This window comes from Ochotona curzoniae, unplaced genomic scaffold, assembly GCF_017591425.1.
Source record: "Ochotona curzoniae isolate NIBS_2020 unplaced genomic scaffold, NIBS_Ocur_1.0 contig_3037, whole genome shotgun sequence".
Taxonomy (NCBI): domain Eukaryota; kingdom Metazoa; phylum Chordata; class Mammalia; order Lagomorpha; family Ochotonidae; genus Ochotona; species Ochotona curzoniae.
Window position 1 is genome coordinate 4,273,516 of NW_024465699.1, and position 103,221 is coordinate 4,376,736.

General features: G+C 47.8%; 2 protein-coding genes across 7 annotated transcripts; one reads left to right on the forward strand and one right to left on the reverse strand.

Annotated features, from left to right (window-relative positions):
- Nucleotides 1-28,977: 28,977 nt before the first annotated feature.
- CUNH2orf76 (chromosome unknown C2orf76 homolog) lies at nt 28,978-85,838 on the reverse strand. Of its 5 annotated transcripts, XR_005883705.1 has the most exons (8): nt 85,792-85,813; nt 64,979-65,047; nt 60,475-60,619; nt 51,123-51,173; nt 45,579-45,616; nt 40,866-40,947; nt 29,208-29,338; nt 28,978-29,096 (listed from the first exon to the last, which is right to left on the reverse strand). XR_005883705.1 is itself a non-coding variant. In XM_040979121.1 (7 exons), exons 3-7 carry the CDS (start codon nt 60,605-60,607, stop codon nt 29,012-29,014), a joined length of 438 nt encoding a protein of 145 aa, XP_040835055.1. In that variant the 5' UTR covers nt 60,608-60,619; nt 64,979-65,047; nt 85,792-85,838; the 3' UTR covers nt 28,978-29,011. The 5 variants fall into 5 exon arrangements, 4 of the variants coding, with proteins under 4 accessions (XP_040835055.1, XP_040835056.1, XP_040835057.1 ...); XM_040979121.1 differs by lacking the exon at nt 40,866-40,947 and having other exon boundaries at nt 85,792-85,838; XM_040979122.1 differs by having other exon boundaries at nt 28,978-29,338; nt 85,792-85,838.
- Nucleotides 85,839-85,929: 91 nt separating this feature from the next.
- DBI (diazepam binding inhibitor, acyl-CoA binding protein) lies at nt 85,930-90,429 on the forward strand. Of its 2 annotated transcripts, none has more exons than XM_040979126.1 (4): nt 85,930-86,044; nt 86,902-87,019; nt 88,518-88,580; nt 90,129-90,429. In XM_040979126.1, exons 1-4 carry the CDS (start codon nt 86,036-86,038, stop codon nt 90,200-90,202), a joined length of 264 nt encoding a protein of 87 aa, XP_040835060.1. In that variant the 5' UTR covers nt 85,930-86,035; the 3' UTR covers nt 90,203-90,429. The 2 variants fall into 2 exon arrangements, with proteins under 2 accessions (XP_040835060.1, XP_040835059.1); XM_040979125.1 differs by having other exon boundaries at nt 85,960-86,074.
- Nucleotides 90,430-103,221: the final 12,792 nt, after the last annotated feature.

The window sequence follows — 103,221 nt, forward strand, 5'->3', positions numbered from 1 at the left end:
CATGTTAAGAGCTAACTCTTCAAACCAGAGCAGTAAGTCTCTGCAGGGGCCCCGGCAAGCTGGGAAGGCTTCAAGAAAGAAGCAGCATCTGCTCTGAAATGGTCTGAAGACTTGAGTGTTACAGCCACCAGACTGTTTCAACGTACAGAAGGAAAATGAAGAACTCACATGCCGAGAGCTGGCTGAAAGCCACAGATCATCTCCCCAGGAACGGGAACCAAAAGACGGCCATGCAAGTTGGAGTAAGAGTTTTCCAGAGCAGGAGCTATGGCCAGGAAATAACGTCATGATAAAGGCTTCTTGTGCTCAGTGCTGGGAGAGCTGGGTTGACAAAGAAGTAATGAAATAAATAAGTGAGATGTACCCGCTGGGAAGGTGGATCACACGAGACCTGAGCAACAAGCCCCGTAACTGGCAGCTGTTGGAGACAGGAAAGATACCACGCAGCCATCTGGTAAGAGGAGTCTTTGCAAAGGGAGGTGAGTTAACCCCTTGGAACAGAAGGTTTTCACCCTGGGTCATTTCTCTACTCTCCACACACAAAGGATGTTGGCACCACTAAAGCAGAAATGCACAAACCTGTCAGAGCAGCACCAGCATGTTCCAATAAAGGCTTTGATAATTTCTTTTTACAGGGCCAGCACATTAGGCTCAACTGGCTAATCTTCCACCTCTAAGTGCTGGCATCCCATATGAGTACCAGTTCATGTTCTGGCTGCTCCACTTCCCATCCAGCTCCTTGTTTATGGCCTGAAAAAGCAGCAGAAGATGGCCCAAAGTCTTGGGATCCTGAACTTATGTGAGAGATCCAGAAGAAGCTTCTGACTCTTGGCTTTGGATTAGCTTAGCTCTAGCCATTGTGGCCACTTGGGGAGTGAGCCAGCAGGTGGAAGATCTTTCTCTCTGTCTCCCCTTCTCTCTCTCTCTGTAAATCTACCTTTCCAATGAATACCTAAATCTTGAAAGAAAGAAAGAAAGAAAGAAAGAAAGAAAGAAAGAAAGAAAGAAAGAAAGAAAGAAAGGAAGGAAGGAAGGAAGGAAGGAAGAAAGGAAGGAAGGAAGAAAGAAAGAAAGAAAGAAAGAAAGAAAGAAAGAAAGAAAGAAAGAAAGAAAGAAAGAAAGAAAGAAAGAAAGAAAGAAAGGAAGGAAGGTCCTTTGTTACTCACTGACGTGAAATTTGGGCATAACACAATCTTTCAGGCCTATAAGTATGTAAAGTCCATTTAAAGCCTTAATTGAAACATAAAGTAGAAATAAAGACAAGGTAACATACCAAAATATACCTAGCCATGTACTCATCATTATCATCATCATCTTACAAGAGTAATATTACTAAGTAGAAATGCAATGACACTGAACACTGACACTGTTGGCCCTCTTGCTTTATAGCTGACATTTTGAAGACAAAGGCTAAAGGTGTGTGTGCATGTGCATGAGCATGCCAATTCTGTCTGAAACTGCTGAATGCTAAGAAGAAGCCAAGTTGGGTAAAGTTCAACCAAGACCAACTAGATTTGGAAGTATTGGCACTTCTGAAAAATTCAATGTCATGTTGGGAGCAGAATACAAGTAGGGCAGAGTAGAAGTCATACAACAAAGACAACGATTTTGGGTACTTTTTGGAGTCGTGTTGTCACAAGAGGACTGGGCACTGGGCATGGTGTTAGGATTGGAGGAGGGTTGCTAATTTCTCCCCTGGTTCTGATTGAGCACGCTTTAAATGTTTCTGGGAAGGAACAAGAAAGAAGGAGTTGTTCTAGAGAGAAAAAGATCAAAATCCCAAGAATACAGGAAAAGCTGAGGTGTAGGGGGCAGGTGCCTTCAGAGAGGGGCAGCAGCTTTGTTCTATGTCCCTTCTGTGAGTGCCAGGTCCCTCTGACCAGGTTGTCCATGCCACCTGCTGAGAGTGACAGGCACGGGAAGACATTTAGCTCTGAGGGATAAAAAGTTGAAAAATAATTGTCAGAAGTAATGAGAAACGAGTTGACCCAAGAAGCATGGCACAGCCTTTTTTTTTTTTTTTTAAGATTTATTTATTTTTATGGCAAAGGCAGATTTACAGAGAGAAGGAGAGACAGAGAGGAAGATCTTCTATCAACTGATTTATTCCCCAAGTGGCCGCAACAGCAGGAGCTGAGCGATCCAAAGTCAGGGGCTAGGAGCTTCTTCTGGGTCTCCCACATGGGTGCAGGGTCCCAAGGTTTGGGCCATGGGACATGAACTGGTGCCCATATGGGATCCCAGCACATGCAAGGCAAAGAGTTTAGCCACCAGGCTACCATGCCAGACTTATGGCAAAGCTTTTAAAAAATAATAATAATAACGATTTCTGTCTCAAGAGAAATGAACCTGTTTCCTGGGAAGCACACAGAGGACTTTGTGAAGTTTCCCAGTCGCGATTTCTGTGATGATTCCAGGCATTTTATCTGAGTTCATTTTGAGCTCCGATAGGTCCTTGGAAATGCCCCTGGCTGCATCTTGGTTTTCTCTGCTCAGAGACACAGACTCACAAATGGAACTTTTGATGCCCTGGGCAACCAGGGAGCCCTTCTGGGCCAATCCTCCCAGCTAGCAAAGAATCAGCCCCTTGTCCACCCAAAGCGGATTCCGGGTGCAGAGCCAGAAAACTCCCTTGCTGCTGTAACACCCAGCACATGCAGAGCCAAGGGAGAGCATGTCTCCCCAGCCAAAGAATTCCTGAGGTTTTCAATGTCCCCACAAAAGGGTCCTCCTGCTACAGAACAAGTCAGTGACAATGTCCTTTGTAGTCACTTTTTGAACTCTCAGGAGCTGAGGGAAATTATCAAGACAGAAAACAAATAGGAACACACACACACACACACACACACACACACACACACAAATAAACACGCAGCACAGAACTCTCCTGGGCAGAAGCAGACGCAAGGCCTTTGGAGAAAAGCTCTTCCATTCAGATGGGCCAAACAGGAGCCCAGCAGCTAGGATCAACAAGTCCTAGGTGGGGATATGCATTAACAGAACTTCAAGGACTTCCAAGAATAGACATACATGTTCAACACAGAATGTTACATATCAAAGGAAGTCAGCATTATGGCCTGAGGGGTGGCATACAGGCTAATCCTCCAACTGTAGTGCCAGCATCCCATATGGATGCTGATTCAAATCCCAGCTGCTTGACTAGCTCCTGGCTAGGCTAATGTCCCTGGGAAATCAATGGAAGATGGCTCAAGGCTTTGGGCCCCTGCACCTACCTGGGACACCTGGAAGAAACTCCTGACTCCTGGTTTCTGATTGTCTAAGCTACAGCCATTGTGACTATTCGGAAGGTGAACCAGAGACAGAAGGTCTCTCCCCATCCCCACCCCCACCTCCTCTGTATCTCCGACTTTGGAGGAAAACAGATATATGTTTTTTAAATAATTCAACATCTTTAATTATTTAAAGAATTAGAAAGCAGGAAGACAATCTGAAGATACTATGATGGAATTATGATTCCTTATGAAGGATTATACCACTGTAGTAAAATGGGGAAAATCTGCCAGGGGTGGGAGTTTGGGGGAAAATCCAAGTCTATACGAAATTGTACCACATAATTCAAAAATTTTTAGAAAGTGGATATATGCACTGGAAAAAGAGAAGTAAATGGACAGAAAACATAAGACAGGGGTTAGAAGAGCCAGAGATTAAAATGAAGAAGTCTGACATACAAAGAATTGGAGTTTTGGAAGGAAAAAATGCGGGGAGTCAAATTTTAAAGAGATAAGGGGTAAAGATTTTTCTAAAACCCATGAAACCATCGAATCAAAAAAAAAAAAACCCAGAAAGCATAATGTATACCACCTAGCAAATTCAAAAGTGAAGCCACAGTTAGATACACTAGAAAGCTCCACAAAGCAGCCAGCACATGTGTGTACACACACACACACTTACAACTTTGAAATTATAACAGACCTCGTAAGTAGATTTATTTATTTATTTATTTGAAAGCCAAAGTTGCAGGGAGACATGAAAAGACAGAGAAATCTTCCATCCATTGGTTCACTCCCCAGTTGACTATAAGATCAATGGCTGAGCCAGGCTGAAACCAGGAACCAGGAACTTCTTCTGGGTTTCCCACATGGGTGCAGGGATTCAAGTATTTGCACAATCTTCTGCTGCTTTCCCTGGTGCATGAGCAGGGAACTGGATCAGAAGTGGAGTAGCTGGGATTCAAACCAGCATTTATATGGGATGCTGCCATTGCAGGCAGCAGCTTAATGAATTACACCACAGCACTGCCCCCCAGACTTCTTAACAATAACAGTAGAATGGTGATCTACTATCTTGAAATTACAGAGAGATAATAATTACCATCTTGGAATAGTAAACTAATCTTCAAGCAGGCAAAAGGGTGCCTAGCATGGTGGCTAGCAGCCAAAGTCCTCGTCTTGAATGTGCAGGGATCCCATATCGGCACCAGTTTGCATCCCAGCAGCCCCACTTTCCATCCAGCTCCCTGCTTGTGGCCTGGGAAAGCAGTGGAGGATGGCCCAAAGCCTTGGGACCCTGCACCTGCATAGGAGACCTGCCAAGATCCTGGCTTCGGATTGGCTCAACTCTGGACATTGGGGTCACTTGGGGAGTGAAACCTCAGAGGGAAGATCTTTCTCTGTCTCTCTTCCTCTTTGTACATCTGACTTTGCAATTAAAAAAAGAAGAAGAAGAAGGCAGCAAAAGGAAGATTTCCAGGCAAACACAAGCTGAGCAACTTTACCAAGAGTTCTCTTCTAAAGGACTTATAAAAAGTTTCAGACAGAAGGAAAATGATCCCATAGCAGGGTCTTCTTATTAGAAGAAGGAAAACATGAGCAAAGGAATAGTGAGGTAAACCTGAACACGCCTTGTCTATATATGTGGGTTTCTTTAAGGACACACCAAAAGATGGGCAAACAGTGATATGCAAAGTGGTGGAGTAAAGGATTGAGTTAAAAGGATCTGGGTGGAGACTTATCTACATTTAGGGCCCAGGGCAAATTAGGGGCTAATTAAGGTTTTTGCTAACACTGCCTGGAGAAACATCGAGGGTAATTATTAAAAGCTAAAACCAGCAACAAGTCAATGGTTAAGCTAATTTATGCCACGCTCTCATCCCAGTTAGAGACCCAGGTGCTCCATTCCCAGCCCAGCTGCCTGCTTAATAGCCTGGGAAAGCAGCAGCAGATGGCCGAAGTGTTTGGGTCCCTGCTCCCATGAATGAGATCCCAAAGAAGCTCCCAGCCTAAGCCTAACATGCCCCGGCTGCTGCAGTCATTTGAAGGGAGAATCAGTGGATGGGAGATCTCACTGTCTTTGTCTCTCCCTTTCTCTCCGTATCTCTGCCCTTCAAGTAAACAAATCTTTCTGAAAACAAAAGTTTAACATCCAAATCCCTAGGAGGGGTAAAGGCACAAGAAAATAAACAAAAATTTCCAATTTTAGAAAGCAAGGAATGGGAAAAGACAATATAGAAAGAGCCAGATGTGGAGAAATCAAAACAAAAAAATAGATGTTAGGAGCAAATACACATGAGTCAGGGACATGAAGAAGAGTGCCATCTCCAGTCCCACCCTGTGCAGTGAGCATGGTGCCCTGGCTATCACAAGGGGACACTGAACACCTTGCCAGCTCCTTCTGGGGTTTGTATACCTGGCAGGTCTCCTGTCTCTCCAGGAGTGTTCCTGCAATTCCTGCTGCCAGTGTCTGGTAAGAGAATCCTGCCTGAGTCAGTAAAGCAGGCTTCTTACTCACAGACAACAAGGAGGAACAGAAGTCCAGGACTGGTGGTAAGATGAGGCCCTAAGACCCAGGAAGGCTGGCCAGGGTGGACAGAGTCTCATCCATGTAAGTCCCGTGCTGCACCCTAGAGGAGGGACCCTAAAACCCATTTGATCTCTGTTTTATACCCCCCCAAGGGGCTCCTGACTCGGCTCTGCCTGAGCATTGCAGGACAACCTGCTCTAAAAGGTATGAGGACCAAATCCAGATTCTTTCCATTAGTTTTTTTAAATTAATTTATTGCAAAGTCAGATATACAGAGAGGAAGATCTTCCATCCGATGATTCACTCCCCAAGTGACCTCAACAGCCGGAGCTGAGCCAATCTGAAGCCACGAACCAGAAACCTCCTCCAGGGTCTCCCACATGGGTGCAAGAACCCAAGGCTTGGGCCATCCTCAACTGCCCTCCCAGGCCACATTCTGGGAGCTGGAAGGGAAACGGGCTTGCCAGGATACGAACCAGTGCCCATATGCGATCCCGGCGTGTTCAAGGAGAGGACTTTAGCCACTAGGCTATCCCGCTGGGCCCTCCATTAGTTTTTCTTACCTAGATCTTGGCATTCTTGGTAAATTCTTTCAAGATTGAAAGACTAGAGAGGGGCTGGAAATCTGAGCCCCTTCAGAAAACTGCAATCATTCTAATAAGCACAAATGGATTGAAATCTTCAGTTAAAAAATAAAGACTGTCAGACTGGAGGGGTTTTTTCCCCCAATTCAATATATGCTATCTATAAGTGCCATATTTAAAGACTTAAAAGTAAAGCAATGGAAGAAGGTGCATTAGATGAAACATCAAGTTAAAGTTGAAGAGATCAGATTATTATCATATGAAGCAATATTTATGATCAAGTATATTATTAGGAATAGCTGATACACTACATACTAATAAAAGGAAGAATCACATATTCTAGAATTGTGGGAACAGGCTTTGACCTGGTATTGGGACAGTTACAGGATGCCTGCATTCCACACAGGAGAGGCTGGGTTCAAGTCTGAGCTCCACTCCTGATTTCGGCTTTCTGCTAATGTGCACCTTGGGAAGCATTCAGGAAACACACAAGCATTTGGGGCTCTGTCACACATATGGGGACCGAGACTGAGTTCCCAGCTCCTAGCTTCAGCCCAGTCTAGTCCTTCTGAGGCAGGCATTTGGGGAATGAACCAGTGGATAGAAGACCTGTTTCTCTCGCTCTTACTCTCTCTTCCCTTGTCTCTTTAACTCCATCTTAACAATAAAAATCTAAACAAATCTTTTCTCTCTAAAAAAAAAAAGTGTAAACTTCCAAGGCCCTTTCTGCCCTGCCAATTGACTAGTTTTTGATCCATTAAATCAGCCAATCAAACACTAGCAAGCTCTTGTTAGTGCCATTTTGTGCGAGAAAAGAGTCCTTCCTGCACTTGCCAAGTGCTCTCCTGGAGTGCCCCTCCTGACGTCTGTGGCAGGAGGCACCTTGCTTTTAATTAAACCCCTGCTTCCCTCTTGCATTGTCTGAATAAAAATTCCTCCATGTAGGCCAAGAAACTACATCCCCTTCCCGTGTAACAATAACAAATAGGAAAATTACATTCCTACAAAGAAAATCTAAATCAGTTTCCAAAAGTACCATGTGACTGACTTCTCTCAATGCAAAAATGGCAGAAATGAAGATGCACAGATTCATGAACCCACAAAAACTTTATGCTCACCCAGAAAAAGGCAGACACAAAAGCAAATCTGCATAGGAATCTGTCCATGCAAGTCCCTAGGCAGATAAACTTAACTGACATACAGTGAAAGGTTAGGGGACACTCCTCAGAGATGAAAGGAATGAGAACAGAGGCTGTCCCTCGTGATGGAGATAGTTTAGGGGTGGACATGAGGGATCATTCCAAGAGGAAAGAAATATTCCACATACCGAGATATGCCTGTACACGATCATCCGCAATCATCAAATTGCATCTTGAAAGTCTGTGCGTCTCCACTGTATGTTTATGTTAGCTCAAAAAAAAGAGAAAAACCTTCAAATTACATATCAACAGTGCTCTTGATGGCCTCAAATGAAAGTTTGTAGAAAAATGTGGCACCAATTACTCTAAATTGAAAGTGATTCACAGGGTATGTTGATGAAAACAATGAGTAGAAATTCCCCCTCCACAGCCCACCCTCAACAATGGCAACGAGCAAATGAGAAAACTAAAAAAAGTCAGAACCAACTTTTTCAGAACTCTGGAAATTAACCTAAAACCTTCAACATTCATTCCTGATAACAGGTGAATCGCAGAACGGAGAGCTCCTGGCATTTCCACTTGCTCTGGCCCCACCTCAAATTCTCTGACTTTGTGGTCCCCTTTAAGGTTTCATTCCCAGAGAGCGGCAGGACCTGAACCATGTGATGGCTGCCCAGAAGATCCACAGCCTGTGAGACTCTTTTTTTTTTTTTTTTGGCCTCTTTTCATAGAGACATTTGTTAAAAACAATTACAATCATTTAACTTTGCGGCTACTGCAGGTATTGGGTGACAACTGGGACAAGCAATGCATTAACCAAAAGCATTAAAGCAAAAACTAGGACATGGGATGATGTCTGCAGGGATTTTGCAAAGCTCCAGCATGGTCCTTGGAACTTAGAAATCCTCATGCATGTGTAAGGCTGTGGATAACCTGTGTGGGACAAACCTGATAAAGCCCCATGCCATCCTCTCTGGCTGCCCTGCAGGCAGAACACAAGCACCAAGGCTTGGGCTGAGCTGACAAGTGCCTGTGTGAGCTTTGCATATTTCCACAAATACACACACACAGACTCCTGCAAAAAGGGTGGGAGAATCTGCTGATTCTAGACATTGCAAGGAATCTCTGTCCAACAATTAACCAACAGCAAAGCAGAGATCTTAGTTCTGGTCATGCATAGCAGGGAATACAGTTTCCCTACACAGGAAAGAAAGCCAGTAGAACCAATGACTGGGGGAAGGAAGCCCAACACTGGACCCTCCCAGACACAGACTTTCACCTACTTTTCATCTGTTCAAAGAACTAAAAAACAATTATGTGTCAGCAACCAAATAGAGGTGCATGCTAGCAGGAAGCTGGACTCGGGGGCAGAGCCAGGACGCAGGCCCAGGTACCCAGAGATGTGATGTGGGAATCTCAAACTATACCAAGAACTCAGGGTTTCTTTTTCCTATGATACAGTTGAGAGCATTTCTTCCCAGGAGGAACAGGACTTCCTTGTTTCCCACCCAGCACCACCCTCCTCCCAGCATCTGTGTCTAGGGTGACTTTCAGGCAAGGGCCCCCTCCTTCCATTCAACCCCTCACTTGTATGTGGAAGCACTACTTATTCACTGAAACCTACTGGGAAGGCCATGGTTGCCCTTGCCCCAGTCCATAGGTTGGTATTTCCATGCCAGCAAAGGCTGCAGCTCTATTGATTGCTGTGTGAGGGGTTGCCCCAAGGCTAAAGGTAGTCAGGCTCTCTAACTTCACTTAGAAATGCAAATCACCCATCTAGGAAGACCTATTGGGTGATGGGAGAAAAATCTGTCCCTGAGAAGATACTATAATTAACAAGTAAGCCTCTTAGACTGTAGTTCTCTGGTTCCTGCCTGCTGCCCCCTTGCAGCTTGTTCAATTAATCCAACCATGCTCTTTCCACCTGCTCTCTCTAGTGGAATCCTTCACCAGCTCCAGAACCGGCCTCGATGAGTCATGTTCCCCTGCATGCTTACAGACACCCCCTAATTTCCTCCCAAAGAAACTGACTTTTTTTTTTTTCCAATAAAACACAGTGAAAAGCACCTTGGAGGAGACTCACGGCTTGAAAGAGCAAACAGTCTAGACCACAGGCCAACTGGGTGAGATCAGGGCTGAAAAATAGCGAGGAGAGGAGGACAGGGAAAGGGAAGGCAAAGCTAGACTGAAGTGAGGGGGAAGGGAGGGAGAGCTAAGACGGATGGGTGTTGAGGAGCGGGAGGCGTGAAGGGGTGGCTGGCACAAAAGCTGGCCGTGCTTTTCCTGGAGGAGATGGAGGGCATCTTGCTTGGGAAAGGGAGCGGGGCTCTGATTGCTGGACTCAAACCCAGCTTCCTTCTCCTGGGAGTGCTAAAAAGTCTTCATGTTTCAGTCCCATTAACCTTGCATTTTGTGTTGTGCTAAGCTACTTCCAAAAGGTCATGAAAGCAATGGAACTAGAAGATAATGTTTCCTATAGTGCCAAAGACTTCTTTGAAATCATGTATAGTTTCTCTTCGGGATATGCATTTCCATGAGCTTTTGACGATGTTCCATACACATACGTGTCATATAATTTTAACACAACCTTCTTTAAAGGGGGTTCACTGCAGGGTTGTTCATAAGTACCCCAAACTGGGAACAAACTGGACTTTGCATACAGACCGTTCTGTTCAGGAAATGGCTAATAATTCAGCAAAGAGAAGAGCTGACCTGCTGCCCCACACTATTTAAAAGGAAGAGTGAAATCAAGCATGAAGGCTACATGCTAGATGATACCATTTTATCAACCTCAGAAACCAAGTACAAATTAGGGATACATACACATGTGTTTGTTCAAATTATGTTTTGAGGAAACAGGGCTGTCACACACAAAATCCAGAACAGACGGTACACGGTATGATACCTTTTTATCAGTCTCAGAAACAAGCAGGAGTAAATAAATACTGCTTAGAAATACATGCATGAGTGATTTTATTAATTCGCATTTTAAAAGATTAATTAATTTATTTAAAAGCAGAATGAGGGCCCAGCGAAGTAGTCTAGCGCCTAAAGTCCTCACCTTGCACTTGCTGGGATCCCAAATGGGCACCGCTCCTAACCCTGGTAGCCCCGCTTCCCATCTAGCTCCCTGCTTGCAGCCTGGGAGGGCAGTCTAGGACAACCCAAAGTCTTGGGACCCTGCACTCTCAGGGAGACCCAGAGGGGGCTCCAGGCTCCTGGCTTCAAAATGGCTCAGCTCCAGCCATTGTGGCCACTTGGGGAGTGAGTCAATGGACAGAAGATCTTTCCTCTCTGTCTCACCTCCCCTCTGTATATCTGATTTTCCAATGAGAATGAATAAATCTTTAAGAAAATAAAAAGCAGAATGATACATAAACAGAGAGAGATGGGGATTTTACATCTGTTAGCTCAATCTCCACATAGCCACAATAGCCAGGGCTTGGCTAACCTGAGGCCACAAGCCACGAGCTTAATTCTGGTCCCTCATGTGTTTTCAGGGGACCAATCACTTGGATTGTCTTTCACTGCTTTCCCAGGCACATTGGCAGAGAGCTGGATTGGAAGTGGAACAGCCAGGAATCTAAACGATGCTGGTTTGAAATGTTCGTGCTTCAGGAGGTGGCTTTACCAGCTATGCTGTAGCACCAGCCCAGTTTCCCGGATACTATTCCAGGTCCTCGCCCTCAAGTGAGATGAGAATTCAAAGCAAAGATGTGAATAAATCAGGGGCACCAACGAGAGGAGAGAGAATATATTCACATGAGAATGTGGGCAACCCCACAAAAGAAGACACCCATCACCAGAGGCTAGAGTGGCACGGGCACAGACAAGAGAATGGCTAAAAACCCAAAAGGACCACTTTTACATACAACAGTTTCCTTGATGGGGGAGGGGGCAGTGCCCTGACTGAATATACAACTGGCCTGGCATTTGGGCAGTGCCAAGTCTGCAAGAGGTTTTCTTATATCCTCCTGGCATCTCTGCATGAATTTTTTTTAAGATTTTTTTTTTATTGCAAAGTCAGATATACAGAGAGGAAGATCCTCCGACCATTGATTCACTGCCCAAGTGGCCACAATGGCCAGAACCGAGACATTCTGAAGCCAGGAGCCAGGAGCTTCTTCTGGATCTCTCTCATGGATGCAGGGTCCCAAGACTTTGGGCCGTCCTCAACTGCTTTCCCAGGCCGCAAGCAGGGAGTTGGAAGGGAAGCAAGGCCACTGGGATTAGGACCAGCACTCATATGGGATCCTGGCATGTGCAAGGCAAGGACTTTAGCCTCTAGGCTAATGCACTAGGTCCTCTATGTGCAGTTTAACTTCCATTTTTACCATAGCGTAAAATCCCAGCCCTGAGTGAGATGCAGGTGCATAATGGGAAAGTGGGTGTAGGGGTTTGACATGTAAAGGGGTGCAGTTACTGCGCAAGGCTGTGAGACAGAAGCTGAGGGACAATCTCCCTACTGACTCATTCACTTCTCACCCCCTGGCTGCTTCGCCACCTCGTGTGCCCAGGACTGACCGTGCTTGTGGAGACGGTGATGGCGTGAGGAGCAGGCACAATGTGTCATCAGGGCCTCCAGCGTCGGGATAGACTCCACATCATCAGAGGCACACACGTATACTCACACCTACACCTGTACACATGCATACTCACTCACACATTCATACTTACACACCCTCACAATCCTCAACTACACACATATCTTCATACACACACTCCATTGCTCTCCCGGACACCTTATCGGGGTGCTGGATCAGAAGTGGAGCAGCCAGGACTCGAACCAGGACCCATATGGGATTTCAGTGTTCTAAGTGCTGGCTTAACTTGCTGCACCACAACGCCAGCCCCAGGTGGAAAACATTTCTTAGTAACTTTCCATCAGGCTTCTGTTCCCACTGGATTTTGAAGATTTTTAGGGCTTATATAATTCTGATTCAGACACAAATCGGCAAGTTTGCTCCACCCCAGCACCGGTGAGGTTTTCTCATGCTGTTGCTATAAGGCAATACCAATGTAAATACTATCTTTTTTTTTTCCTTTTTCCTTTTTGCAATCTAAGAGCTAAAATATTTCTCATGTTTAAAACTAAAATGTGTGTGAAGGCACAACTTTTTCAAAATAAATGTATCATAGATATTCGCCAAGAGAATTTTATGCTTGACAGTTTTCTAAAGGATTTACCCACAGCTTCATTTGAATGAACTGTGATTTGAATATCTGTGAGTAGCATAATGAAAGAAAACTCAGCTCTGCAATGTTGCCTGTAAGGGAGCCTGCGAAGCGGCACAGTGAATTAAACCGACAGCTGCAGCGCCAGCATCCCATGAGACCTCTGATTCAAGCCCAGGCTGCTCCACTTCTGATCCTGTTCCCTGCTGATGTGCCTGTGAGGAAGACCTGGGTGAAGCTTCAGGTTTCTTGATTCAGCCTGGCCAGTTTGTCCATTTGAAGAGTGACCCAGCAGATGAAAGCTCTCTCTGTCTCTCTCTGACTCTTTCTCTCTCTATCCTTGCCTTTCAAATCAATAAATATATCTTCAGAAAAAATAATTCCTTCAAAATGACATTGGCTGCAATGAACCTTAGGCAAATTCGCCTGTCTGGGCTTTAGTTTTCTTACAGATACGAAGGCAATGTGAATGCTATAAAAATGCTTCAAAAAGCTTACAAAGGGCCTGACGTGGTGGTCTAGTGGCTAAAGTCCTCTCCTTGAACGCACCAGGATCCCATATGGGCGCCGGTTCCAATCCCAGCAGCTTCACTTCCCATCCAGCTCCCTGCGTGTGGCCTGGGAAAGCAGTCAAGGACGACCCAAAGCCTTGGGACCCTGCACTCATGTGGGAGACCCAGAAGAAGCCCCTGGCTCCTGGCTTCAGATCAAGCTCAGCTCTGGCCATTGTGGTCGTTTGGAAAGTGAATCATTGGACGGAGGATCATCCTCTCTGTCTCTCCTCCTCTCAGTATATCTGACTTTGCAATAAATAAATTTTTTTTAAAAAGTACAAAAAAAAATAGCTAGCATTGGACATGAACTTGTGGGAGACTGGTAGAGAGATCAGACAGTTTTTCCTACACAAAGCCCATCCGCCTGAACACTGTGATTCTCACCACCGCCCAGGTCTCCTCCAGCAGGCAGCACAGATTCATTTACATGTTCTGATTACATTTTTTTAAATGGATGATTTAGCCAAATCCATATCTCTCACACACACACATATACACATATACACATACATGTGTATATATATAATTACCTTCGATGTATAGATATAATTATCTCTGGTATATATATATATATAATTGTCTTTTATATATATGTATAAATTATAAATTATCTTTGGTGCATAGAATCATTCGAAAAGGATGACACCCTAACTACCCACTGACATTTTGTTGAGCATGATGGAGAGCTGCAGTCTCGGTACACAGTGCCCTTCGCTGCTTCCTTATTTTTACTGCAACAAATCACCCAGTGAGGAAAGACCTTCCTCAGGGTCACACATCTCAGAAGGCTTCTTGGGGACAGATGCCAGCCCCACAGGAGACGTTGGAGACGGGTCCTGGAAATAGGATCTGTCCTGTCTCTCTCCTTGGGTCAGGCTCTCCCTGGCAGGGGCTGCGTTTTCTCCATCTTCCGCATTTCAGCCCCCCAGCCCCAGTCTACAAGTCAAATCCCAACAGGTAGTGCCTGCCCAGCACCATATCGGGTTGTGCGGTGAATGTAAAGAAGCAGAAACCGCAGCAGTGATCATTTCAATCAGACAGGTTGTCTGCGATTCAGTTACCTGGATATTACTGTTGGTGAATTTTGCAATATTAGTTCCAGAACTCCCAGTTTCAGAAAAGCATATGCTGCAGCAGAGAAAACACACTCCACTCACTCACACATGAACAAATTGATGTGTGCATTTATTATCTGCCTGTGTGTGCCAGGCAGGGGAGATACAATGGTGAGAACTGATTCCCCCAGCTCAGGCCAGGAGAACTCCATTAATAGAGAAGAAGCAAAGCCATGAGCTAGAGCTGCGGCATAGCTAGTTCAGCCACTGTCTGCAACACTGGTATCTCATATGGCTACCAGTTCAAGTCCAAGCTGTTCCACGTCTGATTCAGCTCCCTGCTACTGCACCTGGGAAGACAACAGAAGACGGCCCAAGTGTTTGGGCTCCCGCATCCATGTAGGAGGCTTAGATGAAGCTCCTGCCTCCTGGCTTGGTCCTGTCCCGGTCCTTCCCATTGCAGTCTTTTGGAGAACAAACCTGCAGATGGAAGATCTCTCTGTCTCTGTAACTCTGCCTTTCAAATAAATAAAGAAATCTTAAAAAAAAAAATGCCAGTGTGTGTTAAGGCTGGAACAGATCAGCCAGGGCCAGGACGAGCTGAGAACCCAAAGGAAGAGAGTGTAGCCTCCTGGCCTGTGAGCTGGTGAGAGGAAGGAGACAGAAAAGACCTTGGAGTGAGGTGGATTTTGGAGATATCTTCCAAGATGATTGCTAGTCTGGTGGACTGGGGTGGAGCATTCCAGAGTGGAGACAGGAGCCTGCCCGGGGGGGGGGGGGGCATAACAGAGGACTGTGGGAAGCAGGAGGAGGTGCCACTCACATGGCAAGATAAAACTCTGAAAATGACACTAGCAATAAAATTCAGGGGACCCCAGGGACCCCAGAGGACAGCCAGGAGAGCCAGTGCCAGACTGGGTGTTTTCTGAAAGTTCACTATGGCAGCCAGCATGACAGATGGACCAAATGCCTGAGAGTCTGCAGGAAGGACATGGGAGGAGAGAGCAACGCCACGGTCAAGATGAGAAATGAGGAGCTGCAAAGCAGGGCAGTGGCAGAGAGGGGAAAGGGGGGCTGCTCTGGGAGTCGCAGGGGGCCATGACTCAGAGCTGTGCCGAGCAGGTGTGAGCAAGGAGGGAAGGCAGTGGGGAACGTGAGGACGCCCCCTTCAGGCTCAACACTCCTCCTGCTGGTGGGTCAAGAGCAGGCCCCATCACTCACAGGCTAAATGATCTTGAGCAGGCCACCTCACCTGGCCCTGCCTCCCTTCCCGCACGTGGGATGAATCCAGTGTACGACCGCGTCTACCATGGTGGCGAGCATCCACGAGTAAACACGGTACCACGGATGGCCTTTACACCTCCAGGGGTCAGCCAGCGTCAAGGGGAAAACATGCCTCAGGACTGAGCATGGAAGACTTCCTTTTTGTCATCGTCCCCTAAGCATCACAGTCCAGCGATCACTTGCACGGCCTTTGCATGGCATTGGCCATCAGAAACCATCTAGAGATGATGCAGGGCAAGCAAACGGGAGGATGGGGTGGACTGTGCAGATAGGACACTATTTAACAGAGTGACTTCGGTGTCTGCGGGTTTGGTTTCCTTGGGAGCTCAAGCCCAATCCTTTGCACATATGGAGGGAGACGGACTGTTCATACTGTGCTTGGGGAGGGGCCTGGTGCATAGCGCTCAGGCCTTCACAAAGGTTGTCCGGTAGTTATTTCTCAGCTGTGCTCCCAGTGATTTAGTCTGTCTTGGAGGGCTGGCTTAAGCTTGTTCTACGAAAACTGCTCGGGATTCTGAAACATGACTTTTGTCCCATTGGGTACCAGTGGGTACCCAGGCAGGAACTGAGTGATGGGCACTCCTCCACCCTGAACATCAGCTTGCCAGTCTGTCTTTTACCTCTGGCCATTGCCCAGCCTCCACCCCTCCCCTTAACCCCACCAGTCCTGACCCCAGGGCCTTGTACTCACGGCACAGGCTATAGTTCCGAAGGCTGTCAGAAACAGGAGCTAGGAAGGCAGTAGCATGGAACAGCATGGAAGTTCTGGGAGGGCAAGAGGGATGTTGGCTCAAAGACATCCATGGTTCTCTTCGATTGCTGGAGCTTTTCACTGAGCAAGGATTATTTTCCTCAGAAAGATTGGTTTGTTTGGTTATTGTTATTATTGTTATTATTATTATTGTTGAAAGGCAGGTTGACAGGGATCTTTAGTCCACTGGTTCACTTCCCCAATGGCCACAATGGCCTGAGCTGATCCAGGCTGAAGCCAGAAGCCTAGAACTCCATCTCAATGTCCTACATGGGTGTAGGGGCCCAAGCCCTTGGCCTGTTCTCCACTGTGTTGGCAAGTGCATTAGCAGACGGCTGGATCAGAAGTGGGGCCCGGCGCGGTGGCGCAAGTGGTTAAAGATCTTCGCCTTGCACGCCCGGGATCCCATATGGGCGCCGGTTCTATCCTGGCAGCCCCGCTTCCCTTCCAGCTCCCTGCCTGTGGCCTGGGAAAGCAGTCGAGGACGGCCCAAAGCTTTGGGACCCTGCACCCGTGTGGGAGACCCAGAAGAGGCTCCTGGCTTCGGACTGGCATAGTATTGGCCCGTTGCGCTCACTTGGGGAGTGAATCATCGGACGGAAGATCTTCCTCTCTGTCTCTCCTCTCTGTATATCCGCCTTTCCAATTAAAAAATAATAAAAATAAATCTTAAAAAAAAAAAAAGAAGTGAAGCAGCCAGGGCACAACCAGAAGAGGATGCTGGCATGGCAGACAGCAGCTTAACCGGCTTTGCCAAAGTGCCAATTCCTGATGTCACACTTTTCGTTTCTTTCTGATTCTTTATTTTCTAGAATATTCTTTCTTATCTTGGGGGTATAATCTCTTCCCTCCTTAGGGTCATCAATTATTTTATGTCAGTGTCTTATTCTGCTCTTTGGAATGTCTGCTTCTTCGGCCGCTGGCTCCGCTTTCTGTTGCGGACAGCAGAGTCATTCTTCCAAGCTCCCTGTGTTTCCATGAGCGCGTCAGGTGCACAAAGGCTCCCTACCAGCACTCCGAGAGGACCCAGGAAGATCCGGTCATGTTCTGTTGCTTCTTGCACTTAGCAGTGTCCCTTTGGGTTCCCTCTTCCTCTTTGCTCAGATCACTTTGGGCAGTTGGCAGCTCTCCTCCGATGCCGGGTGAGCCTGGTGTGCGTGTGCACTTGGCAGGTGGCGTGGCGCAGGTGTGCTGCAGGGTGGCGTTCACCACAGGTGCTGCTCAGCAGCAGCAGCACACGCTCCCAGCTGCCCCAGCTTTTCCCGGCCTCCTGGTAGTAGGCAGAGAGAGAGCCCCGGGGACCATCTCTACTCAATGAAATGTTCTCTGTTCTCCTCACCAGCCATGGAAGTGACTTGCTGGATGACAGAGCCAGGGGATGGAGTAGAGTCCCTGAGCCTTCAGTGAACTGTGATTTGAGGACCAGCTTACAGTCCTCGCATCGCCTGCATACCTTGACCACCTGCCGGGGGAGCCTACATGCTAACAGCTGGGAGAAATTTTTTTAGGAGCTGTTCAGGTTGTCAGAGAAAAACCCTGGATCCTTATTCTCTGGGAGTGGGATCCACACGAGGGCCTGGGCCCTGCCTCCAGTGTGAGATCTGCCCCGTTCCCTCTGCTGTGCTGCAGTGCGGAGTCCAGAGAATAACCGGCTCTCAGTTTCCAACCCAGGAACAGCCTCTGAACACCCAGGAGCCTACCACTTGGGGCCTCATGCCTCTGCCTATTCTCTCTCCTCCCTGTTCTCTCCTCCTCCACCACTGGAGCAGCCACCCCATCCCTGGTGCCTGCCTAGGGCATCTGCAGGTTTCTGTCTGTCCGCCCTCACCAAAACATGCTTTAACACATCTGGAATGAAGACAAAATCCTAACAGTTTTTAGAGAGAAAATAAAAATTAGAATGAGCTTTGAGCCCACCTAGAGATTTTGTGAGCCAATGAACAAACCATTGGATAAGTTCTTCAAATCGTCAACAAAGATATTATTAAATCTGATATTGTTAAATCTGCTGAAATTGTGGCATAGAAGATAAAGCCACCACTTGCAACATGAGCGTCCCATATGGAGGCTGATTTGTGTTTCGGCTGCTCCACTTCCAATCCAGCTCCCTGCTAATGTGCCTGGGAAAGCAGGAGAAGATGGCCAAAGTGCTTGGGCTCCTGCACCTAGTGGGAGGAACTGGAAGAAGCTCCTGGCTCCTGGCTTCAGCCTGGCCCAGCCCTGGCCATAGTGGGCACCAGGGAGTAAACAAGCTAATGGAGGTTCTCTCTCTCTCTCTGTAATTTTGACTTTCAAGTAAACAAATGAATGAGTTTCTCTCTCTCTCTCTGTGTAATTTTGATTTTCAAGTAAACGAATGAGTTTAAAAACAAAATCCCATATCACCAACACTGTTGGAAAGAGAAACAGAAATTTGCAATCATGTACTTTCGAAGCACTCACTTAGGAAACATCTAGAAATCGCTCTCCTTTGCAACAAGTCAGCGAAATCAGAAAGTGAAAGCAAGAAGCTAGCAAACAGGGGAGCCATAAAATGGAGGCAAAAGAAGTTTCCCTGGGCCAGGACAATGTCTCAACCGAAGCAGAACTGAAACTTCCAGTAAGCAGAGGGGCCCTCTCCCAGAGGCTTCAACAACAGAGGAAAAAGGTCACACAAGGGAGCTAGCGTTAAGATACAGTGGGTTGAGCTGCCCTTTAGGAAGCCCACACTCTATCTCACAGAGCCTGGTTCACGTCCCGGCTCCTCCACTTCTGCTCCAGCCCCCTGCTCACAGTGCTGGGAGGCGCAGACAATGAATGGCCCCAGCACCTGGGCCCTTGCACCTGAGCCCCTGCCACCCACGTGGGACATCTGGATGGCATAACTGGCTCCTGGCGTTTGCCTCACCCAGGCCTGGATGTGGCAGACTTCGGCAGGAGTGAACCAGCAGATGGAAGTTTCTCTCTCTCTCCCTCCCTCCCTCTCTCTCCCTTAATCCCTCTCTCCCTCCTTCTTCTTCAGCCTCTGTTTCTTACTCTCAAACAAATAAGTAAATCTTTAAAAAAACAACAGCAAAAACCTAAAACTCCTATAACCAATCTCACAGAGAAAAGTATACTGAGGAATTTAAGGATCTTTTAAAATGCTCATACAGAGCCCAGTACAGTAGCCTAGCGGCTAAAGTCTTCACCTTGCACTCACCGGGATCCCATATGAGCACCGGTTCTAATCCCAGCAGCCCCACTTCCCATTCAACCCCCTGTTTGTAGCCTGGGAAAGCAGTTGAGGACGGCCCAAAGCCTTGGGACCCTGCACCCATGCGGGACATCCAGAGGAGGTTTCGGGCTCCTGGCTTCAGATTGGTGCAGCTTTAGCCAATGCAGTCACTTGGAGAGTGAATCAGCAGATAGAAGATCTCCCTCTCTGTCTCTCCTCCTCTCTGTATATCTGACTTCCCAATAAAAATAAATAAATCTTTTTAAAAAATGTTCATGTAAAATGGAATTGGGAGAACTTTTAGTACAGAAAATGTTGAAATACTTGTAGAGAAGGCTACAAAATTTTCAAGGCAAATGCACACTATGAGAAAAACTATGGATTCTCATTTGGCAAAATATATTTATATATATTTTTAATTCACCATCAAAAGGAAGTGAGTTCTTAATAATCTGAGAATAGTACTTCCATTCTGCTCTCCACTTTTATTTACTGAGCTTTTTGGTGGTAACTGAAACCAAAAGATGAAATGGCCCTTCCTTGTGGGGGGTGGGGACAGTGCGATGGCTCAGTGACTGAATCCTTGCCTTACACACACTGGGATCCCATATGGGTGCTGGTTCATGTCCCGGCTGCTCCACTTCCCATCCAACTCCCTGCTTGTGGCCTTGGGAAAGCAGCGAGGATGGCCCAAACCTTGCTACCCTGCACCCATGTGGGAGACCCAGAAGAAGCTCCTGGCTTCGGATCAGCTCAGTTCCGTCCATTGTGGCCATTTGGGAAGTGAGCCAGTGAACAGATGGTCTCTCTGTCTCTCCTTCTCTCTGTAAATCTGCCTTTTCAGTGGTGATAAATCAATCTGGAAAAGGAGATCAGTCTGGTAACAAACAGGTGTCCTTGGAGGCAGCAGGTGATGGATCAAGTGGTCGGACCTCTGCCCCCCACAGGGAGACCTGGATGGAGCCTGGCATGGTAGGCATTCAGGAAAGATGAGCCGGTCCATTAGAACTGAGTCTCTCTGCTTCTCAAATAAATGTAGTTTAGGAGCTGTGTGGCATGGACAACACGGGGACTGAATGGGGCTCTTAGGGTAAGGGTATCCCCAAAGCTATAATGAGAACCTACCACATAGGCCCGAGTTCAGACAGCCCACTGCTCCCCACTGTTCACCCCCCCCCGGAAACAGTTCTCTGGTAGGGGCCAGATGCCAGGTGACCCACAAAAGAAGCCCAGCTCTGCACTGCCCTACACTGGTTTGCATTCTGCTATATTTACTTCTACCCAGTGAAATTGCCTTCATTCTTAAAATGACCAAGAAACAAACACTAGGTTCCAGACGCTACCCCAAGAGTGACAGGCATTGCCTATCCCCACATGTGGACACGCAACCCTCAGAAGGGCAAGGGGCACGCCTGGGCATTGCCTATCCCCACATGTGGACACGCAACCCTCAGAAGGGCAAGGGGCACACCTGGGCATTGCCTATCCCCACATGTGGAAGGGTGAGGGGCACGCCTGGGCATTGCCTATCCCCACATGTGGACACACAGCCCTCAGAAGGGAGAGGGGCACGCCTGCCTGAGGAATCAGCTCCTCACTTCCAGGGCTCCCGGCACCGGCTGCAGTCTCCACTTTGCACCTGCCGAGCCCCATCCACAGAGCTGGACGGCTTTGCTGCTGGGAAGGAATGTGCTCAAGCATTTCACCCTGGGCTCAAACAAAGCAGACTGCACCAATACAGAGTGCTCAAAAGCATTTAACAAAGGATGCACTAACGCCTGCTGGAATCCACGTTGTTTTTAAAAAGCAGGCCTCCACCAGCAAGCAGGAGTGTTTTTTGAAGTGTCAATGCGTCATTGGTGTTCTTATTAAAACACACACAAACACACACACACACACACACACACACACCCTAGGGGCTGGCGTTGTGGCACATCACTGGTAAGGTTGGCATTCCAAACCAGAATGAGGGATCCAGTCTCAGCTGCTCTACTTCCCACCCAGCTCCCTGCTAATGCATGGGAGATGTGGAAGAAGCTCCTGACTTCAGCCTGGCCCAATCCTGGCTACTGAGGCCATGTGGAGAATGAAGAGCAGATGGAAGATGTGTGTATGTGTGTATGTGTGTGTGTCCCTTCCCATCGCTCTACTTTTCAAATAAATACATTTTATTCAAATAAGTAAAATGAATGAGATATGGCTAAACCAAAGTATTGGCTTTGAAATCATTAGCCACTGATTTTTCAAATAAGTAAAAATTGGGGCAGATGTAACCCCACGAGGGGCATTGCCTGCCTGAGGAATCACTCCACCAAGTTCTTTGGCTGTCAGAAAAAGACCCCACGTGTGACTTCGACAGGGACAAACCCCCACCCAGCTAGCACACTCCTCTTCCTCCCCACCACGCTCCAGCCTGTGCAGACTCTGCTGCCACCTGGTGGCTGAGAGCAGACAGGTGCGCGAGACCAGAGCCGGCTTCCCAGCTGGAGCGTGCAGAAGGTGGAGAGGAGTTACTGCGCTCAGGATGGACAGATGAATGGCTGGGGCGTGTACAGGTTTGTGCCTGGGCAGGCACTTAAAGAACTCCAGCCTTTGCCAAAACTTTTTCTTCCCGAAGATTTTATGAGAGGACTCCAAAAATGTGTAGAAAATAGAATTAAAAAGTTAGGTTTCTTTGGGTCTTGAAAAACCTTATGGAAAAGTTACTGATGGGTTTGTAAAACTTTTAGCACCCAAATAAACAGATGCATTAGTTCCCTTTTTACTGAACTTTTTGCAGTGCCTTCCTATTTATTCAGGCAACCTCTGATTCTATTCATTCTTGTATTCCATCCGTCCTCATTTGCACAGAACAAAAAGGGCTGGCTATCCTCCCGCGCATGGGAAATGTGGGTTGTTCTGCAGCCATACATGAGCCCCTTGGTCTTTGCTGGGACAAATTACAACCAAGGTCTGCCAGGCAACGTGCTCAGGATTCGCTGCTTCCCAGGACCAGCAACCCGGGGAAACAACACAAAAACGGAAGGAGTCCTGGAGAAACAAAATGAGGGAGCCCTTGCAAAGTGTCCTGGGAACTCTGCTGGACTGTGTGGCTGATTGGTCAGCGACAGGGAATCACTGGCAGAGGACCTGCGGGTCTGTGCAAAGAGGCCTGGGCCCGCTGCCCAGCCCTTGATGCCCAGCGCATATCCTAGAGATGACCTTTTCCCCAGTGTCCACACTTCCTGGAAGATGGGATTACCATTCTTTCTTTAGTGAAATAGCAAAGTGATGGACGCTCTCCCCCCAGACAGACCGTGGAGTACTTCTTACAGGTTCACAGAAAATGCAATTAAAAGGATCGTTTATTTGGGAGGAAAAAAAATTGAAATTCATGCACACTTTTGGATGTCCTTCTAATGGCTTGCTCTCCAAATGGTCACATGGCTGGGGTTGGACCAGGCTAAAGCCAGGAACCTAAAATTCCATCTGATTCTCCCATGTGGGTGGTAGAGGCCTGGGCACCTGGGCCATCTGCTGCTGCTTTCCCAGGCGCAGGAGCATGGAGCTGTATGAAAAACGGAGCGGCTGGGCCTTGAACTGGTGATCATATGGGATGCTGAGTGTGGCTGGTAGTGGTTTAACCAATTGTGCCACAAAAGCAGCCCTTGTCCTCCAGTTTTTTGTTTTCTGTTTTTTTTTCTTTTTAGATTTATTTATATTACTTGAAAGTCAGAGTTACAGAGAGAGAGAAAGAGGGAAGACAGAGAGAGGTCTTCCATCTTCCATCTACTCACTTACTATCCAGACAGCAACAATGGCTAGAACTGAGCTGGTCCAAAGTCAAACCAGGAGCTTCTGGGTCTCTCACCTGGGTCTCTCACCTGGGTGCAGAGCTTCCAGCTTTTGGGCCATCCTCTGATGCTTTCCCAGGCCATTAACAGGGAGCTGGATTAGAAGTGAAGCATCCAGGACTCAAACCGGTGCCCCTACAGGATGCCAGCATTGCAGATGGAGAATTAGCATACTATGCCACTGCACCAGCCCCTGTCACCTCCCCCTTTTTTTTACCTTATGCCATGCATTGAGCTAGGTCATCACCCAGAGGGCTCAGAGCAAGCCTAAGAGGTCAGCATTATCATCCCCATTTCACAGAGCAAGAAACTGAGAATCAGGGATGCCAAGCTGCTTGCCCAAACAGGCCAGTGAAAACGAGCAATTCTGCACACTTCCAACTCAGAGCTGTCTGACTTCAGAGCCAATGCTCCGTCCTCTTCATCACGCTTGCCTAGAGCAAACACAGGAAGGCAAATACTTGCAATTCATGCCAAAGTGCACCATTTGCCTTTTCAAATGTGTATGATTTTAAATGTCACCACAAGTTCACTTCTAGGTCACTTTTCAAGTGAGTGACTTTGCTTTAAGGCAAATGGGGGAGGGTGGGGCAATCCTGCTGCAGGTGGCAGCGCTGAGCACTCCACGGCTCAGCTTTCCAGGGACAGCTCAGAGACAAACCACCCTCTAGGACACACATCTCGCTTGATGCGAACCCACCTCGGTGGCTTTTTTTTTTCCCCCAGCCAGTGGGGCAGCCTTTGCTACAGGCTCAGGATTGCCTGCAGGCAAACACGGGACCTGCCAGGGAGAGAACTATCAACCGCAGGAGAACGGCAGGTGCACTGGCAACTGCGTTCAGATCCACGCGAAGCTGACTGCCTTTTACACAGCTTCTGTTCTGTTTCAGCCTTCTCTCCCGAGACACCTGGGGGTTCTGTTCTAAAGCAGCTTGATTCACAGTGCAACATTTCCATAGTGTCAGGACACACGAGAGTGGGGCCTTGTCTTTTTTTCCTTAATAATTTTTTTAAAGATGTATTGACTTTTTTGTTGGAAAGGCAGATTTACAGAGAGAAGGAGAGGCAGAGAGAGAGCTTCCATTCACTGGTTCACATCTCAAATGGCCACAATGGTCAGAGCTGAACCAATCCAAAACAAGAACCTAGAAGCCAGGAGCTTCTTCTGGGTCTCCCATGCGGGTGCAGGGTCCCGATACTTTGGGTCATCCTTCACTGCTTTCCCAGGTCACAAGCAGGGAGCTGGATGGAAAGTGGAGCAGCTGGAACACGGCCAGTGGCCACATGGGACCTTGGAGCTTGCAAGGAGAGGATTTAGGCATCCTCCCCACCCCCTTTTTAAGAATTTATTTCTTTGTAAGGCAGACAGAGACAGAGATTTTCCCTCCACTGGTTCATTCTCCTTCAAATGGCCACAGTAGCTGGAGCTGGGCCAGGCTGCAGCCAGGGGCCTGGGACTCCATCAGGGTCTCCCACAGGGGTAGCAGAGGCCATATTTTCTCAGGTGCATGAGCAGGGAACTGGATTGAAAGCAGAGTCTCCAGAACTCAACCAGCACTTTGATGTCAGTACTGCAAGTTGTAGCTTAACCCACCAAGCTATAATAACAGCCTACCCTAAAATAAATAAATAAATAAATAAATAAATAAATAAATAAATGGCAGCCTGACTTAATCATAAATTCAGATGTGACTTTTTAAGGAGGTATATATATTCATAGGAATATCCTTCTAAAAATGTTTTATTTTATTTGAAAGGCAGAGAGACAAGAGAAGAGTACTCCTTTCTGCTGATCCACTGGCCCAAGGCCCATAAATGTCTGCAACTCAGTCCAGCACTTGTTTGTGGGCAGCAGGGGCTCAAGCACTTGCGTCATCACCGGCTGCCTGCCTAAGCGGTACGTCGGCAGGAAGCTGAAATCAGAAGCAGAGCCAGGACTCAAAGCAAGCACCCCAATACACAGGGACATCCCAAGGAGTTTCCTGTTGCACCAAACACCTCCCTGCTTCAAGTTTTAGTCTCATTCCCTCAACTCCACTTGAAAAACACATGCACTTGAGACCACTGACCAATTTAGGCCAACATCATGTTTCTATCGGTTGACAGATGTGGCTACTATCGATTTCATCCACCCTATGTGGATCTCCTTAGCCATGAGACAAGTGTGAAGAAGTGAAAAGGTTTTGTTGTAACATTCACAGGCAATCTCAAGGTGGTTCATTCATACGAGGAATATTGTGCAGGCCTGTTGAGTTGGAGCCATGATTCCACCCTGGGGATATTGAGATAATAAGCGACAGGTCAGAGAAAGACTGTGCATATAATGCTAGTAAGTGGAAGCTAGAGGACCCAGCAAAGCTGCTGCAGGGCATGACATGAGCAACTTCAGGTAGAGTGAACAAGGGAGGGTCTCTTTGCTTGTGCACTCAAATGCTGAGCAAGGAGGGACAGCCCAGGAGAGTAAGTCTGAACGAGGCTGAGGCACTGTGAGCAGAGGCGAGGACAAGAGCGCAGGCCCCGCAGCAGGGCTATGTTTGGCACACACGAGGAAGTGCACTAAGGCCCAGGTGGTAAGGGCAGAGCGAGGGGAGGCCGGAGATGCAGCAGGGGTACTCACACTGGGGCTTGAAGCTTAGCCAGCAAAGTGGCTTTTGCTCTGAGCAAGGACTTTGAGTTGAGCATGAAAGGGTTTGACTCATGTTCCAGAAGACTCAAGATGCTAACCCAAGTGGCTGGGAGACCCAGGCACATTCCTGGCTCCTGGCTGGCGTGAACACTTAGGGAGTAGAGGATGCAAGCTCTGTTTCTTTTTCTCTTTCTGCTCCGTTTTTCAAGTAGGATAATGATTTTAAAATTAAACACAGTTATAACACACACTCCATACACCCATGACCTCTCAAAGATCCCCCCTTTCAAATGCCATCAACATGAAATTGGGGATTGAGTTTCCAAGAGACTTTGGGGGACCCATTCTAACCACTGCAAAGGGCAGCAAATGGTCCCTTGTGCCAAAGGCTGCTGACGGGTAAAACAATAAGAAGCAGATCGAGCACCTTGGCCAGTGTGAGTCCAGCAGAGTAATGGGGACCCCTGACACCCACTTGGGAGACCCAGTTGGAGTTTTAGGATCCTGGCTTCTGCCTGGCCCAGCCTGGTTACCACAGTGAATCAGTGGACGCAAGATCTCTCCCTGTGTCACTCTGCCTTTAAAATAAAAAGATCCTTAACAACAACAACAACAACAAAAAAAAAAGAGAGAGCGAGAGAGAGAGAGAGAGAAAGGAAGAAAAAAGAAAAAAGAACCCTAATGGAAATAGCCAAAATGTTCAGGGCAATTGCCTCCTTTCCTTTTTTTCCTGCTGCCTCTGATTTCTCTGCTTGTATTAATTTTATTTCTCAGAATTCACAGCACAAGGACGCTCTCCTTGTAAAGTTCAAACGCCGTGGTATGGATTTTTCCCACCCGCCCCACGGGGAGTGTGTCACTGTTCTGGGCTGTGCTTTCGTGTTGCGAATGTGTCCATGTAATGCACACATTCATGCACACAGAGTCTTACTTGGTCCCTTCTTCTTGCTGCCACAACAGCCCCCAGGCCGGGCGGCTGACCCACACTAGGAAACCTGCTTGTCACCGTCGGGAAGCCGAGATGCCCATAACCGAAGCCCCAGGCCCCGGCAGATTCCCTGAGGTCTCACAAGGGAAGGCACACGGGGTCTCTCTGGGATGCGTCTTTTCAGGCTACTGACCCCACTGCAGGGGAGTGCTCCTCTGTGGTTTTCAAACAGACGGCAATGCGTGTTAAGCCCCTGTATCATTTCATCCGGCCAACATGTTAGCAAACAAGAAAAAAACACTCAGTGTTTCAGGTTCAGCAGGAACCCCCAAAATAAAGGGACTTCCACAAAGTACACAGGAGATGGAATTAAATCCAGATTCATTTTGATGTAGAAACCTTTAAAATCCATGTGTACAGTCTTCAAACAACCAAAAACTCATGGAAAATGCAAGTATGAAAAAAATTATGTGTGGATTTTTTGGCCCCCAGGCAAACATATCTTCTAAGTAAATTTTTTCTATAAACTGCATCTTATTACCTTCTGCATTAACTAGGTCATCTGGTCAGTACTTGGCTGGACAAGGGAAACAATGAGCAAAACCAGTAGAATTCCTGAAGGAGACTATTTTTTTTTTTAAGATTTATTTTATTTTTATTGGAAAGGCGGATATACAGAGAGGAGAGACAGAGAGGAAGATCCTCCATCCGATGATTCACTCCCCAAGTGAGCACAACGGCCGATGCTATGCGGATCCGAAGCCAGGAGCCTCTTCCAGGTCTCCCACGTGGGTGCAGGGTCCCAAAGCCTTGGGCCGTCCTCGACTGCTTTCCCAGGCCACAGGCAGGGAGCTGGATGGGAAGCGGGGCTGCCGGGATTAGAACCGGCGCCCATATGGGATCCCGGGCGTGCAAGGCGAGGACCTTAACCACTGCGCCACCACACCAGGCCCCTGAAGGAAACTATTAAATGTTGTTGCCAATCAAGGCATCCTTCTGCTCATGGCGGCTGATTTTCTTAGGGCGGAAGGGACTATATCTGGAGCCACTGAATGCCTCTAGGAGCACTGGCTGCACATCCTTGTGTGTGGCGCTGGTGGTGAGCAGCTCACAGGAATCCAGAGCTTCAGCCGCACTGTGCTGAGGGACCCTCGCTTCCAGGGGTACTCCTGTTGTCCACGAAGTCTTCTCTCCTGGATAAGAACATTCTATTTCACTTCAAATCAATAGGTCTGGTTGGATGAGTTTGCTCCTGAAGTCGGGAACATAGTAGAGGGAGGAGGAGGTGGGAGAGGGAGAGAGGGAGGCAGGGAAAGGGGAGGGGAGGGAGGTAGAGAAAGAGTGAGGAGGGCCCAGCACCATAGCTTAATGGCTAAAGTCCACGCCTTGCATGCCCCAGGATCCCATAGGGGCTCTTGTTCATGTCCTGGCTGCTCCACTTCTCATCCAGTTCCCTGTTTGTGGCCTGGGAAAGCAATAGAGGATGGCCCAAAGCCTTGAGAACCTGCACCCACGTGAGAGACCAGGAAGAAGCTCCTGATCCCTGCTTCAGGTTCAGCTGAGCTCTGACCATTGCAGCCACTTGGGGAGTGAACCAGGGAATGGAAGATCTTTCTCTCTGCCTCTCCTTCTCTCTGTAAATCTGCCTTTCCAATAAAAAGAAAAAAAAAAAAGCAAGTGGGGAAGAGGGAAAGAGGGAGAGATAGACAAGAAAGAAGGGAGGGATGGAGGGAGAGAGAGAGAGAGAGAAGGAGAGAAAGGGAGGGAGAGGGGAAGTACTGTCAATACTATTTGTATAGGCTGAGAAACGAAAAATAAGAAAGTGACCCTTTTCCACTAGAAAACCTCCCCACCATCAACTTCCCATGCCTAGCAGTGTGTACTGCACAATCCCTGTGCCAGGAGATGGCCGACAGTCACGCCAGATGTAAGGGCAGCCACAGCTACACACAACACACACACACACACACACACACATGACAGCTTGACCTCAGCCTTGGGACCACTGTCAGGGGCTCAACAGACAAATCACCAAAGCAGTTCCTAACACCAGCAAACAAGGTGCATTGTAAAAATCAATATTCCACGCTGGCCTCTGAATCCCGCTTTATTTCACTTTCAGGAAATCAGTCCGCTTTCTTATAATACACTGTATTACAAGAGGAAATGTGGAAGGGGGAGTAGAGGCAAACGGAGAGCAAAGGACGAGATCTGCAGAGAGAGAGAGAGAGAGAGAGAGGCAGGGAAATCACCAGCCTTCAGCTCCCATGGTAGGGCCTGGCATGAATTTTGTTTCCAGATTTGTCAATTTCCAAAACTCACTGGTGGAATAAAGAGCTTAATCCAGGTTTGCGGAAAGGAGTCCTCGAGAGGTCTTCACCAGGCTGAAACGGGATTAGCTTTGTGGTTCTTATAATCTTCTTCACAGAAGAATGCAACTTCAGTCTCACTGGCTGGAAAAAAAGAAAAACAACTGAAATGAGAAAAAAAAAAGTGTTCATGTAAGACTAAATGGTAAGCAAGCAGGACGACCTGCCCTGCCCGGGGTCCCTCCGTGAGAAGGGCCTGCATGCCGACAGCAGGGCTGGGGCTGCGCTATGCTACCAGACCCCTGGGGAGAGGCCGGGAGACAGCTTTCAAGACCCTCAAACTCAACCAACTGAAAAGCAACAAAGAGCAAGAACATGCCCCCCCACTCCACAAGTAAATTCGAGTGAACATCCAAATCTAGACTTTAGGAAATCATCAAATTGCCCCTTTACCATACAGAAAAATAACAAACCTGGGTTTTATTTTAAGTACACTACTCAATTTCTGAAGTGGGAGGGCTCGTTCCCCCAGCAAAATTAGCCTGTAGGTATAATAATTTAATACTTAGAGGATCAGTAGAATATTTTACAGATCACTTTACATTCTCCCTCATGACCCATCAAAATCTGTATCTGAAGAAGTTAATTTTTTGCCCTCCTCATGACTAATTCATGAGGCTTCAACAATATGCAAAGTGAAAGATACAAATTGGCTTCTACCTCAATACCTTCAAATGCCTCTAATTATTCGCAGGGGACAAGTGGCATAGCTAGAGGACCCGCAAAAGTTCAGAGCAAGTCACAATTCTTTCAACCTAGCAGGGTCAAGGACTCAGTCTTCTAAAACAATAAAGTCAGCAGCATTATTAATTCAAGGCTGGAGACGGAGCTGATGGAAAGCCTTCCAATTATTAAACATGCAATTCTTTAAGGTGTTGCACCAACAAGTTCCGCATTGGTTTTTTAAATTAAACCAGAAGTTAATACAGTCGGCTTGACTTCTACAGAAAGAGCAAAAGGGCCTTCGGAGTCTTGAGGAGAAAACAGACAAGATTATTTGTAATGAATACTGAGTGCTCAATTAACATAGGCTCAGAGAGCCAGACAAGTAAAACTCTTCAAGACAAATAAATAGGATAATAAGAAAAGGGGCCAAGGATTACCACCCATCTCTTCCTTTGCCACTTTCATCTCATCCATTAGAACTTATCACCAAGGAAGGAAATTAAAGAGATTAGCATGACATTTCATTAGAAATGGTTTTGCTGGTTTTTTTTTTTAATAAAGAATATCAAATTTAATATCACTCTGGCATAAGCCACCCATGCTCATTACAGAACACAAACAAATGCTGAGACAAGAAAATACAATCAAGCGGCATCTCAAAGCCTCATTTCAACTCCACTACATCTTCCAGATTAAATTTAATCACAGTCAATGACAATCGGATTGCAAGCTCGCATCGCTTTGAGCGAGGGAGGGGCACAAATTGCACCCTGCGCAAACACTTACTGTACACTCGCGTTTACAGCAGAAGAGCCTTGCAAAAAAAGGGCAAGAGGCATCGACCCATGCATCATGTATCATATAACATGTCGAGCATCAGTAACATGTTGAGAAGGGGACCTTGCAAGATGGTGGCCTAGCCTTTCCTCAGCAATCTCTGGAGGCTTCCTTCCAAGAAAGTAGGCACACCCAGGGGGTGCACTTCGATCATCTGCCAGTGATTCTAATCAAACTTCTCACAGTGAGTGCGCACCAGTGCAGGAGCAAGGCTTCCACGGCCATGTGCTATCTACCCACAGCACCTGCATGTGGCCGCTGGCACAGCAGTGCACCAGGCATGGTGACAATGTTCACTTACTGCACTTGACATTTGCGTCTTCCCCTTTGGAGAAATTCAGGCGGCGGAGGGCAGCTCCCCTGCACAGGGAAGAGCAGGCTCAGGACACGCTGACTGGAAGCCAGCACCGACAAGGTCTCCTAGGTCTCATTAACTTATAGAGAGGCCCGTTCTCTATATAAAGCATTTATGCCATTTCTCATAATATAGGCTCAGCAAGTGATCATCTCAAATTGTATCATCAGATGATTGCTTTCTTTAATTTTCTTTTTTGTGGGGGGCAGGAAAACTAGACTGACATATGGGTTAAGCTCCGATATTGCTGGTTCATGAAAATAGTTCTCACTCTTAACAAATTGGAAAACACATGATTACAAGTCAACATGAACATCTGCAAGTCAAACACAAAGTGGATTTTAAACTTTGGTGAAATCCTCCATGAGAAGGAAAATTTCATGTTTTTAAATTTAAAAAAAAAACCTATACAACTGCTGAAAACATCTGAGAGGAATATTTTGTTCGTAGACTGTCACATTGCAATCTGAGCTGCTGATTTAACATTTTATGTTTTTTTAGTGGACACAGAACGGTGACCCAGTATAGCAGCACACACGGTGCTATTTCAGAGCACGAGGCTCAGACGGGGTAAGTGGCACATCCCTCACCTCAAGTGTTTATCATTTCTGTGTGTTGAGGACATTCGACTTCAGTGAAAACAAATTACAAATGATGCTGGAGACTTCTACATAATCACTCTTGCCATCATTAGCCCTTAAATGCCTGCTTTCCAGAATTCGATTGCAAATGGTTCCTTTAAAAATGGCTGGGGAAGAACCCCTGCGGAAGTCTACAGTGTGCTGGTCCCCCAGGGTACCAGATTTTAAATTAAATGTGCTGCGGGCGCCGATGCAGTCAGGTGCGGAGTGCCTTGGCGTGGGAATCGGAAATGAATGTGCAATCTAAAATCCAATAAATGCATTGCCACTTCATCCCTTCGTCCTCCTATCAAATGGAATCAAGTTAAGAACCCTCCAAATACATTTGTGGATCATTTTAATACTGATACTCAAGATAAATGAAATGAACACAGGGAAGGACATGCAAACTCTGGATATGAAACTAATTCTATCATGCTGCCAAATGGGACAGACAGATGGACACACACGCACATCCCTTTAACAGAAAACTAAGTATAAGACAATAGCATGCTGGACTTTCTACCACTGCCCGTACTTACAGTGTCAGGATACGCTTAAATAGCTGAATGATGACCTTATGGCTGTTTATGAAGGACTACATTATTATAATGATACAGGGGAAATCAGTGGGGGGGTGAGGCAGGCAGACTTCAGGAGGGGAGTAGAGAAATCCCAGAGTCTATGGAACTATATTATCAAATAACAAATAAATAAATTTTTAAAAAGAAGAGAAACCAATTTTAAGTGTGAAGTCCTAAGAAATGGTAATGTATTTAAATCCCTCAATGGATCCATCTCAATAAATGCATCTGTTGAGGAAGATTTATTGCATCTGTCTTTGGTGCCCTGTGCCTTGCTGGTAAGAACCAAGGTAGGACAGGGCACAAGTTCTGTGCTCTGGAGCAAGAACACCGCAGACAGTTCAATGGCTCATGGCACAGGTCATCCACCATCAGGGAGGCTGTGAGTGTCAGGTGTAGACGAACTGGACATTGAGAATAGGGAGGGGTTTCCGTGCCAACCTGAGACCCAAAAGACAAAACTGCACCCTTTCTTCTACTCCAGGAATATACTGCATCCTTCTAAATCTCACGGAATCCTAACTGCCACATCTTTCCAAAGCCACACTCACAACTGTGTTGTGCTTCCAAGTTTTCTACCAAGAGGAACAGGGCCCTGTTACATGTCCCACACCTGACTTGGGTGGAAGCACCTGCTTGGAGGACTGCATGCTAAATACACCTGCTTTGGAGTAGCTGACAGAGAAGTGTTTAAATGAGAGTTGGAAGGAAACAAACAAGAAAACCTGACCTTTGATTAACTAGGCACCGGCCTGTGATGTCCACCCTACGTGTATGGCAGGGGCTGGGGTGGGGGTGGGCAGGAAGATGAGCAGGGGGAAGGAGGTTAAAAAAGGAAAGACCATCTTTGGGGGTGCATCCTGACACCCTGTTTTTTACTCCATTTCCCCGCATGCCATTCACGCTGCGGGTACCAGACTGTGCCATTGTTATGAAAACAACAAAAACAAAAAAAAATCCTTAAGGGAACACAAATAAAACAGGAGCCTGACAGCGGAGAAGCCTGCTCTATTAGCTGTTGCATGCAGGCAGGCAGAAGGTGCCAGGTGAATGGGGAGGTTCTGGCTAGGGGCAGATGATAGAAACGAGGATGCACAATGGAAACAAACCACACGGGAGCTTGGGGTGATTACAGGACCGGCTACCAGGAACGCTCACAGCTTGGCTCAGCTGGCATCTTGTTTGAAAATAGCTCCCATCGCAACACAATCTGCTGGGCAAGACTTTCACTGCCACCAATTGTTTCTGAGTCCTGAAGAGCAGTAGGATGGAAAACAAGGAAAATAAAAAGATCCAATAACACTTAGAAAGGAAAAAACATCCTACCTGTAAATTTAGCACTTATAGACTCTTAAAACTAATGGCTAAGAATAAGGTTTTCTTTTCTTTTTTTAATCTTTAGATTATAAATAATGGTTCTAGGTAAAAATCTCCTTCCTTCCTTCCTTCCAAAAAGTCATTTTTTAAAATGTATGTATTTAGTACTGAGTCACAAACAATCATTTTTACCAGGTTGAGTGTGGGCTGTGCGATATGAACCTGCAGGGCACATTAAAGGCCTGAGGAGAAACAGGGGCATTTCTCCATGAGAACAGAGACCTTCAGACAAGCTTCTTCCCCTAACTTGCACCTCTGACAGCCCAGCTTTCCTTTCACATCTCCTGTGGTCTCAAGAGTCCTAATAAATCGGTTACACTGGCATCATTCCCATAGCAACTGGCAATGATGGGGAGCGACAGTTTTACACACAGCGAGAACAAGTGGTGAAGAAGGAAGAGTGTGATGCCTTCGAATCGTTCTTTCAAACCTCTCATATGCCCAACCAGACACCACATCAAGACGCAGAACGGTCCCTAGACAAATTTCACACTCCAAGTGCCACTCCGACCGCTCGACTCCAGTTTAGAACGTTCTGTTGCTCTCTGCGGACACTTGTCTCCTTCCCAAGGCACAGCCTGGCCTCGTCCCCCAGGGTATGTATCACCACTCTCGGCAACTAAGAGGAAAGAGCTGCTGGCAGGGAGAGACTGTTGCCCACGGCCAAGGGTTGGAGGGTGGGCTGGAAATCCCGGGCCACCCTGAAGTGAGTGGAGAGCTGTGAACAGGATTTGGTGTTGATCAAAGTCTTGTGACCTTCAAACAAGAATGACAGGGGCTGACAATGTGGTGTAGTCAGTAAAGCCTCTGTCTGCAGTGCTGGCATCCCATATGGGTGCTGATTCAAGTCCCCAGCTGCTCCACTTTCAATCCAGCTCCCTACTAATGTGCCTGGGAAGGCAGTGGAGAGTGACCCAACTACTAGGGCCCCTGCTCCCACATTGAGAGACTTGGAAGAAGCTCCCTGCTCCTGGCTTCCACCTCACCTTGACCTGGCTGTTGAGGCCATTTGGGGAGTGAACGAGCAGAAGGAAAATTCTGTGCGTGTATGTGTGTGTGTGTGTGTGTGTGTGTGTGTGTGTCTACATGAGACTGAGAGTGTAACTCTGTCATTCCATAAATAAATAACTCTTAAAAAGTCAAATAAGAATGACAAAAACAAAGGATCTGATTCTCCAATTCATAGATGTTCCATTAAAACCAACTCAGCCTAGGGCGGAGCTCAGGTGAGTCGAGCTGGAGGCACAGGTCCTCGACTCTCCCAGCCACATGGCTGCCAATCAGGAAATCTGGGCCAAGTCAGGCTCAATGCTTGGGATCCTAGCTCTGGCCAAATCCTGAGCTTGTCCTGAGACCAGTGGGCAAATCCTGAGCTTGTCCTGAGATCTGAGAAATTGCTTCTCCCACGGTACTCACACTGTGTGTGTGGGTGGATCTCTGAGCAGGCACAGGACCCAAGCTCCGCATACCACTATCATCTTGATGAGGGGAGCTCAGGTGAGCCTGAGCTGGATGCATGAGTGTGCAACCTTCCCAGTTACATAGCTGCTGCTGGGGGAATCTTGGCCAGGTGGCCTGGAGATACCAACGGTGCTGGGCCAAGCTCACAGGCCACCCAGCAATGTGCTCTGGGAACTTAGGGGTGTGGATTTACAGGGAGTCTGGGAGCTGGCACAGGTGGGAATTAGCAGGGATCTTGGGGTTTATGTCCAGGTGAGGAATAACTTCTCTGGAACTTCCAAAGACAAGGCCACTCTACTTGAAGGGCTACAATATGGAATCCACCAGAGAGTGTCAGAAAAGGGAACAGGCACTGCGAGGTTGAGCTATGAGGTTGACAAATATGTGAGTGAATCAGGTCTGGTTGTAGAACCTGCAGAATATGTGGGCTCACCTATGTGGAACAGCAATCCCCATTGGCAAACACAAGAACTGTGGCTGAGAATAGGCCTGGTTGGGGATCTAAAGGGATACCCTGGATGGGTTGGAATTCTACATTGGTGAACGTAAGAGCCAGAATTGGTGCATCGTCCTGGGCTGAGCACGGCTGCAATTTCCCTCGGCATGGGTGGGGCCTGGGTCTGGGGAGGGCTGGGCTGGGCTAATTCCAGCACCCACTGGTATTCGTGAGAGTCAGGGTGGGTGTAGAATGGGTTGGGCTAGGTCTTGGCTCCTGCTGAACCATGTGAGAGCTGTGTTTAGGTACGGGCCAGGTGTGGAAGGGCTGTAACACTCAACAGTAAGAATCGGAAAGGGTATGGGCCAATTGGGCAAAACACTGTTCCTGCTAAGACAAGAAGTACACAAAGCCAACCTGGGCCCGGGACCCTCCAGTATGTGCAAGATGTGCCACTAGGAGGAGACCAGATAAAGGAGCTTAGCGAACTCCTTTCTAAGGTTGCAGTCCCTGCAGGTAAGCACTAGAACCAAGGCAAGGAGTAGCCCAGACCAGATCAGGTTAAGTACCAGCCAGCATACATGTGGGTCAGGTCAGGGGGTGGGCCAGGCCAGTTCATAACATCCACTGGCAGATCGAGAATCAGGATGGCATGCAGGAGGGGCCAAACAGGGACACATCACCAGCCATTTCACACTGCAGCCGGGACTGAGGGCTGACTGGGAAAGGCTAGGCTGCAGCACCAACCAGCACAAGCTAGAACTGGGGTCAGGTTGGATTGAACTAGACTGAAGCACCACTGGAGCTTGCACCAAGGCAAGATGAGCCAAGTCAGTCTGGGGGTGTTGGATGCCAGGTCCATGAGCCCAGGGACAGGGGTCCAGCAGAGCCCAAGTCCTTGGGCTCACCTGCACGGTGGATGCTGGATCCATGTGCCCCAGTGGTAGGAGGCTTGAGGGGGCCTAGGTCTCCTGGTCCAGGTCACTGAGCCCGCCTATGTGGAGGGGGCCAGATCCATGAGCCCCAGGGGTGGGGGATCCGCAGGTCCTGGATTGCATTTCCCCAGAAATGGGAAAGAAATAGAAAGCCAGGAAACAATCATCACAACCACTTCTCCCTAGCCCTAGACCCTTCCTATTCTGATTGACTATGTAAACATCACTGAAAAAAAAAGTAAAACAAAAGCAAACAAACAAAGAAACAACAAGTTAACCTAAAATAAACAACAATGAGACCACCAGGTCAATGTTTAATAAATTCAAAATATTTGCCCAGAGGCAGGCAACAATAAAGGCTGCCCACATCCTGTATTGGAGCACGTGGGGTTGAGTGCCAGTTCCACTCCCAATTCCAGCCTCCTGCTAAAGCAGATCCTGGGAAGCAGCAGGTGACGGCTTCAATAGTTGGGTCCCCACACCCGTATGGGAGACCTGGGCCAATCCTGGCCGTCGGCTTTGGATTGGCCCAGCCCCACAGGCATTTCAGGAGTGAACTAGCAGGAAGTACTTCTTTCTGTTCTTCAAACACAATGAATAAATACATATGTTTTTTAGCTGCCAATTGCCTTCTCCTGATGATTTCCAATTAAAACAAGAAATCCTCAAGGACCTTTTGCCTGCACTGTTCCGGATGCCTCCACTCTTACTCAATCCTTACTTAGAACAATCTCCTGGAATAGTTAACACTATTCCCTTTTGTTGGTTTGTTTCTATGTTTTTACAAAAACAAGGTTCAGAGAGGCTAAGAGACTTACACATCACAGAGCAGGCCAAAAGCACAGGCTCAACTCAAGCAGTTTTCCCTAATCTCAGGGGCTTTGTTCTTTTTATAAAAAGTTGGTTTTACTACAAGGAATACATGCAAACGGTAGAGAGAAATGGCTTCAAATTATAACAGCTCAATAAAACAGAGAAGTTAGGGGGAAAAATCCAGTATGGACAATGGTACTACGTTGAGAAGCCATTTCTAGAATTATTGTGTAGGATCTTTCCCCTCACAAACACACACAAAAATGTCAATACAAACACCTATCTTTAAACAACGATGTGTCACACAACGTATTCTGCCTTCAGAATCTGTCCAGCTTACTGGCTGAGGTGCCTACACCTCACACTGGACTATCTGTGTTTGACTCGCAGCTCCAAATCCGGAGTTCCAGGTTCCTGTCAGTGCAGACCCTGGTCCAGCAGTGATGGCTCAGGAGACTGAGTCCTTGCCATCTACATAGGAGACCTGGACTGCGTCCTGGCTGCTGGCTTTGGCCTTGGCCGCTGTGGAAACTTGGGGAACCAGAAGATGATTACATTCTCTGTCTCTCTGCTTCCCAAATCAATGTAAAAGAATGCCAAAAGTTTTAATTAAGAAGCAGAACACTATACTAGCAACTCACAATCGGGCCAGGCGCCAGCGAGCCCAGGTCCCCTCCTCGGAAGGCTCATCAGCCTCCTAGCTGAGGAAGCATCCTCCTGCTGGCACAGGTAGGACAGAACATGCAGCCAGGCCTGCAGAGAGCACCAGGTAACAGCATGACGGCCATTCCCTCAGGAACTCCCTCGGATGTCACCCTTCTCCTTCCCCTTGCTAATCTCATGAAAACTGAGGCGTTCCCAAGGTCACCCAGCCAGGAGAGAACAACAATCACGGGTTGAACTACACACACTGCCTGTAAACACTGATCCTTCTTTTAAGATTTTATTATATATATTCAAGTTGGTAAGGCAAAGTTACATAGAGAGGAGACAGAGAATTTTTCCACGCACTGATTCACTTCCCAAATGGACTACAAAAGCCAGGGCTGCACCAAGCTGACGCCAGTGCCCAGCACACCATGAGTAGCAGGGGCCCAAGCACTAGGGCCATTCTCCAATACTTTCCCAAGCGCATTAGCAGGGAGCTTGACTGGAAGTGGAGCAAATTGGGACTTGAACCAGTGCCCATCTGGGATGCCAACATCACAGACAGAGGTTCAAACTACAACACAATGCCAGTCCCTGAGTTCTAAGGCCTTTTTTTTTTTTAAAGATTTATTTCATTTTTATTTGAAAGGCAGGGTTACAAAGAGAAGGAGAGAGACAGAGATCTGCAGCCCTCTGCTTCACTCCCCAAATAGCCACAATGGCCAGATCTGAGATGATCCAAAACCAGAAGCCAGGAGCCTACCTGAGGCAAGTTCCTAAGGCAAGATCCTAAGAATTCAAGCCATCCTCCACCACTTTCCCAGACCATCAGCAGAGAGCTAGATTGGAAGTGGAGCTACTGGGACAGGACCAGGTGTCCACACAGGATGTCAGCACTGAAGGCAGAATCTTAGCCTACTATGCCACAACAAGGGCCCCCATGAACTCTAATTCTTAATCACCAGATTATATTACACAAAATGCTTTCTAATGTGTATTCCTATAATTATTTGTAAGATAAAAACATTTTTCCTATCTTAGCTATTCCCTCAGTCGATAGAAACTTTTGCTTATCTTTCTGGGTTTGTTTTTGGATTTTTCAGTCTTTTCAAGAAGCTGTCATTTCCTACACTGATGACAGTCTGTTAGAGTCATTGTTGCTGATGTGTCTCAATAACACAGGTGCTACCTGCTGTAAGAAAAAAAAGAGCATTTGAAGAAACAAATGCAAAATGAAAAACTGTTCTTAAAGAACAACCAACCTTAGATATTCATAATAGAGAAGAAACAAATTCTAGTATCACGGAAAATAAGTCTAAGATTTCACAGCATGTTATTTTAAATCCCATTTAAATGGGAAGATGCATGCCAATAATTCAAGTTAGTCACACGAATCATTTGGAAGTGAATTCCTGACTTGTGTGGTTAAAGGAACGTCACAGGGGCTGGTGTGCTGGCGCAGCAGGCTAAACCGAGGCCTGGGAATGCCAACATCCCATTTCAGAGCACTGGTTTGAGTCCTGGCTGCTCTGCTTCTCTCCCAGCTCTTTATGAATGTGCTTTGGCCCAAGTGCTGGGTCCGAGGCCAGGATGGAGTTCTTGGCTCCCGGCTTCAGCCCGGTCCAGATCTAGCTGTTACGGTCTGCTGCAGAGTAAGTTGGCTGATGGGAGATCTCTTTTTCTCTCTAGAGCTCCACCACACCCCTTTACTCTGCTTTTTAAATAAGTAAATAGATAATAAATTTTTGATTTATTTTTTTTTTTACTGGAAAGGCAGATCCACAGAGAAAGAGAAACAGAGAGAAAGATCTTTCATCACTGATACACTCTGCAAATGACAACAATTGGAACTGAGCTAATCCAAAGCCAGAAGCTTCTTCAGGGTCTCCCATGTGGGTACAGGGTCCTAAGGCTTTGAGCTGTCCTCTACTGCCTTCCCAGATCATCAACATGGAGCTGGATGGGAAGTGGAGCAGACAGAACTCGAACCCATGCCCATATGAGATCCCTGCGCTTGCAAGATGAGGATTTAGACAACTGAGCCATTGTCCTGGGCTCAAAAACATTTTTGTTAAAGGAACTCAACAGAACATCTATCAAAAAGCAGAAACGCTTCCCAATGGGGCCACACTTTGAGAGCTTTTTGACTATATACATCAATACCTTTGACAAACATGAGATTTGTGACACCCATTGTGGCCACTGCCCACAGAGCTGTGTGATGGGTGCAGGCCCTTGCCCTTCTCAGACAGCTCAGCTCATCACTGCTTCCTTCGCGGGATTGTTTCAGGTGTTCCCTGAAAGTAGAATAACAGTGACATCTAATGGTCACAGGACATGTCACACAGCAATTCTTCCAAACAGAGCCAATGCAGGATCCAGGCTAGAGGGTTCCATCAGGTCATTTTCCCCCTGCATAAAGGCCTCTGGTTTAAATTCCCTGCCACTGTCGGCCCTGAGTGACTCAGATGAGCATCAGGACCCACACTGCATATCCTACAAACAACGCCCCATTTCATCATCCATGTGGGTTCTACTGTGCCCATTTCTCACAACCCATCAGCCTAAGTGACCCTGGCAAGATAAAGCAAATGTGGTGCAATGACCTGTCAATCACTGAAAATGAGCCTCTGCACAATTCTGAAAGAACTTTCTGGAAAGAATGATTTGCATCCTGCCTGTGTGGAGAATAGACTTCCACTCTTCTGGGTCGAGTGATCCATCCTAACACACACTCCCACCTTCAACCTCCTCTGAATGTGATGGGACAGGGTTAAGAGCACCATCATGGGGCATATGTGCAACTATCGCCTGCCAGGCCATGAGGCACAGGCTGGCAAGATGAGGAGTCCCTCCTGTAGCCCAGGCCTCTGGCTCACCAATGCCGGCTGCTTTCAGAGTGCTTGCTTCTTCCAGCAGGAGTCTGTCATCATCTTCCAGGCTCACCACAAGGTCGTTCGTCTAAAAAAGAAAGATCATCAGCCGTCTAAATGGTATTTATATTGGTTTTTACTCAAGAATACATCTAAAAGATCATGGGCGAATGGAACGAAGGGGCTGACATCCGTACAGGTGCCAGTCCATGTCCTTCCTGGCTGTTCAACTTCTGATCCAGCTCTCTGCTTATAGCCTGGGAAAGTAGCTGAGGATGGCCCAGGTGCTTGTGCCCTGCACCCATGTGGGAGACCCAAAAGGGGCTCTAGGCTACTAGCTTTGAACCAGCTCAGCTCTGGCTGTTGCAGCCATTTGGGGAATGAGCCAGTGGATGGAAGACCTTCCCTGTCTCTCCATCTCTCTCCGTAAAAGTCTGCCTTTCAAATAAAAATAACTAAATCTTAAACAAAATATGGAATGAAAAGTAAACCATGGGACAAAAGATTTCCCTTTTTCAAAGATTTATTTATTTCTATTGGAAAGTCAGATTTACAGAGAGAAGGACAGACAGAGAAAAGACCTTCTGTCCATTGGGTCACTCCCCAAGTGGCCACAACAGCCAGAAGTGCCAATCCAAAGACACGAGCCAGGAGCTTCTTTCAGGTCTTCCATTTGGGTGCAGGGTCCCAAAGCCTTGGACTGTCCTCTACTGCTTTCCCAGGCCACAAGCAGGGAGCTGGATGGGAAGTGGAGAAGCCAAGGCACGAAATGGTATCCATATTGGACCCCAGAGCATGCAAGGTGAGGACTTTAGCCACTAGGCTACTGTGCTGGCATCAGGACAAAAGGTTTTCAAAACTCATGTGCTGTGTTCTCATAATATGCATTCCCTATGTGTGCATTTCCCAATTTTCTGCCACTAAAATAATAACTTAAATTCATTTTTTTCTGTGAATGTATGAAAGCGTCCTCACAATTGGCAGCACTTTCCAAAGAGATAGAGCTGCTACTTGGAGTCACAGTAATAAACTAGGGCACATTCTACTCTCCCTGAGGAGCCACCCCACACAGCACACACCTACTGAGTGCACATCCGGGGAGACCCTGGAAGGGCGGGGTTACACAGTGGGCTTCTACAGTTAGACATGGGTTCGAATGCAGAAGATCACCTCTTTCAAACTCACTTTTCCTCATTTCAGGACAGGAGTGATGAGGACGACATAGGAGGAGGTGTATGTGAATCCCTGTTCTCCCATCCCCTCAACATGGTCCCACAGAAGGCTCTCACAGTGTTAGGGATCACTGAGCTGCCCCCCTCACAACAACACAGAAGGAATCAGAAAGGTTGAAGTCCCGGCCCAGGATCCATGGCCACTACTCAGCCAGTGGAACCCGGGGTCATGTTCTTGCCCTCTGAATATTAGAGACAAGAACAATATCCATGTTCTCTAACAGCCGTCCCCAAGCCTTAGGTCCCAGGTCATGCAACCTGTGCTGTCTCTCTGTGTGACTGGGTGTAGGGGTGGATAAGTTGCCTTCCCAGTGATATTCATGAGTACAGTTAAAACAGCCTAAGGGCGGGAGAACATTTGGAGTTGCTTGCTGTCCTGGAATAGCTCACAGAGGTGACCACTAGCTGGGCATGTGGTACCACCTGTCAACCAGAAGGCAGCTGTTTAGCAATGTGTTCTATTTTTAGCATGTGGCTCAGACAGGCAACAGAGAGGCCAGCTAGCCGCCAAGTTCTGGAAGACAGGGCCCATGGGATGCAGTCACCAGGGAATAGGTAGATCTGCGCTCCATGGAATTCAGATGATCAAAAGAAAAACTTCAGGAAAAGCACCATAAACCATAACACCCAGCTCTCTGAACACGCAGGAGAGGGCGCTAGGCAAGCTCGGGAAACCTCTTTGAAGCTGCGTCTACAAGGGGATTTCACAAAACCCTTCAAAAAAATCCTTCAATCCTTTTTTCACTGAAATACACCTAATCTTAGTGCCACTATCCGTGAACATGGCTAGATGAGGGAAAACCAATTCCTGTGCATCCTCCGGCAGAGGCCTCTGCATGTGTCACACTGGCAGGAATGTGACTGTAAAACAATTTTCACACATACAGCAGCACATTCTATGCCATGTGCTAAAGTCTTATTAGTTTTTCTGTCATAATAAATACACCTAAAAATCACTGTTGGAAAGAGCTGCCCCATCATTCATCAGGGCTACGGCATTTTTCATCTTGAGGATACACACACACACACACACACAGTCCTTTCTATGAACATACAGCTTGTTTCCAGAAAGGGTGCTGCACTCACCATGTGGCACATGTGTAAGCTGCAGCCCCAGACTGACTTCTGCAAGGAAAGCTGCTGGGTCAGGAATGACACGTGACCTATCATTTTGACCGATGTTGCCAGGTTACTCTCCAAGATGGCAGCACCAATCCACTCTATGCTACCAGTTGGCAGAGTGTCTGTTTTCATGACCTTTGCCAGCACAGCCAGCTGGCCAATCCCTTGCTCTCAGCCAGACTGACAGATGCAGGTGTTAATTAGCAGGTACTTTCTTAGGAGTGAGACTGAATAGAGTTGCAGGATAATGCATCTATTAGAGTTAAAGAATATCTTTACATACTAAGGGAATTAAGCCTTTTCTGTAAGTCAGAGAAATATCTCTTTGATGCTCAGGCTCCCTAGCCTTCAGGGAGATACATCTAGTTCCAGTGAGACTGGCTCACATTCAGAACTCTAGAAACAACAGCTGCTGGTGTGGACATGGGGAGAAAGCTACTGTCCTTCACTGCTAGTGGGAGTGTAGGCTAGTACAACCACTGTGGAAATCAGTATGGAGAGTGCTTGGAGAACTGAAAATTGACCTGCCATATGACCCAGCTATCCTGCTCCTAGAAATATATCCAAAAGAAACGAAAACTGTAAATGAGAAAGAAATCTGTAATCCTATATGTACAGCAGTACAATCTACAATAGCAATCACATGCAAACAACCCAGATGCCTGTCAAAAGAGGAGGGGTTAAAGAAACTGTGGTACATCTACTCCATGGAACACTACTCAGTCATTAAAAAGAATGCAATTATACCATTTGCAACCAAATGGTCCCAACCAGAGACCATTATGCTCAGTGAAATAAGTCAATACCAGAAGGACAAATACCATATGTCCTCTCTGATATAAGGCAACTTTCATGCAAATTATGAGATCAATAACCCTTTAACACTGTTTTTGCTGCAACCCAAGGGTTTTGTTATTGTTTTTATTTTCATTTCTTCTAAGTAGTTTTTTTTTCTCAATTTATTAAGTTCTTCACTGACTCACAGATCACACAGCAGCAACATTTTCTCCAAGAAGTTTTTGTGATTTCTTTTCATTTCTTCATCGACACATTGGTTATTCAGTAGCATGTTACTTAACTCCATGGTGCTGTTAATTTTTTGTTTTAACTTTATTCCTGTTGTTGAGTTTGTTTCATGACTTCTCATTTAAGGGAATGCACAGTAACTGTGTAATAGATACTGTCAAATCCAGATGTGAAAATACAATTCAGTGTGCATCTCTACTTTCAAATCAAAGATGGACTCCCAATGAAACTGTTGGATATAGCTTGACAATAGGATGCTGGACTGTGTGGCATTTTCTGTATCAGCAATGTCAGAACACACTTAAATAACTGACTGATGGACTTACGACTACTTATGAAAGACTATACTATTGTAACAATATGGGGAAAATCAGTCAGGTAAAGGAAATTGGGGCAGTGGATAGGGGAAATAGAAATAGAAAAAAATAACAAAAAGAGAGAATTATCTCTTTTCATCTGTTCCTTGATTTTTCTTATATTACTTTTCTTTTCTTTTTCCTTTAAATCGATGGTGTTAAGTAAATTTCTGTTAATTTATTAAGCAAAATGCATCCATCTTTGGGAGTTTCTGTTTTCTTTCCTTTTTAAGGATTTACTCATTTTTATTTGAAAGGCAGATTTACGGCGAGAAGGACAGGCAAAGAGAGATCTTCCATCCACTGGTTCACTCCTCAAATGGCTGCAATGGCTGCAATGGCCAGAACTCAGCCAATTAGAACCCAGGAGCCAGAAGCTCTTCTGGGCCTCCCTGTAGGTGCAGGGTCCAAGGACCTGAGCCATCCTCTGTTGTCCTCCCAGGCCACTGGCAGAAAGCTGGATTGGAAGTGGGGCAGCCACAGCTGGAACTGATGCCCACATGAGATGCCAGAGGCTGAGGATTATCCTGCTGAGCCATCACACCAGCCACAGTCACTCATCTTCTAATCATGCTTAGAAAGATGTTCTCTATTCTGAACTATTCTGGAATTTTGTGTTTTCTTCAAATTTTTAAGTGAATTTTCCTTTTAAGTTGTTGCAGAAGAATTTCACACCTAGAAGCCTTACAGGATAGGAAAATAACCTCCTCACCCCATACCTATCACCCGATTGGAATAACTTGTCACCTCTTGTCCAATCTGTTTCAACCCTAGCTTCACTTCTGGATTTACTTTTTACAGTCAAGGCATTGATCCAATGGGGATGCATTAGGGTGTAAAGACATGGACCTATCTTAACCATTAGCAATAGAAAGGATGCCTTCCAAACAGAAAATGCTTTCATAATGCAAACTATTTTAGATGTAGAATTTATGTTCATTCACTGATTCACTTATTCAACCAACTCTATCCATTTAACGTACCTTTGATTTATGTGCTTGATGAATAATCTTCAGTTTATCTAGAAGAGAAAAGCAGAATGTCTTTATACAGATTACACTTAAAATTTCAAATTACTAAAGTTGAGATGGAGGGTGACTGTAAAGTTGAGAAATCTCAGTCTTTGCCTTATGATCAGTGGCCTTAAAAGTCACCTCTGCAAGACACGAATTTAGGCTGAAAGCACAAAGATGTGTTAAGACCTTGAGTCTGTGGTGTAGATGTTGAGGCCACAACTGGAAATCAACACAGTACATTTCCCCTCAGACTAGCAGACGAGCAAATCACATCCCTCTCTCTCTTCACAAAGACCAGAAGTAGCAAATAATGCTTAGAAAAATCAAGACAGATGCTAGCAAAAACATTTTTTTACAGCATCTAAATGAATCCCTTGTTATAGATATGATGACAGACGGTCAAATGAGCCTAACTAACAAGTGTTACCTCTCTCAAAATCCAAGCATTATCCAGGATCAGTGGTAACTGACGCAAGGCCACAAAAGCCCACAGAATACTCATGTATCTGCCTTCTGGTTTTCAAATCCTGCACAGGCTCAACCAGCTAATCTGCTTTGCTCAGATCGGTTTATCTGAAGTCAGGCTACACTGTGCTTCCCCAGTAATTGTTCCGTACTGGGGTAAAATTATAACTCTGTGATAACCAGCCCTTATTTAGAGAACAGATGAAGCCATTCAACGGGTTTAAATACAGCAAGTTTTCAATTCCTCATTTGATTGCGAATCTCAGCCATTTGAATCAGCGTGTTACCATAACAGGGTGTTATATTTGAATAAACTCTCAACCTTCAACTAAAATTTATTTCTATCAATCACACCCTGACAATGACTCCCAATGGTGATGTGAAATGAATAACAAGTGTTATGATTTGGACCACATAGTGAGGGTGACTGTAGCTCAGGAAGATGTAAAATGATACACTGCATAATTAACCTGAAGAGGAGGGCTGGTAGGCTCCAAATAAAAAGACTGGATTGAGAAAAGTTGAATTGGGTCCCTTACAAATATACAAGTATTACATGTTAGCCTTTTACAGATTTTTTTTAATTGCAATTCCTAAAAGCAAAAAAAAAAAAAAGTCAGACCTAGATTGTGTGCTCTCACAATATAAGCAGTGTACCTAACCAGTTAAGAACTAGAATTCCAAAATATCCATCTTTTTTTTTTTTAAAGATTTATTATTTTTTATTGGAAAGGCGGATATACAGAGAGGAGAGACAGAGAGGAAGATCTTCCATCCGATGATTCACTCCCCAAGTGAGCGCAACAGCCGATACTATGCCGATCCGAAGCCAGGAGCCTCTTCCGGGTCTCCCACGCGGGTGCAGGGTCCCAAAGCTTTGGGCCGTCCTCGGCTGCTTTCCCGGGCTACAGGCAGGGAGCTGGAAGGGAAGCGGGGCTGCCGGGATTAGAACCGGCGCCCATATGGGATCCCGGGTGTGCAAGGCGAGGACCTTAACCACTGCGCCACCGCGCCGGGCCCCCATATCCATCTTTTTAAACAGTCAACTTTCAAAAAACCTATCCTTTTTAACACAAGCTCAACATAACAGTACAACTATAACTCTGTTTTCTTAAAAAAGAATAAAAATAAATCTAACATAAGTAAAATTCATGAATTGGACTACCTGTGTCCTACAGAGTAAACAATCACCTAAGAAAATAAATGTGACTTTTAGGGTTCTCTATGATATTGAGTTGCCTACAGCATTCTTTTCCTCTCTATACACAGACACCAGATTATTGCTGGAGACAGAGAAGCCAAAAGTACATTTTTAAACAAGAGGTTAAAGTCTGTTATAATCCACCAGCAAAACGGCAGCCTGACCTTATCAAATATTAATCATGTTCTATATATTTTGCTAATAAGCCTTTAAATTAGAAATAGCTTTGCTTTAACAGGCTTGGCAAAGCCCCCAAAAAAGTAGGTTACATTTATAGCAGTGAAAAAAAAAATGTCTTGAGCAGAAATTCTGCCTGGATTTTTCCCCCCCAACTGTAATCATGTGAGGCCAGGGAGAAGGAAAGCAAGGAGAAACGACACGCTGGCCAACGATGCTGCCGTGTTAACCTCTCTGCCTGCAGTGCGTCATCTCCTTCACTTGTTATTACTTCTTCAAAGAAATCCTCACTACAGCAAGACCATCATTGGCCCATGCTTTCTTAACAGCAAATTCCCTGCAGGAAACAACCTTAATAGCAATGATATATTCATTGGAATGCTTAATGAGCTGCCACATGCACTGTTGAATCGGAACTCACCACAAGCTTAGGGCAACATACAGGGGTTAGCAGCCTTACACCAGCAAGCAACCTCTTTGTACATTTGCATGCATGGTGTCTAGGCAACATGCTATTTACGTTTATTTTTTAAATTTTAGGTATTTATTTACTTTTTCACAACATGACTCTCCATTAGTTGATGATATCAACAAATGGCAAGAAATAATTTACAATAATAACAAAAAACAGAAAAATAAAGCCAACAAATGACATATTACAAAAATCTCCTGCTCCTCGGGTAGATAAGCAAAGGCCAGGGGGCTGGTGCTGATACAGTAGGCTAAGCTCTACCTTTGGTGCTGGCAACTCCTAGGGGCACCAATTCAAGTCCCGCATCCTCCACTTCCCATCCAGCTCCCTGCTGTGGCCCGGGAAAGCAGTGGAGGATGGCCTAAGGCTTTGGGACCCTACAACCGCATGGGAGACCCAGAAGGAACTCCTGGCTTCAGATCAGCTCATCTGTGGCCACTGCGGCCATTTGGGAAGTAAACCAGCAAATGGAAGGTCTTTCAGTCACTCCTTCTCTATGTAACTCTACTTTCCAATAAAATGAAAATAAATCTTAAACACACACACACACTTTTAAAAAGGCAGTACAAGGGCCCGGTGTGGTAGCCTAAAGGCTAAAGTTCTTGCCTAACACATGCCAGGATCCCATATGAGTGCTGGTCCTAATCCCGGTGGCCCTGCTTCCCATCCAACTCCCTGCTTGTGGTCTGGGAAAGCAGTAGAGGATGGTTGGGACCCTGCACTCACGAGGGAGAACCAGAAGAGGCTCCTGGCTCCTGGCTTCAGATTGGCTCAGCTCTGGCCGTTGCCGCCACTTAGGGAATAAATCAGTAGACAGAAGATCTTCCTCTCTGTCTCTCCTCCTCTCTGTATATCTGACTTTTCAATAAAAATAAATAAATCTTTAGGGAAAAAAAGGCACTATACAATAATCAAAAATCCCAGAGTGTCACTCTCGTACCAATAGATTATTATATTTTTTGTACACTGTGAATTAGTTAACACAGATCAAGGAAAACACATATTTGTCTTTTGGGGACTGACTTATTTCACTAAGCATAATAGTTTCCAATTGCATTCATTTAATCTTGTCTTTTGCAGTAAGGATTTAAAAATAAATAGTAGCCTGCATGGTGAATCAATAATAGATGTGGATGCCAATTAAATGGTAGGAAGCACTCTGAGAACTCCTAGACTCTGGTTGGCCAAGAGAACCAGGCCCTTGCCCCGGGGCGAGGAGACAGTAACCATGGAAACTGAAATGGGACCTTGTGCCCTTCCCACTCCCTGACACCCAGGGCAGTGCTCTGGAGACAAAACAGATGAAGGGGACAGGCGAAAAAGCCAGCACCTTGGCTTTTCTTACAGAACACAAAGCAGCAGATTGTTCGCGTGCCAACCTGAGGCAGCGCTCCCTGAGGTCTAGCAAACCCCAGGCTTGGATAACGTCACAGCCAAAGCTCTCACCTTTTCTGCCAATCCATGTGACCAGCACAGAAACCCTGGGATCGATGGGTGTTAAAGGGATGGGGCTGTCCCCAAGGCACAGGATCTTCCACAGTGAAGCTGTGCAACGTGGATACTCTGGTGCTTTTATGATCTAAAACTCATCTTTCAGGGAAACTTGCACCGAAGGCAAAGTTGCACATAGACATGTAGACACACACCCAGGCAAATACCACGCTAAAGGGAACCCTGTGGATCTATCTCCATGGCTAACAGCAGGGATTCAGGTTCAAGGCTGTGTTTCAGGGCATTCTACTTTCAAAGTCACAAGAGTCACAATCGAGGAATTTCGTATTTGCCTGAACTATGCATTTTTTTCTTCCTTTCTCTTATTTGATATTGAGTATGTAAATTCCTCAAGTCCATTAAATCAACGTACATTCCATTCAGCACCTCCAATGTCTGCCTGCCTGCCCCCTCTGGACCCCACAATCAGTCCCAGGTGGTTAAAATGCATATACACAGTCAAGACTGGTTTCTTTTTTTCCTTTTTAAGATTTATTTATTTTTGGACACTAACATATCCAGATGTGAGAACACAATGCAGTATACATCTCTACTTCCAAACTAAAGATGGACTCCCAATGAAACTGTTTACTATACAACAACAGGATGCTGGACTCTCTGCCATTGTCCATACCAGCAATAATGGACATATGACTGTGTATGAAAAACTATATTTTAGTAATGATATAGGGGAACTCGGGGGTGGGGAGAGTGGGGGAGGGTATAAGGGAAATCCCAGGGGCCTATGGAACTGTATCATAAAATAATAATAATAATAATAATGATGATAATTAATAAATAAAGATTTTTTAAAAGATTTTTTTATTGCAAAGTCAGATATAGAGAGGAGGAGACAGAGAGGATTTATTCCCCAAGTGGCTGCCACAGCCAGAGCTAAGCCAATCCAAAGCCAGGAGCCAGGAGCTTCTTCTGGGTCCCCCACATGGGTGCAGGGTCCCAAGGCTTTGGGCCACCCTTTACTGCCCTCTCAGGCCACAAGCAGGAAGCTGGATAGGAAGCAGAGTTGCTGGGATTAGAACCAGCGCCCATACAGGATGCCAGTGTGTTCAAGGCAAGGACTTTAGCACTAGGCCACTGTGCTGGGTCCAAGATTGTGATTTCAAATGACTTCAGGTCATAAGTCATTTTATTAAACAAGACCAGAATGAATAGCCTTTCCAAAAAGTAATCTAATCCGGTACAAATATTATGCTTTAAAGTTGATTCTGCTAACTAACAGAAATATTTATTAGGTGTGTTGTAAGTTTAAGTAAAGTTCAGTGAGTGTCACTGCTCTGAAGGTTTGTCACTATGCTGCCTTTATACAAGGCTACTGCACCCAGCTTCTGCGCTTTACCACGACATTTTCAAATCGCAAACAACAACAAGCAAAACTGTTACTGAACCGGCTCATGTTATTACCCTTCCAAATGTTAGATCTCTCCATTCTTCATCTTCAATTAGTTTTCCTTCTCAAATTACCTGGCAAAGAGACCCATTTTAGAGGCTTTGCCAAAAACACCGTTTCTCACAATTATGTCCCTATTGCAGTTAACTTCAACAATATGTAAACTCTGTATTGCTAAACAAACTCCCAAATTGGTTTCCTTGTATAGTCAGTCAATTCACTTAAAAAAATTAAAACAACAAAACAACTAATGCAAAACTGTATCAATCTACATTTTAAAAGAACAAAACTGGTTACCATATTTGTAATTTCTGAATGGTGGTGGCAGGCTGGTCCTTAAAGGTATATCTACAAGAAAAAAAGCCTATTATTACTACAAAATATTTTAATAGCTACCCACAGTATACACATAATCGTTTGATTCGCTTGTATCTGCAGACTAGGTTACTTCGAGAAGATAAAATGATGCTAGCATGCCATCAAAATCTAAAAGTCATCTAAAACAAATCATAAAAAAATAAAACAATAGACCATCCATAATATGCTGAGTTGTCATTAACTGAATGAATTTAGTAACGCTATAAAAGAACTGGCATTTTATTAAATATAGCAATGTCCATGTACATCTGAGATATATTTCATAAGTTTGTGAGATATTTTTTATTTTCCATAGAGTTTATGTTCAGACTTAACAGTAAAGAATAAGCAGCCATGCTGGTACACTGGCATAGTGAACACAGAGCTGGCATGAACCAGACCCAGAATGCCAGCCAGCTACTGGCTGCTTTTCTTCCAGAAGTGTGACACTTGCCTAGCTACAAGGTGACCTAGGCATTTGCCAACAACTGGGGAGTGTGTTTTCATGTTAAACCCACATGAATATATTATGCATTCAAAAAAACTAAACAAAACATCTAAAGGAAACTTTAGAAAATTAACTCCTTTACTTATTAGAGAAGTGGGGGATGGGAGAAAGAGGAAGGTGGGGGTAAGGAGACAGAGAGAGAGAACTGATTCCCGTCAAATTGGTCCACTGCCCTAAATACCAGCAGAGGCTGAAACTTCAAGCTGGGAATTCACTCCAGGTCACGTGAGTGTCAAGAAACCAACTACTTTAGCCATTACTTCTGCTCCTCAGGAATTGCACTGGACAGAGCAGGAAGTCAAACCCAGGCATTTCAACGGGGCACCCTGATCCACAACTTAACGACTAGGCAAACATCTGCCCTGTAAGATGTCAAATACCCCAGTGAAAACAGAATCACATACACACTAGGTTCCTTGAGCAGAGTAGCCAAGAACACATGTTGGAAAAAAGACAATCTCTTTGGTGGGAAAACTGGTGGCGAGAAAAGTGGGTATTGACATGCAAAAGATAAACATAAATCAAAAACTGTTTAAGATGATTCTTAGTCAGGCATGGGGTCTGAAAGGTGACAGCAGCTGAGAGAAGCAGGCCCACCGGGGGCACTGTGGCATCCATCAAGGGGGAGGGGGGGTTCCAACCCTCAGTTCCAATGTGTCACAGTGTCAAAGGGGAATGCCAGCCCAGAACGGGAGGACCTAAAGATATGAACAGGTCAAAGTCTGAGGGCAGAGGTGAGGTTTCCCAGTGTGTGAATCCCGGTGGGTCAAAGAACATCCTGGGAGCAGGGCTGGCTGGGCAGGTACCACCCTAAACCCCATGGCATAGGTTCGCCAGGACACACACACTTCATTTCATCCACATCTTTCACTCACTTATGAACTAGGGGGCCAAAGAAGTGTCCATCATGCATCAGACAGGAGCACTAGATCCACTTACTGCAGTGGCATTCAGATTCCCTAGGCTGGAACGATGACATTCCCTGAAGGGGGCAGGGACGGGCCCTTACCAGTTAAGAGATATAGGCTCTGAAGAGAAATCAAGCCAGCTTCCTGTTCTACCTAGACTGGAGAGTCAGAGAAAGAGAGAGTGTGTGTGTGAGAGAGAGAGAGAGAGAGAGAGAGAGAGAGAGAGAGAGAGAGGCAGTGACCAAGATGAGTGAGAGCACCTTTTCTCTTTCCTTCACCTCTTGGCCAGGCTGTCTTGTTCACCTGCCTAAAGAAGGGTTTTCCCTCTGATGTCATCTCCCTCCTGCTTTGTCTTTTTTCTCACAACTGCAGTTTGTCCATTTACTTATTTTGGTTTCTCTACTAATTAATACACTCCCTGAGATTAGAATCCTACAGGCCATCTCCTCCAAACCTAGCACAGCGTCTGGCCCCTAACAGGTTGGTAGGCCTGGTTCCGTGAGGGCAGGGGATACAAGCTACTCATCGTGTGGTTTAAAAAGATTCATGGCCTGGGCTCAAAAAGATTCAGGAATGAATATTCAGAGCACAGTGGAGAACACTGAGGCTCCAGGAGCACAAGCTGGTCAGGCCATTCCAGATGTCAAGAGCTGGACCTGACTGCCACTCTGCTGCCCCGGGAAGGCTGGAAACCAAGGCAGCTGTCTTCTGCAGGTGCAGAGAGAAGTCACTAAAGACATTACAGCGTGGTAAGAGGGTAGCAGAAACACACATTAAAACACCCGACAAGAGCACTGAGTGTTGAGCAACAGCCCGGAACTCCAGACGGGTTTCCTAGACGGGTGCCAGAGGCCTGAGGCCTCCCGTATCACCCCCAAGGCTCGTTAGCACGGAGCTGGATCCCAAGTGGAGCACCCATAACTCATACCAGCACCCCATGGGATGCTGGCATCCCAGGAGCAGTTTAACCTGCTATGTAACAATACTGGATACCTACTTTTCTGTTTTATTTCCTTAACCATGTATTTTGAAAGCAAAAGTTCTTAATTTTGCTGAAGCCTGATTTAATTTTTTCATTTATAGTTTGGGCTTACTACACTGCATGTAAGAAATGAATATCAAAGTCTAATTTTTTCCCCTATATTTTCTTCTAGATGCTTTACAGTTCCAGCTTTTTCATTTAGGTCTTGGGCAATTTTTGACTTATTTCTGTACATAGTATGAAGGATGAATTGGGTTTTGTTTATTTGCATGTGGTTATCCAACTGTACTTGTGCCTTTCTGGAAAGACTATCCTTTCCCCTAAATGGCCTTGAGCAAAAATCAACTGAACATGCTTTTATCTATTTCTGGACTTTGTCTTTCATGATACGTATTTCTATCTTGATTATCCTGGATTTACAGTGCGGGCATGGATCCAAGGAGTGCTAACAGCTTCGATAAGTTTCCTCTTTTCTGTGAGTTGTGTGGACTATTTTAGGTCTTCTGCCTTCACCTGCAAATTTGAGAATAAGCTCCACGTTCTCTGAAGGGGAGTGCAGTGAAGTTGCTGTATGGGACTGGAGGGTATGTACCACTGTGAGGAGACACGGCTTCTTAACAGGGCTGTGCCCTCTGGTCCAGGAACACGAGTAGGCCTTCCCCCATTTGGTTAGATGTTTTACAGTTTCTCTCAGTGATGTTGAGAAATTTCAATGTCAGTGCATTTCCGTCAAATACATCCAAAGTATTTCATGGGTTTTGATGGTTATAAATTTTGTTTTGCCAGTAATCAGAAATACACCTGACTTTTGTATTCTGACCTCACATGCACATGAAGACCAGCTTATTAGTTCCAACAGTATTTTTTATGGATTTTGTAGGCTTTTCTATCTAGCTGTTCACATTGCCCTTTTCTTTCTTTCTAATGGGGATGATGATTTTTATTTCTTTATTGCTTTAAGGAACTACCTAGACCTGAGGTAAGCGTGAGGCGGAAGGGAGTGATATGAGCAGGTGTCTCCAACCCTTCCCCATTAGCTGTGTTGTCAGCTCTCCATTCTTCACGAACACCCTTAATCCGGCAGAGAAATGTTCCCTTTTATTCCTAGTTCTCCAGTAAGTTTTTAGCAGGAATGGATTTTATCTTCATGGATAAAAATAATCATATAGTTCTTTCCTTTTAAAAGTTATTTAATTTGATAAATCTCATTGACTTTTTTTTTCGATGAACTCGGCCCTGCATTCATAGGTTAAACCCAACACAATCAGAATGTATTCTTTATGCTTTTAAAATACTGCTGTATTTGACTTGCTAAAGTTAGGTTAAGAATCTTTACATCTCTAATCATGATGGAGTTTGCCTAGGGTTTTCCAAGACTTTGAACATCAAGGTAAGGATGGGCCTCTGGGTGGGGGACAGGAAACATTCCCTGTCCCCCACCATATTTTTTTTTTTAAGAGAATTTTTTTGGTAAGAATTTCTGTAGAATCAGGCTTATTTCCTCCTTAAACATTTGGTAGGGTTTACCAGCAGAGCCACTGAGGCCTGCATTTTCCTTGATGGGAAGCCTTGCTTGGGTCTTTCAAGGTATCTGTTCACTTCACCTAGAACAACATATGCATTGATGGAATTGTTACAAATACCCCTTCTCCTTTTTAGAACATCTGTGACATCACAACTGGCACTTGGTTCTGGTAACGTGGGTCCTGCCCTCTCATCAGTCTGGCTAGTGCGTTCTCAACTTTCTTGCTCTCAGAGAACCAACTTGGTCTGTTAGTGATCTTCTCTGTGATTTTTCTACTTTCTGCTGTGGTCTTTGTCATGTCTTTTATTCTGTTTGGTTTGTTCCTGGTTTCTTTTTTTTAAAGATTTGTTTGTTTGTTTGCTTGTTTGTTTGTTTAAATGCTTGTTTTTGATTCTTTTTACATATTTAATTAGGGTGATAAGGGTCAAGGGCTACAGGAAGGTGGGTGAGACCATTATTATTCCTGGTTTCTTAATACCCGTCTGGAATCACTGAACTTGACACCTCTTTCAGACATTGTAGGACTTTCTTCAGGGCCTATTTCACACAAAACGGTAGAAAGATGCACAAGCCTTTTCACTGCATTCCAAATACTTTCCTGGGGCCCAGCTCAGTGGCTAAATCCTCGCCTTGTATGCACCAGGATCCAATATGGGTGTTCCATCGAGTCCCAGGTGCTCCTCTCCCCATCCAGCTCCCTGCTTCTGACCTACAAAAGCAGTGGAGAATGGCCCAAAGCCCTGGAACGCTGCACTGGTGTCGGAGACCTGAAAGAAACTCCTTATTCCTGGCTTTGTATCAGCTCATCGGCTCAGGACCGGTCATTGCAGCCACTTGGGAGTGAACAGTGGATGGAAAAAGTCTTTCTGTCTCTCCTTCTCTCTGTATATCAGCCTTTCCAATAAATAAATAAATAAAATTTAAACAAAAATACTTCCCTTTCCAATCTCTGTTTTGATCCATGGCTATTTAGAAATGTGTTATTTGAGTTCCAATATACTTAGAGATTTTTTTCAGAGCGCTTTCAGTTCCTGGCTTCTAGCCCGATTCCACGGTAGCCAGAACACATAGCCCTACATGAGTTGAATCCCTTTAAATTCACTGAGACTTGCTTCACAGCTTGGAACACGGTTTCTGGAAGAATACCCTCATGCAACTGAGAGGAACATGTATGTTCCAATGTTGCACACAGGTTTCTAGGAATGTCAACCAGATTCTAATGTTCACACTCTGTATGCCTTCTGATCTCCCACTTACTTAGTTCATCCATCTATTTGCCCTTGCAGTGCTTCAATGTTTTTTTTTAAAGGTGTTTATTTGAAAGGCAGAGCCACAAGAGAGAGAATGAACTAGTGAGAGAGAGAGAGGGAGAGTGAGAGCAAGAGAATATCTTCTATTTGCTCACTCCTCAAATTCCTGCAAGGGCAGTGCCTGGGCCAGGCCAAAGCCAGGAGGAACTCTACCCAGGTCTCCCACATACCCAGGTCATTGTGTGCAGCCCTCTGCCTGACCTCCCCCCAGCAGACACATCAGCAGGAAACTGGATCAGAAGTGGAAAAGCCAAGACTTAAACCATTCACTCTGACAGGGAATGCAGGCATTCTAATGAGCAGCGTAACCCAGTGCCCCATAAGGGCCATTCCTGAAGTGGTATAATTTATAATGATTCATTCTGTACTGGAACTACATCTAAGGACTTACAGGAAAATACAAAACCACAGAATTGGCTAACTTGGTGACTAATCTTCATGGGCCCAGAATGGGACAGACCTAACACTCTCCTCTTCTTATCTCAGCCGTCTTCCACCTTCACCCTGACAACCACTCACCTGTGACTGCTTCCATAGTTTTGCCTTTTCCACAAGGTCATGTGGTTGCAATCACACTGTACTTAGCTTTTTTGTATTGAGCTTTCAAAAAAAATGTATACACCCATAGTAACTCTATATGTTTATAAGGTAGAGTATAAAAACATGTATATAATGTGTGGTGAAAAAAATCAGGATAAGATAGGTGTCATTCCAAACATCTGGCATTGCTTGGGCTGGGAACATTTACCATCTTCTCTTCTGGCTGCCTTGCAAAACACCATAGGTGATGCTAACAAGGGTCACCCAGCTGTGCTATGGAAAAACAGGACTTAGCCTTCCTCCCTCATGGCATTTGTCCCCCTTAACCAAGCCTTCTCTATCCTTCAACACAGAACATTAAGAAATACCTTTACAACAGAACCATCTGAAGGATGGCGTGTCACCAGCCCCGTGATGCAGTGAGGCCTGATCACTGCGCCGGAGTCAGCAAACTCAGCCACCTGTGCAATTTCTGTGCCAAATAGCAGCAGCAACGCATGACTGAAAGGGCATGGCCGACAAAACAAGTGGCAGGTCAGAATGGACCAGTGGCCGTCATGCGTCAACCCCTAACCTATGCGGTGAACTTGGCAGATAGTCCACTGCATCTAGAATGATGGTGAGAGAACAATTTCCCCCTGCCCCCTTTTTTTCCCGTTAGAAAGTCTATACAGGGCCCAGCAGCATGGCCTAACGGCTAAAGTCCTCACCTTGAATGCGCCGGGATCCCATATGGGCGCCGGTTCTAATCCCGGCAGCTCCACTTCTCATCCAGCTCCCTGCCTGTGGCCCAGGAAAGCAGTCAAGAACAGCACAAAGCTTTGGGACCCTGCACCTGTGCCGGAGACCTGGAGGAGGTTCTAGGTCCCTGGCTTTGGACCGGCACAGCACCAGCTGTTGCACTCACTTGGGGAGTGAATCATCGGATGGAAGATCTTCCTCTCTGTCTGTGACAATGGTAAGAGAAAGAACAGTATGAAAGGAAAGAAGGCCTCTAGAATAACCCCAGGAGATGTTCGTGGCAATGGCCCTCTCTGTCTGGATGGAATGCACTATGCCGCGTTGTTGGGCCAACCTCCTCACTTTCAGTACTCCAAACACTCACAGTCAAATGAGCTACACTCAAAGACTGAGACGGAGTGAATCTTCTCATTTCGGAGCAGAAGCAAGCAATACAGAAGAATGAAGAATGGAAAGGTGATTTAGTGAGTTTTTTTAAAGAGCATAGATCTTGTAGTCTAACTGCCCGGACTTGGTTTGCTGTGCTTGCTTTTGTTTAGCCACGTAACCAGAGGACAGTTTCTTAAGTCTCTCTGTTCCCTAGTTTCTTTATCTGCAAAATGGGGTCAGGAATGGTTATTCATCTGGAAGGCTGCCATAAGGCAAGATAAACCAGGTACAGTTCTTAGCACAGTACCTGAAACACAGTGATGTTACCTCTGCCATTATGATTATTATCTCAAAAAGAAGCCCTCACTATCAAGCTAACTTGTCTCTGTTGGGGACATGAGCCATCAAGGCAGGTGCATGCCCTCCATCAGGGGGCAATCACATGACAAAAGAGGGGTCTGGACACAACTCAAAAGAAATCTGCTCCCCAAAAGTTCACCTTTTAATGGGCAGGACACACATCCCCTCATGGACAAGGGAAGCAAGCTGTGCTATTACTTTGGGGAGAGATGGGAGCAGGCCTGAGGACCCAGGCACCCAGGAGGCAGCTCGTGGGACCTGGCAGAGAACACAGTGAGCCTGGGAAAAAGACATCTAAGGCTGGGACTCTGGCAGCTGGAAGATTCTGTCCTGTTATCAAGGACTCTCAGAAGAATGACAGCACTTGCTGTACCTACAAGAAACACTGTAACCCCTCAAACACAGAAAGGTGGTGAAGTAGAAACTGGAGGGCACTGACCTCCTACTCTGAAACCTGAACACACTAGAGTAAGATATTCTTAGAAGCAGGACACTCTGTGGTTGATATTGTGGGGACCAGAACAGGTCACCCCAAAAGATGCCTCCATGGTGTACAGACTGTCTGGGGGGATGCAGAGAGGATGCGGAGAGCTCTCTGCCCTCCTTCTGTAAGCTGAAAAGCAGGACAGGGATCTGTAAAGACGAAAGCTGCCTTGTCTCCCCTCTTTTGCAGAGAAAACGAGAGATCCACTGCGGTCTCACAGCCACCAGACACTCAATGTCCTTTGTCTTTTATCTAAAAAGTCAGCATTGTTTGTTGAAGATGCTTTAGGAACGGGAATTCAAAGCCACTTCTTAGAGCAGTTACCCATCCCCTGGTGTCTCCCTTGTGGAGAATATGCATGCTAATAAACTTGATTATTTTCCTCTTTAAATACAAGTTAACAAACTTGTTTTATTTCTCTTGCTAGCCTTTCCTGATAAGACGAAGGCAAGAAAAAAAATTTTTTCTTCCATCCCCACAAGATTCTCTGAGTATTGGGACCGGTGTGCCAAGATCCCATAGGCGTGCCGGTTCACGTCCCAGCTGATCCACTTCTCATCCAGCTCCCTACTTGTGGCCGGGGAAAGCAATAGAGGACAGCCCAAAGCCTCAGGACCCTGCACCTGTGTAGGAGACCAGGAGAAGCTTCTGTCTCCTGGCTTCAGATCAGCTTAGCTTTGGTTGTTGTGGCCACTTGGGGAGTGAACTAGCAAACAAAAGATCTTTCTCTATTTCCTTCTCTCTGTATATCTCCCTTTCCAACAAATATATCTTTTTTTTACAAAAAAAAAAAAATTCTCAGCACTGACAACTTCTTTAGTTATTTACTTACTTACTTATTTTTTACTAAGTCTATGCATTCTTTTCTGGCTGTTCCTTAGTCACATGGCCCCCATCTCTCAGCCAGTTCTCAGTTCCAATACAAGATTCTTCACAAAAGAATTTTTATACTGCTTGGTAATAAAGCAACAGTGCTGGCACAAGCTCCCACTCTCTGCCTTCCTCAGAACACAGATTCTGAGCTAGCTAGACTCAGGTCTCCTGAACGGCAATTCCAAAGGTCCCAAATAGTCCTTTCCCTTCTTGCTGTCTCTAGTTTGAACTGAGCAATGCTATTCAATGAGAAACCCCAGGGGATGCTCCTGGAGGCCTGGGACAGAAACACACCTGGCACTTGACTTGGAGTCCAGATGAGTATCTTTCAAAAACTATTATCTGTAACATTTGTAAGAGATGATGATGATTGGGATAGGCCCTTGACTTAGAGGCTGAGACCCTGCCTGGAGTGCCAGCAGCCCATACTGAAGTGCCTGGGTTCAAGCCCCCACTCTGCTCATGCAGCTGGGCCCCTGCCAATGTGGAAGGTTCCGGAGTGAGTTCCCAGCTCCTGCTTTGGCTGTGGCTGAGCCTGGCCATTCCAGCCATTTGAGGAAAAAGAGAAAAACACTACATGGGAGAGTTTGCTCATTTTCCTTCTCAAATAAATATATTTTTTGAAAGTTGATGTTTATTAATGTCATAGTCAACTTTTTAATACTAATAAACCCAAATGTAACATTGCCTACCTTGCTTTAGGAATACTATAAATTCCTTTACAGTTTGGTCCAAGTTAACCCCATGATACACAACAGGTCTGAAGTTGCGGTGTTCAAATGAACGAATGAGACGGACTGTGATGGTCACTTCTTCTGGAGCCATGTGGAGAAGTCCCTGCAGCAGAAGATGCAAAAACCTGTCTAAATGAGATCATCCCACAATTGTCTACGGGGACCTAGGCCATATTCTGCCCTCAGCTTTCTGCATACTTGCCTTCCCCTCCATGCTATATGACTACCAACAGAACACCCAAGTGGATACTGGGTTCCAGGGCACCCAAAAAGGGACCAAGATTGTGCCTGTCCACTCAGGGATCCTGGATAGTACTGTGAAGGTCTCAGAGGTATGAGTGGTAGAAGGCTTACTTGGCACAGAGGTGCCTCGAGGGCAAGACATGTGGACTAGGAGTGGACTAGGCTTGGCTGGGTGGTAGCACTCAACACTAAGAACCAGAACGGATGAGGATCAATTAGGAAAGGCTACTGTTCCTGCTAGAACAGAGGTGGACTAAGCAGGGCTGGCGTATGAACCCATTTGTGACGCGAGATCTGGCACTAGGAGAGGTTTTGATGGGGGAGCTTGGGAAACTCCTCTGTTGGGACACAGTTCCTGCAGGTGAGTGCAAGAACCAAGAAAGGGGGTAGCCCAGAATAGGCCAGGTAATGGTACCTACAGGCTTACCTTTGGCTCAGGTCTGGAGCAAGACAGGCTGGGCCAGTTCATATCACCCACTGGCAATTCTGAGAAACAGAATGATGTGTGGGTCATGCTGGGTTGGGCCACAATACCAGCCAGTCCACATTAGGGCCAGGACTGGGGACTGTCTTGACTGGCTGAGCTTTTTTCCCCACCAGCATGAGCTGGAACTGGGGAGGGACCAGACTGGGCCAGACTACAGCACCTACTGGCAAATGCAGAGGTGAGGCAGGCCATACCAGACTGCGCCAGAGCACACAACCAGCACACGTGAGACCTAGGGGAGAGCAGGCTAACCCGTTAGAGGGCTGCAGGGAGCTCCCCTGATGGGCTACTATTCCCACTGGTGAGCGTAAGAGCTTTGGATTGGGGGCAGTCCAGGTCGGGCAGGGTTATAACACCTGTTGGCCTGCATTTAAGCTAAATCAAGGACAAACTAGGCTAGGCAGACTGTACATACTAGTACATGCAGAAGTCAAAGTGTGTGGGGGTTGATTGGGCTTTGCCGTAGCATCAGCTGCCAGATGCAAGTAGGGGGAAATTTTGTCAAGCTCAACTACAGTATCACCTAGACAGTGCAAGATTCGGGAGTGGGAATGAGCCCATGAAGAGAATAGTGGGCACCTCCCTCGTGGATTGCCATTCCCACTGGTGAACCCAAGAACCAGGTCTAGGGACAGGCATGGTCAGATAGAGAATGGTACCTGCCGATACATGTGTGGGCTGGATAGTGGGGTTGGTTGGGTTGAACACTGACATATATGAGAGCTGAATGGGATGTGGGACAGACCAGACCAGTGGCAAGCACAGGAATCAGGGTAGAGGGTAGGCGCAGTGGCACTTATTGCGGGTCGCTCCCACTAGGCTACAATTCCCACTAGTTTGTGTGGAGGCTGAGTTTGCGGTGGTCAGGATTGGGCTGGACTACAATACCCATTCATTTGCATAGAGGTCAATGCTGGAAACAACTGACCCAGCAATTACAACTATCAGTGCGCATATAGGCTGATTTGGGCAATGGACTGTGCCAGACCCTGTATTGACAAGCACACACAAGAACCAAGTCTGGGATCACCTCACATAAGGTGTCTTTGGGAATCCCCCCAGTTGAATCACTGGACTCAGAACCTCAACCATGGAGAGAATTGCAGGTTCCAAGGCCTGACCGTGGAGTGCATGTGTCAGACCTGGGCCTCCTCAGTGGCTTAGTTGAAGCAGTGGACAACATATTAGGAAGCACATGGAAGAAATGGCAGTACATTGGAGCCTGCAGAGGATACCTGGTACCATAACAAAAGATGGAGGACAGAACAAGTCAATCAACTACCCCAGCCAAGACTTGGCAGTGAATACCTAGGCAAGTAGAGTCTCTAAGGTGGGCTATGTCAGCCAGGACTCTGGAGAGATTTCATTGTGATTGGAGTGGCAAGATCAGCAACAATACAGAACTGCTGAACTATCAAAATCACTTGAGCAGGACCCTTGGAGCATGCCCCACACTGGGGACCCTGGGATGGCTGGGAGGCTGTGTGTGGCTTCTCCCCTTATTTCTCCCCTCCCCCCAGATACAGGAAGGAAAGAAGAGAATGTGAAAACAATGGTCTCACCCACTTTCCTCTAGCCCTTGATCCTTTACACCCTAATCAAATATGCAAATATTATCAAGATTAAAATATATACAACAAAAAATTTAACTCAACACCCATACTTTGTAATATGTTATAAAAATAATTCCAAAGTTATCTTTTCAGAAAAAAAAATCTGCAAAGTTTCTAAATGTGTTAAAGACACAAGTCTGGTACGATTCTATTTAGTAGTAGCCATTCCAATGCTATTTCCAACTTGGCACGTAACTGCTAACCATGTTATACAGTAACAGTCAGTCCTCGTTACCCCGGGGGACTTGATGGCAGCATCTCCCACAGGTGCCAAAATCCATGATGCTCCAGGCTCTTTATGAAAAGGCACAGTGCTTGCACAGCCTCGCCTAGCTTCACTGTATTTTTTTTTAAAACAGCACATCAAAAATTCCTTGTACTGCAATTTACACATTTGAACCCCAGAATACTTAATTCTGTGCCCTAATTATCAGGCTGAACCAAAACAGACAAAGTTTTCTCTACATTCCTTTCCCACAAGTTACTGTGCATGTCAGTTCTTGGTGATGGATTTCATGCCATTGACTTCAGTTACTAAGATACACGGGAATACTTGAAACTTTCTGCAGCTTCTTCTCTGGGTCAAATTAAAAAGCACTGAAGGAGAGGGAGGTCGTTCAGATACCTTCCAACGACAGATTTCATAAAAATTACTACTGTCACTGCAGGAGGGAGAGGCATCACAACTCATCTCCTCAGTTCCCACAATGATCAGCATGTAAGTCTATCTTAGCATAGAAGAGTTTTCTCTATCTTCTACATGAAATTACAAGAACAGTGTGCAAATAAGGTGTATGCTTAACCTCGCCCTCTGATAATCCGCTTGCATACTAGCATTCTCAGAAGGGTTCCAGCCACAATACAAGCAGGAACTGTATCAACAGCCACACTGTTCCTGACTCACTCTGATCCCCGTTAAGACCCTGGGCCTGGTGCAATGCCTCAATTGGCTAATCCTCCCTCTTCATGCACTGGGATCCTATAAGGGCACTGGATTGCGTCCCAGATGCTACACTTCCCACCCAGTTCCCTAGTTATAGCATGGGAAAGCAGTGGAAGATGGTCCAAAGCCTTGGACCTTGCACCTGCCTGGGAGATCTGGAAGAAGTTCATGGCTCCTGGCATTGGCCATTGTGGTTACCTGAGGAGTATACCAGCAGATGGAAGATCTTTCTCTCTGTCTCTCCTCTCTGCAACTCAGCCTTTCCAACAAAAATAAATACATCTTGAAAAACAAAATCACTCCTTGTGCTCTTGTTTAAGCTCAGAGTATCTGCTCCTGAAGAGGTATCTCAGCTGTACCAGTCTTTCTCTCCATTTAGAGAACAATGTCCTCACTTATGTCTTTCTTCCAGCTGTTGTGGTGTACCTTCCAGTTCAGGAGAAGGGAATATGTTGGCAGGAGTAAGAGTCCAGTTACCAAGGTCCTGGATGAAATAAAAGGCTGAATCCTGAGAACTTCCAAAAGTGGACATGTAGAAAGATTCTGGGTCAAGGCTGGGTTAAGCACTTGTGGTGAGTCCTTAGTAGCCTACTTACAGCTCTTACCTGTTTGGGTATCAGGGAAAAGAGATCTAGACTCTCCAGTTACTCTAAGGTCACCTGAAAAGAAAGATAAATCACCCAGAAAGACCCTGAAAACCCAGTCTCCAAAACATACGGGTAAAATGAACCGACCTAGAGCCAAGTTTAAATCATTTATAATTCCTAATACAGTATAAATGCTATGCAACTTGTTGATAAACTATATGTTTAGGAAATAATAGCAAGTAGAAAAAGTCTACATATATGTATGGATGAGAGTCTCTCTATGGTATTTTCCTGTTTAGTTGAGTCCAGGGCTGCTGAACCCAAGATGCAGGACTAATGCATATGGAGGATCTACCGTAATTCTGAAAAGCCACATGGGATGCTACTAAGTGTAAGGAAAGACAACTACCAAACTACCCTTGTTAGGAACCACAGAAACTCAAAATAACAATGAGATCTCTTATTCATCATATTGACAAAGTCTGATGATATCTGATATTGACAGGGCACAGTACAAGGACCCAGTCAGTGCAATGAGTACCCAAATGGGTACTCTACTTTCAGAGACAATCAGGTAATACACACATACCTTTCAATCCAGCATTTCTTTCATCAGTAGGTACCCTTGGGTATCTCTCACATATGTGTACAAGGACAACTGCAAAAGAACATTAATAGAGTTCATTTAATACACATGCAAAAAAAAAAAAACCTAGAAACAACCAACTGCTTATCAACAAGAAATGAACATGCAAATGATGGCACACTAACACACTGGACTATTACATGCAGAAAAAATGAAGGATCTACAACTGCATACATCAACATGGCTGAATCTCTAAAACACTATGCTAAGTGAAAAAAGTGAGTTGTAGGGGTAAATGTTCGAACTAGGAGTTAAAATGCTGATTATGACACCCTCAGCCTAGTCCACATGGTCCTGATTGAACATCTAGCTCCAGCTCCGGATTCCAGCTTCCTTCTAATACAGATCCTGGGCAGCAATGGTGAAGGTTCAAATAACTGGCTTTCTGCCACCCACGTGGGAGACCTAGTTTGAGTGCCTGGCTTCTCGCTCTGGCCAGGGATAGTACAGGTACATAGGGAGTGGGGAGTGAACCACAGAATGTAAGATAGTACACAAAGTAGCGGTGTGTGTGTGTGTGTGTGTGTGTGTGTGTGTGTGTGTGTGTCTTCTTTACCATACTCTCCCCGCCTCTGTTTCTCAAATATATTCTCAAAATATTTTGAAAGTTTTAGAGCAGAGTCTACTACCATTTGTACAGGTTCACATACACAGCTTTTATTATATCTGGGATAAGATGATTAACTGCCATCTATGAGACAGACATATAATTACGCAGCTGGGAAAGAGTACACAGGAGCTCAGTGGTACCGCTAATGTTCTTATGTTCTAAGCAGGATGTTAGGCAGATGGACTGTGTGAGTCTGTTATTATTCATGCCTTTTGGTATGTTTCAGATAATTCACAACATCTACAAGCCACATTAATTTGCCCTGGAAAGTGGCATAACCAAGGAATATCATACAACTCTTACACTAAATTTGAGAGCATACATGACACATTGCCTATGAAAAGGGCCCAAAGTCTGAATGCTGTTTTAATTACAGCTGGCATACTGTTTGTATTACGTAGTTTTAAGGAACCTGAAGATGGATTATGTCCCTAAAGTAAGGTGAGGATTCTCTTTATAATCTTGTTTAAGGAGCTTAACAAATCCCGTGATAATCTACTTTTTGGTTATTAATATTATTTCTTATTAAGTCTGATTTGCAATGCTTCCCAGAAAATCTGACCCTAGATTCTACCAAATAATAACAGCTCAGCCAACATCTACAAAATTAAACTTTAAAAACATACTGAAATCATTGAAAAAGACTATAGACTATAAAAGAAAGAATATTCTAGAAGCCCTGTATTTTAGAAGTGTTGATAGGTTTGCTAAAGCTAGGGCTACTTCCATCTTTCTCTACTCTCTCTCTCTTTCTCTCTCTCTCTAAGATTTATTTCTTTGTATTGGAAAGGCAGATCATATTTAAGGAGAGAAGGAGAGACAGAAAAGTCTTTATCCACTGATTCACTTCTCAAGAGGCCACAAAGGTCAGAGCTGAATCAATCCAAAGTCAGAAGCTAGGAGCTTCTTCCAGGTCTCCCAGGCAGGTGCAGGGTCCTAGGGCTTTGGGCTGTCCCCCACTGCTTTTGTAGGTCACAAGCAGGGAACTGGATGGGATGTGTGGGATGTGGAACAGTGGGGACACGAATCAGCATCCACATGGGATACTGGCACATCCAAGGCAAGGATTTAACCACCGAGCCATCACATCAGGCCCCCTTCCCCATCCTCTTAACCCCAACCCAAAGACACCCAACTACAGCTTCTACACCCTTCCACCACCCACTTAAACCTACACCTTCACCCATACATGCCATAAGGCCCATAGCATAGACCAAGGCTGCAAAGAGCTGAAAGCTAAACATATTACATTACATGTCAGGTCTCTCTCTCTCTCTCTCTCTCTCTCTCTCTCTATATATATATATATATATATACATATATATATATAATATCCTCTTATAAAATAGTGTTCAGTGAATCTTAGAAATTAACATGTTAAACACTTAAGACAGAGCGCACAGAAGCTCAATTAACAGTGGCTACATGGAGTAAAATAGGTATGAGCATAAACAATGGTCAGTCAAGCAGCAGATAAAAATGATCATTTCCAGGAACAATGGACGATCCAAAGAGGCTGGGCAGGCAGCACAAGCACACCTTAAGAAACTCACCTACATTGGCAAGTCTGGGGGCTGACCCTGTGGCACAGCAGGTAAATCTGTGATCTTGGTACTTCTAGGTTTAAGTCCTGGCTGCCCCACTTCCAATCCAGCTCCTTACTAATGCTCCTGGGAAAGCAGCAGAAGACGGCCCATGTCCTTGGGCCTCTGCACCCACATGAAAGTCTTGGCTGAAGTTCCGACATTCAGTACGGCCTAGCCCTGGCCATTGGGAACATTTTGGGAGTGACCCAGCAGATGGCAGATCTATCTGTCACTCCCTCTTTCGGTGTATTTCTTTCAAATAAATAATTTTTTTTTAAGTGTAGTACTGTTTTCTCACTTCATCAACAACTATCCAAATGTAGATGACATTGAAAGAGTTGACATTGTCAATTTTAAAACTCCAGATTAGTATTAATGTTTACTTTTGGTCAATGTGTTGTCATTTTCTTCAGAAGTGGGCAGTAATTTATGCTCAGTGACTAAACAACAGCAACTTGAGATGGAACCGTGATCCAATTTGCCTGAAGGAGAGTGGCCAGTACAGCTCATTAGCTCACGGAGGCTGACTCTCCCTGAAAACTGCTATTACAGATTATAGAATCTGACATTTCCCCAGCAGGTTTGACCTACTTTAAAAAAAAAAAGAAAGAAAGAAACTAATCAAATTCAAAAGGCATTCCTTAAAGGAAACAACAGAGAAACCAACAAGAATCAACTCAGGGATAAATACATTTAAAATATTCTAGAACATAAAAGATTGAAGTAAATGAAACGAAAGAAGTTTTCAAAATACTTTTTCTCTGCTCTTTTCTTGGGAACAGAGGAACTTTAAATTGTATTATTCCCTAAAATGATTTTATTTATTTTTTATTTGAAAGACAGATTTACACAGAGGAGAGACAGATACCAATCTTCCGTCCACAGGTTCACTCCCTAAATGGCCACAACTAAGCTGACCCAAATCCAAAGCCAGGAGCTTCTTCCCCATCTCTCCCAAGCAAGCACAGAGTCCCAAGGGTTTGAGCTGTCCTTTGCTGCTTTCCCACTCCACAAGCAGAGAGTTGGATGGGAAGTGGTACAACGAGGACACCAGCTGGCACCCATATGGGATGCTGGTGCTTGCAGACAGATTAGCCAACTGAGCCATTGTGTTGATCCAAAAATAAATACATCTTATAAAAAATTATTTATTTTTTTAAGAGGGTTGGAGGAAAGGAAGAAGAGGTGAAAAGAGATGAGGAGAATTGGTGGCTGGGGACGAAGAAAGAAAGTTGCTATTCTTTGTTAGAAAAGTCAGAAGAGAAGAAAGACTGGTGGCACCAATTACTGAAACATTACAAAGTAAGACACCCATGAATAAGCTGGTATGATTTCCACAATTTTTCAAACTACAGTAATAAAAATGTTCATGGAAAATCAAGTTACAGCAATTTAAACTGTGCTATTGGTATGGAGTGAACAGACAAATCCATAATGACAAACTCAGATTTCCCTAGTCCTTAAGAAAACAAGCCATCCATGGAACAAAATAAAATCAGAGAGAGGCAACAACAAGAAGAGATGGACCTATTTTTTAGAATCTTAAAGTAAAAAAAGAAATGCTCTAAGCACAAAGAAAGCAGTAATCAACAAATAAAATGTCAGAACAAGCCAATATCCTAATGGAAATGAGGGTAAAGATAATTAATGAGCAAGTGGCCAAACTTTTTAAAAATCAATGTCAAAAGATCCACTTTACTTAAAATTAAACAACTGCAATAGAAAAAATATAATATCAAGTTTGCCATCAATTTGTAACATGGAAAAAAAAATGAGCAAACCTGTTTTGCCGAGGATATAAAAAAATAGTATTTTTATAGGTTATTGATAAATACACAGAATATTTTTATTGGAAAGGCAGATTTACAAACAGAAGAAGAGACAGAGACAAAGATTTTTATCTGCTGGTTCACTCCCCAAGTGGCCCCAACAGCCGGAGCTGAATCTATCCAAAGCCAGGAGCTTCTTCCAGGTCTCCTACACAGGTGAAGGGTCCCCAGGCTTTGGGCCATCCTGTAATGCTTTCCTTGGCCACAGGCTGGGAGCTTGATGGGAAATGGAACAGCCAGGATTTAAACCAGCACCCATATGGGATCCCGGCATTTGCAAGGTGAAGAGTTTGCCACTGATTCATTGCACCAGACCCCTATAATGTCTTTTAAAAAGCTAGTTAAGGACAGGCCTTGGCCCTCCAGGTTAGCGTTCCATACCTAGATCTGGCTCCCGGCCCCAGCTTACTGCTAACACAGATCTTGGGAGGCATCGGAAATGGCCCATCCACATGAAAGACCTGGACTGAGTTTGCAGCTCCTAACTTCCTCCTGGCCCAGTTCTGGCCACTGTGGGTATGCGGGGAGTAAACAAGAGGATGGATGCTGTCTTTCTTTCTCTCTGCTCTCTACCTCTATTCATCTCTTCTTCCCTCCCTTCTACCCTCTCAAGTAAATAAATAAAGAAAATATTAATACAATTAATTGGGTTCCCTAAAAATTGCTTTACCAAAGAGGAGATGGAAATGAGACTACTCAAATATGTTATCCTTCCTTTCTTGTTCAGACCATCCTGAGGGCTGGGTGTCAGGATGGGTGTTAAACATCTCCCAAAGGCCCACATGTGAAGGGTCTGCTCCCCAAAGTTCTATGTTAATGGCATTAAGGTGGCAGAAGCTTGCTGCAGTTACAGTGTCTGAAGGTGGGGCTTTTAGGAGTCTGAATTAGCCTGGGCAGTTAGAAATGTAATCATGGTTAAATCCTGGAGGCTGCCTTAGACACCACCTGGGGTCGGATAATACACATGATGCCCGGTGCCAGCTCAGGACTCTGCCCACAGGGACACCACCACCAGAGACCAGGCCAACAGCCAATGCACCTGACAACGAACCTTTGGGCCGTGAGCCAAGATAAACCACTTTCCTTTTAAGTGGCTTCTCTCAGGGATTTTTTTAAAAAAAAAACTAGTTCTGTTTATTTACTCATCTATCTATCCATCCAGCAAGCTAGCCAGCTCCCACATGGGTGACTGGGGCCCAAGCACTTAGGCCATTATTCGCTGTTCTCCCAGGCAGATTAGCAGAAAGCTGAATTGGAAGCAGTGCGGTTGAGAACCGAACTGGCACTCCCAAATGGGATGCCAGTGTCACAAGCTCTGGCTTAACTCACTGCACCACAATGGCAGCCCCTGTCTCAGAGTATTTTGTTTTAGTAACAAAAAGCTGACCACAACAGTCTGCATTGTGAGATTATTAAACCGCTAGGAAGAACAGCACTTTGTAGAAGAACTATCACTAAAAAGTACTGACAGAATGACTGGATTTATAAACTGTCATTGTCTGGCTTGGTCTCCCTGCTTCCCAAATCAAATAGCGGTCCTTTACACACCTGTCAGAATGGCTAGAAGAAAGCACAATGAGAACCCTAACTGTTGGGGAGAAGGCAGAGAAGTTAGAGCTCCCATGCACTGCTGGTGGGAATGTAAAATGGAAATGACCATGATAAACATGTTTACCATATAACCCAGCGGCTGCATTTTGTACATTAATGACAGAAAAATGAAAACTTGAAGCAACCCAAATACCCATCAAAAGATGAGTGGCCAAACTGCTATATTCATTTCACGAAACCTACTCAGTAATAAAGAGGAATAAAGTACTGATGCCTAAACAATCTGGAAGGAGAATTAAGCTCAGTGGAGGGGGGAGAAGCCATACTCAGAGTTGTACACTGCCTCTAATTCCATGATCATTTTTTTGTAATGACAAAATTACAGAAACAGGGAGCCAGCACTGTTGACTCAGCAGGGAGGGGACAGGCTGAAGCCAGGTACCCAGAATTTCATCCAGGCCTCTCCTGGGGGTGGTCAGAACCTAAGTACCAGAACCATCACCTGCTGCCTGCCACACCAAGGTGGGTATTAGCTGGGTGCTGGGTTAGAAGCAGAGAACCAGGGGCGCAAACCAGGCACTGTGATATGGGATGTAGGCATGCCAAGCAGTGACTTTACAACAAAGTACCCGTGTGTGTGTGTGTGTGTGTGTGTGTGTGTGTGTGTGTGTGCGCGCGCATGCCTGAATGCTCTGTATAATTCTATGCAGTTCTATTCTATGCAGATAAAGACGGGTAACACCACAGGCAAAAATCAGAACACTTCTATCAAAAGAGAGACAGATGCACATAGATCTTCCATCTGCTGGTTCACTTCCCAAATAGCCACAACAGCCAGGCCAGGCCAGGCCAGACATCAGGAACTCCAACCTGATCTCCCACTCGGGTGACAGAATCCCAACACTCGAGCCATCACCTGCTGCCTCCTTTGGCACATTCATAGCAAGCTGAATCAGAAGCAGAGGCGGAATAGGATCCCAGGCACTCCAACATGGGATATAAACACCCCAAGTGGAGGCCACAACAGTCATCCCTATCGTCCCTTTCTTAAAATCCTGAGGAAATGAATACATGAGCACCACAATATAACTGTTTTTTGCTTTCAAATACCCTGGAAGAGGAAAAACAGTTGTATGAAACATAATGTTTCATACACAAATGAAAACAACAATAGTAGAATGCTATTAAAACTGTTAAAATATGAAGCATCATTTAAGGGCACAAAAATATACATTTAAGGAAGGTTTTCTGTCATTAAAGTATTTCTTTTTCTCAGAAACGTTTTATTTATTGGAAAGGCAGAATGGCAGAGACAGAGTGAGACTGATCTTGCAGCTGCAGGTTCACTCCCTAAATAGTTACAAAATGCAGGCCCAGGCCGGGATGAAGCCAGGGCTCCCATGTGGGTGGCAGAGGTCCCAGCACTAATGCCGTCACACACGGCTGCCTAGGCACATTAGCAAGGAACTAGAATGGAAGCAGAACAGCCAGGGCTCAAACTTCCATACAGAACGAGTTGTGCCACAACACCCACCCCTCACCGAAGCATTGCTTAACCGACAAAACTGGACTCCATCTACGTGCCTGTCGGTGAAAACTGGCTGTGTAAATTACGTCCCAGCACACACCCTACAGTCACTGAAGCACGATACAGATCTCTGGATATCAACTTCAAAAGCCAGCTGGGACTTATTCGTGGACAGAAAGACAGGCTGGACATCCACAGGTGTACTGTGTCTCCATACTTCGTCATGCAGATACTTTAAGGACACGCACACACACCGAGACACTGACGACAGCATCCACCACAGTGGCAGCCACCCTCACCAGAGTGAGCCCACGTGGCTGCCACGAGCAGCAGAAGCCCAAGCAGTGGCCACTTGTCTTACAGTTTCTATTAACTGGTTGATGCCTTAATACTGACCATGAGCTTTTTCGGGTGGCTATTTTTCTGGCGTATTTATATCTGCTCCTTGCTGATGTATATCTCACGTATCAACAGCAAGTTTTACTTCACAAGCTCAGCTATTCCCATTTCTTTTAAGAAAGCCAAGATAACTGGAAAGCAGACGAGAGAGAACTGACTCAACACTGGAGAAGACAGGGAGTGAGGGGGCGCTAAACCACGGAGCCACCCTCCTGGTAAATGCCAAGGGAATCAATCACTCCAGAAGGCAGTCGGCAGCCACAGGCGGCAGAGGCACATCACAAGCCCAGACAGAGTCTAAACTTGCCCAAGTAACACTCTGTGCCTTTCACACTGGGCACCTCCTTGCGTCTCTGGGGCATTTATCAGCAGCACTATCTACCCTCCCAGCCCTGCGGTGACAGCTCCCACAGCTGCTGTCAAGCTTCCGCCGCGCCCGTCCAGCCCCAGCTTCCCTCCAAACCCCCTCACCGCCTTCAGCAGGACTCCTCCAAGGCCGTCCCTCCGCTCCCTACCCAGTATCCCTCTTTCTGCCGCAACACCTGCACTTTAAGGGGTCTGGCCTGCAGGCTCCCTGAGGGGCAGAACGAATAAGCAGATGGAAGAGAGCCAGAATTCTTCCTTTTCCTAAGCAGGTACTGACAGCGATTCTGCACCAATCACACAGGGACCAAGACAATGTATGAGACCTGGGGGCGGGGGGGAAGACCTTATTTCTTCAGAATACAGAAATGCTTTAAAAATGGAAATTCACACACAGTGAAGTATGGATACAGCAGTATGTTTCAGCAGCAGTCAGTTCACTCTATAATTCCATACGCGTCTGATTCAGCATGGGACACGCCGCATGTTAAATACATTTCATGATGCAGGGTGAGGCTTCTTTGTGGGAGTACCTTAGGATCCTCCTCCAGAGGTCTGCAAACCTCCCTACCTCAAAAAACCTGTTCTGGCCAGGACCTGACCCAGCAGGTTTGGAACAATGAAGCAAAATTGATGATCCACAAAAACAGAACTCTTACCAAGAAACAGAGATACATCCCCATGGGAACTCCCCTGGGGAGCTCTCACTTCCCTGGCTAGGCACACTGGGAGGCTGGGCCAGAAACCCCTCATCCTATAGGTGAAGGGCAATTTTGGGGTTCGCGTTCCATCATGGCAGCTGGGCCAGCTGGCTTGTGGGGCAGTGTCCAGACCTGTCACTCAGAGGGACCTTCAGCCTGTGGAAATCCAACCCAGCTGCTCTGATCCCCACACTGACTCCTCTTCCCAGGCAGGGATCCAAGCCAAGGATACGACCCAGCAGGGGTGGGCACGGCATGGCAAATCCCAGGGCCGGGCTTGCCAGCAGGCAGAACATACATCCTCCCCCAAACGCCTGACTTGACACTGATCTCTATCAGCTACAACACCACGCAGGAGCTACAATCACTTCTGGTTACTAGCACCTAACAAGCCAGCTGCAATCGCTGAACAGGCAAATCCACACAGCCCCCCTGCTGGGAGAAAAGGTGGGGGAGGCAGGCTCCCAGGAGCCCCTCTGCTCCCAACCTTTTCATCCCACCATCAGGCAATCCACACCAGAGAGAGAGAGAGAGAGAGAGTGTGTGTGTGTGTGTGTGTGTGTGTGTGTGTGTGTGTGTGTGTGTGTGTGTGTGTGTGTGCGCGCGCGCGCTGTTGCTGGCCCCTCAACACTGACGGTCAATGCCAACAGGAAGTACGTCACTTCAGCCTAAACAAAGCTTACCAAGTGTTTTCCCAGAAAGGCACATCACAGCCTTCCTATGTACAGGAGCATCAGACAACTCCTCAGCACTACACCTGGGGGACACTTTCTACAATTCTTTCTTTATTTCAAGATTTAATCATCTGAAAGGTAGAGTTGTAGAGAGATGGAGGGGAGGAGGAGAGGGAGAAAAGGAGAAAATCTTCCATCCACTGACTGACTTCCCACATAGCTGCAATGGCTGGAGTTGGTCCAGGTATAGGAGCCTGGAACTTCATTCTGGACTTCTACTTAAAACAATTATGTCAATAAAAAGAAAATTTTAAACATAGACTCTTCTTTTATATGAAAAATAAATCAGCATAGATGACCAAGGATAAAAGCTAAAAAGAGTTTTTCATAAGGATGAAAAACTTACACTCAATTCATATTTAAGACCGAGTAAAAGGAGACAGTGCTGTGGCATAAGCTGCCAACAGCATTAAGCTGTCACTTGCGATGCTGGTATCCCCTAGCATCCCACACAGGCACCAGTCAAATCCCAGATGCTCTACTTTCAATCCAACTCCCTGTTGATGACGGAAGTCCGAGCTACAAGCAGACCAGACTGATTCCAATCCTGCAGCCCCTTGCCAGCATGGACACACTAAACAAAGCACGTCAAAAGTCCTGCCTGACAAATATTTGCCAACGGACAAAAGGATTTAGGTTTCAAAAGGGAAGAGTTAGAAAGGGATCCATTTATCTGCCCTGCCTTCACAGTAGCAAATATCCCTGGACTGCAAGACTTGGTCTCCCTAATTCTAGCAACCCCTCTGTTCGCTCAGACTCCTTTTATTACTTAAATAAAACTTCACTCCTTCTACTCTCACTGTCGTATCCAGTCTCGTAAACTGCCATCAACACCAGACTCACTGTACCAGTTTTCCAGTAAAATGAGGAAATGGGAAATGGGCCTGGGAAAACTGCAGAGAACAGCCCAAATCCATGGGCCCTGAACCCACAGGGAGACCAGATGAAGCTCCTGGCTTCAGCCTGGCCCAGCTCTGGGTGCTGTTGTTAATTGAGGGAGAGAATCAGTGAATAGAAGCTTGATATTTTCTCTCTCTCTCTCTCTTTCCCCCTTGAAACTCTGCCTTCCAAATAAATTACATAAATCTTTCTTGAAAAGCTGACTAAAGGTAAAAATGTTAATTTTAATCTACTCTGGTTTACTTCAAAAGTACAATTATTTTTAAATTGTTAGATGAAGAGTGAAATTTCTCTAAAAATAGAGCTCAGTAATAAATACCAAAAACTGGGCCCAGCGCGGTGGCGCAAGTGGTTAAAGGTCCTCGCCTTGCACCCCCGGGATCCCATATGGGCGCCGGTTCTAATCCCGGCAGCCCCGCTTCCCTTCCAGCTCCCTGCCTGTGGCCTGGGAAAGCAGTCGAGGACGGCCCAAAGCTTTGGGACCCTGCACCCGCGTGGGAGACCCGGAAGAGGCTCCTGGCTTCGGATCGGCATAGCATCGGCCCGTTGCGCTCACTTGGGGAGTGAATCATCGGACGGAAGATCTTCCTCTCTGTCTCTCCTCTCTGTATATCCGCCTTTCCAATGAAAAAATAATAAAAATAAATCTTTAAAAAAAAAATAAATACCAAAAACTGATCATTGTAATAAAAAGAGAGGGGAAAGCAGGAAAAAAAAAAACCTTTAAATTTCTTCAAAAGTATATTCTTAAAAACAAAAGAGCAGCTGGCACTCCATGTGGGCACTGGTTCTAGCCTCAGCTGTTCCATTTCTGATCCAGTTCCCTGCTAAAGTGCCTGAGAAAGTAGATGATGACCAAGTCCTTGGGCCGCTGTACCCACATGGGAGGCCTGGATGGAGTTATAGGCTCCAGACCCAGCCCTGCTGTTCCAACTGTTTGGAAAGTGAATCAATGGATAAAAGATTCATCCCTCTGTCTGGTCTCTCCCTCTTCCTCTCCTCCTCTCACTCTCTCTCCCACACCCTCTCTAAATGATGAAATCACAATAATCAAAAGACAGAGGGATCGGCACACTGGATTAATAAAAACACAACCCAGGGGCTGGTGCAATTGCATAATTGGCTAATCTTCTGCCTGAAAGTACCAGCATCTCATACAGGTGCTGGTACATGCCCCAGCTGTTCCAGTTCCCATCCAGCTCCCTGACTGTGACCTGGGAACAAGTGGAGGATGGCCCAAATGCTTGGATCCCTGCATTCATGTGGGAGACCTGGAAGAAGCTCCTGGCTCCTGGCTTTGATCAGCTCAGCTCTGACCACTGCAACCATTTGGAGAGTGAACCAGTGGATGGATGATTCTCCTCTCACTCTCTCTCTGTAAATCTGCCTTTCCAATAAAAATCAATAAATCTTTAAGAAAGAAAGAAAGAGAGAAAGAAAGAAAGAAAGAAAGAAAGAAAGAAAGAAAGAAAGAAAGAAAGAAAGAAAGAAAGAAAGAAAGAAAGAAAGAAAGAAAGAGAGAAAGAGAGAAAGAAAGAAAGAAAAGAAACCCCGACCATACAAGAACAATTCCAAAAGTTCACAGAAAAATTAAAGAAGTGCATTTCATTGCAAAAATACCTGAAATCCATGTATTGCTCTTCCACAGTACACAAGGACTCACAGTGCATGTGGATTTTAATTTTCTTATTCCAAAATAAACCTCTCTTCTTTTTCAATCTCATTTCCCACCAACTCTGATGTTGCCTCATATACTATAATACTAGAAGCTTCATCTCAAAGAACAATCTAGGCAACAAGGGGGAAAGTCGAGGCATTGAGGGAAAATGTAGCTCAATAAGAAAGCAGGAGAATGAACAGCAGGAAGACAAGCACTTCCTACACACGTGCACCACAGCACTGTTCACAGCAGCCCACGAGTGAACAGCTCAGTGCCCACAAACAGGAATCAACAAGAGCAGTACCTCCCTGTGAAGCAACAGAAAGTAAAAGAAAATGAACACAACACCGACCAGTGCCACAACACAAACAGACCTCAGACATTATGGCAGGTGAAGAAGCCAAGGACGGATGGTCACGTACTGCATGACTCTACTTCCAAGAAGTTTCAGGGCAGGCAAATCCATACAGACCAAAAAAAAAAAAAACCAACTAGCAGGTGCAGGGACTGAGGAGAGCCCAGAGACAAGGGCTTCACCATTACAGGGTTTCCCTTTGGAGGATAAGCATGTATTGAATCAGACAGAAGAGCCAGCTGCCAGACACTCTAAATATAATAAATGCTACGAAATTAACCAGACATTTGGAAATGGTTAACGGTTGGTATTGCGATATTTCAGTCTTATCTCATTAAAAAACAAAAACGTAAAGAGTGGTTCCGTAAACATCACATAACAAACATTTTAGGCCAAGGAGATGACCAGTCAGACATTCTATATTATCAATACAATTGGTTTGTGCACATGACACAGCAATCCTAATGTGTGCACATGTGTCACAGCAATAAAACGTAAAAAAGTAGAAATTGACAGAATTCAAAAGGGAAATAGGTAAATCCACAATAAGTGACAAAATACCAAGGAAGACAAGCAGTAGGCCACAGAACTCAACGCCCAACGAAGCCAGCAGCTATAACTGACATTGGTGGAACGTCACCAGTAACAGCAGAACGCACACTCTTTCTAGGGCCCACAGAAAGCACACCAAGAAGACCATACCCCGGGTCACAGGAACAAAAGCCTGCCAGATTTAAACAAGTGATAGCATCCAGTGTGTTCTCAGATCACAATCAAAACCAAAACCAGAAAGAGCTCAGAAAGTCTCCAAACACTTAGGAACTAAGCAACAGGCAGCTAAACAAGCCCTGGACAAGCAGGAAGCTTCAGAGGAACTTTACAAGCACACTTGGCTAACAGAAAATGAAAACACAAAGCAACAAACTTTGTGCCCCATCCTTGAAGTTCAGCTAGGAGAAAATTTCAAGTTAGCTATTACGTCAGAAAAAAAAAAAAAAACGAAAGATTAACAGCAACACAAAAACACAAGGGAAAAACAGAACCAATTCAAGCAGAAATAAAATCAAAAACAAATGCATCCTTCTCAACTATGTAAACATCATTAAAATTTTTTAAATAAATAAAAGGAAAAAAAGAAAATTAAAACCAAAAAGAAATCAATGAAAAGACAGCTGATTATTTGAAAAAAAAAAAGTTTTACAACACTAATAAATCTTAAGCAACAGTGGGAGAGAGGGGACAGAAATGAAACAGCAGCAACCTTAGAGACGGCCCACCCGTTAGGGGAGGAACCAGGAAGAACAAATTCACAAATATAAGTTGTACAACCCAGCTGAAACTGACCAGGCCCTCCCTCATAAACTCAAACAGCATTATAGCTATTCTGACTGCTAATGACACTCAATTTGCAATATTAAAATTCCCCCAAAAGGTAATCTCAAAGCACAGAAAATGTCACTACAGAATTACAGAAAACCCTTGAAGAATTAACACCAATTCTACATGCATGATCCCTTCCAGGAAAAAGAAAAAGGGGACATTTTCTAATTCATTTTGTAAAACTATTATTTCCACAATTCCAAAGACTACAGGCCATAATCCTTATGGACACTGACATAAAAATCCTTTGAAGTGTTTACAAATTAGCAGTATATAAATTTTGGACTCCATGTATAATTCCTCCATAACAATTGGCAATATACAGGGTCCAAATTCCTTGCCTTGCACACAACAGGATCCCATATGGGTACCAGTTCTAATTCCAGCCCTACTTCCCATCCAGCTAACTGCTTGGGGCCTGGGAAAGCAGTGGAGGACGGCTCAAAGCCCTGGGACCCTGCACCCACGTGGGAGACCCAGAAGAAACGCCTGGCTCCTGGCTTCAGATCAGCTCAGCTCCAGCCATTGAGGCCACTTGGAGAGTAAATCAGCAGACAGAAAATCTTCTCTATCTCTTCTCCTCTCCATATATCTGCCTTTCCAATAAAAATAAATAAATCTTTTTAAAAAAGAAAGAAATTGGCAATACTTAAAACTAAATATACAGGGTCCGGCAGCGTGGCCTAGCGGCTAAAGTCCTCGTTTTGAACACGCCAGGATCCCATATGGGCGACGGTTCTAATCCCGGCAGCTCCACTTCCCATCCAGCTCCCTGCTTGTGGCCTGGGAAAGCAGTCGAGGACTGCCCAAAGCTTTGGAACCCTGCACCTATGTGGGAGACCCAGAAGAAGTTCCTGGATCCTGGCTTCAGATCGGCACAGCATCGCCATTGCAGTCACTTGGGGAGTGAGTCATCGGACAGAAGATCTTCCTCTCTGTCTCTCCTCCTCTCTGTATATCTGACTTTCCAATAAATAAATAAAATCTTTATAAAAAGAAAAACTAAATATACATTATGACCAAATGAGTTTTTCCCCCAGGGAAAGCAAGATAAACTAAGTTCAATACTGGAAAATTAATCAATGTAATCCACGATAAAATCACTTTATCTTATCAGTTGATAGAAAAATCAACATGCATTCATGATAAGGACTCTCAGAAGGGAAAAAATAAAAAGGCAAGGGAAAAGGTAACTTGCTCAACTTGACATACAGCATGTCCCAAACCAAGCGAAAACTCCCATTTGAGTACAGGCTTGCGTCCTGGCTGTTCTACCTCAGATCTAGCTCTCTGTTGAGGCTCCCGGGAAAGAGGGGAAGAGGGCCCAGTGCTAAGGCCTCTGACACTCCATGCAAAACCTGGATGGAGTTCCAGGCTCCTAGATTCGCCACGTGGGGAATGAACCAGTGGATGAAAATTCTTCTCTCTCCCCAACCCTTGACTCTGCCTTGCTAATAAATGAATAAACACATAACAGTGAAAGACTTTTTTTTTTCACTTAAGAGCAAGGCAAGGCTATGTGCCCTGACCACTTTATCCAACATAACGATCAAAGTTCCAGGCAGTGCAAGAAAGCAAGAAAAGGAAATAAAGAGGTCACAAAAAGATACAAAAGTCCTTCAAATAATCTGTTTCTTAAATGTTATAAGCTGCATTCTTTTATTCCTAAACACATAAAATTGCAGAAATAAAGAAGAAATTGTCACCAGGGACAGGGCTGAGGAGAGCAGAGAGGGACAGGAGTGAAGCGGCTGCTACAATAGGGGAGATTTTGTCAATGTTGTCTCAACTCAACTCTATCAGTATAGATGGACTGCGTTATGTATTAGGTGTGCTTTAATAACATGTTATTACTGGGAGAAACTGAATAAGGGTTCTCTCTTGATTTTTTCAACTGCATGCACATCTACAATTATCTCCAAGTAAACATGAGGGGTTTTTGTAGGTGCCACTGCCCTCCAAAGGAATTATCAAAGCATCTGTCACCGCATGTTAATATTTCCAATTTTCTCGCTGACAGGTGACAGAAGGGCTCAAGAAGAAAACCCACCTGTAGCGACCTAATTCCAACGTGTTTAACAAGGACACTTGTCATAGGCAACTCGCTGCCAAGGAAACAAAGACACAGATGACAGTGCTGACTGAGAAGATAACAGGTATCTCTAGTGAAACTGAACAAGAATTAAGGCACTGGGCTTTATTCTTCATCAGATGCCTCATTATCCCTATTCCCAGAGCCTATTTCTAATCAGCACAGGCACCACCTGACCCACACTATGACAAACCCAGGACACTTCCCTACCCCTTACTCCCTGCCACCCATCTGGGTCCCAGAGTGCCCAGCCTGTCACCTTAGCTAGGCAGATACAGGAAGGTATAAAAAGAAAGAAAACGGGACCTGGCATGGTGGCCTAGCGGCTAAAGTCCTCACCTTGAACCTGCCGGGATTCCATATGGGTCCTGGTTCTAATCTCGGTGGCCCCACTTTCCATCCAGTTCCCTGCCTATAGCCTGGGAAAGCAATCAAGGACGGACGGCCCAATGCCTTGGGACCCTGTACCCACGTGGGAGACCTGGAGGAAGTTCCTAGCTCCTGGCTTCTGATCGGCGCAGCATTAGCCACTGCAGTCACTTGGGGAGTGAAAACATCAGATGGAAGATCTTCCTCTCTGTCTCTTCTCCTCTCTGTCAGTCTGACTTTGCAATAAAAATAAACAAATCTTAAAAAAAAAAAAAAAAGAAAGAAAATGACACAGATGTAGTCCACACAGGGCCCCCACTCTTCTCTTCCAGGCACCTTCTTGCAATTGATCTTTTACTATGGGCTCCCTAAGAGGACAGGTCAGGAGCTTGCCAAGCCCTCCAGCTGTCAGGCCTCCTCTCTCCATAGATGGGAGCAAAGCCTCTTGCTTGCCCGGGCCCTCCCTAACAAAACAACACCCCTCCTGCCCCCACTGGGGCCCCAGATTTGCCAAGTGCCCCCTTTCCAGGTTCAAAGGCTCCCAGCTATGCAGTCCCACTCCAAGAAACTGTTACCATAACCCTTACCTTCTAGCAAAATTCTCCCGGAACTGTAGCTCATTTTGTAAGGATTGGGTTACTTGTATAAATTAAAGGTTCTGTTTTACGCTGAGGAACCAAATACTGAACTCCTTTTCACGCCCACTGACAAGAAGGGCTTTCAACCTGTTTTTGTTATCTTGTATCTTGCCAGGCTAGCTCTCAACAAGGAGTCAGCAAGGGGGGCCCTGGAGACTAACAGTGGTGTCCCAGGGATGTGAGGACAAGCTGAAACAACGGCCTACTGTTTGGCAAGGTTGGTCTCTGACAAATTGGCGGCTCAGGTTGGCTGACAGAAGTTCCCTAACTTCTCTCCACTCCCTGAGGGCCCGTTTCCAACGCCAAGAGTGGTTCAGAGCTCGGAGGCCCTGGCACCTCGGTCCACCTGCATTAAGTCCATGGCTTGGTTCTTTCCTAACAAATTTAGTTCATCTCCAAGCTCATGGCCAATCACAAGGAAAAACTCTTCATGGAGAGAAAAGTGCTTTTTTTCAAGCAACAAGCATTCGCTAAATGTTTGAGAAATCCCTGCACAGAGCTTAAGCAGTGGCCACTACACAGTGACCCCTATTCTCTCTGCTTTAAGCAGGTGAGGGGACTCAACACAGCAACCTGACAATAATTCTAAATAAAAGAATGACAAGGTGTGACAGAGGCTAACTAGGACGTACAGAGACAAGGATCTTCAAATTTCTCAGGATTATGAAATGGATGACTATACTAGAAAAAGCCTATACAACCTACTGAGCCCAAGCAAACCTTAGCATCAATTCTCTTAGTTTTTTTCTTTTATTGAAAACTCAGATATACAGAGAGGAGGAGAGACAGAGAGGAAATACTAATTTTGGAAATGTAATTTATATGAGTGAGATTGACATGCTGGGATTTAATTATTGTCTACCACTTTTGTCTTTACCCCCAAAGAACAATAGGTTACCTTTTTATTTTTTTTTTTCTACTTGCTGCATGTTGATATCTCTACCTAATAGACTGTGAAGGCTATGATTGCAAAGTGAAAGGAAATATACCACTAAAAAGATTAAGGGGGGAAATAAGGCAGGAGGAGAGTGGGTGGGGAATTCGGGCAGGAGGGAGGGTACAGGAGGATGGACCGCTATGCTCCTAAACGTGTGTGGTGAAATGTTCACTTCATACAAAAAGAAACCATGTATCAGTAAATGTTGTCGTAAGAAACTACCTGACAACAAAATACACATCTTTGACCCTTCTCTATGAACTTTTAAAAAATGAGTTGAATTTTAAAAAAAAAACAAACTCATGAAACTGTAGCTGCCAGTTTGCTACCATTTCTCTATGTCAACAACAAAATGCCATCCCAACTCCCCGGGGCAGAGGTGCCAAGAGGAATACTCAGGACACATGTTCATACCAAAAACAGCCACTAAGAAGTGAGGCAACGGAGCAGAAAGTAGGTCAAAGAGCACATCTTTGGCTATTTTGAAATCTGGCCAGGGGGCAGGTCCTGTAGCAAAGAATTACACTCTCTCCTTTGCAAGATCATTCAGCGTCCAGGCTCAAGGGTTAGGAGACCTGTGTGCCACGTCACAATGCCCAAGAGCTACCCATGTCCTGGCTCCAGCTTCTTGCTCCTGCCAGCCAGTGGTGATGGCTCAAGAAAAGGGGACCCTGTCACCCAGGTGGGAGACCTGGGCTGCACGCTGGGCTCATGGCCAGGGCTACGGTGGAACATCCAGCGAGTGAACCAGCACACATTTCTTTATCTTTCCAATTTAAAAAAAAAAAAATTAAGCCTACCAACTTTGTAACCTTTAGAAATTCCGTACAAGGCCACTATGTGGGAAAAGTTTTTAGCAACGTTTTAGCTTGTTGGATTCCAACAGTTGACAGACCAACTCTAAAACAAAACTACTCCTAGACTGAAGACTCTAGATGCATGAAGTATTAAATACACTTCCCTATTAAGTACCTCCTCCAGGCTTTCCACCTCAGCAGCCACAGCTGGGAAGTGTGGGGTGAAGGTGGGCACTGAACAGGGGCATCCCTCTTGCCACACGCTAGGAAGTAGAGAGGACAGGAACAGGGACGTTCCCTTGGTCTCCCTCCATTTACCAACTCCTCTGGCCTCTTAAGCACCACTCTGACTCTTCCATCCACCTGGGCAGCTGCTCGTTTCCATGGAGATCAGCCTGTGGAGGCACCATTAAGACTCCCCTTCCCCTCATATCACTTCAAGTCCATGACAGTGACACCCCCGAGCCAGACCTGCAGCAGCCCGCCAGCCTCCCAGCCCCGAAAGGTCCAGCCACCTGTCTTCGCATCTTTTTCCGCCTTATTCCTGGATTTCAACTTTACACACCTCTCTAACACAATGCCCCCTCCCCTTCTCAAGGGACCAGGTCACTCACCCACAGTACCTATTCCACAGTTAAAACTATAAATGGCCAACTCCTTTTCTCTGTATCTCCTTAAGATTTATTTATTTTTTATTGGAAAGACAGAGATAGAGAGAGGAGGAGAGACAGAGAGGAAGATCTTCCAACTGATGATTTCACTCCCTAAGTGACTACAATGGCTGGTGCTGTGCCGATCAGAAGCCAGGAGCCAGGAACTTCTTCCAGGTCTCCCACGTGGCTGCAAGGTCCCAAGGCTTTGAGCCATCCTTGATTGCTTTCCCAGGCCACAAGCAGGGAGCTGGATGGGAAATGGGGCCACCGGGATTAGAACCAGGACCCATATGGGATCCCGGCAGGTTCAAGGTGAGGACTTTAACCACTATGCTAGCACACCAGAACCAAAACAGCCAATTCTTATGGCCCCTAAAAACAATGACTGCAAGGAGGGGATGGCATTGTGCCACCAAGGGTTAAGCCACAGTCCACAATGCCAGTTTTTCATATGAACTTCAGGAGTCCTGCCTGCTCTACTTCTGATCCAACCCCACAATAAAGCAGAGGAAAAAGGCCCAAGTGCTTCAGCCCCCGACACCCACATGGGACATCCCCATGAAGTGCCCAGCCTGGCTTGGTGGGTCCCAGACTATTTGGCTATTTGGAGAGTCAATCAATAGATGGGAGACTTCTTGCACTCTCTATAACTGCTTTTCAAGTCAACACATGTATATTTGTAAGAACCATGTGTTGGGCTGAGCAGGCTAATCTTCCACCTTCAGTGGCAGCATCCCTGATGGGTGCCGGTTCATGTCCTGAAAGCTCCACTTCCAATCCAGCTCCTTGCCTGTGGCCTGGAAAAGCGGCAGAGTGCCTCAAGTTCTTAGAACCCTGCAATCATGTGGGAGACCTGGAAAAAGCTCCTGGCTCCCAATCAGCTTAGTTCTGGCCTTTGTGACCTTTCGGAGAGTGAGCCTTGTCCCTCTTCTTCTGTGTAAATCTGTCTTTCCAATAACTTCCATGATGACTGGGATTCGTTGGTTTTATCCACTGCTTGTCTTCCAAGAGTTCAATAAACACTTGGGGAAGAAGATAAGCGTCCTGTGTATAATCATCCGTTTTTTTCTTCAGACAAAACTGTCCCTGCCGTTAAATGAACCATGCTGAAAAGCGATGCCCCCTGACCCGCCCAAGACCCTCCAAACAGAAATGTGCAATGGAGGACTAAACCCTGGCGCCCAGGCGGATCGCAGACCCCAGCTACGAGCCATGAGCTCAGAGCTGCAGAGCTGAGCTCGGACCCCGGTGTCAGAGGATCCCGCTCGTAGCTCACGGCCCCGAGATGCCCCCTGGAGATGCCCCCTGCCGCAGCTGGACGCTGGGTGGCCGACCACGGAGACACAGCCACAGGCCGCCCGTCCCCCTGACCGCCCCGTCCCCCACCGCCGCCCGCCCCCCATGAGCGCCCTGTCCCCCGTGGCCGCCCGTCCTACTGACCGCCACGTCCCCGCTGGCCGTCCCGTTCCCCCATGAGCGCCCGACCATGGACACAGGCGCCCGTCACCCCATGGCCGCCTCTCCCCTGACCGCCCCGTCCTCCATGAGCGCCTGACCATGGACACAGGCGCCCTTCCCTGTGACCACCCCGTGTCCCTCCTGACCACCCCGTGTCCCCCCCCCCCGGGCCGCTCCACGCGCGCCTCACTTCCGCCTCACTTCCGCCATCCCCACCTGCTCCCGGCGGCCCCTGCGGCTCTTCCCGGCCGGCCCCCTCCGCGCGTGCGCGGAAGGCCCCACGTGGGCTCGGGCGGGGCCGGCCACGCCCCCCGGCGCGACGCCGGCTTCCGATTGGCTGCCTGGCCTCGGCCGAGCGGGGCAGGGTCGCCCCGGGCTGGTACTTGTGAGGGCGCCTGCCAAGCGGCTCCTACGCGCTCGCTTCCTCCCGGCTCCCGCAGGAGTCTGCACCGCCGCCAACATGTCTCAGGTAGGACGCGTGCCCGGCCAGCCTGCGAGGGTGCCGCGGGGCCGGAGCGGGGTGTGGGCGCCGAGTGAAGCCTGCGGGTGCCAGCGGGGCTGGGGGGTCCCTGCCGCCCCTCCGGCCGCGTGCCCAGCCGTGGACCGAGCCTGGGAGTGGAACTTTCCGTCTCGGGGGATGTTGTTCTGGAGCTGCTGCCCGCTCCGCTGCGCCTGGAAAGTTGCCCGTGGGGTGTGGATGGAGCACAAGTGCCTCCGGGGTGAGAGTGAACAAGTCGCAGCTGTAAAGACAGGGGACATGGAGGGATCGGGGGCGATCAGCAGGAAAGCCCAGCCCCTCACCCCGTGCAGAAGCAGCTCGGGGGGCACGAGGGGCGTCCCGCGGGAGGGAAGGAGGAGGCGGAGGCTACCAACTTGAGGGGTCGGCGCAAGCACGAGGGCCAGAGGAAGTGACCTTCGGCCCATCCCATGTGCCTGCCCCTCCCCAGCCTGGGCACCAGGAACAGAGGTCACGCAGGGTCCCAGGAGGGCAGAGGGGAGGGTGGTCAGCCGCCTCGGATACCCCAGCTCGCATGCCCTGTCCGCGTTCGTGCACAGGCCCGAGCTTCAGGATCTGCGCTGTGACCAGGCAGCTGGCCGTCTTGCTGTCTCTATAGCCAAGTGCATGCAAGCCTGTGGCCAGCAGCCAGCCTGGGGTTGCCTCCTGCCCCTGGTTGGTTGCCTGCGGTCTAGCAGCCTGGTGGAAGGAGCTTCTCCCTCTGCCCTGTGGTGGAGCAGGCTTTGCTGAAGGAGGAAGTGCCTGTGGTTCCATAGGCCGCCCCCACCTGCAAAGAGGAGACCCTCATACGGCCGCTCCCGCCCATACAGGCTGAGTTTGAGAAAGCTGCTGAGGAAGTTAAGAACCTCAAGGCAAAGCCCACTGACTCGGAGATGCTGTTCATCTACAGCCACTACAAGCAGGCAACCGTGGGTGACGTGAACACAGGTATGCCCCCCCGCCCCCCCCCAAGGTGGAACCCTGGCCAGTTGGCTTGGTGGCTCCAGGAAGGGGAAGCCTGCGGGAGTGCCCCCACACGGACCATGCTAGGGGAGGCGAGATGTGATCACAGGTTAGCTGGTGCTACTGGAGTACTGGGATGTAAGGCTGGGAGATAGTCCCCAGGAACCCTGTTTGTGGGTGTCCAGTGGCTCAGGGAGCAGAATCCACATCCTGCCGTGTGGACCAACTTGGCCACCACCCAAGCGGGCTTGGGGGCCTACAGCAGAGTACAGAGAAGCTGCCGGCTCTAAGCGGCCAGTGAGACATGTTTTGGCTGACCACAGTCTGGGCTTTTCAGGGGTGCGTTTGCTCCCTGGTTGTGGTTTTTGACGGTGGACTTTGGGACAGTCATGTTTGGTAACTGGCCTGTTGCCTGTCCCTCCTTGAGCGGTGTACTCTGTACTCCTGAGCCCCTGAGACGAGAGGGCGTGTCCCAAGGCAGCCTAAGCCAGGTGCATTCTGTGAGAGATCCCAGACCTGCTGTTCACGGCCACCTCTGGTCAGGCGTTAGGGCAAGCAGAATCGCCGCTAGTATGCTGGAGGGTGGAGCAGGTGGGCTGGTCACTGGTCAGCTTAGGAAGCACCCAGAACTAAGGAGAACAGGCAGTGCCAGGCGGGACCCTGGGGTTGCACACCCAGGCGTGTGGCAAAGCGGAGTTTTTTCAGTGCCTTTGCAAGCTGTGTCCTTGCCCCGGGGAGGGTGAGGGAGGACAGGGGTCGGCCCCTTTGGAGAGGCCTCTGCCCTGGCTAGAGCAGGAATGTGGATCAACTGGCTCAGGGGCTAGCTCTCCCTAGGGCTAGATTCATTGGAGCTGCAAGTGACGTGTGGCCCATCCTGTCCGTGTTAACTTGGAAGTCAGGAGATGATGGTGTGCAAAGCCCCCACATCGCAGGGGCCCCCCGATTGAGCCTTGCAGATCTGTTGAGGCGGAGAAGGGCTGCTGGGTGCGTGGAGTGCCTGGGATGAATGCATATCTCCCAAAGGACTCCAGCTGCTTGTCATTTCTCGCATGTGGTGCGCTGAGCTGGCCGTACACGGCGTGGTCGCTGCCCCCGGGCAGACGGCGTGGTCATGAGCCTGTGTCCCCGCTGTAGATGATGGGTGACAAGTCTGGAAGTCCAAACTCAGCCTCTGCAGCTGCTCCCAGAGATGCGCAAGAGGCAGCTTTAACCATGGGGTAGAATATGCATGGACAGCCCTCTCCCTGGCAGGCACACCCAGAAGAGGCTCACGGGAATGCATCAGGTAGCCGAGAGCAAGGGTGGGAGGAGGCCTGGGACAGCAGAACCCGACCCCCCGGCCCCCCCGAGCCGAGCCAGACCCCTGCAACTCCAGGACAAGAGCCTGAAAAGCTCGGACGTAATGAGACATGGCCTTCACGGGGCCGTCAAGCTGATCAAGTTCTCTGCTGGTACGTGACGCGGCTCTAACTTCTCTTTGAAGAACGTCCCGGGATGTTGGACCTCAAAGGCAAGGCCAAGTGGGATGCCTGGAACGAGCTGAAAGGTAAATTGTTCTCGACAGCCAAGGCTTTGCCTTGTAGAGATGGATGCAGAAGGGGCGTCAGCACGCACACACACACACCACCGACCCCCAGCGCTGGGGACCAGCCAGGCCAGGGCCCCCTGGGAAGTCAGGGGGAGGACAGATGCTGGGCCATCTATTGTCTCCTGCTGCTATAGAGACCTCCATAAAGCATTGTCTCTGAGACCATTGCCAAACTGGGCATAAGATGTCCTGGGACACAGTTATCCTGGGCCGGTCCTGTGTGTGTTCAGACTAAGGGCTGGGTTCCTTGCCCACACCGGCCTCCCGAACAAGGCCAGGCAGAACCCCTCCCTTTCCCCAACCCCCGGCCCTAGGGGCCCTCCCCGGCAGCCAGGGCAAAGCCGCTGCAAGGCTGTATGAATGGAGCTATTCTGTACTAAGTCTCCAGGCTCCCACTTAGTCACGTGCCACCTGTGCCAGCGAGACCCCAAAAGCTGGCAGCAGAGCTCTGTCCGGGCAGCCTTTTGTGTCCTCGCTTAGCCGGCAGCTGAATAAGCCCTCTGTCTTCCTGCAAAAGGAGAAGCCCTTGAATGCAGGAAGGGGCGCCACACACAATGAGTCCACTCCTAGGATATGCGAGGAGCCGCAGAGGGAATGACCGCCCGTCCATTCCCCTCCTCCAGCCCCAGGTACTCATTGCTGGTGCTCACACCGTGCCCCTGTTGCCCTGGCATCCAGGAAATGGGTGAGACAGGCCCCGGGTGGTGCATTGGAGCAGGAAGACAAAGCTGGGCCTCGCTACCCTCCAAGGAACAGCTGCTTTCAGTTTGCAGTCTGCGGAACTTTTCCCAGGCTGCTGTCTGGAGAGGAGCCGGGAGGGTTGTAGGGGCTGGTGTTGCCTGTTCACAGCCAGCTCAACAAGCCCGGGGAGATAAGAGCCTGGCAGAGCAATGCTTGATAAGCCAAAGCCAACCAAAAGAATGAATCAAAACTAGCACTGCATGGATGGGGCAGCTACCAAGCCTTTCTGCCGGGGTTCACACCGACCCAGTCCCCTGACTCACAGAGCCAGCAGGCCGGCCATGAAATGATCCGGGTAGACCGCGCTTCTCCTCCACATACAAACCTTCATAGGTGTCCCAGGTAACAGCGAACCGAGGTCTTACAGGTGCTAAGCATTCCAGCTCTTGGTTGCCCTACAAAATACCTGGCACAGTTGACTTAGGGAGGCAAAGGAGGTCGGTTTAGCCCACAGTTTGGGAGGCTTGGGGTCCAGGTGGCATGGTGTGGGCTCTGTGGGAGGCTGGATGGTAGAACAGGGTCGCATGGCCCAGATGCTAGCTTCCGGCACAGCCCTTCTTGCAGAAACTTGAGGTCCTGTACGAATGACCCAAGCTCACACGCCCAGTAGACCTCAGGGCCTCCCACTGGTTCTTGACCTGAGGACCTACTAGCCTGGGAGGGATGGAGGGAGGCTGGGACATCCATCAGGTGCCTACGTCAGAGCACCCGAGCTGTTGACCCAGCCATTGCCTCCGGATAACACATCCTGTGGGTGGCTTCCAGGGACCTCCAAGGAGAGCGCCATGAAAGCCTACGTGGACAAGGTGGAGGAGCTGAAACAGAAGTATGGCATCTAAGAGGCCACCAGGGGTGGCACCCAGCTGCACGTATAACCAGAACCGATAGGCCTGGCTTTGCTAACACCGCAGACGGACAGCGTGACCACGCGAGGAGCCAGCCCGTCCAGCCCGCACCCAGGGCTCTGCAGCCTGGGGCTCTTCACAGAGTCAGGGCCAGAGGGATTCCTGCCCTTCCCAGAGTAGTTTTTATCCAGCAGCAATTAAAAGTTCGTTTGTTACCATCAGTCTCCAGGTGTCTGCTTGAAATGATCCTCGCTTGCTCTTTAGAAAGGCTGCTCCCATAATCCTCCGATTGCTTTGGCTCCACTCTACCCTACACCCTGACCCCATGCTGTCCCACTTAGCCTGGTGGGAGCTCTTCCCCCTGCCGTCTGGGCAGGAAAGAAAAAGACTATGGGAGTGGCTTTTCCTACCATCATAGCCACCCTGAAGAGGGTCAGGTGGGTGGGCCAGGGCTACAGTCTGCAGGGTGCGTCTCCCAGCCAGCCCCTGGTTGCAGGGCACAAGAAAGGGACAGAAGCCACCATCGGGAATAGAGTTAGAGACTCCAACACAAGGCCTTCTTGGTGGGGCTGCTAAGGGGCTGGGCCAAAGGCAGCCAGTGGAGGAGGAGAGACGGACGGTCCAAGGCTGAGAGTTGTTGAACAGCTCCTGCAAGCCCTGCCAGGAGGTAAGAACCTGCCCATTTAGCAGGTGGAGAGCAGGAGCTGCTCTCCGAGGCCTGCCAACCCTAAGCCTCTCTCCCTTCTCCAGGGCCTGTGCCCCCCAGCCTTAGCCATTATCCAGCCTCATTCCCAGAAGAACAAGGGCGTGATGAGACCAAACTGCCAGGGAAGTGAACAAAGAACCAGCTTAGGGACACACAGTGCCCTGGTTCCAGGACACAGGGACGGCTGCTTGGTTCAGTCTTGGTTCGGTCTGGGTTGTGGAGTCTCTCCCACCGAACTGGACCTCGGCGCTGCACAGTGGGGGAGCAGGCGGGCAAGGCAAGAGGACCACGGATGTGGCTGGCTCAGCAGCCCCCGGGGAGCAACAGTGCCTGAGGTTCCAGCCCAGCCACTCCAGCGTCCAGGGTGCTTCCGAAAAGTTCCTGGAGCGGAATTCGATGTGGGTGCACCCAGGTCGGGAGATATGTGCGTGGTTTTTTTCATCCTACACATTTTCCCTTTTTAAAGACTCCCCACTGCTCGTGGATTTTGAAGCACCGGGCACCCCAGTGGTCTCTGAAAGGTTGCTCCAACATGGCTAGCGCTTGCGATCTGAAACCCGGCTCTGGGTGGCAGCGGCATTAAGATGGGAGTTCATCTGAAGTGCTGATGAAGCTCAGGGTCAGTGAGACAGGGCACCCTCCACCCGCCCTGCCACCAGGCTGGCTCTCCCGCCTCAGCCCCTCCCAAGGAGCTCCAGTCCCTGGGCATCCAAGATGGAGACACTAGCGGGCCATAGCTTTTCACCTGCCCCCCACCCCCATCCATCTGCATCAGCTCCCTGACCTTCAGGAGTGAGTCACTGGCAAGACAGCCTTAAGTGAGATCTCAGATGTTCTCTCCCAAGTTGCTGCAGGTGGATCCTAGCCCACCCGCCCAGAAGCCAGTGGTGAGCACTGAATCAAGGTGGTTGGGAAGCCCCTGGCGTGAAGCAGGTGCCACCGGCACAGAGCTGGATCAGAACTGGAGCCCCCAGGACTGGAGCCAGCACCCCATCTGAGATGCTGACACCTCCAGCCCCCACACTTCTTGGAGCCTCGGTTTTCATCATCGTGGAGAATGAGGAGTCCCTGCCCCTCACAGAGCAGGTGCCATGGGGCAAGCACTTAGCACAGCACCCACCAGACAAGGATGGGAGGGGCTTCCTGGCCCGGGGGGAGGGGGCAGCTTCTCTTGTAGAAGCTGCGGGCTGAAGAGAAAGCCACGCCCTCACCCCTCCCCTGCGCTCCTGTGCTATCGCCCTGGTGTTAAGGCAGGGGAAGTGCCCCCCGTAAGCCCTGCTGGGGTTGCACAGCGTCCTCTTGTCACTTTGCATTGCGGAGCGGAAACCATCTTGCGTCGACCCCGGTCTCAAAGGCACCACCCTGGCGCCCAGCAGCCAGTTCTCTCGGCTGCTCCTCAGCTCCAAGATACCTGTAATTCCTTTCATCTTCTGCTGCCTCCACCACCCCCTCACGACTTCCCAGGCCAGCCCTGGGTCCCTGGCCAAGCCGCCCTGGGGCCTTCCCTATTCCTGCTTCCAGCCTTGTGCTCAGCCAGCTGGTGTGACGAGGAGGCGGTTAGGACTGGGAAGAAGGAGGGCGTGGGGGGCAAAGAGGTGCCCTCTCTCCCTCCCCTTGCCTTTCCTCTGTCTGCCTCTTCCTCTTTCTTCTCCTCTTCCTCTTTGTTTGTTTGTTTCTGTTTTAACACTGCCCTCTCTTTTATGGCCTGTAATTCTGCTTTTTTTTTTTTTAAGATAAATTCCCTAAGAGCAGGAGCTGTGGTTTTTGTTTTTTTTTTGTTTGTTTGTTTGTTTGTTTTGTTAGATTTACTGCAAGGGCCTTTATATAAATAACTTAGTTCAACAACAACAAAACTGTAGGGGCGAGTTTTATTATAGCTCTGGCATCCCAAATGGGTGCTAGTTCAAGTCCCGGCTGCTGTAATTGCAATCCAGTTTCTTGCTAATGTGTTTGGGAAAGAAGCTGAAGGTGGCACTAGAGCCTGGGCCCTGTCACCGACGTGAGAAACCCAGAACCCTTGTCTCTTGCACTTGCTCAGTAAGTGGGCTGATTATTGCGTGAAGGAGCTAGGATAGGGTGTCCAGATTACTAAAAATGGAGACCAGGCAGCCCCTGCTTGCTGCAGGAGTTCGATGTTACCCTATGCTTACATCGCGGTCTGCAGCTGCCTACAGAACGCTGGTGCACAGCCACGGGTCAACGGGAACGCTAAAGAAACGTTTTAAGGGAAGCATTGGCGCTCCCTCTGGTGGTTCTGGGCGGAATTGCACCTGGACCAACTCCTCTGTAGGGGTTCCACAAGCCAAGCCTGCCGCTTGGGCTGACCTGCTTCTTAGCGTGGCTGGAAATGGCGCTGAGGACGCACATTTCTGCTGAATCCTAAACTTCTTTTTTTTAAAAGATTTATTTTATTTTTATTGGAAAGGCGGATATACAGAGAGGAGAGACAGAGAGGAAGATCTTCCATCCCATGATTCACTCCCCAAGTGAGCGCAACGGCCGATGCTATGCCAATCCGAAGCCAGGAGCCTCTTCCGGGTCTCCCACGCGAGTGCAGGGTCCCAAAGCTTTGGGTGAATGTCAAACCCTTGCCCTTCTTGCTTCGCTCAGCACCACCTCCTTCAAGGGATCCCCAGACCAATCCTGTTATTACCCCAATGCTGTCAGTCATCACCACCGCAGAGATGCTATCTGCAACAGCAACTGATTTGATTGCTCAACCGATTGATTGATTGATTGCAAGAGCAGACTTACAGAGAGGAGAGAAGTAAAGATTTTCCATCTGCCACTTCACTCCCCAAATGGCTGTAATGGCCAGAGCTGAGCCAATCTGAAGCCAGGAACCAGGAGACTCTTCTGGGTCTCCCACGTGGGTGCAGGATCCCAAGGAGTTGCGCCATCCTCTGCTGTTTTCCCAGGCCATAACCAGGGAGCTGATGGGAAGTGGAGCAGCTGCAACGTGAACTGATGCCCGTATGAGATGCTGGTGTTTTAAGGTGGAGGATGAACCCGTTGAACCATGGTGCCAGTCCCGGTAGCTACATCTTGATGCAACAGAGTTCCATTTCCCACTCCTGGGAAGCCCAGCATGGAGTTGCTGCTTCAACTGTGGCTCCTCCCAGACCCTGGCTCTGTCCTCCTCTGCAACCTCGAGACCTGAGAGCAACAGCAGAGGAGTTCACGGCCAGGGTATTCCGTTGAAAGACAGAGTGACAGTAAGGCAGGGCAAGAAAGAGATCTTCCAACCAATGGTCTTCTCCTGTCCTGCCATACCCTCCCTGCAAAATGGCCAGGCTAAAGGAAGGATCCTGGAATTTCGTCTGGGTCCCCCACATGGATACAGGGACCCAGGCACTCAGGCCACCTTCTGCTTCTCTCCCCAGAGCAGCCAGCACTGTAATTGGCAGTGGATTGGCAGTCTCCTAGGCAGCAGCAAACATAGCCATTGGGCCACAATGCTGGCCCCTTAAAAATATATTTACCCTGTGGCCCTTTAAGAAAAAGACTAGGGCCTGGCAACGGTGGCCTAGTGGCTAAAGTCCTCGTCTTGAACACACCAGGATCCCATATGGGAGCCGATTCTAATCCCAGAAGCCCTGCTTACCATCCAGCTCCCTGCTTGTGGCCTGGGAGGACAGTCGAGAACTTGGGAACCTGCACCCATGTGGGAGACCCAGAAGAGGTTCCTGAGTTCAGATTGGTTCAGCTCCGGCTGTAGCGGTCACTTGGGGAGTAAATCATAAGACAGAGGATCTTCCTCTCCGTCTCCCCTCTCTGTATATCTAACTTTCCAATAAAAATAAATAAATCTTTAAAAAAGGAAGGAAGGAAGGAAGGAAGGAAGGAAGGAAGGAAGGAAGGAAGGAAGAAAGAAAGAAAGAAAGAAAGAAAGAAAGAAAGAAAGAAAGAAAGAAAGAAAGAAAGAAAGAAAGAAAGAAAGAAAGAAAGAAAGAAAGAAAAGAAGGAAGGAAGAAAGAGAAAGGAGACAAAGTATCCCTAAACAGTTCTACTCTGACTAAGCTCCTCTATTTACACTTGCAGATGGCCCCTCCTCCTTGCCTGTGGCTTCCCTCTGGGGAAGTGTCAGCTACCAAGGGACAGACCTGGTCTGCAGTTGTTAAAAGGGAAATTCCAGACGTGAGCAGTGTAAGTCAGTCCAAGCTGTGTGCCCTCCTGCAGAGCATGACGGAAATGACGAAACTGCTTGCTGTCCAGTTCGCCCCACCCAGGGCTTGACTCATCCCTCCATCCAGTGCCCCTGCGCAGTAACTGTACCCAGCCTTGCGTCAGCAGCCGCCTGGGTGACCAGATCGGCTGCCACGTCTGAGTGTCACAGCACTTTCAGAGGAAGAGACGGAGAGGCCGTATACACTAAGTTTTTTAAAAGGCAGGTCCACACGCAGGGACGCACAGTTGCCTGCAGTGGCCCAGGGCTGGACAAGGTCAGACCCAGGATGGAACACTCAACCTGGATCTTCTATAGGTATCTCCCATCACTTGAGCCATCACCTGCTGTTTGCCAGGTTCCCCAAAGCAGGAAGGCGGAGCCAAGAGCGGAGTCAGGATTCAAAGCCAGGAACTTAACCACTGCACCCCATGTCTGCCGCTCATACGAGAGTGTATGGCCGTCACGAATGAATTCTATTATCACATCTCCCTATTCATCTCTCGCTATGCCCGCCTCAGGAACTGGACTTTATCACAAGCAGGCATGCCTAGGGGAAGAAAACCTCATCTTTCGGGCCAAGTCTTATTTATGAGTCAGGTATTCACTGCTGGTTGGGGAGTGAGAACCTATCTCCCCCACACACACCGCCGCCCCGAGGATAAAGGGGACCGCCAGCCACCTGCTGTAAAAGTCACCCGCCCTGGTCTCATGCTTACCTCAGTAGCACCAAGGGGTCTAGCAAAAAGACCTTGAAACGTGCTTGTTTTTAAAAAAGGAAATATTGTCCTTGGGATTCATTGTGATTGATGAGGGAAGCTGGATGTTCACCTCCAGAACTCAAGGAGAGAAGCGTGACCTCGTCCATCCGTCGACCACACGGTCCGGTGTGACTGTGACCGCCAGAGGGCAGGGCCCCCTCCTCGCCTGTCTCGGACACACCTGTTCATCTTTCCCCTCTTGCAGAATGTCGTGCACAGCTGTATAAACTTCACAGGGGCTGGTGGTGTGGCACAGTGGGTTAAGCCACAACCCATGACAACCTGCATCCCACAAGTCAGTGCCAGTAGGCGCCCCGGCTGCTCCACTTCCACTCCAGCATCCTGCTAACGCACCTGGGAAGGTATCCGATCGTGGCTGAAGTTAGCAGTTCACATGGGATACCTGGATGCGGTTCTTGGTTGGCTTTAGACTGGCCCAACTGTGGCTGTTGAGACCACTTGGGGAGTAAACCAATGGATGGGAGGGGTATGTGTGTGTGTGCCCTGCCCAGCTCCAGCCCGGCCCAGCTCCAGCCCTGCCCAGCTTCAGTCCTGCCCAGCTCCCGGCCCTGCCCAGCTCTCGGCCCTGCCCAGTTCCAGTCCTGCCCAGCTCCAGTCCTGCCCAGCTCTCGGCCCTGCCCAGCTCTCAGTCCTGCCCAGCTCCCGGCCCTGCCCAGCTCCAGTCCTGCCCAGCTCTAGGCCCTGCCCAGCTCCAGTCCTGCCCAGCTCTAGGCCCTGCCCAGCTCCCGGCCCTGCCCAGCTTCAGTCCTGCCCAGCTCCAGTCCTGCCCAGCTCTCGGCCCTGCCCAGCTCCAGCCCTGCCCAGCTCCAGTCCTGCCCAGCTCTCGGCCCTGCCCAGCTCTCAGTCCTGCCCAGCTCCCGGCCCTGCCCAGCTCCAGTCCTGCCCAGTTCCAGTCCTGCCCAGCTCCAGTCCTGCCCAGCTCTAGGCCCTGCCCAGCTCCCGGCCCTGCCCAGCTTCAGTCCTGCCCAGCTCCAGTCCTGCCCAGCTCTCGGCCCTGCCCAGCTCCAGCCCTGCCCAGCTCCCGGCCCTGCCCAGCTTCAGTCCTGCCCAGCTCCAGCCCGGCCCAGCTCCCGGCCCTGCCCAGCTTCAGTCCTGCCCAGCTCCCGGCCCTGCCCAGCTCCCGGCCCTGCCCAGCTCTCGGCCCTGCCCAGTTCCAGTCCTGCCCAGCTCTCAGTCCTGCCCAGCTCCAGTCCTGCCCAGCTCTAGGCCCTGCCCAGCTCCCGGCCCTGCCCAGCTTCAGTCCTGCCCAGCTCCAGTCCTGCCCAGCTCTCGGCCCTGCCCAGCTCCAGCCCTGCCCAGCTCCCGGCCCTGCCCAGCTTCAGTCCTGCCCAGCTCCAGCCCGGCCCAGCTCCCGGCCCTGCCCAGCTTCAGTCCTGCCCAGCTCCAGTCCTGCCCAGCTCCCGGCCCTGCCCAGCTCTCGGCCCTGCCCAGTTCCAGTCCTGCCCAGCTCTCAGTCCTGCCCAGCTCCAGTCCTGCCCAGCTCTCAGCCCTGCCCAGCTCTCAGCCCTGCCCAGCTCTCAGCCCTGCCCAGCTCCAGTCCTGCCCAGCTCTCGGCCCTGCCCAGCTCTCAGCCCTGCCCAGCTCTCAGCCCTGCCCAGCTCTCGGCCCTGCCCAGCTCTCGGCCCTGCCCAGCTCTCAGCCCTGCCCAGCTCCAGCCCTGCCCAGCTCCAGCCCTGCCCAGCTCTCGGCCCTGCCCAGCTCCCGGCCCTGCCCAGCTCCCGGCCCTGCCCAGTTCCAGTCCTGCCCAGCTCCAGCCCTGCCCAGCTCCAGCCCTGCCCAGCTCCAGCCCTGCCCAGCTCCAGCCCTGCCCAGCTCTCAGCCCTGCCCAGCTCCCGGCCCTGCCCAGCTCCCGGCCCTGCCCAGTTCCAGTCCTGCCCAGCTCCAGCCCTGCCCAGCTCCAGCCCTGCCCAGCTCCCGGCCCTGCCCAGTTCCAGCCCTGCCCAGCTCCAGCCCTGCCCAGCTCCCGGCCCTGCCCAGCTCTCGGCCCTGCCCAGCTCCCGGCCCTGCCCAGCTCCCGGCCCTGCCCAGCTCTCGGCCCTGCCCAGCTCTCGGTCCTGCCCAGCTCTCGGCCCTGCCCAGCTCTCAGCCCTGCCCAGCTCCAGCCCTGCCCAGCTCTCAGCCCTGCCCAGCTCCAGTCCTGCCCAGCTCTCAGCCCTGCCCAGCTCCAGCCCTGCCCAGCTGCAGCACTGCCCAGCTCTCAGCCCTGCCCAGCTCCCGGCCCTGCCCAGCTCTCAGCCCTGCCCAGCTCCAGCCCTGCCCAGCTCTCAGCCCTGCCCAGCTCCAGCCCTGCCCAGCTCTCAGCCCTGCCCAGCTGCAGCCATTGAGGTATTTGAGGAATAGGATGGTGGATAGAATGAACACTAGGTGTCTTTCAAATAAATAAACAACAAATTTAAAAGACCTTGGTGCTTAGAAGTAGGGAAAAGATTTCTGTGACAACAGTTATGGTTTCCAGGCCTCAAGATGAAATGCCTTGTGAATGCACTCATATTACAAATTGATGTTTTAAAAACATTTATTCATTTGGGTCCAGTGCGATAGCTTAGCGGCTAAAGTCCTCACCTTGAAAGCACCAAGATTCCATATGGGACCCACTTCCCATCCAGCTCCCGGCTTGTGACCTGGGAAAACAATCGAGGATGGCCCAAAGCCTTGGGACCCTGCACCTGCGTGGGAGAAGAGCTCCTGGCTCCTGGCTTTGATTGGCTCAGTTCCAGCCGTTGCGGCCGCTTGGGGAGTGAACCATCAGAAGGAAGATCTTCCTCTCTGTCTCTCCTCCTCTCTGTATATCTGCCTTTACAATAATAATAAATAAAATCTTTAAAAATATATTAATTTGAAAGAGTCACACACACACACAGCAAGAGAGAGATCTTCCATCCAGCACAGCACTCCCCTGATGCCGAAAAGTGTCAGGCCTATGTCAGGCCAAAGCCAAGAGCCAGGCCCTTCTTCTAGGTGTCCCACGGAGGTGCAGGGGTCCAAGCACTTGGACCATTTTCTGCTGCTTTCCCAAGCACATTGGCAGGGAGCTGGGTCAGAAGCTGAGCAGTTGGGACACAAACCAGTGGCCATATGGGATGCTGGCACTGCAGATGGCAGCTTGACATGCTATACCACAAGGCTGGTCCCTCAAATAGTCTTGAAAGGCTGACTTTCCAGAAAAAGGAACTTCCAAGAACTTGCCAATATTTTTCAAAAGCAAAGAGGAGAGGTAGCTGAGAACAGCAAGCTCACAAAAGCTGCTGTGTACAGAGGGTGCATGGTGAGGGCCCCGGGGTGCATGTGTCCACCGTGGGGGACAGGGAGGTTCCTGCGGGGAGAGGGGAGCTGGCAGGGGACCACCAAGGGCAGTGGTGATCCACCAAGGCAGATACTCCCAAGGAGGGTAGATCAAACAGGTGGTCCCTTTCTACTTCCCAGGATCCAAGACGCCCTGTACCTGCAGCGTACCCAGCTGCTGACTCCCTCTGCTGATGTTGCAAGGGGGCCCTGGGGTCCTAGTCCCTCGGGAGGGCATTGATGGTGCATGGACAACATCTGGCTATTCAGCTAAACACCATCTCCCAGGAAACCCCAGGCCCTGAGGAAGGAGCTGCCATCCCATCCCCCTCAACAGGCTCCACCCACCTGCCCATCATCACAGCAAGTGGCAAGGGGGGGTGGGACTACACGTGATGAGGATACCCCCTCCCAGCCCTGACTGTAGGCTCTAGGAGCCCTCGCCCCTTGACCCTCAACAGCTCCAGGAGTATCGTGGCACTAAGCTGCAGCTGCAGACCCCAGGACTGGGGGGTACCTGGAAGCCAGACCTTGAAGGACAGCTGTGTTCAGGACCCTGGAAACCAGCACACGGGTTGGGCTCAAAGGCAGACGCAGGTCCGAGGTCAGACAGTCACCACACATCAGTAAGGGACTGGGCGGCCAGGACCGGCTGCTGTGGGGAGAGGTCATGCCTACCCCATCTCCCCAGCCAACCAGAGTCCTGCCGGGAAATCTTACAGCTCCAACCCCACACCCACCGTCAAGGTTCTGGAGGAAGGGCAAGCTGAGGCCGGGCCAGGGATGGGCCATAAAAGGGGCACAGTTAGCTGGACTTCTCCTCCTGTCCCTGGGCCTTTGCTTGGCGGTGGTGATGAGGTTAGGGGTGTCTCCCGGGAGGACTGGCCCCTCTGCAAGTCCCTGGTCCCCGGGCCTGCAGGAGCGAGGTGTGCGGCCCCCGCTGTATCGCGGCCTCTAGAGGGCGTCCCCACCCGTAGCCCCACAGCTCCTGAGCTCTCCCCAGACTGCGGGTGCTTTCCTCGTGCAGGCTGCATTGCAGGGACTATGCAAATGTCGCTTTTTAAGGATCTCAGTGTGCTTTGTAAACACCCATGTCCCGCACCCAGTGCAATAGCCTACTAGCTAACTCCTTGCCTTGCACAGGGATTCCACATGGCCGCTGGTTCTAATCCAGGCAGCTCCACTTCCCTTCCAGTTCCCTGACTGTGGCCTGGGAAAGCAGCAGAGGAAGACCCAAACCCTTGGGACCCTGAACCTGTGTGGGAGACTCAGAAGAAACTCCCGGCTCCTGGCTTAGGATCTGCTCAGCTCCAGCCATTGTGAACACTTGGAGAGTGAACCAGTGGACAAAAGATTTTTTTTCTGTAGCTCTTTCTCTCTGTAAATCTGCCTTTCCAATAATAAATCTTAAACATCGCGCCAGCCTGGAGATTTCTGAGTCCCCACACCCATATGTGCTTGTTGCTCCCCCGGAGAATGGCTGTGGAAGGTCTGGGTCTCCAGGACGCTGGGGTGGTCCGGGAGTTGCATGTGCCCAGAGCCACACACCTGTAAGCCCCATGGACGTGCCCCTGCTTGGCTAGGCCAGAGGGAGGCTGTCCGCCACAAGCTGATACCTCAGGCTCCTGGATGTCTCCCTGCCTGCTCCAGATGAGGGACCCCAAGCAAACCTGCTGCTCTGGTTGACAGGGAGCTGAGCTGGAGCAAGAGCCCCGGGCTGAGGAATGATTTGGGAGCCATGCCAAAGAAAGGGGACCCTAAGCCATTCCAGGGAGCAGGTGCCAAAAACAGGCCCCCCTTCACCCAGAAGGTGAAGAAAGTTGCAACAGGGTCAGAGCTGAGCCAGGACCCCACCCCATCCACATCGCCTCAGGCTGACTCCATGCTTCCTCCTGCTGACCCTGCCCAACCCCAAGGTGGGAGTAGGGACAGCGAAATAAATGAAGCGTAAGAGAAGAAAGAGAGAGGAAGGAAGGAAGAAAAGGAAAGAAAAAAGTAAATGCGGGGCCCGGCGCGGTGGCGCAAGTGGTTAAGTCCTCGCCTTGCACGCCCGGGATCCCATATGGGCGCCGGTTCTAATCCCGGCAGCCCCGCTTCCCTTCCAGCTCCCTGCCTGTGGCCTGGGAAAGCAGTTGAGGACGGCCCAAAGCTTTGGGACCCTGCACCCGCGTGGGAGACCCGGAAGAGGCTCCTGGCTTCGGATCGGCATAGTATCGGCCCGTTGCGGCTCACTTGGGGAGTGAATCATCGGATGGAAGATCTTCCTCTCTGTCTCTCCTCTCTGTATATCCGCCTTTCCAATAAAAAATAAATAAATAAATCTTTAAAAAAAAAAAAAAAAAAAAAAGTAAATGCGGAAGGGCAGAAAGCCCAGGAAGGGCAATCGGAGTTCCGTGTTCAGATGGGATTCCACATCCTGATTTGAGGGAGATAATATTTTAAGAAAACAATGAAACAACTGGGAAAAAATTTTTTAAAAAGATTTATTTATTTATTGCAAAGTCAGATATACACAGAGGAGAAAAGACAGAGGAAGATCTTCCTTCCGATGATTCACTCCCCAAGTGACCACAATGGCTAGAGCTGAGCTGATCCGAAGCCAGGAGCCTCTTCCAGGTCTCCCACGTGGGTGCAGGGTCCCAAGGCTTTGGGCCATTCTTGACTGCTTTCCTGGGCCACAGACAGGGAGCTGGATGGGAAGTGGGGGCTGCTGAGATTAGAACCAGTACTCATATGAGATTCCAGTGCGCTCAAGGCAAGAACTTTAGCCATTAGGCCACTGCGCTGGGCCCAACAATTAGGAAATTTGAAGACTGTGAGAGAACACTCGGTGACACTAAGGAATTACTGTTCATTTGGAGAAGTGTGATGCCGTTGTTGTTTGGCGGGTTCGTTTGCTTTCATCCTAGCATGGGCGTCATGGCCGATTGAGCCACCACTTGGGGTGTCTGCATCCTACACTGACGTATCAGGTTCAGTCCCGGCTAATCTACTTCTGACCCAGCTCTTTGCTAATGAGTTCTGGGCAGCAGCAGAGGCTAAGCCAAGTCCTCGAGTCCCTACCACCCACACGGGAGACCTGCACGCAGCCCCAGGATCCTGGCTTTGACCTAGATGTTGTGGCTGCTTGGAAAGTGAACGAGATGGATCTCTCTCTGATGTACAAATAGATCAAAATGAATAAAAAACCCTTTTTTTAAAGAATTGCACTGTGTGTATTTTACAGTTGCGTGTGGAAGTATTAACGGGTGCACTACAATGCACTTGCTTAAAACCCACCTAATGGGAGGTGGGGAAGCAGGTGTGGCTTGCTCATTAAACCTAACTGGCGGGGGTTCCTCATTGCTTGGGCACCTCAAAGTCTCTGTAAGATGTAACTCTTCCGAGCTGGAGAGCAGAACAAGATGAACCTGAAAACTTTGCCCATGAACTTGTGCTAGATGCAGGCACAGACTTCAAGCACCATGCACACAGTTAAAATAGACTGAGAAAAACACCAAGATGGCTACCTTGGCACCTGCCCTTTTTTTTTTTTTTTTTCTGTGTGGGTTTCACCCATTAAGTCCATATCCTGGAGGCTGTTATTTTTTTCACCAGTTCTCGCTGACTTTTCAGAAAGGAATGGAATGCATCGGTAATTCGCACTGCTGGCCAGAGAACACCATGGGCCTAGGAGAATTCTTTGCTGGACCAGTTTTGCAATCCCTGGCGCTCCTTCCTTCCTCTTCCCAACACCCCCACGGTGTCACACTAGACCAGCCACGTGTCCCAGTTCCCCAGTGCCGGGTGACAGTGTTGCCCTCAGGGATTATAATTTTTCCAAGAGGGTGAAAGTCCTTTTAGATTTGACTGGAACAAGCCAAGTGAGGCGAAGCTACTTCTCCAGTGTATCCGCTAGTTAGCATACACACAGAGGCACGCTAAGCAGGAGGAATCTAGAAAGTTGGAGGCCAAGAAGAAAGTGTGGTCATACATTAAATCCCAGCCATTCACAGAGGAAATGGTCCAACCAGCAAGGGCAAGGGCCTTTTAAGAAAACACAGATCCCGGTGACTGTCCAGCTTTTCACGCCAGTGAC

What these genes read in the sequence shown, in the direction of transcription:
- CUNH2orf76 (XM_040979121.1), bottom strand. Translation starts at nt 60,607, where the DNA reads ATGGCTCCAGAAGAAGTGACCATCACAGTCCGTCTCATTCGTTCATTT. An exon ending in ATTCAGAAATTACAAATATG is followed by an intron (nt 45,617 to 51,122) that starts GTAACCAGTTTT and finishes TTTCTCTTCTAG; the next exon opens with ATAAACTGAAGATTATTCAT. An exon ending in ATCAAGCACATAAATCAAAG is followed by an intron (nt 29,339 to 45,578) that starts GTACGTTAAATG and finishes CTTTTTTTCCAG; the next exon opens with CCAGTGAGACTGAAGTTGCA.
- DBI (XM_040979125.1), top strand. Translation starts at nt 86,036, where the DNA reads ATGTCTCAGGTAGGACGCGTGCCCGGCCAGCCTGCGAGG. An exon ending in CGTGGGTGACGTGAACACAG is followed by an intron (nt 87,020 to 88,517) that starts GTATGCCCCCCC and finishes TTCTCTTTGAAG; the next exon opens with AACGTCCCGGGATGTTGGAC. An exon ending in TGCCTGGAACGAGCTGAAAG is followed by an intron (nt 88,581 to 90,128) that starts GTAAATTGTTCT and finishes GGTGGCTTCCAG; the next exon opens with GGACCTCCAAGGAGAGCGCC.